Raw genomic sequence first — 143416 nt, 5'->3', positions numbered from 1 at the left:
TAATCCAGGATTTCACAAAACGACTAACCACACGATTTACACAAAAACTGCCCTCATTAGATTTTATATGATTGGTCATTTGGATTTCTATAAAATCCCGGATTGACTTTCCTGTGAACAAAAAATCTCTCATCCTTACATATTAAAAGATAAAAACATCCATGGATTATGTTCCCCTAATTAACTTATTCGATCTAAAAATTACCAATAAAAAATATAATAATAAATACTCTAAAAATTGAAAGAAAATAAGAAGAAAGAAAGAAAAACCTGTTTTTAGAAAATAAAATTTAGAAAACCCCATTTTCTTAGTTGCTATTCGCTAACTTGGGACAATATTTTAGAAATTGTGCGTTTTACATTTGAATTTACAGGTTTGACCTAGAGTTGCACATGGTTCACCAGACCTCAGACCAGAAGATAGCAGTAGTTGCAATCTTATACAAGATTGGAAAACCTGATAAGTTTTTATCAGAGGTAAACCTTCACAAATAACATAGATTCTCTCTCTTTTCCTCTCTCTCATAATTTTAATTACGGGTGTTTTGTTCTTAGTTGAGGGAACCTATCAAGTCCATAACCAATACCTCTGAAGAAGAGAAGCTGTTGGGTGTGGTTGACCCAAATCACATAAAGATAGGCAGTAGAAGCTACTATAGATACATGGGCTCTCTTACAACTCCTCCTTGCACTGAAAATGTTGTTTGGACCGTTGTTCATAAGGTCTGCTCCTTAGCTATAACTTAATTACCTATGGAAACACTACTATTATCTGCAAATTAATTATCCATCTTTTAATCCAAATTTTTTATGACTTTTTTTTAATAGGTTGGGACGGTTTCAAAAGAGCAAGTCAGATTACTAAGGGCCGCTGTCGACAATGTGAGTTCCTAGCTTCGATATTGTACACATTCAATCACATATAGAGTAGACTATTTTCTATTGAGTAGTGATAATCGGACTCCCCACGTGGCATACTCAAAATACTCTCCTGACATGGCATGTATTAGAGCCATAGATTTTATGCCTCAGGATACACATATGCACATCCCCATAAATATGTGCTGTTGTGTATCCCTAGGAAGAAAAAGCCTTATAATTCTTGCATATGCCCCCATGAGGAGAGTATTTTGAGTATGCCACGTGGGGGAGTCCGAAAATCATTACTCTTTTCTAATAGGGAAATAGGATGTCCGGCCCAAGATAAGAGTTAAATAATCCTCAATTAGAATATGAGTGCTGATTTTCTAATTAAACAGTCTTCACTTGGTCAACATGGCACAGACATGGAACCATAGATCTTTTTCCTCATGATACACAACTTCACATCTCCGAGGAAAACGATCTATAGTTCAATGTTCGTGCCACGTTAACCAAGTGAAGACTTTCTAGCTAGAAAATCATTATTCTAAGAAAATAGCATTACAACAATAATCACAAAATTCTCCAAATTTTTCAAAAGATTCATAAAATTCTCCAAATTAAGGGTAAGCCGATTAATTTGACGAATTGACAAATTTATCGACGAGCAATCATGGAATATGGTTATATTATTTAGAAAGAGGTTGAAGATGGTATGTTTTGGTAGCAAATCCAATAAAATATTTTGTATAATCTCCAAAATTTTGCTGATTTTTTTACGAATTGACCCTCATTGAATAATTACCGAATCTCAACTTGTTATTACTATGATTACAACCAAGCATAGTTACAAATTTACAACATATATATGCTTGTAATATAGCAACCAATGGACTAGGAGTACGAAGAGGGGGAAAATGGAAAATTCAAGGAATGCTGAGAAAAAACCCCTTTTCAAGCCAAGAAGTCTGCACCTTTGTTGCCTTTTCTCCATCAGAATTCCATCTTGCAATTGACAAATGATCTACTGAGACTCTGAATTTCCCGAGCAAATTAAGAATAATGCATATTTCTAAACCACTATAAATTTCACTGATCTATTTTATTTAACATTTTATTGCTTTAATGATTTGATTTATGGTTTCATGTTCATAGTTATTTTATTGATTTTTCACATTTATAATTAATGATAATTTTCTTGTAGCACTCAAATGCAAGACCACTACAACCACTCAATAATCGTTCAATTTACCTCTACCAACCAAGGATTGTCAGCATAATAGAGGATGTTCTACCCATTAGTTATTGAATCAAGTAAGATAAAGTTTAGGACTTCATCAGTGTTTACCGGTTCGGGATTCCTTATATTGGATCCTCGAAAGTTATTACTTGTGTACTGTCTATGTTTGTAACTGAGTATCCTTTACTCAATAAAATAAGATGAAGTTTAGTAGACTTTATCAATGTAGAATGATTCAGGATTCCTTATATTGGATCCTTAACTGGTAGCTGGAACCGTAATTTTGTTAAATTCAGCTCACGAAATGGTAATTTACCCTACTTTTAAAGGATAATGCACAGGGTTTTTAGTAAGCAGCTGACATGGCAAGGGTACAGAATCATAGATCTTTTTCTTCGGGATACATAAGCAAAAGTTCTGTGGTTATGTGTCCTTGCCATGTCAATCACACACCAACTGCGCACCAAAAACCGAGTGCATTCGTCATTATTCTAAAATAATTTGCCTCCATGAAAATTTGACAATGCTCAAGTAAAACAGAAGTGTCTGACCATACTGTACACTCGAGAGTTGGGTGTCTTTGGGGCTTAGACCCATAGTTCAGTTGGTTTGACACATTGCAAAGCAACTTTGAGAGAGAGTTGGGTGTCTTTCACACAGCAAATAGCACAATCTTCCAGGTTTGTTAAACCCATGAATGTTTGTGATACATCTTAGTAGACCTACACTACACACCAATAAAGACAAATTGATGCCTGATTTCTATCTGTTGGATTCAATTATTATTTTTTATTCGACTTGTAACTCATTATAGACATGTTCATAAAGCCGAACACACCCTAAAATTAGTCAAAATTAATAGTTGACTAGAACTCATTCATTGATGGTCAAACAAATGGCAAGTCTAAAATTTTTGTGAGGCCTGTCAAGTATAACCCCAAATTAAGGTTTTTCCATCATCTTCACAATGAGTCATATACATCCACTTGGATATCCGCTTGAAATTTGGTTAAAAGTCGGATGCGGATGTCCATTAAGAAAGTGGATAAATAGTAGGATATGGATATCCTTAGCATATGTGGGTAAAAAATCGGATATGGATAACCAGATATAGAGTCGTATAAGGATATGGAAATAGCTTCATCCAACCCACACCTGACCCATTGCCAGCCTTAATTTTGAGAGAGCAAAGCTCATGAGATTGAATGACTGTTCTTCTTATCTAAATTGAAAGAATGGCTCTTCTCACTCCCATATGCTTAATTTTTTCTTTTCAATTGGAGTGGAATAAGTAGTAGTTGGGATGCCAATAAAACCTCTTTATAAATGTTTATGTAACTTGTTAGAGCTGTAATGCTTCCCAGCACAGTGAAGTCCTCCAATCACCAAGAACACACCAATAGCTAAACACATAAAATAAATATAAACGATGTTTTAGTCCACAAAACAAAATTATCATAATTCAAATGGAGTTGGAGCACACCCTAATTATATCAATGAAATCAGGAATCAAGATTTAGTCAACTTTTGTGCCTACCTATGTTGTTGTTTGATGCATACCAAGGTTATTTTAAAGACTAATGATTGAAGTGGGATTGCACAGAACCACAGATCCTTTTCCTTGTGTATTCCGAAGAAAGAGATCTGTGGTTCTGTGCACATACCACGTCAACTGTGTCATCACCACGTATGTTTTAAAATATTTGAAGAGAAATCTCCTTTCAAGATACACCAATCTAACAGTAATGATGCCTATTATTATTAGGGAAAATTATCAAAAAAATCAAAAAAAAAAAATTATTTATGAAAAACAATCTAATTTTTAAAAAATTCAAACAAGGATACAAATCCGGTCTTTCAAAGATCGGTTTTTCTCTCTCTTCAATTCTCTCACTTCTTTCTCTCTCCTCTATTATTTAAAAAACAAAAAACAAATTTTTTTTAAATAACGATCTTTCAAAGATCGGTTTTTCTCTCTCTTCAGTTCTCCCACCTCTTTCTCTCTCCTCTATTATTTTTTTTAAAAAAAAACGAATTTTTTTTAAATACCGATCTTTCGAAGACCAATTTTTCTCTCTCTTCAATTCTCTCATCTCTTTCTCTCTCCTCTATTATTTAAAAAAAATGAATTTTTTTTAAATACCGGTCTTTCAAAGAAAAAAAATTTTCTCTCTCTTCAATTCTCTCATCTCTTTCTCTCTCCTCTATTATTTTAAAAAAAAAAAAATTTAAATACCGATCTTTCAAAGACTAATTTTTCTCTCTCTTCAATTATCTCACCTCTTTCTCTCTCCTCTATTTAAAAAAAAAATTTGGGCTGGGGTGGAGATTATTAGTCCTGGGAGAAGATCATTTTTTTGGCCAAAATGGAAAACCATTACTTCAGGGAAGATTATTTCTGATTAAAATGCATAATCACAGTACCTGCAAATTATATTTTTCTTCTCGATTTTTCCTTGCAATTATAACGATTATTGGTATAATAAATTAATCCTTTCTTATTGATTTCTTTGACGGGTCTCATCTTGCTCAAAATCCCAACATTGTAAGGATATTGAAAATGAAGGAGTTTTTTTTTTTTTTTTTAAATATTAAATAAGGCAAGAGGATAAAGATGAGTGTGTTTTGAGTCATGTTTCATTGGTCTCTCATAGACGATCATGTTAAAAGGGGATGTGTCATCACCCTTATACAAAATTTTGAACTATGCAAAATTTCAGGATGAAGTTGTAGTTGTGACAACGGTAAAATTGACCTCTTGAGTGAACTCCAACTATCTCACTCTTCTGCATGCTCCTATCAGACCAATAACTCTTGAACCCACAACATTATTACTTGGGCCAACTCAGAGAAAACACTTTCGTGCAAAGTTTTGCAATAAATTTTGTACTAAAACTCAAAATGCCCATAAAAAAGAGTAGGGATCCATAAAGGTGTCCCATAGCTAACGAAGGTCAGGTGGCACCTTATTTTTATGCTACGTAGAATTTTAGGATTCATTCATGAATCTACACATAAAAGATCAGATTGATTGATGATATGCATACATTGATAATAACAGAGAGAAAAATCAGTCTTTGAAAGATCGGTATTTAAAAAAAATTCATTTTTTTTTAAATAATAGAAGAGAGAGAAAGAAGTGAAAGAATTGAAGAGAGAGAAAAATCGGTATTTAAAAAAAATTCGTTTTTTTTTTAAATAATAGAGGAGAGAGAAAGTGGTGAGAGAATTGAAGAGAGAGAAAAACTGGTCTTTGAAAGATCGGTATTTTAAAAAAATCGTTTTTTTTTAATAATAGAGGTGAGAGAAAGAGGTGAGAGAATTGAAGAGAGCGAAAAACCGATCTTTGAAAGACCGGATTTGTATCCTTTTTCGAATTTTTAAAAAATTAGATTATTTTTCGTAAATAATTTTTTTTTTTTTTTGATAATTTTCCCTTATTATTATCATCAAATCCTTTATCTCATTATACATCGGCCCACTCTCTATAAAGTGATTTCAAGAGCATAGTTATAAAACTCATTGAGTTGAATTGAATCTTGTCCGAGTTGACTCAAATCTATTGGATTTTGAAATGATTCAACTCCCAAAATCAATGAAACCAGTTCGTCAAGTTAACTTTGGGAAATCATTGAGTCAAATCATCAACTCAGCTTAGTCTAGCTAAGTCTTGCTAGTGTATTTACCGATCTTGTGGAGAGCAGAAAGATTAGGGCTGCAACTTGGGTCTTCGGCAAGCCAAACCCGAACCCAACGGGTTCAACCTGACCTTATATAAGTAAAGTTTTGTCACAGTGAGTCAGGGTTCAGGCCCGGGTTTGGGCAAAAACATTTTTGACCGAGCCAAACAGGATTGGATTCGGGCATAGACATCGGATTACCCAAGCCCGAACTTAATATTAAAAAAGTATTTTACATACTTTTGTTTCTTTCTCATTAACCATTCACATTTCAAGCTTTAGTTAATCATCATCATTTTTTCTTAACATTTGCTTATAATTACATGTATGTGAACTTTGAAATATATAGTTTTAGGATAGATAATTATAAGTTTTATATTGTTTACATATCAGTTATCTTTACATAAGTCATTATCATTACTAAATTATCTAATATTAATGAGGAATAAGTCAATCCGACAAACTCGACTTGGATTGAGCTTGTGTTTAGCATTTCCTGCTCGAAAGCAGGTTGGGCATGGTCACGAGTTGATTTTGCCAAGTGTGGGTTGATTCCTAGCCCAGTCCAACCCGCCCGACTTACAGCCCTACAAAAGATGGTAAAAGTTATTCGTAATTTGTGGGGAGTAAAATCATTGTCGTCCTCCAGCCCATCCTCCGCAATCTCCCAACTGATGCTCCCGCAGATGTTCCTATGAAAACAATCTGAACACTTAAATCAGTGACAATGTTAGCGGATTTATAGTATGAGCATGAAAAATTACGTACTTTTGCCGTGGTCTTACCTCTTATTTATAGATTTTTTCTTTTCTTTGAATCTTTATAAACCCATGCTTATCCTTCAATTGGTGATTTCTTGTTAGTAATTAACTTCCATTTTTGCACAAGATTTGGAGTTATTTCTTTGTCATGTGAATAATAGTTGTTTTGATACGCCTATCGAGTTGTTAAACTTGTACATATATATTTAAGAGACCTATAGATAGGAAGATATTCCTGGGGATTCCATTGAAAAATGTAGTTGCCGAGGTTGAGACATCCAGTAAATTATTTACTGAAAATTAAAGTACCACTAAGAACCGGTGAGATAATTATCCATTGAAAGAGTATACAAGTTACTTGAGAAATCGGTAAACATTTTTTTTCTTTTTAAGTTTGTTTTTAAAAATAGAGAAATTATTTCTTATGTGCAAGAGATTTTTCACTTGTAGAAAAGTTAATTTAAGATTTCACTGAATCCTAGATGACCAATCCCACGAAACCTAACGAGAATAGTTTTGTAAATTTGGTATGCCTTCAATACACGTGAGTTCATGTGATTGGTTGGTCCAAAATTTTATGAAATCTCAGATTGACTTTTTTATGAGTAAAAAATATTTCTTTAGAGCATTTCCAATGGAGATGTTAAAATCTACATTTTAAATGTGCCACTTAGGCACTTTTATCACATGTTAACCACTTTTTAACAAGTGAATTTATTTAACAAATTCAAGAACTTTAACATACACATTAACGTATACATTATTTTTCAAATCAAACACTTTAGAGAACTGATTTGGCTAGCCAAACCGCTAACCATAGTTAACACACACATTAGCAACTAACACAATGACTAGACTTTGATATCTGATACTAATATACATTTTAACACGTCCATTGTGAATATGATTTTAAAACTGATCCTAGACCGAGGCGTAGTGCCCGAATTAACTCATTATCGGAGCTGGAGCTGAAGGAGACCAACTCACAAAATCACTTTTTTGACCGAGATTTAAGACTCACGTTCAATTTTTTGATTTTTTGAACAAGACATTTCAAACGTATCAAAAAATTCGTCCAAGAGACTTGGTATCGGACCTGGACGAGACGAGACGCGAAACCAAATTTTAAAACCATGATTGTGAATGCTCTTAAGTTTAGTCAATCTCTTCAATTTAGTATTTCACCCATCATAGGACACTGGGCCCCTTGGAAAGCCCATTACCAAAAGATACAGCACTTCAACCAAGAAGCTCCCTCCCATTCCTTTATCCTATCTTATCCTTCTCCTTCAACTTGCTCTTTCAACTTGCGGTGCCTTAACTCACATAAGATCAGTATGCATTTGAAGTAAGAGAGAGAGAGAGAGAGAGAGCTTCCACTGTACTTTAGTGTCCTCTCCGCGGTTCATGTAATTGGATTCCACCGTACCGCGCAAGTTCCCTATACTATAGTTTACGTGACTGGATGCACATGTTCGTACAATTTTTTATCAAGTTGCTATACTGCATGGATTCTTATAAGAGAATGTACCAAAAGGGCCATATATGCAGTCAAAATTACTGGAAGGGTCATGCTTTTAAAATATTTATCACGAGTCAGATATCCCTTTTGGTATTTATTTATTTATTTTCCAAAACATACTGTATTTTCCCCAAATAAAATATCATCTTTTCACCAAAAAAACATACTTATATTAAAGTTTATGATGTACTTAGGCTAAATGGGAATCTTTTTTGAAAAATAAAAACAAATCATATGAAGTTTAAAAAGAGATAATAAATATAAATTCAATTGGAAAGCATTAGCCTCAATCCAGATTGAGGTTCTTCATCCAACAGACAGCTGAGATGCTAGGAATTCAAAAGAAAATATTGGAATTGAACTCTAGGAAATTTGCATTTTTCCTCTTATCGATCTCAACTATCTATTTGATGAAGAACCTTGATTGTGGGTTAGAGGCTAGAAAAGTCCAATTCAATTTAGCATCATACAATGGATATCCATTTTGGTAAAAATAAAATAAATACCAAAATAGATATATGATTCTTTTGATAAATATTTTAAAAGCATGTGGCTGAGCTGGTAATTTTGGTAAAATACATTATCGTTTTCGTAAACATAACCTCCACAAAAAGTAGCAATCATACACAAATGTCACACTCATACTTAGGTCATCTCTTAGCTACCAAATCTTCTGAACCATTTGATGGCTCCGGAATACTAGTTATTATTGCTCTTCTTGCACACTTTATATAAAGCCTCACTCCCACTTCAGTACTTCCATGTCCTCTCTTACTTCAGATGGGCAAGGGAAGGTTTTTGAGGGCATGCCTTAACAAATGGAGAAAGAAGGGCCCAAAAGTGTTTCCTTCTTCAACTTGTGAGCATTGGTTTCCATGGAACCCACGGTCGTCACCGTGGTTGCAAGACGAGGTGCTCCTCCCCAAAGATGTCCCCAAGGGTCACCTTGTAGTCTATGTAGGACAAGAATGGAAGAGGTTTGTCATCAAAGTCTCCATATTTAATCACCCATTATTCAAAGAGTTGCTAGATCGAGCTTGCGAGGAGTATGATTTCAATCCCCACTCCAAGCTTTACATCCCTTGCGACGAGAAAATTTTCCTTACTGTTATTCGATGTGCTACCATTAGCCCAATTCCAAGGATCTGTTCATGTCTTTGAGGGCTCCTTCAAGCCAAGTTTGCTTCATGAGATCTCTGTGGTAAAAATAACATAGCCTTATGTGTGTACGTACCCCATAAGACAGACCCCTCTTTTGCTTGTATGTATAAGAATCAGGATCAAGTAAAGTGTCATGTTTCTAAAAAATATGAACTGAGTTTTGTGGCACGTTGTAGTAGGATTTTAAAACACATCAGGCTCCTTACCAAGCCATTTCTATATGACATGTAGCCTGATCTGTTTAATCTCCAACATTGTCCTACTCGATCTCCGGTTGGGACCGTTTATTATAATAACACTATTAGTTGAGTCTCAAAAATTAAATATGATTTAAAACAAGGCAAGTGAGGTGACTGAGAAAAACCTACTTAAAATCAGGCATCTCCGGGTAGGTGCAGCCGGACCTTTGGATGATGACATTTGATGCGTAACACCCAGCTCTCACACATTCTTCGATGGGCTTCTCTTGGACCAACTGAGACAAAAATCCCCCAACAAATGCATCTCCTGGGAACCAAAATAGAAGATTAAATTGCCTCTTCCACAAAGCAGAGAACTAAGAGCAGGATATTACTAGGATTTTCCTTTCCATTTTGATTTTATTACTGTAAAATGCAGAACAAGACATAACTTGGATAGATAACAAGGGAAGGTATAGGTTTCGATTCTAAAGTATGTTACCCAGATACCTCAAAATGGTGATGTCAAAATAAAAAAGGAATGAGGGAAAATATATTTCATGGCCCAACTATTTCATTTCTGTCCAAAAACCTATCTGATCCATTAAGTACCTCAGGAACTCCAAATTAACGTGGTCAAAAGCATTTTTCACATCAATTTATATGAATAATCCCTAGGATTCCACATCTCAATCCTCAAAAAGTGCATTCATTTGCTATCAAAATACCATCAGGGATTTGATGCCCCTTGCTTTTTGACCTATTACCAAAAGGGTAACCCTTTTGAGTCTAGATTACAGCAACTGACATAGAATCTTATACACCAACCCAACAAGACTAATAGGCCTAAAAAATCAAGGTACAAGAGTTTCTTATTTTCAGTTTTTATCAACTTATATTTGTACAAGTGACAGGTAGAAAATTATGATATATCTTTAGACGTTTAAAATAGTTAAGACGTATTCCAAGGGGGGGATTATTGTCTATTGCAGCAGTCAGGGCTCTTAAAGAAATAAGAGAAAACATACTTATCTAAAAAGAAAAAGAAAAGAAAAAAGATAAAGAGTGTGCATACCTGCCCCATTGGTATCAACAAGCTTCTCTTTGGGCAACAAGATCACAGGGAACAATTTCACCTTCCCATCCTCAGCAACAACAACTGGATCAGCACCTTGAGTGATAACAGTAATCCTTTTATGAGTTCCAGTTTCCTTGGGCAACTGAGAGATCTTCAAGACAATCTCTTCAACATTCTCAGTCTGATGAGCAAAGAAGGCCAAATCACATAAATTCATTAAATTGTTCAAACTCAAAAGGAATTGCAAAATCTCACATCAAGGGATCCATTACCTCCCACCCATGAACTCTCGAAAAAGTTCTTGCTTCTGTCTCATTCCCTAAAACATAGTCTGTATACCTGAACAAAGAGAGCTCAGTCTTGTATGTCTTACTTTTTTAACTCATTTCACAAAGAAGAAAGAGAGGAAAAACTTACGGTAAAACTTTCTCCTGTACATCCTTAAAGAACTCACAAATAAAAGGCGCAGAAAGGTTCATTGTGAAGACCTGCAAACCAGTTCAAGAGTAGTACAAAGCTAAAAGCTGTATTAATGCTGAAATTATAGAAAATAAACAAATAGAGAAGTATTCAGTCATATTAACAATTACCTTGTTGTTTGCAGCTGAACATTGTTGTTTGCAGCTGCATGTTCAGCAACAAGTAGGATAGACTCTGGAGACACAGTGAAAAAAAACCCGGCAATATAATAGAATTTGGCCTTTTCAACTGTTTGGATAGAAGTTTTAATTAAGTTAGCTCAAAAGAATATATATAACCACAGATAGAGCACAAGTATAAAAAATCAAGGGATGAAAGTTACCCAATGCCCAATTTTCTGGTCTCTTCAAATGTTCAGATTTGTAGCAATTTGCTGCTGATAAATTGGCAACTAGTGACCTGTTCATATGGTTGTCATAGTCCAAAGATCACATTGTTAAATAATAATGTAACTGAAAAACAGAAGACGACAACAATAAATTAGGATATCATTCTGATGTGGATTGACCAACCATTTAAGCCTGAATAATCTAGATTATCATTGAGGTTCGTAGTGGGACCCACATAGGTCAACAATCTCAGATGTCTTGTTTCCCATTGCAAACCTCGGCAGTGGCCGGCAATGGACGTTGAAGACAACCCACATCAATAAGCTTATCTTCTTCTGAAGGAGAATCATCAATGGAAAATTTTTGGAATAGAAATTTTGATATAGAGGTTAAATTTTTGTCTGGGTGTGGAGTGTTAAAGGAATTCAGAATGGGTTGAACAACTTCAGTAAGGGGATTGGTTTCAAGGTACAGATAACAGGTTCATTTTTTTGGGGATAACTGGTATAGTGAACATACATATATGTGTGTGTGTGTGTGTGTGTGTGTTATTTCGAATTAGAAAAAAAAATTGATGCAGAATTTTTGGTTTGGGGAGGATATCAGAGATTCGGGACTTCAGTTTTAGAAGCAACTTTAATGATTGTGAGGTATTCCATAGATAGTCACAAAGTACATGATATTCCCATTGTCCCCATGAACAAGGACAAGTGAACATGGAAGAAGAATCACAATGGTGTTATCACAGTAAGCACTTTCTACCCTATGCATGATAGCCCATGCAATTCCACGTTTCCAACAGCTTTCATTCAGGGATCCAAAATTCCTTCTAAGGTTTCCTTCTTTGTTTGGACCACAATTCTGGGCAAGATATTTATGACTGACCATCTCATATCTCGTAAGATTATTATGGTAGATTTTTACTCTCTCTACAAAGATAGTGGTAAAATTTCCAATCACTTATTCATTGTGAGATGGCCTTTGTAGTCTGGTCCCATTTTTCAACCTCTTCCAGAAACAATTAGACTCATCCTCAAACTATCGTATCTCTTTTCCAAAGCTGGCATTCCATGAAAAGTGAATTTCCTATGGGGACTGATTTTATTTGCAATATATAAGGTTCTTAGGAAAGAGAAAAACAGAATGATTTTCAAGGAATGGAGAGCTCGGTTCATGATGTTATTCTTGAAGTTAAATCACTTATTTTCTATTGGTCCAAACCCCATAAAGAGTTTTGAGCCCTATTTTTTAAGGATATCGTCTTTAGGTGGGACTGCATCATGATTGGAAAAGTTAGATCTTGCATTTTTTTAATAAAACCACTTCTACTATTATTTTTTTTTTTTAAATCAATGTGCTTGGTATGAGTATGAACATAGCCCTGGCTTGGCCAAGAGGGATCAAAATAGGCATTATGGGTTGGGGTGGGGCAAATATATTGCATGGTGAGCAAACATGCCCAGAGAGGTAAAGTAATCAGGTGCCTATAGTGGACAGTTTGTCTGAAGATGAGTTCGATGCATCAGACAATTTGTGACTTGGAGTTGTGTGAAAAGGCCCATCATGATTGGCCTCAAGTTTTCATGTTTTGTGCCACCACCAATGGGCATCAAGGCATGATTTTGGGTAACAGATGCCCACTCAGAATTAGGCTTGTGGGCAGCGGCTCCCTCCAAAATGAATTTTTTAGACTGAACACAAAGGCTAACAATAGCTCAACTCTACAACTTTATGCACAGAAAGATGCAACTAATCAACGACATAAATCTTTGTTACCCCCATCTCATTCATTGAGATTGGCATTCTCAGGTTCATCTCACTGTCTATTAGTTATTACTAAGAGACATGGTGTTTTAAAAACTTATGCCTCGAGGCGAGGCGTAGGCTTCATGCCTTGAGACTTAAGCTTCATCAAACATTAGTAAGACTTACTCCTTAGAGGTATGACGCGTATGCCTCATGCCTCAATATGTACTGAGGCTTACTCCTCAATAGGTTTGGCAGAACCCAATATCGTGAGTCAAAAAAATCATTTTTTTTTATTTTCTTATTTTATTTTACACAAATAACACCCCCCCCCCTCTCAATGTCTCTTATTTACATAACCCTACTTAATATAAGTGTTTTTTGTCTTCTAAAGTTAGATTATCAAGAGATCTCTTAAAATCTTTCTTTCAAACCCTAAAATCTCCCTATACCAAGATTTCTTCCTAGAGGTTCCAATACTCATCTGAATTTGAATCCGTCGTTCCTACAACTTTCTAGCGAAGATTATGATCAAATAGAACCAAGAAATCAAAGATTTTCTATGGTTTTGAGGTATGTGATTTTTTTATGTACATTTTTGAACTTTTTACCTATTGCATTTGATAGATGAAGAGAATTATGAAGACATAGAGACAAATCCAGAAGATGTTAGAGGAATCCGATATCTTGATGATTCTTTGGAAGAACCTACTAGTGAAGATGATGGAGATGATTTTTAGTTGTTTTAATTCTTAGGGTCAAAACCTTCATTCCTAGATCTAGCATAGTTGTTTATTTGATATTTGATACTCTATGAGTGATGATACATTGCTATTTTGCTACTATATTACATTGTTACTTTCCTACATTTTTAATGTTTAATTTTTATTCGACGCTTGAACGTTGTTTACTTGTTTCTATATTTTTTCTGAGTTTATTATAATTTTTTTAGATTTTTTTTTAAATTAATTGAGGCTTACGCCTCATTGTGCCTTGAGGCGTAAAGCACACCATAGGTACTTTAAAACACTGATGTAAACTTAAGAAGTCAAAACATATATAATCATTTTCATATCCCACAAGTCAATTTCTTGTTTAGAAAGTCAAATCACCTCAGATCAAACATCATGATTCAAAGGGCATGGTTTATTGCCTTGGAAGCAGTCTAACTAGGACGCCTAACTTCCATGAGAAAAGGACCAATCGGAAAAGGGTGTTGGACACGTATGTTAATGTGATATCTTAGATCAGTTCTTATCATTTACATTTGTTATTTGAATAATCTAAATGGTCATCTGCCAATCTATGTGGAGACTTAAATATTTGGTACTTATACAATAGTATTTTATGTGAAATAAAGTGCTTAAAATTGGAAATAAAGTACTACTGGAACAAAATAAAAAATAATTACCCTCCTACGATAAACTTATGCTTAATCATATGACATAATTGCAGAGGAAGTGTTATGAAGAACTGACCTTTCACCATCCTTGACACAAACAGCACATGTACCTGTTGGTGCAGTCTCATCCTCATAATAATGAACCTGATTGAGAATAGGTATCGTGTTAATTGGGGTATCAGATATCCAAGAGAAGATAAAGCAGCAAAGGCTAGAGATACGAGAAAACATTAGCAGTAAAAGATCTTACATTTACACCAGCAAGTTTTGAGTTTTTTTTCATCTCCTCCCCAAACTTGTCCTTTCCAATGCAACCCATGTAACTAGTTGCACCAGGAACTTGAAGCATCCACTGCAAAAGACAAAAACATCACTCCACATAAAAAGTGATATAACCTGAGTAAAAAGCACGCATAGATTGTTCAAAATAATACTTGAGCGACCCTGATTGAGTTTTGTGTTGCTCCTGCACACATCAAAATAACATAATACTCATAATTAGCACATGAAAAGGCATACTTAATAAGAAATCAAATGTCAACGTAATCCTTAAATTACTTCCAGCAATATACTCCACATCGTATTTAGCAGCCAATTCATCGTACCTGAGAATATTCACCAAGTTTAACTAACATCTTTTGGTTGACATACATCAAGAAAAAAATGCTTGATGAATATTTGGGATAAGGCATATGATGGTGATTGATCATGATGATCTCACCACCAAGTTAATGCTTGAAAATTGTTGGTATAAGTCTTTCTAATTGAAAATGGGAACAAACACTTAACGCAAAGTCAGACCAAAAACTATGTGTGTTGAGTCCAAACATACATTCCTTTAACCTAAGGAGGTTTAAAATTACAAGGACTGTAAGGGTGTTCTTTGAAGATTTGTTTTTTAAGTGGGATGCTTTGTGTCTTGTGTAGCTAAAGTTGGGCTCGTTGTTTTCCTTTATTTTATTTTTTTCCCTTCTCCTTTACTTGTATTTGGGGCATGGTTTTAAATCTCATCCAAGTTGTCTCGGTATCGTCCACCAATGAGACGAATTGACAAGTCGTCTCAAAGACATGGTTTGTTCTAATTCTAAGGCATTTTTTAAAATCTCGTCCAAGACGACTCAAATCAATCGGATATCTCGTCCAAAACTCAGTCTCGTTCATGGACGAGAAGTCAAAACGAGTTTAAAAATCATGATTTGGGGTCACATCGGCCTCTTTTATCAATAAAATATTATACTTATCAAAAAAATAAAAAATACAAGGACTGGGAATAATAAATAAAATTTAAAAAAATGGCTTCAAGGTTTTCTTCAACAAGAAATCTTGAAATAAAACAAACGAGCAAAATAAATCAAATCATGAAATATCTTCTAGCAGGCCAAACTAGTAAACATGCCAAGTCCCAAAATCAGAAACAAGAAACTAACATTGGTAGGTGCTTGTCCTCTGCAAGAATAGCATTGTTCAACTTGATATCATATCTGTTAACAAGCAAGACAACATTCCTCAATCAAAGCATGCAAAAAAAAAAAATTAAATAAAATCCACCCAATATTGATATCTGACGCAAGAACAGCAGAACAAGGGCCAAAGCCTAAAAGCAAAAAATTTGGGTTCGAGGGCTGGATGAATCTTGTTCCTCCATTAAATTCTGTGTGAGATCTATAAAAACGAAGTCAGCTAAAATGAAAATAATCAAAGTGAGAGATATTTCTACTCATTTTCGAATATCTCGTCTGCAAGATATATTTATCTTTCATAAGTACAAGATCAAACAAAAAGGGAAAATGACCTAATTAAATTAAATCGAAGAGAGCGTTAAAAAGAATCAATTTTCATTGTTGCAATGGCGAATAATAGCTGAAATATATCAGGATCAAAGCTTTTACGAGCTAAATTTTGAAAAACAGAGCCTATCAAATCAAAGACAATTAAGTACAAGAGAAGGAATTACTTGTCGAGGAATTGATCGTCTACGACAGCCGAGATGTCTAGAAGGGGATTCCCCATCCCCAAAAGGATTCCCTCATACGCCATTGTTTTACAGAGTGAGAGTAAGCGACACAGAGAGCGAGCAAAGACATATATGAATTTGTAGGCCAAGTGTCCAACCTAGTCACTCGAAAAGGAGCTTGAGCGGTTACTTTACTTTACATCCCCCTCAACGTTTTGCTGAATATTCTAGATGCTCCATATTTTTTAAAAACGATGCGCTACATCCCTTGACCTTGGTCTATACTCGTTGACTTATGAAAATGATGTAAATGGTCTCATCTGCATTTTTATTTTATTTTTTTGCCTAAAAAAATTTTTTTTTCTCCCAAAAATCTATCATCCCTCACTTGGCCAATTTATTTTGAGAGCTATTATTGGCACCCTAACTTTTATTTCTTACACTCCAATTTCTTAAATTATTTATCATAACCCCTAATTAAAGATTAAAACACACCATTCAAACACTACAAAGCTAAAAGCTTTGTTCAAGTTATTACCTCACCATTACAAAGACGTTATAACACAGTCAAACAACTTCACCAGTTGTTTACAATTAGGATTACGCTCGTATAAAATCTTGAATCTATGAGAGAGAGAGAGATGGAGTTTCTATTAGCACCCAAATTTTACTTATTCTTGACGATTCACTTGTACTTTTTTTTAGGGGGGGAGAGGGGGGTAGTAAGTAAAAGTTGGGGTGCCAATAGTAATTATAAATTTTAATTGTAAAGATGAGGGCATTTATGAGAAGCCAAAATTTGGCCTATAACCACACTTATAATAGTAAAAAATTTGGAAAAATTACTTAAAAGACTCTGACAGAGAAATTTCTTTCAAGTAGTCCCTAAGTTTTAAAGTTTCTCTTAATAGTTCATTTAGTAAAACTTTTCTTTCTTATCAATCCCTAAATCTCATTTCCCACAATTGAAACGTCAAAACTGCCCTAACCATTTAAACTCACTATATATATATATAGGGGACAATTCATGAGACGTAAGTAAAAACATATGTAAAAACAATGGTTTTTCAAAATATGGGTTAGTAAAGATCTTCCTCACAAAGAATCAACTCAGTCTGTACTTTCTAACCCCATCAAAAGTAATTTAGAATGTGGACCATCAATTTTTTATCAATAATTAATAACCACTTTGAGGGATTTTGAAGTTTCATATTATGTTGATGTTTTGTGAGGATGATCTTCTCAACATAGAGATCATCCACACAAAAAATAAACTCAATACAAAATTTATAACCCATATTTTGAAAAATCATTGTTTTTACGTATGATTTTACTTATGCCCCATGAACATCCCTCATATATATATATATATATATACAGGTGGTGTTTGGAAGCCCTAAAGAGAGCAAAACATTTTTTCAATGCATAGGTTTGAAATTTCAAAATGAGCTGATTTTTTGTGAGGATGATCTCTATGATGAGGAGATCGTCCTCACCAAAAATCAGCCCATTCCAAAACTTCTAATCCCATCAAAAGTGATTTATAAAAATTGAATGGTCCACGATTCTTCAACTTGTAAACTAAGGTTAGAAGTTTCTGAATGAGCTAATTTTTTGTGAGGACGATCTCTTCACCATAGAGATCGTCCTCACCAAAAATCAACTTTTTCGACATCCCAATCAAGTTTTAAAGACTTCATTTTGATCTAAAGGATTTGAAAATGGAGAAGAAGTCATTTTTCAAGAGTTTTTTCAAGTATTTGAAAGACGTATGTAAACAAATTAAGATTTTTCCAAAGAATTTACATCATATTTTTTTGGAAAAAAATCGATCAAAGATGATTCTTTTGGTATGAAATCATCTAGACAAGTCAGTATGTAAAGTTTTTAGTCGATATTTCCATGTACTATTGTTGAAAAAACGAGAAAGGGTGGATTTTACTAGTGTCTAGTCCATTATTTTTTATTGTCGAGTTCGATATTTCTTTTTAAATTATCAAATTCAACAATAAAAAAATATCGAACTTGACAATAAAAAGTGGTGAGCTCGATAATAATGAGGGACCACTAAGAAATGAAAATTTTACTAAATGGATCATCAAGCTACCATCCAAAACTTAGGGATTATTTATAAAGAAATCCCTTTGTCAGGGTTCTTTTAGTAATTTTTTTAAAAATTGCTTAAACCACCTCAACTTTCTCTTGTTATAAATAGTAATAAATGGTAAACATAAAATTCACATATCTTATTGACTTTCTAAAATAAGTGCTAATTTTGAGGTCTATGTTGTTGATTTTGGTTGGCTCGACAAGTTAGTAGTGGATAAAGGAATTTGAAATATCTTTGTTATTTATCAAAAGATTCTTTGATTCTTTATGATTAATGTTGAGTGACTTTAGCAGGGACAAACAGGGGACATCTTGATATAGTGGCGCGCACATGCCCATGAATGCATTTTCTCCAAGATATAAGTAAAACGCATCTATGGACATGCTTGCACCATCACGTCAAGATGTCCCCCCGTTGAGGTCACTCTAGAACAATTTTGTCATCTCCAATCTATTGGGTAAAAAAATTATGATACTCCCAATGAATACAATTTTGCTCACAAAAATCTGGGATCCAACAATCACATGTACCCACACGTGTAATGAATGGGATTCCTAATTTACAAAAGTACCCTTCTTATTTTCACTACTATCCTTGTATGATTGATGTGACAAGCATTGAGGAGTCTGTGAGCACTGTAAGCAAAAATTCTATGAGCAAAAAACTCCTCCTTGGTCTCAAAATTGGATTTATTTAAACTTTTGAAGTTTTGTTATCACCCTATTTGCCTTTTAAGATTATATTGACTATGATCTTTTATTAAACCTCTAAAACAAAATATACAATTTTGGATAGAGAAATCAATAATTTTATATAGAAGATTAAATTAAGATTGAAAATGATGGATTGAATATGAGATTCGATAGATCAAAATAAATTAACATAAAAATCAAAGCTTACAAATTGAAGTAGAAGACATTGATGTCATTTTCACTAGCCTATAAGTTAAGGCTAATGATTTTCAAACTCAATTTTTTTCACTTGGTCTATACTCGACCGAGATCAAGGGATCTGTCAAAGTTTGATAGCATAGGGTATCTAAATTGTTCACCAAAATGCCACCACCACATGCCATGTAAAAAATATTCTATTCAATTCTTCAAGGGAGTGATCACTTCGGAGCTTTTTTCTAGACAAAGAGAAGCTAGTTGTAGAAAAGAAACTGAATAAAAATGAAAGAATGAATTCTTTTTAAAAGTTTTTTTCTTCTTTCTATTTGTAGGGTGACTTTCTAAAAATCAATTAATGTAAACTTTGGGAGCAAAAGTAAAGGATAAAGTACCAAAATGGTCAAAATTACTTGCTCAACCATGTTTTAAAAATATCTACCAAACGAGTCGATATACTCGTTTTAGTATTTATTTATTTATTTTTGTTGGTAGGTACCATTGTAGTTTATGCGGAGGATCAAATCTGCAACCATCGGGATATTGACACATGTTGCATAGGGATATGTGAAATGTGTGCTAATAAGGAAATATTGAGCTTGAATAGTGTGCCATTGTATATTATGTCCAATGCCTAATTTCTAAGGATTTAATCGTGTAATTAGACGAGCTCTGTTGTTGAAAGATTTCCAAGTAAAAAAAGGATTCCAAGGGCATGTTTGATTGGAAATTTCCATCCTCATTAAAAAGTCTAACCAATGGTGGATTTCATTTTCTCACCCTACCACGTGAAAAAAATGAAATTCACCCTCAAATTCATCTTAAAAAACTCTTAACTCTTCTTATTCTTTCTATTTTCCATCCAACCATCACCATTGCCGCCGACATCAACAACGACCGAGATCAACACCGACAAGTCAACGGTAACTCTCTTTCTTTCTCTTCTTCTTTTTCTTCTTCTTCTTCTTCTTCTTCTTCTTATTATTATTATTATTATTATGAGTATTGATATTCTAAGTAGAAAGTCTTCACCTAGTCAATACTCGAATGACATAGCATGAACACGAAACCATATATATGTTTCCTCGGGATACACGACTTGCAAATCCTCATAAGAGATGTGGTGTTCTGTATCTCGAGGAAACATGTCTATGTTTTCGTGTTCATGCCACGTCAATCGAATAATGACCAAATGAAGACTTTCTAGTTAGAAAATCAATATTCTATTATTATTATTATTATTATTATTCTTTTATTCCTTCCATTCACCTCCGCCCCTAGTTCATTCCTATCTTCGTCCCTCCTTCCCTTCACTTCCCTTTTTTTTTTTTCTTGTAAGGATATTTTCCTGAGGCAATCAAACACTCATGACTCATTTTTTTTTCTCTACACATTTTCTACCACCAATTTTTCCTAGGTTTCAAAGTCCATAGAAATTAGATTTCCATGCAATTAAACGTACCCTAAAAATAAAAATCATAATTAAGCAAGGTTACTTAATTGAGATAAGGGTGGGTTGGGAAATATCTAGAATCGGGAATCCTTAACCCACTCTACAAAAAGGGGCATCCATATTTAGATTAAAGGAACACAATTTTCATATATTGAAACTCTATCAAAATTGTTTTATAAACTGACGTGGTCGTCAGAGGCTCTGTGGTGCAGCTAGTGTAGATACGCGATTTTCAAGTCTGAAGACCATCTCTACGAGGATTTTGAGTTGTCACCATTCTTTTTTATAAATGAGTATGAATGGTCACTCAAAACGTATTTTTTAGAAAAAATTGATGTTTTGGCATTGTGGTGACTCCCATATAGATTAAGACACCGATCCACTTAGGATCTAAGTAAGGGTTCGATTAGAGAAAGGAGAAGGTGTTAGGCACTCCTCTCTTTCCATCAAATGATGGTAACTTTAACAACATGGTCATTTTAGATAACTAAAAGCAAATAAAAATTCAATTAAATGACGATTTTGTGCCCTCGGATGTGAGGGGCTTTTGATATCAACTTAAATCACGAAGGTCGTCTCATTAAGAAAAAAAACTCTTCCATAGTTTTCCCTTAAATGAACAAGCTTTGAAAAATGTCGATTTCTCGATTGTGAGGCCTGCTCTCATCGAATGAATAGAGGCCCAAACACCTTTAGCCTCAAAATAAGTTTTGTGGTGTGTGGACTAAGTGTTTAAGGATCAAAACTATTTTTTTTTAATGGTTATAACCTCTACACTTTCAACTGAATCGAAGTCCGATCTATCAGAGGTAGGGGATGGTACTCATTACATCCTAAGTCCTTCTAAAACCAAAATTAAGGAAATGAATGGGAGAGATAAGAAAGGGATATGAATAGGGGAAATAAACAAAATTAAAATGAAAATCATACTCTAAATCCACCTTGAAGTTTTTTACTTTCTATTTTTTTTTCCTTCTTATTTTTTTGGATTTTCTTATTAATCCTCGAAGGGGTCCTTTTGACCTTGAAGTGTTGAAACCTTAAGGATGAAGTAAAAATTGTTTTAGTGTAGGGATTGATATGAATTAAGATGTTTATAATATGAAGTTGTAAGTTGAGAGGTTCTTTAGAGGGATTGAGAGGGGTGAAAGAGATAATGAGTGTTGAGAAGCTTGAGATAAAGGCTGCAACATGATATTTTTCAGAGGAAAATGGGGCTTTTATAGGTTTTAAGAATGACTTTTAGGGTTATAAATGTCAAAAATAGAAAATTAAAAGATAATGGCATGAGATGTAGGCATTGGAGGGTTGTTATTTTAGAGTTATGGAGGGATATTTGTGAAAAGTGGTGGAAATTGATCATTTTTAACCCAAGTGGATTGAATCCTTCAACCCATATGGGTAGAATGTTAGAAGGGGTTAAGGGGTATGCGTATCAGTTGAAAGAATGATTATGTAATGGGGGATAGCTGTGGATATTTTGAAAAGGTGGAGGAGACGGTGACATGTGTCCAATGATATGAGGTGAGTTGATTAAGAAAATTGAGATGTGGGACTATGAAGATGACTAATAGAGCGTTTTGAGAAGAATGTGATAATGTTAGGTTATGACATAAGGTGTGAGTTGTGGTATTGATTGTGTAACTTTTAGGATGATAATGGAGTTGGGTAGAAGAATTTGGGATGTGAGTGGTGGTGATGACAAATGTCCCCCTTGATGATCAAGGGTTGTATGGACTTGATTGGTTATGATCATGGACATGGGTATGAATTTTGAGTTTGGGCTTAATTGAGTTGGGCTTTTGTCTGACGATGGTTAGAGTTGGGTTGCATGGTATTAGGGTGAGGCTAGAATGAATTTTAGGATATTGAATATTGGTGGGCCTTAGGTGGACTTAGAATTTACTTGAGTTTAGAGTTAGAGAGGTGAAGTATTAAGAAGGTGGTGGGTCTATAAGGCTTTATTGTGGGTCCACAGGACTTTTGAGGGTCTTAGGACTTTTTGATTTGATCAAAATCAAAATTTTTTGCTATTTGAACTTTTTAGACTTGTTGGCGGATTTTACTAAAAAAATTGATTTTTTTGGATTATTTTGAGTGGGGACTATTCAAATTGGGGTGTCTACAATTGTCACACATGAGAGGCTTCCAATGAGCAAGGGAGAATCAACAATAGGTTGCAGATCTCGAGGGAGTGAATTTTTTTTTGACATCTACAATTTACATTTGTGATTTTCTCATTTTTAACATTTTTGGAACCTCAAATAAAAGATTCGTGATTTTTTTACCAAGACAAGTATTGTTATATCGTTTTTAACCAAATTAAAGTTTCCGCCCCAACCATGGTTTGTGCGGTCCGAGGACTAGTCCTGCGTCTTTGGTTCCCAATGGTCCGATGGCTGGCCCGCTACCACAAGATCACTTCGTCACAAAAAATACTCGTCTTGGTAAAAGCAAATAAATACCAAAACGGGCATATAGCCCTCTTGGTAAATAACTTAAAAAAAAAAAGTAAAAATAAAAACGTGTCTGACTCTGAACCAGTAATTTCGACAAAATATTCAGCTTTTTATGGTAAAAAATACTGAATTTTATATGTAGATACGTCAGACTTGTGAGAATCGCAGTAAATACTTTTTGTCATTTCAGCATTATTAGGAAATTTCGATTTTGTACTTCGTAGTTCGTACGAGGAGTTCTACTGTCCGTTCGCGCCCCGAAACGTAACGGGTAGTTGCGGTCACTGAACCGAAGCGTTACAATTTTACTTTCTGAAGATATTTTCGTAATCTCGCGGCACAATTTTCTCGGTTACATAAAGAGAACCCGTCCTCTCCTATCTCCTCTCCTCGCCAGTTTCGCAGCTCTTATTTTTTCTTCCATTTTTACCCTCTAATCTAATATTCGTCTTCCCTTTTATTTTAGTAATAATTAAAAACCACTTCGTTCCATCTCTCTGTAAATCGTACCAAATCCGAAACGAAAGAAACCACTGTAAGCGCCTGTTAAATCTCACATTGCTTTATCTTAGATCTTCTTATAATCCGACTTTAATGTTGCATCATTGATCATCTTCGTTTCTTGATCAAGAATCATCTTGTTTTCGAGATTTCTTGATGGATTCAATCTCTCACTGTAATTTTTTTCTTTCTTTCCAGCTGAATTAGGGTTTCGTTTTCACAAAAGATTTTGCCTTTTCGTGATTTATTGCGAATTTATCATCAGATATACACAGAATTGTTTATAATAATAATAATATATTTTTTCAAATTTGGAGGTTCTGAAATCTGAATATGTTTTTCTTGTTCACAATGGAAATTAGGGCTTCGGCGAGTGTTTTTTGAGTGATTTTTATAGTCCATAGATGTAGCATTGCTTCCTAGGGTTTTGTTTCCATCGAAGACAAATGCATGTATAGGGTTTGTTATGAATTTGCTCCTTTAGTCCAGCCTGGTTCTTTGGTCTCTTAGTTGAAGGAGTCTGAGTATACTTTTGTGTCATTTTTGCACATATGGGCACCTAGATGGCTTGTGGGCTGATCAAATTGTTGATTTGCCTCGTATGATAGCCATTTAGGTTATAGGGTTCAACGTGATATTGCAAAGCCACAATCTTTTTCTGTTTTTCATTTGCAAGCTTTGGTTGCTCCAAGGAGTATTTTGATGTGTGCTCTAAGAAACTAGGCCGTGATGGATAAGAGTCAAATTAGTAGTGCCGGAGATGTAATAGCTTTGGTGAACTTTACATGTAGGAATCATGAGGAAGTTCCAATGGACTAATATTTATCATAATAGTAAATTGAGGCCGATGTAGCTGTCCTACCCCAACTAACTAGGTTAACCACTTTTGTAACTGAAAACTACGAGTTGATCCAGAACAAGCATTGACTGTGAATCAGGACATTATAGTCAAAAGCTATTCTATTTGTATTAAATATCTTAAAATTCATGGTTTAATGACATTTCAGCAGAAAAATGTTTGTATGAATTTAATTACTCATTGGATGTTTACTTTTATGCTTCTATACTGTTATTTTGATTTTGATATATTTTTTTTAAACCTGTGCTTGATTATGTCATACAGCTAGATTTTCTAGTCTTCAGGATTGTTTTTATGATAAAAGAAAATTTGTTAGTTCATTTAAAGTGTATTTTATCGTTCCTTATCCTTTTTCTTTTCTTTACCTTCTTTTTTGTTTAATATACTGTGAGAAAACTCTAATCACTCACATTGCAAAATGACTGAGTTTTGCACTTTTTGATGAATTAATTGTGGAAAAGATGGCTAATGTTTCAAAGAGGAGGAAAATTTGTGAAAAAAGTTCGATTACTCCGGTCACTGCGACAACACCAACAGCTGGTTTAAGAAGGTCCTCTAGAGAAACACCTTCAAAAAAACAGAGGGCACCAAGTTCTTCAAATACACGAAAGTCTGAAAGAATTGAGAAGCGTACATCACCGACACCTCCAATTAAGAGAAAATCGGAGCGAGTTGAGAAGCGAAGGATACCGAGTCCTTCAATAAGGTCTGCTAGGGGTGAGAAAAGTCGTACTTCGAGTTCTTCAGGTTCAAAGAAATCCGAGAAGAAGGGTTTGAGTTCTTTGGACACAAAAAAGAAAAAAGAGAAGGTAGTAGTTAGAAGTGGGAAACAACCAACAACAGATATTGGAGATCGGAACAGAAATGAGAAAAAGAATCCAAAACCTACTCTCATTGTTTTGAAAAAGAAGAAATTGGATTCCCGCAGTTGCAAGACATTACTCAAGACCCGGACTAGGAAGACCAAGGATTCAGGTATGCTGGAGATTGTTTGTGACTGCAACTTCTTTATTATTATAAAACAATTTTTTATTATAAGTTATCGTAGAACATTCATTATGACTGTTGATGGTCTCCCATGTTAGTTCATCAAAATAATTCTTTTATTTTCTGCTCATCTTGGTAGATCTTGATGAGAAGCTAAAAGGGAAGGATGAGTTGTCTCAAGGGGATAGGCCCACCATAGGTGCTACTGGTTCCAAGGAAGTGGAGGAGGAGGAGGATGAAGATGGGTGCAGTGAAAGAAATGGAGATGAAGTGAGAAGAACAGATTTTGAAGAAGGTAGCAAAGGAGCTGTTGAAGGATCCAGGTCTCGTTCGGGAAAATTTGCTGAGCTGACCTCGAAAAATCACGGGGATATAGAACTATCTCATTGTAGGAGGAAGCTTAAAACTTTTCCTGAGAAGGCTCATGAATCCAAGCATGGAGACTGTTCTCCAGATGAAATAATGGCCAAAGAAAATGTTGTTGATGATGGGAGGATGCATATGGACTGCTCAACTAAGGAAGACTTACAGAAACCTGAGTTAACAGAATCTACATCGAAAGGTGGATCACTTTCTGGTGAACGTGATCTGGGAAAGACGTATAATGTTGGAGCTCTTAAAGGAAAGAGGAAGAGAGTGAGTTGGAATTCTTCTGGTGCCTCTGGCAAGGCTGTGGGGGACAAGCTCGACACTTCTAATGCCAATTCTGTTTCTTCGTCGCCATCTGGAAGTAAGAGGAGTAAACTTCTTGGGCAATGCGCTGGCTGCTTTAAAAGACAAAGGTTATCTCTTTATTATAATCGCTGTAGTTCTGTAAGTCTGTCGCAAAGCTGGATGTATAAAATCCTGCATTTTGGAACAAAGAAAATGACATTTTAGTACCATTTCACCTGCATTGAGCCTTTTTAATGTACCAAACCTCACCTGTGAGAAATTGTGGCGTGAACTGCTAAGCTACTAGAATGAATGATAAATGAGCAACAATGTTCCTGTTATGCGTAACATGGGGGATGAATTTTTTTATATTTGTATATGTGAAATTTTAGTTACATTTAATTTGATAAGTAAGGAGCATCCTAACTATTAGCTTGTTGATTAATTAATTTATATTTGCTATTTGCTTGGGCAGGGTAGCCTTTGATTCACAAAATCATGATGTTTGCTCTTGCAACTCTAAAACAGAGCATGATTTATGCAACAAGTCTTTTCAGGAGGTTTGTTCCCTCCTCTGTTAAATGCAATTTCTCTTTTTTGTCACACATTTTTTCTTCTTGTGGGAGGGTATGCATGTGGTGGATAAAAAATTACTCAATCTTTGGTTGAAATTTCCAGCATGCTTAAGTTCTGCTGTACGGTATCTCTTTAAGACTAGAGATACGCAAGTAGAATCTTTCCAAGGGGTTTATTTATTCTGCTTTGCAAGATAAATGGGTCTCAACCAAAGGGACCTGGAATCAACCAAGGAGGGCTTTTCACTTTGTGATTCTGTTGTTTTCCCAATGGTTTTACATTTTGTTTCTGGAAGCATGTGAGATAGAAATCAGATCTCAAATATGGAGTGTCCTGAACATTATTTACAATTCAAAGAGGGAGTGTGAGCAAGGGCCTCACTATATAAAAGCTTTTTTGAAATCTATCTTACCATTAGGAAAATAACTTACGAAAGGTATTCTCTTTGAAAAGTAATGTATTATGGAGGATGCTCCCTTTTGCGATGATTTGGGCCATTTGGGGAGATTGAAACAATTATTCGAGAATAAGTAAGAAGAGCTCGAGATGGTGGTCTTAAAAAACTTCAGGATCTTCAGTAAGATTTTAATGAAGAAGAGAATAGAAAAGTGGTTAAGAGAACCAACCTACAGGAAGCAAAGCAGAAAACAAAAAAGAAAAAAGAAAATAAGGGCTTGGATCAATCCCTCGTCATCTACAAGCTAACCCTCACTCATTTTGGAGCAAACATGCTCCCATCTTACCAAAACACACTCAGAAAAAAAATCAGAGAACTTTCACCAAAAAAATAGAAGACCTAGCGCAAAGATGATAACGTCATCGACTGAGTCGTCCACTCGCTGAAAAACACACCCTTTTGTTTCCTTCCATAAGCACCAACAAACAACAAAAGATGGAAGACTCCATAGAATTTTTTGCCCTGCAAAGCACAGAGATAGCCAACATTGAAACACCTCTATGATAGATATTGAAAATGGCCAAGAGATTTGGGAAAGAGATAGGAAATCGGGCCATATAGACCAGGAAAACTCAATGCAAAAGAATGTGATTTACTGATTCGCTTTCATGAAGGGGCGAAACATACAATGAAGCATGTTGAGGAGACGTACTAAATAATATAAAATATATAAAAATGAAGTACAAACTACAATTGAAACTAACAACAACTATGTATGATCCTGATACATAGGGTCCCATCTAACAAAATCCTCAAAGAAAAGGCCTTCGGATTCATTTTAGAGCTTACACCCAAAAAAGTAGGACATAAAGTGCTTATGATTGTTTTGGGGCTATCATTTACTTTTTTGGTCCTTTGCGTAAGCTTCATCTCTTTAGTGGTTTGCTCGCTATTTCTTACTTCCTGGTGTACATTGTGAGTCATTTTATGTTAGTTTTTTTTTTGTTTAAGTTTTTTTTTTTTTCTCTTGGAGACTCTGAATTAATTTCCTTGCCGTTGAACCATCAATTCCTACAAAGTTGTTTCTATAGGGTGAAGTATTTGTGTGTTTTAAGCATTATTGTTCTTTATCTATTACTTAGGAAGTTTGTGAGCAATCAACTGTGTTCAGAAGTCCTCAAAATAGTGGGATTTTTGTGAGTAGCATTCAAAAGGATGGGGCTAAAGAAGATGCATCTCTCATCGATCAAAAAAGAGAAGAGGAGGATCTTGATGGCAGTGAGATCTTGCCTGAAGCTCAAAGGTGTGCGATGTTTCATTCTCATGCTATCTCATGTTTTTCATGAATGCTTGGATAAGTTTCACCAGTAACTTCCTTCTAACAAATGTGTTATATCGCTTTTAATTGTTGGTTGTTTTATCATGTCGTTTAACAGTTATCTTTTTATGTATTTTTCTTCCAGGAAAAATATGCATTGTCAGAGCACTTTCACTGCTACAATAGAGATCCCAATTCCTCTGGAAGAAGTATATGTTTTTCGTCTGCTTAGTTTTCATTTCAGAGTTTTTTCTTTTTAAATTGATATTTTTTCCTGGGTGAGCTTTATATTTGGAAATTAATATTATCATTCTTAACGCTTTGCACTAGAATGGGCGGGGACTTGAAGCAAGGTTTAGCATGGGACGTACTAAAGAATGCTGCGACAATGTGGTGCGAAAGGAGTTACCTTTGGACATCAAGATGGGTGCTGACCATAATGCATGTTTCATCTGCAAACTTGGTGGAAAGCTCTTGTGGGTAACCCTATTGAATTGATTTCATGTGTGTCTTGAATACTTACTGGCAAGTTGATTTTTTTTTTCGGTTGAGAAAGTAAAAGCCTTGATATACGAAACTGTACAATACTCAAGTCTAGGTTTCTAGTAAGGATTCCTCCTCACTATCTCTTAGCAAAATGGCAACAAATGCAAATTAGAAACCACAGGGTCTCTAGAACAATATGGATGCCTATTGAAGAGAATAGAGACCCAATAGAAGAGCGATCCTGCTTACTTCTACATCCATCAACTTCTACTTGTCCTTGAATTGTTGACACACATCTCTACCAACTAATACTGGGAAATTAGACACCTGTTACCTTTTTTTATTTCTATTAGCTTCTCTAAACATTGTTTATCTTCTGTTTTATAGTTCTCAAATTTTTTTCTTGTACTCACCTAAAGAAAACAGCATTTATTGCCTTGTTAAAATCATTACTAATGCATCCTGGGTAAAAGGCAAGAGTACAGGTCAATTCCGTCGTTGAAGGTACCTCTTAGCTCAGTGGAAGCGATTGGCCAAAGGCTCAAAAAATTAGTTTTGATTCTCATATTTTTATCAGCTACCAGTTATTTCATTCTAACTTAAGATGGTGGTTTGTTCTAGATAGTTCATACTCAAATAGTTAGGATACTACATAGTTTTATGATGATGGTGATAATGGTTTTTTTTTTTTTTTTTGCTTTTCTAAATTAGTGAGGCCATGTGATAACTTATGCACATTGCGCACAATTTTATGGTTGTTTTTATTTATTTATTGTTTTTCACTTGCTGAATGTGCATCTGCCTCAAAACGTGCATACTCAAATAATTTGATATGAGAGACTTCTAGCAAGCCTGGAGAGGGATTTGCTGTCAAATGTTGTGTTGTATTTAATGGCTGGTTTATCAAGAGGATTGAATTGCTTGGTTACTCATTTAGACAGTTTCATACTTTGTAGATGTTTTGGAAAGAAGAGTGACTCTTAAACATGTTAATCATCTTCATAAATTTTGCTTTTGGGTTGATGTTAGGTTATTTCTAAATTTTTGCAATTCCATTGATATTTATGTAGACAGATTATTTATTTTGTAACATGCAATTTCTGAAATCATTTCCTGCTATGATTTCAGATGCTGTGATGGAAAAGGGTGCAAAAAAAGCTACCATCTCCATTGTCTTGATCCTCCTCTGAAGGATGTCCCACCTGGAGTTTGGCATTGTCTGTGGTGTGTTAAGAAGAAGATAGCGTCAGGTGTGCATTCAGTGTCTGGAGGAGTAGAGTCCATTTGGGATGCTAGAGAAGTGGAGGTGTCAGATTCTGAAGGTATGGATATAATTTTAAACAATTTCATGATTCTTTTCTATCAAATGCTTGCTCATTTTGTTTATTCATGTCCTCATAATGAGTTATTTCATAGATAATAGGGGTGGTCTTTGCTAATAATTACTACATATTGTTGTGCTAGGAATGCATAAGCAATATTTGGTCAAGTACAGAGGTCTTGCTCATGTTCATAACCGTTGGGTTCCAGAAAGTCAGCTGCTTCTTGAATCTCCAATGCTTGTTGCAAAATTCAAGAAAAACCAGGTCTCTCATCTCATGATATATATATATATATATATATATTATTATTATTATTATTAATTCGTATCATGACATCCTTCTTTGGCATACAAATGCGGTATTTCACTGTTTTGATCGTTGGATTTATAGTGAGATGTACTGACAGTTTCAGTATTTGATTCTTTTTTGCCACAAAAGTAACATTATCTTATTAATGATTTTCTATGCTTTAAAATTTTTTACTCTTCAGGTTTTTAAGTGGAAATCAGAGTGGACTAAGCCACATCGTCTGCTACGAAAAAAATTGTTAATGTCCCCAGAGCAGCGTGATGAGTACCTTAGTGAGAATCATAGTGATATCACAAATTGTTCTTATGAGTGGTTTGTGAAATGGCGTGGTCTTGGTTATGAGCATGCTACCTGGGAGTTGGAGAATGCATCATTTTTGAGGTCGCCAGAAGCTTTGACACTCATAGGTGATTATGAAAGTCGCCGTGAGAAGGCAAAACGAGCATCTGACCCTTCTAGAGCAGATAAGGTGCTTCTAATCACATGATGAAAATTGGAAGTACTTTTTATTTTCTTTATCATTACCATAACTGGTACTTTTTTTTAGTATTTTCAATCTTTGCATGATTTCTCTCAAGACCACAGGTTGTGTACTGGTATGGCAAGATTATCTTCTGCACATAAGCTCATTTTATCAAACCTACTCTTTGACCTCTTGATATTTGTTCTGAATTTGAACCATGGATCTAAGTAGGAGGACCATATTGGTCTACCAAGTATCTTGGGAGCTGTACGGTCTCATCAAATCTCAAATGCTAGTCTAATGAACTCAGCTTTATGAGGAAGCTTCATTGAAGACCTCCCCTTCCCCCAACACCTACCCTCCCACACACAAAAAAATAAATAAATAAAAGAAAGCTTTTTCTCAAGCCCTTGTTGAAGCAAATGTTAGCTCTTTTTTGTTTAATCATCTAAATACATAATCATCAAACCTAACGCCTGTTTAATCGGTACCATAAAGAAGATACCTACCCAAAAGTTATTTGGGACATTGAAGCCTCCTCTTTTTACTCTTTATACCCCTTCATTAAGGGCAAGTGAAGGCATAATAATGTTTAAGTTCAATTTCATAACTGAATACAAAGTGTCAAATCATCTTTTAGTTAACAACATTTTGAAGCAAGGATGTAAAGCACCGTGGTTCTCATTTCTTCTCTTGTTTAGCAACTGAATTGCTTTTGTTTCAGGACATTTTTCTTCAAATCTATTCATATATTTAAAGCTTTTTTTTTTCCGACAAGTAGGTTTGCTACAAAAATGGATTCCTTCATCCATTTTCCTATAAAGATGGATTCTTTAAAATGATCCCCAGGATCTTTTCATGATATCATGGAACAGTTTCTTGAGTTGTTTGCTTTGTTGCAGAAAAAAGGTTTGCAAATCTCTTGTTTCATTGTTAGGGAGGATGATGGGACTTCGGTTTAGGAGGGTCTTCAACAATTGGGAGATTGGTTGGGTTGCTAGCCTGGCATCTATGCTCTGTTCTGTAAATCTTAGCAAGGAGATCTTGCTAGTTGCTACATATTGGGTCAATGAGGGTTAGATGAAGTCTGCCTCTGGCCCCTTGTTGTTGGTTTTTTTCCAGTTTTGGTCCCAAAACAGGGCAGTCTTTAGTTTTTCTAAAACACATCAGAACATCAAACTAGTTTTAGGGAAAAAGTCGGGGGTTCCTTTTCTGTCGATGACGAAGCTCTTGGTTCTCTCATCTACCACCCCATCTTTGCTCTTCGTCCCTCCTCTCCCTATCTCATCTACCACTATTCTCTCAAATTGAGCTGTCTCTTCCCCTCTTATTTATCTGTTTTTAGTAGGTCTTTTGCGATATAAATATCAGTTTTAATATGAGACAATTGACTAGTCACTATCATATTATATAAAGAAACTTCATAGCTTCTGTTATTTTTTTAAATCTTTAAAAAATATTGATGAATTTGGTTTAATCTTGATTTTTACTGAGATACCAGCTGCATTATTGATAATCTCTTGAATCGCTTTTAGTGACTTGGATACTTCTCACCATATTGGTTAAAAGAAATATGATTTTCTTGAAGAGAAATTTAAAATAACGTAAATCTTAAGCTTTCTACTTTTAGGCTTCTAGAGTTAAATTCAAAGACTTGTTGAGGTTTTCTTTGTCATTGGTACTAGTTGCATGTTGGTTTCTGTTTGTTATCAGTCAAAATTACCCCACATTTACCTTTTCTCGAACGATCATGACCCATGCTAAGCGATGTTTACTTCTAATTACTCAAGCATGTTGGTAGCACATTGGCATTTAATGTGTTCTGGGATACTGTGATTTACTGCTATAATAGCAACAATCTACATGCTTGTCTTTGCTATTAGTAGTATGTTACGATGACAGTTTGGTGCTTCTTGATGTGAATATATAATCCAGCTTATTTACATAATTACATTTCCAGCCAGAGGCTTGATTTAAATTGTTTCTTTATTTTGTTCCAATCATTTTGTTGATGCTTGATCTCAATGTCATCCATGTATGGTGTTTCCTTTATATTAAAAGCCAATGTATTTTATTTATCTTCTTGCTGCTTCCAAGCATTATGATTTTTTTCCAACCAAGGACATTCTTAGTTTCAACTACGTACAAATGATGTGTTACATCTTTTATTGGGCTAAAAATTTTACTTCTTTCCTCTTATTATTGGATTACTTAATTTTGCTAACTTTTTGTTGTGAACAGCCTGACATACCTGTTGGCTAATGGATTTATAATCAACAATTTGCAGCTACTGCATGAAAGGAAAGGTTCATTGTTCAAATTGTCAAAATTGTCAGGCATAGGTGTAACTGGAGTAGATAATGATCATCTAAGTTTTGTCAACAAGCTTCGTGAATATTGGCACAAAGGCCAGAATGCCGTTGTCATTGAGGACCAGGTAGAACTTGCTAGATCATGTTCATATTCTTGATTTTTTTTTAAAATGCATTTTGCAACTTCATAATGCTTAGTGTCCAATGTCTTTCTTTTGGATATTTATGATATCGAAGGCATGCTATCTGATAAAGGCATGGAATATATATAATAAATTATGGCTCTTACATTGGTGTTGTGATAGTATCTGGACATTTAAAAAAAACTCCCAAGTCCATTAATGCAATAGTCAGAAAAAAATGAGTTTTATTGCATTTTCTTAATTTGAATGAATTATGAAGGCCCTGGCCGGGGTTGCTGTATGTTCTGTTTATGCATATATTAAAAAAAAAAAACCAAGCTTTATTGCATTTTCTTAGTTTTTGCAAATTATGAAGTCCCTGGGGTTGCTCTCTTTTCTGTTGGCACATGAAATAAGAATGTTTCTCAAAAAATTAGTTGCATAATGTGGAAGGAGGGAAATGGTTAACATAACAATTGGGTTGTCATTTTCGTACCTAAGCATTGCCATTCATCCATCGTATTTTATCCATAGATTGGAAAGGTAATACAGGACGATGGAGTGAATGAAGATTCTTAATGTGTGATTGGTAAGCAAGGATCCATTTTTACCAAGTTCAGAATGTGTCTTCAAATAATTAATATGATTATATAAAATATAGTTTCTGATGCTGTTGTTGATACCATGACTTGAACTTCAGATCTTTTAGTTGAAGTGAGGAAGTTACTTCCAGTAAAGCAACCAAGTAACGGCGAAATAGATGTAGATTCGTTGAAATATGGTTTCTAGTCAATTTCTACCTTTATTATGAATTTAGTATATAACTATCCAAGGGGCTATTTGAAAAATAAATGGATTGAAGATGCGATCCGTTCTCTGTTAGTGTGACATATAATCAGGTACAAGCATGAGACTCTTTTGAGACTGGAATGGAACATTGGTCTGTAAACGTTCAATGTCTCAGTTGAGACAGTCTTGGTTTTCTCCTCATTGAGACAATACTTTGTGACCAAGGTTTTAAACCTTGGGTACAAACATTACTACACCTTTGATTGTGAAATGTTGATTGCTTGTTTAACCTTGTGAGTCACATGAGAATTCATGTGTCAAAGAGTTTCATTATATTTTGGTAAAGCCTTACTTCATATCTTGCAAAAATCTTTTTAGACCTGCAATAGAACTGGCGGGCAAAATAGTTTGCTTATATGTGGTTCTATTCTATAAAAGCTATTATTTTTTTAGATGTGACCTGCGCTGTGGTTCTCTTTCTTTATGTCCCTGCAGGGTGTAGGTTTCTTTGTTGCATGGTCGTATTTGCTGTCCATTATTTATTTATCTGGAAATCCTTTTTCCTTTTCTTATTTTTTATATATTAATCTTCTTAAGTTTTTGTCGGCATGTCTTTGAATTATCATCTTAGGTAACCATGCAAGGTTAGCCAGAAAATTGTGAGTTGTGTGTGATTCATTGATATGTTTTTTGATGCTTATTCTCTCTCTACTCTGCAAAAGACTTGATTATTACCGTCTTTTTTTTTTTTTTTTGATAAGTTTGATTATTACCTTCTGTTTCTCAACAATTTGATTTTCTCCTGAATTCAGCTAGCTGATGTTCAAACATCCATGTACAATTTGTACTCCAATTCTTTAATATGATTTGATGATTTCATGTTTGCAGGAGCGAGTTTTGAAGGTTATCTTATTTATCTTATCCTTGCAATCTGATATTTGTCGTCCTTTTCTCATCATCTCAACCTTCTCTGCTCTTTCTGCATGGGAGGCTGAGTTCATGCGCCTGACACCTTCTGTCAAAGTTGTTGCCTACAATGGGAATAGAGATGTCCGCAAGAGTATACGATCTCTGGAGTTTTATGAGGAGGGTTGTGTAATGTTTGAAGTACTTTTATCACCTCCAGATGCTATTGTTGAGGTACCTTATTTCTTAATGTTTTGATTGGTTATGTTTCTATAAAGAGGGTTTACAGTACACTTCAAGATGGAAATTCCCATACTTATGATTCATCCCACTTTGGTTGTTTTGTTAATTGAAGTTTTCTTCTTTGTGTTTGTTCTTTCTTGCCTCTTTTTCGTTCTCTTTGTAGCTCGGCTTTGGGGTAGTCACCTCGACCTTTCCCTTTTAATAAATTTGTTTCACTTATCAAATTTTATTTTCGTAATCGTTGGGCTTTTCTTTCTTTTTTGACTATGTTGTTAAGCTATGGGGGCATTCCCCGTTTCTCTCCGCAAATGATGTATTAAATATTGTAGCTGGACAAATGGGTTTTATCTTCGCTTCTCTTGTAACTTAAATTAACAAGACTGTTCTACATTCATTTGCTTCAAACTTCTAGTTAACTTCTGAACATTTTGTTCTGCAGGATCTAGAGGTTTTAGGATGTCTAGGATGGGAAGCAGTAATTGTTGATGAGTGCCAACACTCCAGAATCTCAAAATTTTTTGAACAAATTAAGATGCTAACTACTGAATTTAGGCTTCTTATTGCCAGTGGTCCAATAAAGGTATTTATCTTTCTCTTGCTATTTATATTTGATGCCTTTTGCTTCAGACGGTCCTTAGTTTCCATGTTTCTCCAGGATAGCATACCTGAGTACCTCAATCTGCTGTCCTTCATTGATTCCAGTGGTGATGGGAGTGGCATGTATAATTTGAAGAATGATTCTAATGACAATATTGGTAAGGTTAAGGAGAGGTTCACACAGTTTGTTGCTTCTGAGCGGAAGTCTGAGTCCTCTAAGTATGTAGAGTACTGGGTTCCTGTCCGGCTTTCCAATGTGCAGCTTGAGCATTATTGTGCTACTCTACTTTCGAACTCTATATCACTTCGTTCATGTTCAAAGAATGATCTTGTTGGAGCCCTTCGTGATATTCTTATCTCTACCAGGAAGGTCAGACCTACCTAGCTCTTGCATTTCATGCTGTTCTTTTTTATTTCTTATGTTTTCTTTCTTCATCTATATGTTGACATTTTACAATAACCATGGCCTGGTACTTGGTAGGCATCTTCGGGTTTTTCATAATTACTTAATAGTTATATGTTTCTTTGCAGTGCTGTGACCATCCCTATCTTGTCGATCAGTCTTTGCAAAGCTTACTCACAAAAGGTCTTCCAGAGGTTGAGTATTTGGAAGTTGGAATAAATGCAAGTGGAAAGTTACAGGTTCTTGACAAGATCCTTTCAGAAATAAAAAAACGAGGCTTAAGAGTACTTATCATTTTTCAGGTACACGGTTCAATGATACTCATTTGATTTTCTTTTGCTGCTATGGAGTGTGTGGTAAATTTAAAAGTCTGCTTGACTGAGTTAAAATTATGATGCAAAGATTTTGTTGATTTGAGTGTTTGGGAGGCCGGGGTCCATTTAGATCTATACATTGTTATATTCCCCGCATTTTTTTTTAATATTGTTGTAATTTCGTCCGTAGTAACTCTATATGTGGATGTCGTGTGTTGCCCCCCAAGGTATTGGATTTCGATTTTGGAGTCCATTTTTATCAACTCAGTCTTGGTGTTCTACTTATTCTAAATTCCTTGTACTCCACACCTCTCTCCATGATTGTAGTGTTGTGTTGATTTCTCCTCAAGGTAGTTGAATTTTGTTTTTGGTGTTTGTTTTGATCAGCCTAGAAATGAAAATATTACATTCAGTGTGGAAATTAATACAATTTCATGGAAATGACGCAAATGTTGTGGAAATGATGGGAATATTGAGAAACTTTGTTTTGAAACTGTGGGAACTGATAAAGCACATATGAATTTGCACTCACAGCTTATCAAACTACAATAAATAACCAAAATAAAGATTAGTGGTCTTTTCTACACATTGACACATGTATCTAAAAGCATGACAAACAAAAATGACTATATTTTAAATTGAAATGTCACATCAACTACAAACACCTTCATATTAAATTATTAATACAATTGCTTAAATGCACAAAGTATTCAGCTGACATCTTTTTAGTTCAAAATATTATTGAATAGCTTAGTTAGCCAGGATAATCCAAAATTTATTATTCCATCCATTCCTAAGGTCCCATCTATTTTCATCTTTGCTAGAGTTGTCTTCACTTATGAAACCTTAATTCTACGAAAGTACATGTCCTCTCAGCTACCTGGCATAAAACCAATTGATTCTCTGTAAGTAATTTTTTCGTCTTACCTTTGTTCTATCACTCTTTCCCATAGTTTCGCTGTATGGTTCATAAGTTTAATATCCTTTTTTTTTTGTTATTGCTAAGTACGCAAGTTTAATATCCTGATAGTGGGTACATCTCTAAATGTCTCTTCCATTCTCAAATATAGATTCTATGATGCTTGTTCTCCTTTCAACTGACATCTTTTTAGTTCAAAATATTATTGAATAGCTTAGTTAGCCAGGATAATCCAAAATTTATTATTCCATCCATTCCTAAGGTCCCATCTATTTTCATCTTTGCTAGAGTTGTCTTCACTTATGAAACCTTAATTCTACGAAAGTACATGTCCTCTCAGCTACCTGGCATAAAACCAATTGATTCTCTGTAAGTAATTTTTTCGTCTTACCTTTGTTCTATCACTCTTTCCCATAGTTTCGCTGTATGGTTCATAAGTTTAATATCCTTTTTTTTTTGTTATTGCTAAGTACGCAAGTTTAATATCCTGATAGTGGGTACATCTCTAAATGTCTCTTCCATTCTCAAATATAGATTCTATGATGCTTGTTCTCCTTTCAACTGACATCTTTTTAGTTTTCGAAATGTTACTGAATAGCTTAGTTAGGCAGGATAATCCAAAATATATTACACCTTCCGTTCCTAAGGTCCTATCTATTTTCATCTTTGCTAGAGTTGCTTTCACTTATGAGACCTTAATCCTATGAAAGTATGTGTTCTCTCAAATTTCCACCTAACTCTTGCCAAGTCTCTTTTGTTATCTTCATTTAGTAATTTATGAAAACTTTTTTCCCCCTAACTCCTCATCTCTTAACTAGACTCCCTCATTTTCGCCTTTAGTGCGTCTAAATTATCAAAATCTTTACTTTCTTTTCCCTAATTCGTGCCAACTGGTAGACACTCATTTCTCTTGTACACTCCCTCGAGGCTGGAAATTTTTTTCCTTTCCTCGGCAGGACATGTTTCTAATCATGGTTACTATCATGGACAGCTATTATGTGCTAATTTTTCTCTCTGATATATATATATATATGAACCACCTGTTTTATGATCTTTTATATTTTTATGAAAAATTTCCTACTCTTTTTACTCATTTTATATTGATATATTTATTCATTTATTTACTATACATTCTCATCTAAATGTTCTCGGTATGGCAGTGTATTGGTGGCTCTGGAAGAAATTCCATTGGGGATATTTTGGATGACTTCCTGCGACAAAGATTTGGTCCTGATTCCTATGAACGTGTTGACAGTGGATTGGTCATGTCAAAGAAGCAAGCTGCCATGAACATGTTTAATGACAAGGACAGAGGGAGATTTGTGTTCTTAATAGAAAATCGTGCTTGTCTTCCAAGCATTAAACTGTCATCAGTGGATAATGTTATTTTATTTGATAGTGATTGGAACCCATTGAATGATTTAAGAGCTCTGCAGAAGATCACTATTGATTCACAGTTTGAACAACTCAAAGTTTTCCGTTTATATTCATCTTGTACTGTGGAGGAAAAAGTTTTAATTCTTGCTAAGCAAGAGGTAACCCTTGATAGCAATATACAGAATATAAACCGTGGTACTAGCCATACATTGCTCATTTGGGGTGCCTCTTATCTATTCAATAAGCTGGCCGAGTTTCATGGTGGTTGTACCCCATCCTCGGGTTCAAAGATTTCTTCCAAGCAGTCATTTTTGAATGATGTAGTGCAGGAAGTATTCAGTCAACTACCCCATGACACTGAAAGAAATACTACATCCAACTGTTCAATCATTTCGAAAGTTCAACAGAGAGGATCAACTTATTCCTGGGATATTTCTTTACTTGGTGAGCTGGATACGCAGTTGAGGGATGAAGAGCTACCTCATGCTTTCTGGACAAATTTACTGGAGGGGAAGTGTCCTCAGTGGAGATATTTGTCTGGGCCCTCTCCGAGGGTCCGGAAAAAAGTTCAATATTTTGATGACTTACCAAAGATAACCGAGGTTGAAAGTAATGAAGTTATAAAGAAGCGCAAGAAAGTGGTTAGCATGGACAAGCAAGGTAGGTAGATTATTTTAACACTTGCATAATGGATGATTGGGGTGCTTTGAAGAACAGACACTCATAGGATAGATTTTTATTTTATTTTTCTAGTTTCATGTTTGAGTTCCATGAATTGTTTTTTCTAGTTTGTTCATGTGGTGAAACTGAAGGCATCCCCTTTTTCCGCAGGAGATTCTGGCCCTCCAGCTGGTAATGTGCCTCAAACTTTGCCAAGGTCAACAACTAATATGAATCCTACGGCCAAAGATATCCTTGAACGACCTCAAGTTCACAGGGTTGAATCTGAGGGAAGAAGAAACTTGCGTGATTCACAGATGAACCTTCATCTCTACTTGAAACCAGAGATATCAAAAGTCTGCAAAATCCTACAACTTCCAGTATGTATCTCATAGAACCTAATTACTGAAGTATCTTCTTTTTGTTCCTTTTTATTAGAAGTTCGAATTTATTAATGCTGTACGTGGTGCTTTACCCCTTTTGAGGATTGTGTATTTCTGTGTAACTTAGACATGGACGTGTGTGACTTGGTGTCAGATACAGATTCAAAATCTCACACTGACTCAGCAAACTTGGTTACTTTGATATCTGTTTACAGTTTATGTAATACATTATAAGATATATTATTAAAAATAATGTGTTCATATTGTACAGGTAATGTATTTATAGCTTAAGCTGAAATGCTAGAAAATGTCATTAAGTGTATAAATAATAGATAAAAACATCATATTTAATAAATTATGATTCATCTGAGTGATTGTTGGTGTCTTCTTGACAGAAACGTCCTATATGGCTAGATTTCCAGAGAATGGTGTCCATGTTATGTATGTTTATTCTGCACAACATCCTTTTCCTTTGCTTAGTGTTTCTTTTTTTTGCATTTCTTTTTTTGAAAAAGGAATTTAATTATTGTTCTGAACAAAAATAACTCTATTAAATAGATGACAGGGTAAAGAGAAGTATGATAGAACTGCTAATGTACGCCCATGTTTGGCCAATGAGTAACTCAAGTCATTGACACTGGAATATGCCTACACAATTTTTTTTTTTTTGATAAACGAATGTACCTATGCAAATATCGAAATCTTTAACCAGATTTTCCCTACAATGACATTCTGAAAGAGTCTTGGATTAGCTGGACTTGAACCCAAGATCCTCATTGTTGCAATGCAATATGTCAACGAATTATGCTATGGGCTCTAGCCCAACCTTCTGAAAAAGTCATTTTTATTTTTGGGGGAACCTCCGAGGAAAAAGGCAACAATCTTCAAACACTCCAATAAAGGGCAGAGCTACCCATTAGTCTTTCACACCAGGGTTCCTAAATAACCTTCAAAGTTGACCCTGTTCATATCCAAAGAATTTGCAATGTCTTGTCCTGGATTATATCACCATCAGAATTGTGTCTGGTTCCTATATGTGTTGCACTTTTCCAGGCTAGCATCATTGTTTTGGGCATTAACTAGCCAATCTTAAGTGACATTGAGCATTTTTTTTGGAAGAACCGACTGTTTACCGAATAGAGATAGGGGTTCAAAAGAACTAAAACCTGCTTAAATGCTCTACCTAACCATATTAGAAGGATCACCTGTCGTCATTGGAACCCAAATTGTTCAAGAGAGTAGTTATAAGGGTCTACTTTGCGTTGTTACATTACTCCGTTTCTAGTACTTGTAGTGCCAGAGAACCATCTTTACAGCAACTTTTTACCATCTGTAAGAACTTTGGTTTTGTCATCTAAGCAATGACTGCTTTTGATGATGGAATCTAGTCCTAAAGCTTAGTATATGTAGTGTATGTTTTGATGAATATATGTATCTTGTGTATAAGATCGATTTTTATCTAGATGAACTAGTTAAGGTAGTTGAATCAATGGTTCATTAAGAGTATTGTTATCATTCAGTTTTTTCCATGTACTTAATCTATAGAGTTCACATGGATGTTTCTGCAGACAATGATAGTACGCTTTTAAGAATATGACCATGATCTTTCATTACGTGTAAGTTGTAACTACCTTGCTATTGCTTTAGAAAGAGTGGAAGAAAGATCAAATCCTCTGGTAAATACTGGAAAGAATATGTTTTTTTTTCCTCCACTTGTGTTGTGCAAAATGATGGTTTGTTTGTTTTGTTTTTCTGTTTTTTTGTTTTTTTTTGTTTTTGCAGCTGTAGCTAAGAACGAGACTTCATATTAGCAAAAAATCATGGATTTCCTATAACATTTAATTCTTGATTGTTTTTTTTCCCCCAACATTTCTAGGCATGGAGCTGCCTTGATTTTTATTTTATCATTTCATCACGCATATCTGTTGATCATGGATTACAGTCCCACATGTTGTCAAGTATGCCTTATTTGGATGCTTTTGACCTTAAATGCAGGAGAATGTCAAGAGGATGGCTGGAAGGTTTCTTGAATACATAATGAATAATCATCACGTCAATAGGGAACCAGCGACGATATTACAAGCTTTCCAAATATCTCTGGTCAGAATTTTCCTTCCCTATTCAATTCCTCTGTTGCATCATCTCGCAAATCTAGGAGACATTTAATAGTTAAGAAAAGGAAAATAAAACATAATTGGAAGTATGCAATGTTTTAAAATCCAGAAACACATGACCCGACCATCTTGCTTTGAAAGTTCCAACTTAGCTAAGTTGTTGAGGCATGGTGATGTGTTGACCCAACTTTAACACTGACCAACTAAATTAACCCTGAGCCTTCTTTAGAAAAGAGTGAAGAAAGGGGGGCCAAGGTAGCCCGCTCAATTACAACGGACAAAAAAGAAAAAACAGAAAACCCAAAACAAAACTTTGGTCTGATCGTGGTCAAATATCCTTCTATGTTTTTCGTGATCGGGTGACACTTTGTGGTACATGATCATGGGACCCAAATGGAGATGAGTCAAGGGCCACATTTCCAGCCTTCCGACAAGTTGATTACAAGTTGAAGAGTTTTAAGACCATATATTTCACCATGGAATCAAGCTCTATATTTGGTACGGTTAGAATTTAGAAGTCTTAGAACAGGAGGACTGATATTTTGGTAGAGGATGATATCATCCATGGTTAGGATATCAAGGCTTGAGAATATCCAAGTCGGCCTTACTGCCATGTCATTTAGTGTGTCGTACTAATACACATGTGAGAAGTTGCAGGAGTCTGTTAGTTAGATCAAGAGCCTTTTTATAAACTTTTTGTTGGTAACTATAAGAAAATATATTTTACAAGAAAAGGGGGAAAACTTTATGCTAAGAGAACTGGAAATGAAAAATCACTGGGACCTAGATTTTTATAATTTAGACACATTTGTAATTGTGTAAAGATGAGAATTTCTGCCTAGGCCAAATTTGAGAAGTGGCCTAACATCTGGATGGTCAAAGTCAATGACCACACAGCATGTGTGTATATTCAGAATCACAATTTAACCGTCCAAAATAATAATCCAATCATGTAACAGTTAAGAGTTGCTTTCAATGGCGCAAATTCTGACACGAATAATCCCACTTGCGGTCCAACATATGGACAGTCAACAGATCAACAACTGCATAGCCATGTTTGACTTTGGACAAATTGCATGGGAAGTGAAACCTATGCGATTTACATAGAATAACTATTATATCTGAAAAATAAATGTAACGTACATATATTGATGTACCTTGCAATTATGTAGTGCTGGTCAGCAGCATCCTTGTTGAAACACAAGATCAATCGCGGGGAATCACTTGCACTTGCAAAGCGGTGCTTGAATTTTGAATGCAAGGAAGAAGAGGTGCAGTTTGTCTATTCAAAATTGCGGGTGCTGAAGAAAATGTTTTCTCAACGAGCAGAGAATGTCATGGAGTCGAATTCTGCAGAAGATCCTGCACCAAGAACTGGAGAAGTTAAAAAACACACTTTACTTGCAAGGGGCTTACAATCAACAGCTTCAAATCAGCAAGACTTTGAAGTAGGTAAGATCGGAGAGAACTCTAAAAGCCATAGCGGGTCTAGTCAACGAGTCTCTGCCAAGCAGGGGATGGCACCTGAATCTGAAAATTCTAATGGATTAATGAAAGATGAATTATCTAAGAGTATTAAGCAAGTAACGAAAATTCATTCCAGGAGGATGAAAAAACTCTTTAAAAAGCAAATGGAAGAATTCCAGGAATTTGACAAAATTAGGAAAAAACTTCTGGAGGAGGGTAAGGCAAAGCTGGAAAGCGAGCGAAATTCGGAGTCTCTTATTTGGGCTGTACGTAGTCAGATGTCCATTAGATCAGATAAGTTGAAGGCACTAGATCAGGACTTTGCAAGGAAAATGGAAAAACTCAACTTTAGTATGGAGGTGCAGCAGAAAAAACTTGAGGCTAAGCAGCGAGCGGCTAGGAGTGAAGAGAAGCGGATGAAGGATCATTGGTTGGAAGAAGCAAAGTCTGGGAGACCAGTGGCTTCATTTTCCTTGCTCCCATTGTCTGATTCTGGTTTTAGGGTAGAAGACATGGAGGCTAATGAGCAAGGTGGAATTCCTGATGGTCATGAGAGGGCCAACCCTATCCCTGTGCATTCTGATGGAATTGTTCCAATCATGCCAGGTGAAATGGTATCTGCTGAAGTTTCTAAAACTGTTCCAAATGAAGCAGTAGAGACTGGTGTCCCCACTGAACTGCCAACTCTTACCATGCATAATGATGGAATTGATACTATGGCATCAGAAAGGGAAACTGTTATAGGAGCCAGGCAACAGAATAGTAGAGCTGGTGGTTCTGACAGTGGGAGCATCCCATCCTTGGAGCGAACTCAGACAGATTCACCATTGACTCATCAGCACATTGCTTCTGCCCAAGATAGCCAAGTTTCATCACGTCAGGTATATGAATTTCCATTTAAGTTTATATATATTGGTAGGTTTGATATGGATATCAACCTGTGAATCTTTATGCTAAGATGCACAATCTGTTCTTGGACCTCTTTACTGTACAGTTCACTTTGTGCTGTCCTGAAAAATAGTCATTTAATGGTTGTGACTTGTGATCATCCAAACAAATTTGATTTTTAATATTCCATTGGTGGGTCACGACCCCTGATGTGCACCCAGGTGTACACACTATAATATGCTTTTGGTACACACTATCCTTAATTTTTTTATTCTACTTTGTAATAGGTGGTTGTGCATGTGTGCATGATATGACATGACTTGACTATAGAATAGTCATATCCAGTTCTCATAATCATTCTTGAGGCAGAACTGATTAAATTGCAGACTTTTCTAATTCCATATGCGTTTAAGTACCCACAATGAGCATTGTCAGCTTATCCATGTCAACTTGGTTTCAAGTTGAAGACGTTTCAAGTGTGAATGAGTTTGCATGTCTTAGCTGTATAATAATCATATGCGGGTTCATGTGTATCAGGTACCCTCTGGTGAGCACTCCTTACAATCCATATCATCCGGGGTGCAAGTTGAAGACTTGTCAAGTTCTGTGGTGCGGGATTCTTGCCAGCAAGGCGAAGTTCTGCCACTGCTGCCGACGGATGCCATATCATCTGATCAACAATCTAATCATGACACCTCTGTTCTGCCACCTGTTATGCAGTCGCAGCTGCCTCCATCCACAGCTCCACCTTCTGCAGGATACTGTCAGCCTGACGTATTTTCCTTTGTGGGGATTGAAAATGAACAGAGTAACGAAGAGCATGCCTCTTCCCAACAGGCTCAAGTTTCACGACCACCTTTGGAAGACCACCCTAATCCATTTAATAACTCTGTATGTCAACCCACTGTACAGTTGCAACACCATCCGCCTTTGGACACACCTTTGGGTGGAAGTGGACATTTGTCAGATCCTAGAAGCATGGGCATTGTTCCAGAATCTAGTAACCGTCCTCCACAAAATGCTCCTGTGAATTCCCGGATGTCTCAGCCTTTGCACCTTGACCCTCTGCAAAATGAACTGGCGAGAATACGTAGAGAAGACGAACAATCCATTAGGATTCATGAAGATGTGGTTTGTATCTGATATACTGAAGCATTGTTACCATTATTGAAGGCAAAATAAAACTTATCCCTAACTAATACCCTTTCTATGATTTCTTTTCTTGTTTTTCCATATGCGTAGAAAGTGCGGCTCAATTCTGAGTGTGAGAAGGAGATAGAAGAGGTCCGAAAGAAGTACAATGCTTTGCTTCAGGATTCTGAGACAGCATTAGTGCAGAAGAGGACGACACTTCATTCAAATTACATTAAAGTTTATATGAATCGGATATTGGCTGAGGCATTCAAGTTCAAATGCAATGATGCCAGGGGTAATATGGCATCTAGACTGCAGCAAGGTATGGATATCCCTTTGGACCTTGCCCTGTAGCTTGGCATTCACATTCTCTAATTTTAATGATCTCTGCTTGGCTTGGATATGATATCTTGAATATTAGATGGAATTGGGTTTGTAGAATTGCTGTGTAAGGGGGTTCTTTGGTCTTGTTTTTTCTTTATGTTCTTTTTTTTTTGATAAGTATTCTTTATGTGTAAGGGGGTTCTTTATGTTCTGCTTGGCTTGGATATGATATCTTGAATATGTTTAGATGGAATTGGGTTTGTAGAATTGCTGTGTAAGGGGGTTCTTTGGTCTTGTTTTTCTTGATTTTCTTTGCTTTCCTCCTGTATTGTCTCAACCACCTTTCTCCCTTTTTTTTTTTCAATCTCTTAACCATCCAAAATAAAAAATTATTCCATATTGGTATATGATTGATTATAATAAAAAATTGTGTTGCCAGCTCTATTAACTTGGTAAAGTTTGATTGTGGATACCACTACCTGGGTTCAAAATTTACCATTGCCCACTAATTACTAACCACTAACTCCATTGCCTATCAAAACAATTAACTTATAAAATGATTACCCATCCAACTTAAAGTTCGAAAGAAGCTATAAGCTAATTTCCGAGTCAAATCTGTCTCTCAACAACTGCTCATATATCAAGAACTTGGAAGTTGGTAGCACGCGACATACAAACAATGCATGCGTTTGATATATACAAATATGCATGTATGCAGTCTTCCTTTACGTTTTCAATCTGACGGCCCATCTGACTCTTATTTCCTTTCCAGGAGCACCTACAGGATTCATGCAGCAACTATTTCAGTTGTCATCACTGCAAAATGCAGAGAGACCTGGTCCACCAGCAGTGCCAGCTGCAGCCCCACCAGTGCATGCAGTCCAGCATTCCTCGGCACTTTTCTCAAGCAATCCTCCTGCCAGACCACACCTCAGCCCCATCACCCTTCCCATGGCAAGTCAACAAGCTAGCAGTGAACTACGGGCCCCAGCCCCACATCTGCAACCCTTCAGACCCACCCCATCCATGTCAGTACCCAGTCTCCCTCCCCACACAAGTGTGCTGCCCAGTCAGCATCCACTCAGTAATCCTACTTCCACTTCGGCCCCGCATCAACAGGTTACACCACCCCGTCCACCTACCTACCACCAATCAAGACCTTTTAACAGTATGATTATGATGCATCAGCCAGAAAGTGCTGGAGGAGGGTTGCCAGTTACCCCGTCTTCCTTGTCTGCTCTTGAGCTGCTTATGGACATCGACAACCGTCCTGGTTCTAATCCATCCAACCTGTTACCACCTTTTCAGGATTTCGTGTCTCATCAGGGTTTAGGACTGAGCTCTGATACATTGGGACTGTCAGCCCGTGCGGGTATCGTGGCAGACATTGTTTGCTTATCTGACGATGACTGATATGGTGGCTAAGGAAAAGCTTTGCTGGGTCTTAGATAGCAAATTTTTTGTCAAAAAGCATAAAGAAGACATTTCTGTAGAATATTTTGTATGAAGATTTCAAACCCCCATCATGGTCAAGAAGATGAGCTGATCTTAGATAGCACTTCGAGATGAAGCTTAGGGTCAATTGCTGAGGCATCATCTATTGCAGAGGAATTGGCCACTTGACATTTTTGGTAACGAAGTGTTTTAACCACCCTTTGCTCATCTTTAGACCCGCTCTATTGTGTATAGTTTAATCGTACTTGAGCTTCTTTTATTTTTTTGCCCCCTAATGTAGTCTCATTCCATCGTTTATAATTTAATCTTCTTTTATCCTCTCTTTTGCTCCTATACTAACAGCTAACTTGGGATCGGTTGGACGAGTTGGTTGGTTTGAATTTGTTTTTGTAGCAATTCTCTCTATCACAAGTTTGATATAAAGTCCTTGAAAACGCTACTGTTTTTAATGTAAAATAACCAATTATTTGATATCTATATAAAGTAGGATAGTGATTAAGCATCTACTAACCCATCTTATAATTTAAAAAGAGAAGGAACGAAGAAAGAGAGATGTAATTTCTGATGTTTTGAACCACTTTTCTGTTGAATTAATAATTGATTGAAATGTTGAACCGACTGAGATGGCGAGAAGAGTTTGAAAATAAGATACCCCACAACACGTGCTACTTTGAGTTGGTGACAAAAATGAGCGGAGACCATGCATCTCACCTACCACCACTAAGCACGTGCTTAGTTTGAGTTTGTGACTAAAATGAGTTGAGACCATTCATCCTCACCTACCACCACTAAGAGTGTGTGGTGGTGATTAGGACAATTGGTTGCACCCATTACAAAACAATAATGCTAAAATGCAGCCAAGCAAGACATCACTCTCAATAGGACATGGTTGCATATGTCAAAGGACACTTTTTTTTTGTTCTTTTTTTTAAACTTTTATGACCTTTGAATACTTTGTGCGTCCTATTTGTTTCCATAACAACATTCAAGGTAGATCCAAAGAAAATTACTAAAAAGTTGAGAACAAAATATAAAGATGGTGAAAAAACAAACTGAATTAATATTACATTCTTCTTCTTGCACAAGAAACCAGAAAACAAGGATCATATATGTTCTAGAAATAACTAAATTAAGACATAAAACAACAATTTGAAATAAGACCAGAAAAAAGAAACAAACAATTTCCCATGAAACATTAAAGGTTTTTTTTAACAGAGTGGAAGAGGGGCACCATTCCACTCCCTTAGACAATTGAGTAATGGATCAATCATCTTCCCCTCGCACATCGCCGTAAACACCTTGTCGAACTCCTCCCCTGGCGATCGAACCTTCTCCCCAGTCAGGAGTTCCGTTCCCAACTCTTCCCTCACAAATTTGTACAACGGGTACGACCTGCATTCTTTAATCCTGTTTGGGATGGCCTCGTTTCCACTCTCATATGCACTCCTCATATTATCGACTTCTTTGGGTAAAAGGGTCTTCAATTCCTCCTCAAATGCTCCAATCTTTTGGAAGATTGAGGTGCTCGAATTCTTCTCGTTATCGCCGTTGACCAATGCATGTTCAACAAGAACTTGCCTTAATTTCTGCATAAGTGGGTAAGTAGCACTGCAAGGGTCATCGATGTAGGCAAAAACATACTCGTGATCGACAACCTTGAGTAAGTCCTTCTCACAGAACCTTGAAGGGTGAAGCTCCCCATTAACACCCATTGTTAGAACTCTCTTCGCTACTTGACTCACCGTGTTCTTGACTGTGCTCTTCAAATTCTCCTCCAAATGCCTCAAATCGATAGCTTGGCATAATGCAACTAAGAATGTCGAAGACATGAGCTTCAAGATGTCAACAGCTTCAGCCGTTTTTCTCGAAGAAATCAATCCCAAGGAATTCACATCTTGATTATGTTGCTCTGCACTTTCTACATGATTAGTAACTGGATTAGCAAGAAATTGAAGCTCGGAACAATAGGCCGCCATTGCAATTTCTGCACCCTTGAATCCATAATCCAAGCTTGGATTCCTTCCACCCGATAGATTCGAAGGCAACCCATTGTTGTAGAAATCATTAACAAGCTCAGAGAATTGAGCAAACATTAATTTCCCAACAGCAGCAATCGCCAATCGGGTATTATCCATTGAGACACCAATAGGAGTCCCTTGAAAATTCCCACCATGAAGGGCTTTGTTCCTCGACACATCGATCAATGGGTTATCATTAACAGAGTTAATTTCCCTTTCAATCGATTTTGTTGATGATCGAATCACTTCAATTTGTGGTCCCAACCATTGGGGTGAAGTTCGGAGAGCATATCGATCTTGCTTAGGCTTTTGAAGATGATCAACGTCATGTAGTTTTTGAGCTTCTTTTACATAAGAGCTCCCATCTAAAATGTGTTCCATTATTGCTGCAGCCTCGATTTGACCTGGGTGATGCTTCAATTTGTGGGTCAAATGATCCGTAAACTCCGGTTTACCTTGCATGACTTCGGCAAATATCGCCGATATGACTTCCGATAGGACAGCGAGAACGTTGGCATCGAATAAAACCATGGAAGCAAGGGCAGAACCAACTGCGGTGCCATTAACCAAAGCGAGACCCTCCTTGGGCTGCAATTCAAAGAATCCACCATTGATCCCGGCTAGTTTAAAGGCTTCTTCAGCATCGAGGGATTCCCCGTTGGGTCCCACGGATTTTGAATTGGGCCGACCTGTCAAAAGGCCCGCGATGTATGATAAAGGGACGAGATCACCCGATGCGGTGATCGTGCCCCGAAGAGGCAAAGTTGGGGTGACGTTGTTGTTAAGGAACTTTGTGATGGCTTCTAAGATTTCAAAACGGATTCCAGAGTATCCTTGGAGGAGGGTGTTGATCCTTACAAGCATTGCTGCCCTTGTTGTAGATTGAGGCAATGTGTGGCAAGATTCTGTCCCTTTGCCAAAGATTCCAGCATTCAAGAATCTAATTCAACAAAATTCCAATAAAAAAAAAAACGGATTAGCAACAAAGAATCTATTTCAGATTGGAATCAAACGGTTTTGGTGTGAAAAATAACTTTCTTGAAAATAATTGGACGTTTATTAGATCAAATCAAAATATAAAAAGTGAATCTAATTAACTTAAATCTTTTCCATTAGTTAAAAAAAATACCAATCAATATATATTAAAAATCTTGGATGATTATTATTTGATCCTTATGGGGATAAATTTATAGATATTACATAAATTTTAATTAAATTAAATCTATCCTACTATTTAAATACAAATATACTTTATAATATAAATTCTAATTAATAAATATTAAATATATATTCTATGAAAAAACAAAATAGCAAAAAAAACAAAATCGTATATAAGGGACCAGGATTTACGTGATTGGCAGTGTGTGATGACTTTACTTGATTTGACAAGGCGAGGTTAGATGGCTCCACAGAGAGTTACTATTGCCACAGTAAGTTTTACTAACGCCACACCAACTGTGTGCGATTCGTGATTTTGGTGTGACAATCGCAGTTTTATTTATTCTTGACAGCTATGCTATATTGCTTTAACACATGTATTGATATTTTTTAAGTGAGACCCATCTCATGGTGGGTCCCATAACATGGAGGTTCATTAATAATTCTTAAAAAAATATACATCTAAATCTCATCTCATAAAGAAAACATTTTATGTATCCAAGATAGTAAATAAGTGGGTCCCACAAATCATATAAATTTAAAATTAAACAAGTAAATAGTAAATATTAGAATATTAATTAAAATTAAGAAGAAGAAAAAAAAAATTAATTAATGCACACCTGATGAGCTCCTTCTGAAGGGCACCACCTTGTTTGGTTCTCCTATGTGAAGTAGCACCAAACCCAGTTGTGACACCATAACTGTCCGTACCCTTGTTCATGCTCTCCATCACCCAATCACTGCTAGCTTTCACTCCAGCCCTTGATGACTCTGATAGTTCAACTTTGATTCCAGCTTCATTTGCTGCAATCGCAGCCACTTGAGAGATTGTGAGGGTCTCACCACCTAACCGTACAATTGGCTTTCGGAATTCCTCCACCATTCGTTTAACCTCCTCGAGATGGCTACCCTTTAGAGACTCTGCTGCTGCTCCCCAGTACAATGGGTCTTTGATGCACAAACTTTCCATCGAAATCGAACCGTTGGATTTGCCATTCTCATGGATTTGAGCAGCCATGGTAGAGAGAGAGAGTGTGTGTGAGAGAGAGAGAGAGAAAGAAAGGTTTGATAGGAAAATTCGGTTTAAGATTGAATTTCCTGAGTGTTATGAGGCAGCTTTTGCTGCCTTAAATAGAGAAGACAGAAAGAGAGTTTGGTGGGGAAGCAAAAGGGGTTGGTTGAACACCAATCTTTGCCGTTAATCTTAATATAATCGAAAGGTTCTAAAAGTAACACGTGGCTTTACAGATATGTCAGATTATTAAGTCAATGTTCATACTCAACTACCTAGTCGAGTCAACTCGATAATCTTTAATAGACTCGGCCCACATAAATTTATTAAATCAATAAATTTTGAAAAATATAAATAAAAGTCAGGAGTTGCAAAGAGATCAATTTCTCTTCTAAATCTCTCATTTATCTTGTAATTCTTTAATTATCACTGGATGAAAATAGTTTAATGATCAAATCAATGTCAATTCCATCAAAACTTTGATTTAGACTTTTGTACACGTTTTTTTATTTATCAACAAATCTATTTTTAATAAATTCGAAAATTTGATGTCGACAGGATTTGAACCCAAGTCTCTAATATTATCACCCAAAGATTTTATCAACTAATCTACTGGCACCTACAAATTTCTTATATGTTACTTAGGTGGCAGTCTTTTTTTTTTTTTTTTTTTGGGTTTTTGGAGTTTTGTCTAATCATTTAATTTTTAGATATTATACGTGTAAGTAGACAATTATTTGGTGCATAGTTAGACAAGTCATTTTGAGCACATGTATCCACCTTTAACCACATGGCGCCTTAATTTGTTGGAGCCTATTAAAATCATGTTGTGGATCATGTATTTGGATTACTGGTTTAAGTACAAGATATTATCATTATCGTCTGGATAAATTGACAATCAACTTATAATCGCAATGACACAATTCTAAAGACAAACACTCTTACCAACTTCACCCGTGCTACAACACATGCTAGATTTTTTAGTATGTTTTAACTCGTGTCTAGTAGCATTTTGTTGACAATTGGGATGGTTGGATATCTTAAATAGTTGCGCCGAATTTCAACTTCAATCAATCAATATTCAAAGATCGAGATCTTTGAATAGGGTTGGTAGAGATGCTTACAAAGAGTGACTCAATCTAACCTAGATAATATGACTTTGACTTGGCTCGATTCCAACTAGTAAAAATTTGATCTCTCATGTAATATATATATATTGAAAAAAAATACTTTCTTTACTAATCTAATAAAATTTTAAACATTATTAAAGGTTGTTTTACTAAAATGGATTACCACATTGAAAATCTAAAAAAAATTAAAAATAAAAATTTCTTCGGACTTCATCCAATTTTTCGAAAACGGACGACTATTGAAATTTCACAAAACTCTCAAATTTAAAATTAAAAGTTAACAACGAAAAATAAGATTTTTTTTTTTCCAACCATTGAACATCAGATCAAAACATGTTTTTGGATACCACAAAGTGAGATCAACGACCCTTAGTAAGAGTTGAAATCTTACTAAGTTAGATAGTTTAGTTGGACACTATATATTTTATATAAAAATTAAACATGGCTACTTTACTCAGTTTTTAATTGGTACAAACTCTGAGTTGTGAGTTCAGTATCGAGCGAGTTTAAATCATGGTTGAACGTTGTGACTTTCTCAAAGATTCGACCAGGCAGATTCTTCAGGCCTGGCATGTTCACCTTAAAATGTTTGACTTTTTAACCAATAAGTGGCCCACACTTCCTCGTAGGGTCATAGGGAAAACACCAAAACCAGCATCAAACATGAATTCAGACCGTTGGATTCAAATTATAATCTCTAACCAATTGAATTAAGGAAAATGCTAGGCTGACTTCATACAAAACTGCGCAATCGTGGCAGTGTGTTTAGAACCAAAGCTGGTTTCCTTCGAAATACGAGTGAAAAATATATGATTCCTTAGCCACTGCCACGTCAGTAAAGTGTTGTACGAAGTCATTGTAGAACAACTCGTAGATAAATCAAATCCACGATCTGACTAATAATTCGAACCCGAGTCTATGATTTTCTGACTCCACCCCTCTGACGTGGAATGTGTCAGAATCATAGATTTTTTTTTATACACACTGCACATCCCCATAAATATGTGCAGCTGTTTATCCCGAGGAAAAAATCTATAGTTATAACACATGCCACGTTAGAGGTGTCCGTCGGCTGAGGCAAATATTACGACACATGTCAATTTGAAATAACTTTTATCCTGTGCAACGCGGTTGCATAATAAAGTCTATTACTCGTCAAATGGTGAATGGTGGTTGCTGAAGTGGTGCGAAAGCATGACTTCATCTCCATTTTGGAAATAGTGCACTGTGCAATGAATTAAGTTTTTTTTCCAAAAAACCTCCAATCACAAAGGCCCGAATCATTATAAGTCTTAATCTGAGAGCGATTATGTTCTTTATAATAAAAAAGAAAATTTAGTGGTGAAAATTTGTTTATTAGCTTTCACTATCTCAATATACATGTTTTTTTCTCTCAATTCTTTTCAAATTTTCAACAGATTTAGATTTTGGATCGTCTAAATGAATTATATCTTTCATTCAATTCTTTCAGTATTGCATTTTCTGTTATTGGAATTATGTTATTTGCTTGAAATTGTAATTAATATTTGTTGTTTTTTGTTTAAAGACATGTTTCGAATCCGTAAACCTTACTTGCAATAGCAAGGCAATTGGTCTTTTAAAACATCATATCTTTCGCAAATCCTCCAAGTACATGCCTTACAAATAATACATGTTAGGTAAGTCGAAAAAAATCTTTGTGGGTGGCTAATGAGAGGGTTTGAAATCAACACCTCTTCCTTTTTAGAAAGGTGCCTTGGTTACTATGCCGAATGCTAGTTACTTAAATTGTAATCAATCTTCTTTGAATGTATCTAAATCATCTCAAATTTTATTTTATTTTGTTGGTTTGTTTCAGTTACTTGTACTTTTTCTTGATTACATTTATTTTTAACGCTAATGATTTTCTAACTCAAAATTTCTCACTCGATCTATACTCAAATGATTTGGCAAGAGTGCAAAACTATTGATATTTTCCTTATGTATCACAAATAATAATATCTATGATTCTGTGCCCTTCTCACGCTAGTCGCATACAGATCAAGTGAAAATCTGATTCAGAAAATCACAACTCTATTTTTAATTTAATCTTTCCACTCATCTAACTTAACATTCTTTATCTCTATTACACTTATTTTATTAATATGACACTTATTGAACACCTAATATGAAGAGAGCATTGTTAGAAGCACATCGAAGTTAAGAATCTTAAAAGAATAATATCTTTCTTCATCTCATTTATGTATCTTTATGTATGATAGAATCTCTACTTAAAAATTTTGAAAGTTTTTTAAAAAGTAAAAATACATTTTTTTAATATTTATTATATTAATAATAAGAACGAGTCATGTTCATTGATTATTAAACTAATTTTTTTGGTTTAAAACATTTAGTCACGTTAATTGAGTATTAAATGAAAAAATCGAGTGACTAAGGTCGTGTCGTAAAGTGGGTGAGTAGAAAATACTTCAAAGAAAACAAAGATCAAAATACAAAAGTGTGGTTGAGCTATAATATACAAGTCATGCTCCCCCACCCCCACCAACCCCCTCTTGCCTCTTCCCCCTCGTGGTAGGTGAGAAATGGCTGATAACACGCTAGCAAAGAAGAGAGAATCGAAATATATTTTATAATTAAGTTTATTTTAAATTTATAATACATTTCTATAGTCTTTGTTAGGTAGATCTAGATTAGAATAAAATAAGACCCCGTGCATAGAGAGTGGATCCTAAGGATGTCAATGTATCGGATCAGATCCAATTTTAAGGATTGATTTGGAACCAAACCGAAATGGGTTAGATTTATTATCTCAAATTCACGTGCAAATTCGAAAAATGACAATTTAGATCACATTTTGATTTCAAGATAGGTTAATGAATCTCTTTTATTGAATTTTTGTCAAATGATTGATCGAAGATACAAAGAATGTGAATCATTTTACTTTTTTGCATTTAATTTTGACCAAATTAGCTAATGATTTGTCCTATATTGAAATTTTGTAAGAAACGAATTGATTGTTTGGAAGAAATCAAAAAATGAATTTACCACTTTTAAACAAAGAAAATAACAAATTTGTACCTTAATGATTGACATTGGCCAATTCACTTATTTTGATACCAAAAAATCAGTGATTTTACCATTTTTTCAAGGAAAACTGATATATATATATATATATGTCTGGAGTAGCGTTCAATGGCCAACAGTTTGGCAAACATTTTGGCAAACACATTTTTCAAAACATGGGTTAGAGGTCTTGGAATGGGCTGATTTTTGGTGAGGATGATCTCTATGGTGAGGAGATCATCATCACCAAAAATCAGCCCATTCCAAAACTTCTAACCTCATCAAAAATGGTTTACAAAAAATGGACGGTTCACGATTTTTCAACTTGTAAAATGGGGCTAGAAGTTTTGGAATGAGCTGATTTTTGGTGAGGATGATCTCCTCACCGTAGAGATCATCCTCACCAAAAATCAGCCCATTCCAAGACCTTTAACCCATGTTTTGAAAAAGTGTTTGCCAAAATGTTTGCCAAACTGTTGGCCACGGATAGGGACCCATATATATATATATATATATATATAATATATATATATATAGGGTCCCGTTCGCCACCCTTAGTTTTACCACACACTTAACAAACGCGTTTTGTCTTACATGGGTTAGAAGTTTCGGAATGAGCTGATTTTTGGTGAGGATGATCTCTATGGCGAGGAGATCATCCTCACCAAAAATCAGCTCATTCCAAAACTTCTAACCCCATCAAAATTGATTTACAAAAAATGGACGGTCCACGATTTTTCAAGTGTAAACATGGGGCTAAACATTTCGGAATGGGCTGATTTTTGGGGAGGATGATCTTCTAATCATAGAGATCATCCTCACCAAAAATTAGCTCATTCCAAAACTTCTAACCCATGTAGGACAAAAAACGTTTGTTAAAGTGTGTGGTAAAACTTAGGGTGCTGAACATTTCCCATATATATATATAGGGGATGGTTCGAGGGACGTTTGAAAAGCAGTGTTGGAAACCGATGTTTCCAACTCGTTGGATTTGCCGGTTTGAACGGCTGTGATTATCGTTTGGAAACAGCTGGAAAGAAATATGTTTCTAATAAAATTCATTTAATTATAGAAAACTCCCTCTATTACGGGATTTATTAAAACTAAATCCACTCTCTCTCTCTTTTTGAACCCGAACACAGGTGAAACGTTTCTCGATCTCTCGATCGATCGGTCAACCTCGTTCTCTCTCTCGATTGACCTTAACGTGAGTTTATCATTAATTTTAAAATTTTGTTGTAACAAAAGAATTTAAATACCAGGACTGCAAATCAGCGACACTGAAGTCTTGAAGTGGATCGGGATCGGTGGCATGAAAAAAGACAGTTACAACCACAAGCAGAGAAAATCAAATTGTCATGTTTACTTTACTCACTACTTCTTTTGTAAGTGTTCTGAGAGGTTATTAGTATATATAAGCTCTTTTTCATAGTGGGTTTACGATGTAAAGGGTGTCAAGAGAAGTTGATGTCAATTTCTTAACCTTCACCCACCGAGGGTTAGCTGAGATTCTAAAGACATCGGCGGCGTAACATGAGGGTGGCATAACCCCCACAAAATTGTTCAAAAATATACTTTTATACTGTGTTATCTTCCACAGTTCTACTTAAGGATAGGGTAGGCGGATCTGTACACGAAGACTAAGGGGGTCTTTCCCCTACAAAACTTTTAATTTAAAAAAAAAAATACCATGTTATCTTCTACAGTTCTACATAGGGGAGCTGAACTACCTATAGATTACAGGTGCCATAAGCTGATTCTGAATCTTCTTCTGTTGTTACACAACCAGAGGTTTATGAGAGAGATTACTAACTCCAACAAAAGGTCCTAAGTGATTTTTTTCTCACAATAGCCCAACAACCATTTGACATGTGGCGTGAGTCACATCATTAATGGAGAGAGAGTTTCTCTATCATGCCCACACAAAGGGTTAATAGAAATTGGAAGGAGATTTCTATAATTATATGAAATCTTAATTGAAACATGTTGCTTTCCAGCTGTTTCCAAATGATAATCACAGTCGTTCAAACCCTCAAATCCAACGAGTTGGAAACATCGATTTCCAACACTGCTTTTCAAATGTCCCTCGAACCGTCCCCATATATATATATATATATATATATAATATATATATATATATATATAGCATCATTGTTATTGATGGCTTATGTTAAAATCAATTTTATTTTTTGAAAATATTTCAAAATATAACCTATATTTTTTCAAGCTTCACCATTCTTCCTTGTTAAAAATTATTAGATAATTAAGAGATGATCGTATGAGAGGGGCTTTTAATTGAAAAGGTATTTTGGATATCGTAATTCTATTTTTTTTTTAATATAATAAGATAAGGAATATTTAATTGAAAAAACTTTACTAGCTTAATTATTAAAATATCATTTAAAAATTAAAAAATATTTAGCAAGAAAATCTTATATTAAAAGGCATTAAGTAGTTCTTCCTAAAAAACAAATCTATAAATTAGTTTTTTAATTTTTAATGAATAAAATAGACTTAAATAGTTGCTTGGGCATGTGACCAATCCATTAAAATAAGAAGTCAAACTAAGTAATTGAAAATGAAATTTTCTTCTGCTGTAAGGTTTAGGTGGTTCTTTAAAAACGTGTTGTCCACTTCTCTCTGGCTCTTGTCCCACAAATGATGTTTGCTAAATGAGGACATATTCGTAATTTTGACGTGCACCGAATGAAGAAAGTTGTTCTACTTTTAGACCCAATTTCTAGCCACCTAAGGAGGCCTGGCTTGAATGGGCATTGACCTTCCACGTGGATTACTTTTATCTATACATGCACATGTGGTGGTGAGAACAAAGATCCACGTGGCATACTGCAAGTCGTTGGAACTCGTAGCAAAGTGAGGACCAAAAGCTCTTCATGTGGCGCTATTATGATTTTTAATCGAGATCATCAACTTGGTCAAGTTGGATGGACTGCGATGGCCCATCTTAATAAATTTTTTCACAACTGTATCTTTCAATACTACACGTGTCACAATTTGTTACCTTATAGATAACTGGCTCACCACCTACTCCCCGAAAATCAGATTAATTGATAACTTCTGTTTCACAATTATTTATGTGTGATAGAATTTTGATAATCAGATTTATCACCTTAGATTGATTGATCTTTGGTACGTTGGTCCAAAAAGAAATGATGGACCCACATAACTTATAAAATGTGCAAGTTAGGATCGTAATTAGTAATTCGATGTACAACGACAAGACCAATTAATACAATTCCAAACATATATTTAACAATTCGTTTGAAATTTCTTATAGAAAGATCAACAATAGAAAAAGATTCGTGTTGGCGTGACATAGTATGTATTGTGATTTTCACAATTCTGACATGAAGGTGCGTACAAAATTGTAGATAATTTTTATTCGTATCACGAGAAAATACATCTATGGTTATGTGCATATCCTACGTCAGACTTTTGAGAATCACAATAAATACCCTGTGTCATTTTAGCATTTTCCATGGGAAAAATGCAATATGAGCATGATTCCAATATAATTTGAATTAAATACTTTAAAAATAATTCAATATATATATACATATTGTATTCTTCACATTCATATTTAGCCAAAAAATATTAATATTTTTAAGATTTATTATTTTTATATTTTCTTAAAAAATTATCATCTCATACTTATGTAAATCAAGTCTTATAAGGCCAATCTATTTCTTTTCTATATATATATATATATATATATATATATATATATATATATATATATGTTATAGATTAACTTAAATATAAATAAAAATCTTTTGAACATGAATTGAAGAGAATAATTGAAATCTAATAAAGTTTTCTTAAAAATAAAAAAAACACTTGGATGTTCTTCTGCATAAAGATTGCTTTGTATATCATCCGCAAATAATTAGTTATTTTCTTCATGGATTAATTACTTTTTATTATGAGTCGTGATTCTCTGACTCCCTCCCTCTAACATATACTCTCTTGATGTGGCATGGGTTAGAATCATAATTTTTTTTCAAGATACACAATTGCACATTTCCATAAATACGTGTAATTGTGTTTATCGAAAGAAAAATCTATAATTCTAAAACATATCACATCAGGAGAGTATGTCAGAGGCGTGGTGAGAATCAGAAAATCATTATTCTTTTATTAGAAATTTATGGGCGGCCAACGCAAAGACCCGGTCAGCGTGATACTTTGAATTGTTTGACTCGTTGACTTGTCAACGATGTAGTATTAGCCAAATCACATCACAGCTAAGGTTAAACTATGAATCCTTGCAGATATATTAAGGAAAACTTTTTAAATAAAAAAGGTAGAAATTTCGTAGGAACCCCGCATGCAAGAGAGGGTGGGAGGTGGGGGGGTTGGGGGTGTGGAGAGTAGATTCAATCGGTGGTAGGTGGGGAAGTCGTGGAACGTGGCGTAATCAACCAAACCTATTCACTAACCTTTGAAATTTAGGTAGAGGGAGCTATCTCACCTAACTTATTATTTATTATTTCTTATTAATATATGTCCAATCAATAGAGGGGGGAGAGAGAACTACTTTGAAGGCTGATTCTCACTAACCGTACTGACAAAGAATATAATATATATATACACACCCAGTAGGTAACATGTGCAAAGAATACATTATACACCAATTGCTGGCATATGCAAACACACATATATTATAGGGATTTTTTTTATCATTTGAAATATTAATTAGAGTTATTGTGAAAATAACAGTTAATAAAAAATATTTTTATAATTTAAAAAAATTAATCAGATTATAGGGATAGTAGTATTCTAATTATATTCGTTTTAGCAAAAATGATCATAATACTAGTAAGGTTAAACATAATTAGAGTCGTGTGTTTGGGTGGCTTTAAAATTCACTTTGTATCACACTTTGCTAATGTTGAGACGTACATGGAACTATAGGTGTTCATATCTTGTTGAAAAGCATCTATGATTTCTTACATGCTTCTATGTTAGCAAAGTGTGAATTAGAGTGAATTTTAAAATTACTCTAATTTTTTCCAAAGAAGTAAGAGAGCATTTTTTGTCCTCTCAATTTTGTTTTGAATCACTTTATACCTTTTTTTCTCACATTAATATGTGTACTAGAATTTGTTTGTGCCGTACGCTCAAGCATTCTCTTTGAGTTAAGGGTTAAAAGTAGAAAAATATAAAAAAAAATTCAATTAAGAGGATAAATAATAAAATTGGAGAAGTATTATTAAGGAAAAGAGAGATAAGAAAAGACAGTGATGTGAATCAAAGTGGAAAGATAGTAAAATTAGAGGGGAAGATAGTAAATTAAAGATATATTATTGAAAAGTGTTTAAAGGAGTGAAAAAGAAATGTTATAAATGAGTATGTTGGACCCCACAAAATTATATCTTGATGCAAGGATTGACAAAGTTCAAATTGATAAGGACTACGTAATAGAATTGTGGTGTAAACTCAATACACAATAGCATCACCCATCCAACATCCTAATCTAGAGAGTTTATTTACATATCAACTACTACATCTACCAGATCTATGATGGTGACGAATCATACTTAGAAAGGAAACATCTTCTATGTACGAATATGTGAACCTCAGCCTGGAATGAATACTCAGGTACCACTGTTTTGCTCTTACACTTATGTTGATGGTTGAGAAAATAAATGTAATGATGTTCATCATTGTTGAAAATAACTCAAGCTTTGGGACTTATTGTTGTTGTGGTTTTCTTTATGAGTCGTGATAATCTGATTACCCCACGTGACATACTCGATCGACTATTTGACGTGACAAGTTCGGGAATTGTAGACCCACTCTCCTTGGGATACATGATTCCCTCAAAATACACTTTTTATGGGGAAATGCAATCATGTATCCCGAGGAACGCAGATCTATGGTTCTTAAACTTGTTATGTTAGGATAGTCGATTGAATTTGTCACGTGGGATAGTCAGATTATCACAAGTCTTTCTTTATACTTATTTATTGAAGGTTATAAGCTTGCCACAGGGTTGCATAGACCAAAGGACCACCTATTTATGTGGACTGTGCAAGTCCATATGGTACCCAAATGGTGGATGTGGTGTACAAAATTATATAATCCCAAATAAATTTGAAAGAATATATTTTTCCATCATTGACAAACGCATTTTAAATTTGGTGGGGGTTCGATGATCATCCATTTTTTAAGCATCATCCAACAGTTCTTTTTTTGGGTGAATTACCATTTCATGAGCTGAATTGGACGAATTTACGATTCCAGCTCACAATTCATTTTAATTACCAAAACATGAACGATAACAAATTCGACGGTTTTAAAGTGACAATTTCGTAGATTTAAAGTGACTCTCGCTAAAAATAGTAAAACCTGTGAGATAGTCACTTTAAAACCTCCAAATTCATTATCATTCACATTTTGGTAATTAAAATGAACAGCGAGCTAGAATCGTAAATTCATCAAAAGTTGATCACATTTTTGTAAATATTCCTTTTTTTTAAAATAATTTAACCCTTATCTAAACTATCAATTTAGAGGTTTGAGATGTCATTTTGGTAATAGTGCAACTCCAAGTGACTAAAATGAAGATCTCTGTCAAAGCTCTACATGATGTTTAACAACCAACTCTAAGCATGGGATAAGGCATAACATGATGATGATATTCATAGATTGAATTAATGTTGTCCATATGAGGATGACCAAATAGATGAAAGAAATTTAAAAAAATATATACAAATGATACCAATAGGTATAATAAAGAAAAGACGATTGAGATAATTTAGTCAACAAAAACAAATTATTATATTATAATAACCTGAACCATCAACAATATTCAAATAAATAAATAATAATAATGTTATCATCTAGAAGCATGGTTTTAAAATTTAATTTCATGTCTTGTCTCATCCATGCCAGATACCAAGTCATCTCAGACGAATTTTTCGATACGTGTAAGACGTCTCGTTTCAAAATTTGAAAAATGAACTGTGGGATCTTAAATCTTGTTCGCAAAAATTGACTTATCTGTCCGTCTCGCCTATACCTAATAACAAGATGACTCAGGCAATACGACTCAGTCTCTGACAAGTTTTGAAACCATGTATAGAAGATTGTTTTAAAAAAACATTGGCAAAAACAATAAAAATCTCACTATGAGAAAGCCTTGATGAAGTCAAGTATTCTCACATTATAAATTTCTGTCTCAGGCTTCATTAATTTTTAGAACTTTTGTGCCTTATTTTTCTTCATAATGAACACGAAACAAACTCGCAAGCGTACAAAGGTTACCGACTAATAAATTATCACATTTATCGAGTGGAATATTTTTTTTTCGTTATAACGTGACGCCACGGGGATTGGGACTGGTCTCTATGTCCCAGTCCCATGGGTTTTTTCACCAAAAGAGGCGAGTATCCTGCAAAAATTACTGGCATGGATACCTTTTTCTTAAAATATATATATATATATTAGAAAGGGTGTAAAACCATATCCAGTGCTCTCGTGGTCCTGGTCCACCGGGGCTGTCAACGGATTGGATCGGGGCATGATTTTAAAATTTGATTTGACATCTCATCCTTGAATCACATCGAATTGTCTTGGATAAGTTTTTCAATTTATTTGAGCCATCTCGTTCAATAATAACACAATTGACTTTTAAGAGACACATCAGAGTTGAGACAGACTTGTTAATCCATTTCGTTGATGGACAATACTGAGATGAATCGGCTAAGTCCTCGATGAGTTTTAAAACCATGGATCAGGGTTTTCAATTGTGATGGCATGAATGACCTAAATGCCTTGTGTTCAACCTCTGCTAAAAACTCTTTCAACTTCTGTTTTTTTCTTTAAAATGGTGCTTGAAAACCTTTGAATATTCTTCCCAAAGGGAAATTGTGCTCTTCAATCTCTAGTAGTTTTCTTTTACCTATTCCATAGATTTGGACATTGTCTTACTATTACCTCTTGTAGAAAGCCTTTGATTTTGAAGTTTGGAAGTATCTAGAACCTTAAGTTCGAAGATAAGGGTATAAATTTTTGAGTCTCTATAAACTGACGCTCTTGGCGTGACAATGCATAAAATCATAGATCTTTTTGTTCTATGGTTCTGTGCATATGCCACGTCAAGAGCGTCAGTTTATCATAAGTCTAAATTTTTAATACAAGAGGTAGTAAGTCACTAGTTTTGGAAATAAAATAAAAAAAATTCAGTTGAAAGCAAGAGTATTCATTATGTGAAAATTGGAAAATTCGACAGAAAAAATTGACAGGCCAAGGCCCATGAATTTTAGAAATTGAATTTTGATGGTTTAAGACCATCGAAATTCTAGATATTCTCATATTTGATGGCTTAGATCTGTCAAATTTCTCCCATCCTTCATTAATTTGACAGTTTCAACCCGTCGAAAAAAAAAATTTGACACCAATTCGACCTATTTGTCCGTCGAATTTTATGAAATTTGACGGCCTAAGACCGTCAAATTTGAGCTTTTTTCGCATTGTGATTTAGGTTATGTTCACTTAATATATCTTATAAGATGAAGATCAAAGGATATGTCATCAGACAAGTATCTCAAATATTCACCAACTTTTCTTTATTCATATATTTTTTTTGTTGGGTAAACCTGGACACCTCGAATTGCATTGAAATATGGCAAGCCTAGCTATTGATCCAAGCTACACTGTCCTCCATAGTTGTATAATTTCAATTTGAATTAACTAGTAAAATGCACTTGAATTATTATAATATTTTTAAAACAATGAAATTTGAATATTATAATTATAATAATTTTATCGTCTGCAATGATAATTGTCCTTGAAATTTCTTCATTTGTTGTTTGTGGCATTTAATAAAGCATCTTTCTTCTGCGGTGATATAATGTTACTTTAATATTTAGTAATTAGTTATATCCTAGTATTTGAGAATGGAGGGTGTCTACCACTACGAGACATGGGACTCTCGAATCAATAACTTTGTCAGTTATAATCATTGAAAATCAACTCTAAAAATCCAATTAAAAATCTAAAAAAGGATAAAAGATATTTAATTGAATTGCAACGACGACAACAAAATAAATAAATAAATAAAATTCTCTTGTATGACATGAATGCCCTCATCTTGAACTTCTAGCCAAAAGGTCATTATTTTTCTTCGAAATATGTCATCTTCAAGCTCTTTAACATCCACAATGTTCCACTAAGTAGATCACCTACCCAAATAATTAACTTGATCGATTGATCATATTCATTACAATCCATTCTCGTGGATGGTTAAGGAAAATGGAATGAATAGCTACTCTCATCCATCGGCAAGATTTTTTCTAGATTACTGGGTATGACTCATTGAACAAGAATCTGAAAACCGTTTCATATGTATGATAGGGAACAAGAATACCTCCTCTTAATGGGTCTCAAGTTCTAAAATTCCTTCATATGCATATAACTCCAATCAACCTTACCGAAATAGTCTTAGGAGTCCGAAGAACGAGCACTCGATAATGTTCACACTTTTACCCTCACTTCAATCTTCAAGGATCAACCTTGAAATCAACCCAAAAAGAAAGATGAAATATGACGATGAAACACGTTGAGTGGCTAGTATTTGTATAGAGAAATTTCTCAAAACATGATCAACTTTTGATGAAATTTCGATTCCTGCTCACTATTCATTTTAATTCCCAAAACATGAACAATTATATTGCAGGTTTCATGAGAGTCTCGCAGGTTCACTACCTTTTAGCAAGAACGTCACTTTTACAACAAACGAGATTGACACTTTGAAATGGTAATTTACCCTTTGTATAATTTGTATAGTTATAGTTTAAATTTCCTCATTCATTTTTGTTTATTGTTTTGTACTAATGACCAAACTGGTTACTCCATCAAAATACAAACAATCAAACATACTTGCTTATGGGGATATTCTGAGTAGAAAACTAAAAACAAATTAAAATGCATTTCAATGAATCTTGAAACTTAGTCATGACTCACAACAAACAAACAAAACTAGCTAGGTGGTCAGATTAAAACAAATTGTTATTTCGATTAAACAGGGGTAAATCAGGTAGGGAAGAGTGTCAGTGTCTCACTATGAAACTTGATCAAAGTTTTTTCCATCACCAAATCAAAAAGAAGCTAAGAGAGTTCCAACATTAACATTAACATTAACACAGACACACAATGTACTATATAACACTATATTTTAGGATGTTTGATGAGCATATGTAATGGTAACCTACACTTGTGGTGGTGGTTTTTCATTTTCCTGGGTATGGGTATGTAGGTAAACTGGAGGTGCTGGAGGCCCATAAAATTGGGGAGTACTACTTGATGCTTGTGTTCTACCCCTGGCCCTACCAAGAAGGTAGCAACCAATGGCTACGATCAAGAATAGAAGAATTACCGGTAGAGATATCACTATCACGTAACTCATGTTTATGTCTTTGTTGGACGAATGCTCCTGTCCTGCATCAAACCTACAACAAATATAATATAAATATATAAACGTGAAAAAGGATAGGGAGCTAATTTTAGGCTTCAGTTGAAATCCGCGGGAGTAAAAAAAAACCCAAACAAACATCATTCATTTGATTCTTTGGGCTTAAAAGCACAAAAACAAAAAAAAAATTCAGCTCCAGGAGCCCAAATGAACAGGCCCGAAACTTCTTGTGTCCTAGAGTTCCAACAAACCTTTGAGATTGGAAGAGAAATACAAGTTTCCTAGAGATCAGTAGTTTGGGAATCACTAGGAATATGTAAATATTTGGAATACTGTCCTATGTTTTCAAATTGATGAAATAACCCTTGACTGTGGTTTTCTATGATAAACTACTGGAAAATGCCCAAAAGAAAAAAAAAAAAAAAAAACCGTCTTCAATACCTTTCATAAAAAGAAAGAATTTATTTTTTTGGAAAATGTAGAACTATCTTCGTTTGACACTGCACTCAACAATGCGCTGACATGGCAATGCACATAGAAATGTAGATTTTTTTCCTTGTATCTCGAGGAAGAAAATCTATGGTTATATGTACACTACCACATCAGTGCAATGTCCAACAAAGACAGTGTAGAAGGACTCTTTCTTTCTTTTCATTTTTGGAAAAATTCATTTTCATCCTTGGGATTTGGTGAACCTTGAAATAAGCACTTTCGCATTTGGAAAATGAATTTTTCATTAGTTACTCGTAGAAGACCACGGTCAAGGGGCATGTCATCAATTTACATACACACGTAGTACCTCCAATTACCAAAAACATTGAGAGGTAGGTCTACATTAGAGTCGTGCTTTTCTGACTCCCCCTCTGATATGGCATGGGCTAGAACCATAGATCTTTTTCCTTGGGGATAAACAATGACATATCCCCATAAATATGTGAGGTTGTGTATTCCGAGGAAAAAGAAGATTCTAGAGCATGCCACGTGAAAAGGCGTATACGAGAGGGGAGGCGTTAGAAAATCATCATTCTCTAAATTATCATAAAATTTTGAATAATGATTTTGTGATGCCCCTTTAACACATGCCCCCAAGGAGGCATGTGCTAGTATCATAAATTCTTTTTCTCGGGACACACAATTGCACATTTATGAAGATGTACAATTATGTATCCCGAGGAAAAATCTATCATTCTAGCTCATGGCACGGGTGGGGCATATGTCATATGTCAGAGGGGCCGTCACATTTCCCCCTTAAATACCTAAGTGCCCTTATCTTTAAAGGGTCAAGGCAAGGTTAAAAACGATGAATTAAAGGAAAGGTTGAATAGATTAAAAGAAATTTACATAGAGATTGAAGAAGAAAACAGGTTTTGGGTTGGGAAAAAGAAATCAAGAATTTTTCTTTTGGTAGAGGTTGAATATGAGTTCGTATAAATCTATAAGAGAAGACTGAGGTCAAGGAGCTTGCCAAACGCATATGTATCTCAAATTTTCACTCATTAAATTATATTAATTTGAAGAAAAAAAAACACTTTGCAGATGAGGAATTCATGATTGTATTTGGGGATTTGGGAATGTCCACAACGGTTAACTTAGTGAGTTTTTTTATCAAGTTAGATAAGATTCTCCTCAACCTCAACATACCAAAATTTATAGAATAAATCTAAATTGGGCAGAATTTCACAGAAATTTTCAAGAAAGAATCACAAAATTAAGGATGAAAACTACAGATCTGATGGTTCTCTCACCTGTTAATATCTTGAACCCAGATTGGACGATGATTTGGCTGAACCTTGAGCGAAAGGTGCCACTTTCCTCTTAATTTAATTTAAGGACTCTGGAGTCTTAACTGAACTCTGACAAATGGGTTGGTTTTGTGGCCACGTTACACAGATTTATACGACACGTACGGTAGACACGTGTGGAGATGCTGAGTCAAACACGAACTTGGTCTGGTATTATTGTAGTGTTGCTATTAATCAAATTCACAAACTATAGTTTTGATATCATTTTCTTGTTATTGTAATTTGGCCCACATGGCCACGTTGGCAAATCCAACATCACAATCTTCTAAATTTCATGAAAAAACTCATTTAAAAATAAATAAAAAATTTTAAACTTGATGAATGATTTTTAAAGAAAGAAATGTTGTTGAAGGGAGAACGGATATTATGTGGTGATTTAAAGAATGGAGGATATTATATATATATTTAATCTTTTAAAAATGATGTGAGTTCTACTCTAAGGTTTGTTGAATAACAAACTTTATAAAGTAAGATATATTTTGTATATATTAAAAAATGGAACAATGAGGCCTTTATGATAAATTTCTCTATTTTAAAAATAATAATATGACTTTCAAAAGTTTCAGAGTATTTTTAACTTCAGAGTAATGTTTTTAATTATCTTCATTTTAAATTTGAATGCCTTGGATTTTAGGTCTCAAAATCGAAGACCTATGTTAAAATCTCACCCATACCGAGTTATTGGACTCATTAAAAACAGACTTACCATAAATAAATAAAAAGATTTTTAGAGAAGTACATGATGTTTTTCAATAGAAGAATTTGAAGATGATGGATTTCTGATGAGATGAATGGGGATAAAAAAAAATAGTTTACCCTTAACAATTTTAAGGTGAAGGAATTTTAAGGTAAAGTCTTTAAACTTAAGATTTTATGTTTTTCAACATCCAGACGTTAGGAACATGATAAGATTTTTGGAGAAGGAAAAGAATGCATGAATTTTGGATTAGGGAAATCAAAGGTTCTTTATTCGCATTGAAGACAAGGTAAATTTTTTTATTTTTTTTATTATTAATGTGGGTATCTCCACCTTTTAGGTGAGACTAATCCCATGGTCACACACACCACCCCCTCAAAAAGTACTCATATGTGCTACTGGTTGAGTCAAGGGTTAACCAGACCTTGGAGGGTGGTCCTAACAAATTCATTGCCTCATGGGGTTTCAAACACTTGACCTACCCTTCTTAGGGAGCTTATCAAGGATCTAACTTGCCACTAGGCCAACCCTTTGGACTTAAGATGAGGTTGAATATGTTAAACATAATTAGTCCTACAAGTTAGCAATTTTATTATGACAATAATTAGCTGATATTGTTTGCAATAATGAATCCAATATTATACAAAAGGAAAACAAGATTAACAGTCGACCATCATTAGCACTTAGCCCCCATCGACCAACAATCCTGGTTCCACCCCTGATTGTAAATATCATTAATACTATTACAAAGAAATTATAAAATTAGAAACAAACACTTTCACTCAATGTTTTAAAAAACCTATGCCTCGAGGCATGAGGCGTAGGCTTCATGCCTAGAGGCTTAAGCCTCATCAAACATTAGTAAGGTTTATGTCTTAGAGATATGAGGCTTACGCCTCATGTCTCACACCTCAATATGCAATGAGGCTTACGCCTCAATAGGTTTGGTAGAACTCAAAATCGTGGGTTAAAAAATAAAAAAAATAAAAATAAAAATAAAAATAAAAATAAAAAAAATAATAATAATAAATAATAAAAGTTATTTTATTTTACACAGATACCCTCCCAATGTCTCTTATTTACATAATCCTACTAAATAGAAGAGTTTTTTGTCTTCTAAACTTAGTTTATCTAGAGATCTCTCAAAATCTTTCTTTAAACCCTCAAATCTCCCTACTCCAAGATTTCTTCATAGAGACTCTAATACTCATCCGAATTCGAATTCGTTGTTTCCTACAACTTTCTTAAATCAAATAGATCAAAATAACCAAGGATTTTCTAAGATTTTGAGGTATGTGATTTTTTTATGTACAATCTTGAACTTTTTTCTTATTTTTTTCAAAAACTCATATTTCTCTTTTGTTTTTATGTTTGATTCTTTTGTTTTTTGTTTTATTCTAACTATTTTTAGTTGTTTCACTTCTTCTCTAGTTTATAATAGAGTTTAAAACTCCATTTCTAGGTCTAGAGTAGTTGTTTATTTGATGTTTAATATTTTATGGGTGATGGTAATTGATACATTATTATTTTGCTACTATATTGTATTGTTTCTTTTTTTTTTTTTTTTGATGGGTAAGTTAGACTTGAACCCATGACCTCAAAGTTGTTTTGCAATTTTTCAAACCAACTGACTATGGGTCTTAGCCCACTATATTATATTGTTACTTCTCTACATTTTTAATGTTTAATTTTTATTTAATGCTTAAAGGTTGTTTACCCGTTTTTATATCTTTTCTGAATTTATTATAATTTATATATATTTTTTAGGATTTAAAAAAAAAAATAATTGAGGCTTACACCTTGCCCATAGATCTTTGTGTTTTGAATCCTGAAGAAAAAGATCTATGGTTTTGTGCACTAATCACATCAGCCACGTACAGACCGTGTATGTTTTAACGTCTCCGTTTATCACAACTCTAAATAATATAAGAGATTGGGTGTAATAAGGTCATATAAAATGTTGAATTGATTGGCTGGACAATCTGCTGACGACAGTTTCTATAAAATATATTTTCTCCTTGTATCTCGAGGAAACATGTTCAATAAAGAACAATTACAATCTCAATTAAACAAAAAATAATATATATTCAAGCTGAATGTCCCAAAAGAACGATAGGAGAGATTCAAAAGACTATGAACAGACATTACACACACAAAAAAAGAAAAAAGACATGCATACATCTTCTCACAATAATAAAATAGATAATCATGAACAAAGTAAAATGAAACAACACCCCAAATATTTAGGATAAGACTTTCTTAGTGTTGAACTAATATCATTTCATATAGGATAAGTTATTTTATCAGTTGAAGGTGCCGACTTAGCCAATTAAGTTGGTAAGGCTGGTGGAGCATGGTTTTAAAACTCGTCTGAGACTGAAATGTATCACCCGAGTCTCGGTATCACCCGACAACAAGACAGATGGACTATTCAATGTATCGAACGAGATTTAAAACCCACATTCATTTTTCTCATTGTTGAATGAGACGTCTCAAACGTATTGGAAAACTCGTCCAAGATGAAATATCAAAACGAGTTTTAAAACCATGTTGTGGAGTGTTGATATGAAAACCTACCCTAACCCAACCCCACTAATAGGAGGTTCTGATTACTAAGATTAAACCCATTGATTAACGCCAAGTTTAAACCCTTAAGTATGATGAGGTGACTACAAATACAATACAAGCAATATAAAAAATCTCTCGAGTTTTATTTAATAACCCATTGTTAAAAAATTCATTGATAGGGTTATTACAGTTTACAATACATGCAATATTTATAAATAAATAAATAAATAAAACTCTTATGAATTATATAATACAAGCAATATTAAACCCATAGTATCACTCTTGAATTTTATTATTAAAACGATCTCTTATGTCTGGGAAAATGTTTTAAAAGGCATATCCTCTCTATGTTTCTGAAATGAATAGGTAATTGCAGACAGCATACTACACCTAATAAATTTCCAAAAATACTCCTAAAATTCTCAAACCTTAATAAGCTCTGTTCTTTTCACCAGAATTTTTTGGAATACAAATGATTGACAACAAAGATCAAACACCTTCCCACTTTTTCTATTACCTCTTCTCTGTTTTTCTGCTGCAATTACAATCCCAGTAACATATACAGTACATAGATTTTTTTTTTTTTTTTAAATATGGAAATGCAATTACAGGGAAGACTAGTACACAGTGAACTGATATCCAATATCAAAAAGCTCAACTATCCTAAATCCAGATTGCGGTAGAACCATGCACAAGATATGTTACAAGGCATAAGAGGTGGGTACGGGAGCCTTGCGTGACCCTGACCCTAACCCACCATCATGGATCCCAACTGGTTTGTTAGAGAGTCGGCGCTTGTAGCGCTTCAGAACTGACGCCAAGTTCTCTTTCCCTTTTGGAAAAGCTACATCGCCAGCTGCAGTGCCTGTTCTGCCCTTACGACAGGAAACTGAGGCTTCAACCTCCTTGATTATCTCGAGAAGCATGCCTGCACTCGTGCACTTCCCACTGCTTTGTTTTGCAGGTAACTGCCCATTTGGCTGAAGCGGGCCGGACCTCTTTGCATGTGATGCTGGAATTTGAAGACAGAAGCAGGTAGGTAAGGGTGATCGGAGCTTGGAAAATGCCGGATCAAGAATTCCCTGTAATAAACAAGACTTTCGTAATAAGGAACTCCAATGACATTGTCACTAGGAAAAAAAAGAGTAGAAAATTTAGTGATCCTTGATAAGGACAAAACGAGGAATCTAAGGTCTTTTAATGGAGTGTCATGGCCAGACCCATCAACCTACTATTTTGGATGGAACTCACCTCTTCTGTTCTAGACATCAACTCTGTCAAAGATTCATAATGACTGTCTCCTTATGTTGAATACCCATAGATGGGAGTATGTTACCAGGTTTGCTAATATAGTAGTGAACCGTGAACTGGTACAAGCTGAACCAGTTCCAGGTTCGAGGTTCAGTTCATTGTAAGTTCGTAAAAAAACAGCGAACCTAACAAACCCCCTTATTTTGGTGAATTTTAGAGATGCCCCCATGGTTTGGTCAATATTAGAGATAACCTTTATTTTAGAAATCCCAAGATTTGGTCAATATTCATACCCCTTTGTTTTTAAACTAATGGTATGCCCTTTGACCTGAGTCTTCTTTTATGAGATTAATATAAATGACTTAAATATCCGGTATGAATATCTCTATGAAACAGGTTCGTTCAAGAGTGGCAAACCACAAACCCGCGTCCAAACTGAGTGAACCAAATAAGCAAGTAACATAGGATGGGACTGTGAGAGTATGACCAACAAATGGCCAGCTTTTGTTGTAGCATATCTTCTAGATGAGCAATTTAGTCGTCTAGGCAATCTATTTCTTCAATATAGTACCTTTGATCTCCTCAGATAAGTCATACCGTTCTAGTGTTTGGAATCTCATAATCATTAAGTAATGGAAGAGTAAATCAAGATAAGCATTCAATGACAGGAAACTTTACCTGAAGGCGATTGAGAACAAAAGTATATTTTCCCCAAAGCTCCGGCCGGCTTTCCATTAGTGCTAGCTCCAGAACCCTATGAATACACCAAACCCCGAAACTCACTATCAGATCCGCTCGCCAAATGCAGCTCTCTCCGCAATGAGGAATAGAAGAAACCAGGAACTTGGCATGTCCTGCCTCCTGGTTCTTCAATACTGAACCAAATTTCTTATCAGAGAATAGATATTGAGAATCACTAGTGTGGACAACCTGGTTTGTCTCTCTAGTTTCAGCTTCATAATAGAATCTCTCTCTTGCAGCCACCCGATCAATCAAATCTTCATCAGCCTCGCCATTCTGTCTAAACAACCAATCACAACCCTCCAATTTCAAGAGTTTCATGACACACAATCTGAAAGACTGAAGCAGCTCAAACTCTGAATCCACATGAGAAATGGATTCTGGAAGAACTAAACTGGGCTTTCTTCCAACTCCATTCCCAACAACATGTGTCTTGCCTGCCACGCCAAATAACTGCTCAGAAGGTTGTCTAGACCAGAGTGATTTGGGGTCTGGATTTATGCTCAACGGAGTGGAGAAAGCACCTCTATAGAGCTTGGACGGGGAGAGTTCATCAAATGCCAAAGGAACTACTGTCCTGGATCCAGTATTCGAATTGAGGGGTTGTTCATAAGTCATTCTACCAACAGAAGGCCCAAACCCAGGTGGACCATTCCATTGAGGACTACTATTAGCCAAACATGAATCCCAACGAGGTACCGCACGTCCTGAAATGTCAGGCAAGCTATGGTACTTTTTGGTGAATTCTGAAGACCCAATATTCTCGCTAGGTCCAGATGAACAAGGATCATAGTAAGGTCTCTCAGCTTGCAATCTACTATTTCTAGATATTACAGGGTTATGCATACTTAATGCACGTGCAGTGCTAACCCGGTTTTGTGGTGTTTGTCCGAGGGTATAGGTGAGCGGATCTTTGTAGCTTGCAGGGACAAAAGATGGGGAAGATGGGGATTTAGGGGTTGGTGAGTCCAATAGAGTGTTCAAGGAATCCAAATTTCTGTCTGTAGCGGTCCTACTAAGATATGATGTGAGTTGATAACCATGTATGGTGGCCGGCTGATAATCCCGGCCTTCGGAAGATTGTGGCAAGCGCAAACTAGAATAGCGTCTCTCACCAGAATCAAGTGCACCGCGGGAGGAATTTTGCATTTGAGTAGACCACGATGATGAGGATCCTGTTTGAAATCCATAAGATGACGACTCAACACTGTTTGACATCCTCTGTTGCATACTTGGGTTGATCAGAAAGGAACCTGCGGGGTCCATTTTTAGTGAAGAAACAGCCGGCTTTGGATCTAGTCCAAACAAAACATTGAGTTTTTTTGCCTTTCCTTCTTGAGTTGGCAGCCCATGGAAATCATACAACTGTCCCCAGAACTCATCAAGAATGGAAGCTAATTGACGTCTGCCAGTACGGCCCAATCCAGACAATCTTGAAAGGCTTCCGTTTCCATTACCACCTTCATCACTTTTCACACTGAGACTCTTAAAAGATCCGGGACCCTCAGAGGTCAAAGTGGACTCACTCACAGAAGCCCCTCTAGAAGATTCTTTGGGCTCCGAAGTATCCCCATCTTCATCATCCTTCTCAATCTGTGATTCACCCTCTACTGATTCAATCTTCTGTAAGGTACCAACATCCAGCAATCCAGCATCGGAAACCTCCTTATCTAGTACTGCCACAGGGACCAACTCAACTGTTGATGCTGAATCTTCAGAATGACAAGGTGGGGAGCTCGGACCAATGGTAAGATTCTCCTCAATTACAGGTAGATGAGGCTCCCGATCAGAATCCATAATTGTTTCGGGCAAGTGAGACTCAGATTCCACAACTGAATCATCTGAATGACACTCAAAATTCTCCAAAGCTGGCTCTTTTGCTACAGAATCCTCTCCAGGATATTTAATCTTACTTTCATCATTTTCCTGATCCTCGGCATAGACCTCAGGCCTTTGTAAATCCCAGTTCAATATTGGTGCCTCTGGTATGGTGGTTGCGGACTTCAGGGGTGTAGCTGCTAGCCAAAGCATCAAAACTAGTGATGCACAAGCAGTGATGAGAAGGAAAACATACGAAAGTGTTGTACTACCTCCATCATTCCACCTCAAATTACCCACCCAATCACTATTGCCAAACATCTCCACAACAAAGATAATATTTAGGCCAACCATCCCAATCAAGGTAATTAAAGCTAAAAACTCCACAAAAGGAGAGATTTTGAAGATGCCCATTACTGATCTCGACGAGGCTACTCGAAAAAGGGGGACCACAGAAGATGGAAGCAGCATAGCTAGTATAACTTGAGTGAAAACAAGCAGTTGATATATCCCTTCTGCCCCCGAATTCCATGTGCAGTAAAGAGCCAGAACAATAGCAAAAATTCTGATTGTTGCACGATGAAGCCAAACAGGTGGATCCATCTTTAATAAATCACGCAAGACCACTTGCCCACCAAGATTCCAAGTTAATGCCGTAACGTGACTAGAAATGAACAGAACTAGAAAAGGGCCAAAAAGTGCTATAGGACTCCTAAATAGCTGCGCAAGAAATTCAAAAGGAAGAAAAATATTTTAATCAGTATGAGAGCAGAACCTAGTCCATTAGCAAAAAAATATTCAAATAGAGCCCTCTTAAATAGTCATAGAATTTGATTCATAGAGGAAATGAGAGCAAAACCTGGTCCATTAGCAAAAGCATATCCTGAAGATTAAGCACAACAAGCCCCGTACTGTGAAAAATTGTTGCTGCTGAGTTCATCACCACATAATTCACCAGATAAATGCCACTAAAAATGGATAAGATGGCAAAAAATTGGTCATTCCACAAGGCATTATTGGATACATTTAGTGGACCCTGTTGCTGCTGCTGCTGCTGCATGAAGAAGGAATATGAGCCAAAGTTAAGAAAAATGACAAGTAAACCTAGGAAATGGAGTTAGATATATTATTCCAATGAAAAGGGGGGCAGTTTTTATTATGCAATGAAGAATTAATTTCAGAAGATTTTGTTCCTAGATGACGAAATTAAAATTGTTTCTTTTCTTTTTCGCAGCAATCTTTCCATCCCGGCATTTTTTTTTATTATAAGAAAAGATTGTATTTATAATAATAGAAAGGAAAGAGAGGCAGCCGAGAAGGCCGCCTAACAAAAAAACGTAAAAATACCCAGCCAGCAACAAAGAACAAAACACTCAAGCTGAGAATAACAGATCCTATCTAAATTAGACATCCTCAAAGAAAATTCCTCTAAACTCGATAAAAAAAAAACTTACTTCAAAAGAAAAATGGCAAGATCGAAAAAAAATACTTCTTGCAAGGAAGTTTCTTTTCTTGAAACAGGCTATTCCGCTCCAACCAACTTCCCGAACAACCGACATTGTGTTCGTTCATATGAGAGTTTGTCAATTTCAACATTTTGAACAATTATGTTCTTAACAACAACAATTCCAAGTTGTTTTTTAACTAAAATATTGTTTTCATTTTGATAAAAAAATTCTTGAGGCGCACACCTCTATGTAGATTTTGTTCTCGAAAAGCATTCTGGCTTGCAAAAGTAATGAGGCAATTATTTATAAAAAATAGTTTCAATAATACATAAACACAAAAACAACAACAATACATATTAAAAAAGCAATGACAATGATATATTTAATAATGATAATAACATTTCAAGAGGGAAAAAAAAAGAAGGTATTGGTTCACAAAATGACAGCAAAAATATGAAAAATGAAATACTACTAGCCGAAAGATAAAAAATATGGTCATGAACCGTGTGTATCAACAAAAAAAGGACAAGTCACACCGAAAAGCATTTTCAATAGCAAAAATGACAGGGAAATGGAAAATTGGCGCCGGGGGGGGGGGGATGGTCAGCCTCCATAATATAACCTCATGAATCAAGATTTTATTTCCATCAAAAGCACAACTATTTCTCTCCTTCCACATACCCAAAAAAATTGCAAAGGGGGATCAACCATCATAAGACTTTTTTTTCCTTTTCAAATAAAGGCCAGGGCTGCCAATTTCGAAAGAGAGATAATATGAGCCTAGGAGAAATCCAATGAATTTAGAAAGATAAATGAAGTGGGACAAAATAGAGATGGTGAAAATGCAATAGATGAGAAAATGAGTAGCAAATTCGTCCCTAGATTTGCATAAAGAACTGAAATCAACAAATGTTAAACCTCGGGCAATGGTATTGTCTTCAATTAAAATTCTATCTAATTGTACCAGTCCAAATGAAAAACACTACCCATTGTGGGACTCAAGGGACCCAAATGGTTGAAGTTGAGAATTGGAAGACGACAAATGAGTAAGAGATACTAAAACGATTTGACTGAGAAAACTCCTTCACAAATCATTGTCCAAACCTGACAGTCTTCATCCAAAAGAAAGATAGAGATGACAGACATAGGCCAATAAGGGTAGCAAAAAATCTCACCCTCTCAATCAGTGAAGTTCCTATTGAAGCCAAAGTCCCAATAAAACTAGCAATCAAACCAAATCATGAAATTATGACCAGTAAATTATTATTGAATGGAAAAGATTAAAGATTTGAAAATCACATTTAGGAGGAGAAATACCACATGTACAATCCTTCCAGAAACAATGCATCTTCTCTTTACATACTTTGAAGACTATCCTTCTAATAAGCTCGAGAAAAACTTTGATAACACCTCTCAAAACACCACACCCCATATGTCGATCTCACTTCAACACTTCCCTCTTAATTCCTAAGGCCATCCGGGATAACTCTCTTCCATTACTATCTTGATCACACCAAAAACCCATAAATATTCCAAAAAATCCCATGCAACCTAACAAATAGAAAATGGTGTTGAGGAGACAAAACTCATGCAACCAAATAAATATCCCAAAAAACAAAAGGGGGCATATAGTAGGCTTTTTCTAAGTAAATCTTACAATCACAATCTAGAATCAATATATTCATTAGCTATCAAAATAACATCTTAGATTTGATGTCCCTTGACAAAAGTACCTTACAAAGGGTAATGATACTTGGGTAACCACTTTGAGTCTCAAAGATAATAGCCTCCACCCCAAGCTTTGTTGGAATGAAGTTACAAAAGCACAATTGGAAAAAAAGTCAAGTAGTCCCATGTCTCAATTCCATTATAATTTGGAATTGTAATCTTGAGCTATCGATTGTTCACCAAGTAAACCACCTAATGGAATTTCGGTAATCCCTTCAAATTTATGCTAATAATAAAACCATGGCATACTTTCATGCACTTTCTGGCTAAATAAAATCAATACTAACAAAAAAGTAAAGGTCCCTTAGCACCTTGACATGATCAAGCATTGCTTGAATCCAAGGCTTCAGATGACAAGATGTTGTCATTTTCAAATTTCAAAGCCAAGGGAACAATGCATTGTTACACTAATTTCCCCTTAGTCACCACTAACTAAATGCTTACTCAATAAAGAAGATGCCTTATGCAATCTAATAGCAATAATTAAAAATGTGAGGGATACAAAGAGAACATAAAAGAAGAAATTATTGAAAAGAGAATCAAGGGTACCTGTACAATGGCAGAGTGGACATAAAAGTTGTGTGGCATAATATTTGCTCCAAGAAGACTCATGAGTGTGAATACACTCTCTCCACTTAATTTTGTTAGCATCCCATTCATGTTAAATGGGATTTCAGGTTGACTAATAAGAACCCCAAGCACATAACAAAGCAATACAAAGCCTGCTGTGCCTACAAAGAAAATTTCAGCCTTACATTTTTCCTGCAACATTGAGTACCAGAAACAACCGTTATAGTATGCATACGAGAAAAATTTACTGGCAGTGACCATACAAATTACTAATCAAGCTTACCAAGAGTGTGCTAAAAAATGGGAATAAAACAGCATCGGTTGCAGTAAAGAGGAGACAAGTGAACAGGTTCACCCCAAAGAGAAGATTGAGTCCATGTGCAATGCCCAAAATCTAGCACAATCAACGCCAATATACATTAGGGAACATAAAGATGGCTCAGCCAAAGCCTTTCAATTACCAACATTTATAAATTAAATGAAGCAGGATAATTACCATAGTCAGATCCAGAACAATCATTGAAACCTCTGCTTGGACTCCCAAAATTATGCATGCGGACTCGTTGTACTCCTCACTGCAGATCTTTTGCAAAACCAACAGAGAAACACAATCGGTTAGATACAGCCCATGTAGGAAACAAGAAAACTGAATGCAAATAACTACAAAAAACACCAAGAAGAAATATAAAAAAAATAAAAAGCATGAATATGTATTGAAATTAAGAAACTATCAAATTGCAGTGGAAACTTCAAATAAGAGCATTAGTTACTTTAAACAAATGAGAGTGAACCGGTGAAAGATATCTTCCCAAGACTATAGTCCTAAGCTTCCACCTTTTTTTCTTTTTGCAAGACATTAAGTAGAATTTTTCACGGATTAAAGTTCTACCATTTCCAATTGGACAAATTTTTTGCGGCAAATTTACTGTTGAATTTATGTTTTTGCTTGTCTACGGATATAGTATACATCATAAGATGTCAAATGACATAATTATTATTAATACAAGTCCAAGTCCACGGATCCTATTTTCCAATGTGCCGATACCAGTGTCAGACTGTGACACCCATAACTGTATCACCATGGATGTTCTAGGCTACACCATGGGTTATAGTTTCATACCGTCTCGGAATGCTTTGGCTGTGACATTCAGGTTTTGGCCAAGACCGGAATGAAACATTGTCCCCAAAACAACACTGAATGTTTCGGCTTGTCTTGGAATGTCTCAGTCGAGACTGCCCCATTTTTTTGCAGAATGAAACATTGCCTCAAGGCAAGATTCTCTCTCTCTTGATGGGTACCGATTTTTTTTGTTAAAAAGAGGAAAAACAAAAAATCCAAAGAAGGATTTTACAGGGGTATTAACACGTGTTGAAATAAACATAGTTGAAAGGATGTGTTTTAGATGATAATTAATTTTCTAAAGATGCCTTAAAGTGAAAGAAAAATCTTCAAATTCTTCTAAATAAAAAAGTAAAAAAACAAAGGATACCTGTGCAAGATTCTTGCCAGTGACCACACCAATACGAGCTGCCAGATATTGACACAGAATAGCAGCGCAATTAAAAACAAGTAACAATAACAAAAGATCAAACCCAAAACGGGCACCCCCTTCAACAACTGCAGACCACTTTCCGGGGTCAATATATCCCATCGAAATTAGGAGCATGGGTCCCACAGCTGGGAATAGTCGAGGAACAATGCACGACATCTGGTTAACACCACCAGTCCCAGCTTCCATCTTTGGGAAAGAGTTTTCAAGTGAATTAGCAATCGCCACTGCCGAGCAAAAATTAAATACACACTTCTAGTAACTTGTAAAAACAAGTATCGAAATCAAGAAACGCACGGTCCCATGTAATAATCTTCAATAAATTCCAAAGTAAGGTTGCATCATAGCATCTTGGGTCTCTTAATCTCCAAAAAGCAGAATAAGCGGGAACACATACGTCCCACAAGGACTTCGATGAAGCAAGTCTTGAAGACCCATGAAACAGACTCCAACTACAGCTGTAACCACCAAATCACATCCTTTTCTGTGGCTGCTCTCAATCTTGGCTCAAAATGGTAGGTTAATCTAGAAAAGAAGACGTTAGATTGATCCTGTAACTTGAATGAACAAAATTTGATTAATTTCCTCCGCTATCCATGAAACGAACACCAACCAAAGACGTAGTAATCAACAATCACATCCCCATCTGTCGCAACCTGGAACACCAAATCATCGTTCCAAAAATTGAGCAATCTATGCATGAAAGAAGACAGTTTAAGTATTTAAAATGGGGTACACATATTATTAAGATACAAATGGGGAGAAAATCAAAAAATTAAAAAACATATAAAACCTAGTGGATTTACTTTATACAAACCGGGATTGGACAATAATAAAAATTCCAAATTTTAGTTGTGTATAGCCACCATTGATCGAAAACAATTGAAAATTCCACATAACTGAATACTAAAAGGGAGATTAAACTGACAATATGTAGAGAAAAATCTAACTTAGCCTACAGATTCACAGAAGATATCAATTAAGTCAGTCTGATAGTACACATAACCCAAATCAACAGAAAAATGAGTTCAAATACAATCAACAAATACATAAAATCAATATCCAAATTCGGTCTGATTGAAATCAAATTTCAAAGTAAAACAGTACTGAACAGTAAACAATAGCGTAAAATACACGGAAACCTAGAAAAAAGTGACAATCAAGCAGTAAGTACAGCAGCAAATAAAGATTATTTCCCCATTTAAATCATCAACGAAATGCAAATGAAAACCTAATCACATCATCTAAATAAGTTCCACAACATCACTCCAATTTTTTTTTCCAAATCGAAAAACTTTTTAACTCCCAAAAACAGACAAACGAAACCCTAACAATCAAAGAAGATGGAGTAGAGAAGAAACCATTAATAGGAGAAGAGAACACAAGACTGACACATCTAATCTGATGGATCTGAAAATTCAAGTGAGAAAGTCATTGATTCGTCCATGAAAACTGGAAAAAAAAAATGGTGTTCGTAAGATTACCTTTTTAGGGGTTTTTTTTTTCTTTCTTTCTTAATTTCCACTATAGAAGTAAAGCGGCAGACTTTGAAGAACCGACGAGTTCATATTATGAGAGAGATGGTTTTGTTGGGTTGGCTGAAGAGATATTGGAATGGAGTCGAAAGAGATAGAAAGAGAGAGCGAGGTGAAGGACGATAACATTAAAAAAACAAAGGTTGAAGGGACAGTTAACGTTTTCTCGACTTTTTATTAATAACTACGCTTTCTCTCTTTCCCCGTATTTATGACGAGATGATCTCCTACTATTTCGTATTTCCGACAGCGAGAGTTTGATACACTTGAGTTGTCTTGGTGTGAGCCAAAGGAGGATGTTTTTCTTAGTAGGCACCGTTGGATATTTACGTCAAAAGATCGAAGACCATGTTAACCGTGTGTAGATTAGGGAGAACCTACTCCGGAGGATGAACACTATTTTTTTCTTTCTTTTTTTTTTTTTTTCTTTTAGTAATGGAAAACGGACACTCCATTTCACCCTCTCCCTCAACGGTAATGGAAAACGGACTCTCCATTTCACAGTCTCCCTCAACGGTCTCTACTCTCTTGACGTGGCATGGACATAGAATTATAGGGCCTGTGTGGATTGATTTTTTTAAATACTTCTAACTTTTGCGGGGAGTCAGAAGTACTTTAAAGGTGTTTTGATAAATTACTCCTAGAAAGAACTATTTTACTGTGGAGTCATTTTAATACTTTTTCACGGAGTACCGATGGTGCTACTTCTCTAAATTATTCTTGCGCGAAACCACAAAACATTGTCAAAATGACGAGATTTTGACAAGTATGCCTCTCATAAATTTTGAAAATTATAAACATACCCTCAAAAAGGTAATTGAAATAATATTATATTACTATCCATTGATATGGTGGTAGTCTTTTGGTGTAACATTTGGAACAAGTATACCCCTCATAAATTTTAAAAATTACGAGCATACCCTCAAAAATGCAATTGTAGTAATATTATATTACTATCCATTGATGTGGTGGTAGCTTTTTGGTGTAGCATTTGGGACAAGTATGCCCCTCATAAATTTTGAAAATTACAAGTATATCATCAAAAATGCAATTAAATAATATTTTATTATTATCCATTGATGTGGTGGTAGCTTTTTAGTGTAGCATTTGAATTTGGATTTCTAACTCCCCCAATTGCTCACTCAATGATTTATCCACGAGCATTCCAACCATTGTTGAAATTTTCTTATTGGAAGATTGATGTGAATTACACACAAATTTACTATCCATTGATGTGGTGAAAGCTACTTTATATTTTTAATGGTTGTATATATTTGCTCACAATATTTTCTATTTATTTATAATTGTTGGGTGTTTATATTAGTTTTTATGGATAAAAACAATAACTTCTATTTCTTTTGAAGAATAATTTGTTGAGTTATAATGTTAAAAATAGTAACTGATACTTATTAAGACATTTTGATCATTTAAACATATTTCAAAATAATTTCCAAACACAAAACTCTATCAAAAGTACTTCTAACAGTACTTTTCAAAACCTGCATCCAAACACACAACAGTTATCCACCTACTCCAGATAGTACTTATGTTTTAAGTACTTCTGGCTCTTGTATCCACACGGGCCCATAGATTTTTATTGAGATACATAATTGTGTATCTCCAAAACTATGTGCAGTTGTACTTTCCGAGGAAAATTTATGATTCTTTGCACATGCTACATCAGGAGAGTAGAGGGGGAGTCTGTTAAAAAAGCATGACTTTTTTTCTTCTTGTCTCTGATTTTTTTTTTTTTTAGTTACAATTTTCTTACTCCTCCACATGACATATTCAAAATACTCTCGTGATGTGGCATGTACTAGAACCATCAATTTTTTTTCTTGGGATATATAATTGCACATATTTATAGGGATGTGCATATGTGTATCCCAAGTCATAACACGTCATATCAGGAGAGTATTTTGAGTATGTCAAGTGGGGAAATCAAATTATCACGACTTGTTTTTTTAGCATTTTGGATTATAAAACTAATAGAGTTCGTCCAAGACGACTATCCTCTTTGGGTAAAGGGGTACAAACGAAAAAAATAATAAAGTTGAAGGGGTATAATTAAAATCGTTGATGTTAAAAAGATAAAAGAGGAAAGATAATAAAATTAGGAAGAATATTATTGAAAATTGGATAAAAGATGAAAGGTAGTAAAATTGAAAGACTATTATTAAAAAAGGGAAAATATGAAAGATAATAAAGTTGAATAGAAATAATAATAAAGTGATTAATATAGACCCACACCAATGGAATATTTATCCTCGTAATTATAGTAATGGTGAGACCCACCATTGTGTTTTATTATATAAATATTCATTCGACTTAATATTTAAAGATTTTGGGGTGATAAAGAGAGGTATTATTTTAATTTCTTTACTAAAATAAAAATAAGATTTGTTGCTATTTTTGAAAAGAGTTGTGTTTGAGTGACCTAAATTGGAATCTCATCTCGAGTGAAAAAACTTCTATGGTTCCTATATGAGGTTTCAACTTAAGTTCACTTTATTATTATTTTTTTGAGAAATACTAGAATACTTTTTATTTTACCTTTTTTTTCAATATTTATAAAAATAGTTGTGTAATTGAATTCTTTTTACCATAACGCACAGCCTTGAAAAACTAAGTTCTCTAAGATATCTTAGCCGACGTTTCAAAAGTGATTTCTAATAAGCGAATACTTAGGAAACTTGCACAGAAAACAACTATCAATTTTTTTGGGATAATTCAAAGCTTTTCTAGATTAAATGAAAGAAATAATACTCAAAAAACAACTGATCAACATTCGCCTTGTCCTCTCTTTATAAGTAATAATAATAATAATAATAATTTTGGAGGTAAAAGTGCCTGTCAATAATGCAAATAAAGATCTTTGTTCTATGTGAAAAGTCATGAAATCCTAACATTTTCGTTAACCATGTAAGTTGATCAAGTAAATTATAAAGCGTAAAAGGACTTTGACACCAAAATACTTTACCTTCTTAGTTGATATTTGGGATATAGAAAAAAAAAATTATATAATGTATTGTTGTGTTATATAGATATATAGATAAATTTACTTATATATGCTCTTGAATTTAATTTAAGTCCATGTAAAAATATTTAAGTAAATAGTAAGTATGATTGGGATTAGGTTAGTTTGACTAACTTAGTAAGATTTACTAAGGGTCGTTGGGCCCACGTGGATTACCAAACTGGCCATGCAACACCACGGCCTTATAGATTTCATGGAAAAACTCAGATTAAAAAAAAAAAAAATCCAATTTTATCAAAGTTGTTAAAAATGGATGACCACCGAACTTCAAAAGTTGTAAAAAACAATAGTGAAAAATAACTTAAAAAACATGTTTTCAAAGTTCTTAGAATTTTGTCCCCTACAATACTATGGCATTGGATTATGTTTTTGGTGCCACAAGATGATACAATCAAGGAATATCATTTCTTAGTATGGTTAATTTTAGTGCATCCAAGAATTTTTTGAAAAGAATCATGATCAAGTATTGTTTCATGTTCCAATAGAATATGAACAATGTCTATGTGACACATTTTAGTAGGAGTTTAAAAAACATTAAGCTCCTAACTAAGTTGTCAACTACATGGCACGCAGCCCCAATGTGTTTAATCTCCAACCAAAATGCATCACTTAGGTACTGTATGTTGTTATAGGAATGAGACACAGCTCTAGAATGTGCTATTTTGATAATGATGTTTTAGGAGATAAAAAGCACAAAATGGGAACTACAACCACAAAATATGCTTTGACACAAGATGAGCTATCCGTATATGCAAAACTGTTGGTGTTAGCCTCCAAAGTAAGGGTGCAACTTGATCTAGTTCAAATTGAGAATTGAACCAAACTGATAGCTTTGATTGACTTTGGCTCAATTGAAACAAGTTGCACTTCAAACAAAACAAAATATATTCTATTACCACTTCAACTTTTACCCTTTAATAAAATGACCTTGATTGTATTAAATTTAAATATAATAGTGAGGCCATTTATGATCACTCAAAATTTGGTGTTGAGTCACTTTTTACTGTCTTTTTTCTTTGTTTCTTAAAAGAATATTTTCTAATTTCTTTCATGGATTCAATGATAGGTCAAAATTAGATGGCTCATGAGAAAATAAACGATCCCCGTCGTTGAAAACAAAATCCAATAATTAAAATTCATAAATTTTTCTACGATAAATACCGAACACTTGACTTCGTGTTTTAAAATTGATTGAAATTTGCACGGGTCATTTTTATGAATCATTGGATCCTAATATCTTCTTTTTTATCCACACTTCAAACATGTCAAGAAAATCAATCTTCGATTATGAAAGTAGGGCCACATTATGGGTTTTTGTGCGAGATTTGAGATGATTTTGATAATATTTTCCATCACTTTTGAAGTTCTTTTAGACTTTAATTACTTAAGGAAAATGGCCCCTTCATGTTCACCAAGGTCTACTTTTAGATTTCCCTAGTCAACTTCTTTTACTTCTGGTCAAAGAGTAAAAAAGCGTGAGAAAGTAGGGAGAATCGCAGTTAAACTGTAATTATAATAAGAACAAGAAGCTAGTTCGACTTGATTAAAAAAGATAAAGGAAAATTGAGGGGACAAACCTCGAGAGATGAGAACACGTGTCAATCACTTACCATCCTACCTTAACATGCGGTAAGGGCCTTAAGAAGTACCTAAAGTCTGTACTTGGGGACCGCATAAGCATGTGGTTTTTATTGGAATCACTTTTTTAACGTTTTATCTATAGGTATTCAACACGTGGCAGGACTTAATTGGATAGATAAAATAAAAATTGCTGACTTGGCAACAAAGCAACCAGAGACCCATCCCAGGTGAAGTAGTTCCGTATACATTGTAATTCGTGGACCCAATGAATACGAATACATGCGTCTCTCTCTCTCTCTGAATAAAAAAGAGAATTTATGTGAGTAAGGTACAAAAGAGCAGACATCAATTTCAAAATTATTAGATTATAGATAATTTTAAATTATTTATACGTGGCTGACATGGCAAGGACTGAGAATCTTGATCTTTCTTGTGACGATGAAAGAAAAATATCTATGATTTTGTGCCCTTGCCATATCAGTTGTTTACAGACTAAGTGAAAATTTTCGAATAAAAAAATCACTCTTTTGATATTTGTTTATTTTTATTAAAATGGATATGTACGATTAATTTATTGAGTTTAACTTTAAAGTCTTACTTCGAAATTTATATAAATGAACTTATGTTTCTAAAAAAGATATAAAGTATAAAAATAAAATTATCAAAATAATTATATAAGTAAAATCCTTTCTTTACTAACATAGTAAGATTTTGAACCTTACTAAAGGTCATTTTGCTCAAATGGATTACCATATCAAAGACCATCATCACAATCCTCTAAATTTTATTGAAAAACTTAGATCCACATAACACAAAAAAAAATCGAAAAACAATTTTTTTTGGAACTAGATTCAAGATTTTGAAAATGGTTGTATATCGAACTTCCACATAACTCCCAAGCTTAAAAATGAACTTCAACGATAAAATATAACCTTTTTTTTCTTTTAAAATTCATAGAATTTCGTCTTTTACAACTTTGAAGCATCGGATCATGCTTTTGAATGCCAAGAGGTGAGCCCAACGACCCTTAGTAAGGGTGAAATCCTTATTAACTTAGTCAAGTTAGGGACTCAACTTATAATTAGTTAATTTTGCTAAAAGTAAACAAATATCAAAATTGATATAATGCATTTTTATAAATAAAAAAAAATAAAGAAATGGCCAAAATTTTGATAATACTTGTTGATATACTAACAAAGAAGTTCCTTCGATATATAAATTACAAGTTTTAAGGTTTGGGAACGAAGTTTTAACTAAATCATCCTTGGGTTTATATGATCCCAACTTTTTATAACATGTCCCCTAACCCCAAGGGGTTGGCTTAGTGGCAAGTCGAGCCTTGATAACCTCCTCAGGAAGGGTAGGTCAAGTGTTTGAAACCCCACGAAGCAATGAAGCAATGAATTCCTTGGGGTCATCCTTCACGGTCTAGTTGATCCTCGACTCAACCAGTTATACATAAGACTTTTCGAGGTGGCAGTACTTGTGACCATGGGATTTGTCTCACCCGAAGAGTGGGGATACTCACGATAAGGAAAAAAAAATATGTCCCCTAATGAAATTAGAAATTAACAAACCAAGTAAGGATTTATGCACATCAAAGAAACGGGTTTGAGATAAAAGTAAAAGTAAAAAGGGGATTTTTTTTCTTCGATTACTAACTCATTCTTTAATCATTCATTTTAAAACCCAATAAGCTTTTATTTAGCTAAAAATTTATATTTCTACATCAATCTTTTATGGGCACACAATGAAGACAAAAACTTGAATTCTTTCAGAATAAAGATGGAGCCCATTTTTCTCATGGTGGGGTGGTTGCAATGTGAGACACGGATGAATTATAGGTGCATTTCTGCAAGGAGCCATGGAGGAATGGTCCCACCCTGCTCTGCAAGTTTGGCCATGTCTAAATAAGTCAAGATCTTTATATTGGCACTTTGTTTGTGGTGTCTGTCTTTAACACTTTTATGACAGACAATTGGTGTGCAATGTCAACATTAAGATATCAAATTCAAAGGAAATGGTTTTGTCAAATGTGTCCAAAGGGAACGTGTTAAAACGCACTTAGCACACTTTTGGAAATGGTCATCGAAGGATATTTTTTGTATAATTTTTTTCCAGGACATTTTGGGGGAGTAAAATAAATTTTGGAGGTGTATTTAATGCATCTTTATGTGGCCCCCTTGGGACATAAGTTGACACACACTTTAACAACCCCGTTAGGGTTTACTAGCTAGATGGCTATTAATGGATTGAATGTGCCCCCCTTGGGGTAGGTTCTGGTATTGGATCCCAAAATTTTAACACAAAACCCTACGATTTTTTAGGTATTTCAGTAGAGATTCAAACTCTTTTGTCAGATTCCACCTACTAGGATTGGGTAAGACAGGGGGATGGACCAAGGCATACGGATCCTCCCCTGGGCACATGCAACGCCAATGCCCATATATAACACACACCAAGTAAGTGAGGGTACATCCTCGTAGGTGACCTCAAGGAGCCACTGCACATAGTGGGTATCGAACACACAACCTACTGATATATATACATCTTATTTCATAGTTATTTATTTTATTAAAATGGGTAATTGCTATTTTCTCATTTATCATTTTTCCCGGGAATCTTCATTTTGTTCGAGTGTAGAACACCCAAGGCTCCTAATCAGCCATTTTATACACAACCCGTAGCCCGATGTGCTTAGTTACCAATGAAAATGTAACATGTAAGCATCGTACATTGCTATTGGGATCGTGAGTCATGACTCAATAATATATGAAGGTGAAAGATAAAAATGTTACCATACTCTATAATTAATTAATAAATAATCAATTAATTCATTGATTTATCGGCTAGACCCCTATTCAGAGAATTTTGTGATTTTGCCAACAACTAAACATTTACACAAATTTTCTTCATCAACCATGTATGCTCAACTAGGTAAAACTTTTTTTGGAATCCAATTTTCTTTGCACAATCAAAAACAGAAAATTTATTTTCATGGAAAAATCATTTTCTTGGTAAATGATTTAGTAATTGATTTTAAGTGGCAGCCATGTTCACTGAACTTTGATCACACATGGTCGTTTAAACCCAAAAAATAAAATAAAAACTAACCAAGTATTAAATATGTTTAAGAGGATTCTCTATAATTGTCCTTGAAAATAATAAAGAAGTTAAGTAGGATTGTTTATATTTTTTTTTGGTAGTTAAGAGTTACGGTTGGGAGTTGGGACCAAACATATAATGGTCATAATTGACAATAGTTAATCGATAAATTACTTTACTTTAACGGTTGGCTTGCGTTGACAAATGAAAATCAACACGAATCCCTATAGTTACAAATGAAATCAGATGGTTAGGATTCATCTTAGGGATAGGTAATGTATCCTTGAAATGCATGTTAAGTGCCCTCTTTAGATTTCATATTTTAATGGAGTCACCATACCCTAACCCTTTACATAGTTTTTGGCTGCAAGTATCAAGTTATTCCACTCTGATTTAAATGGATTTCATACAAACCCAACCTTATTCCAGTAGAGAATACTAAAAAGTCAAGTCCTGATTATTGGATTCCCAAACTAACCCTAGGACAGTGGATAAAAGTGTGATTATGTGTTGGATTACCATGGACTGGCCTAGGTCATTTTTGAATGTTAAGGTCAGTTATAATTCTCACAAAACCTTGAATGTTCTGCACAACTTGAGACTCGTTACCAAACAATCCCCTTGTAATGTCACGCTTAGTTTGTGAAGAAAATTATTAAAAATCGTAGAAGTTGGGATTCGTGGATAATGGACATGGCCCAATTCCAACCACCCAAGTTATTAATATTGATGATTAAATTATCGCAATAATTTAAATGAGAAATTGAGATCCGTTACTGAACACAAATCAATCATGAAGATGCCAAGAATCTAGATGTGTGTATTATTTTACTAAAATTCCACGTAAGGAGCCCTCGAAGGTTGGGTGGATTGAGATTTTTTGGGTAATGTAATATAGTAAATTTTTGGTTTAATTTGTATCCGAGAAATAGATTCAGTGTATCTAGCAAATAAGTAAATGAGATTTATTATTAAAAACTACAAAACAAAGGGTATGATTAGCACATGTGAATTCAAATTAAGTTTATTTATATATATATATATATATATATAATTTCCACAATGCCACATAGTATTCAACTTATCATGAATCCCAAGAGCCACGATTGAGCTTTGGGGTCCGGGGAATAAATTGAACTAGGTTTGAATATAATCAACACTAATCTTATAATGAATAAATTGTATATTGGGCATGGTTTTAAAACTCGTCTGAGATTGAGACGTATCGCCTGTATTAAGTTGGTATTGGAGCTGAATGAGACCAATTCACAAGTCACTTTTTTTACTGAGATTTAATACCTCACATTCAATATTTTGATTTTTTGAACGAACGTCTTAAATGTCTCAAACATATCGGAAAACTCATCCGAAATGACTCAGTATCAGGCCTGGATGAGACGAGAAGCGACGCGAAACCGAGTTTTAAAACCATGATACTGGGTGGTAGGGCAGTCAATGGACCGGTTCAGTGGATTTTTTCAAAGGTTTAAAACTTGGCCAAATCCAACCCATCTAAATATTGAGTTGGGCCAAAAATTGGAAAGTATAGGTCCAACCCCGCCCGTCAGTCCTTCATGAATTCTGCACTATTTTTTTTTGTTGGCCCATATGTTGTGTATCTTAACATTTTTTTATGTTAAAAATATGAATAATGATTTTCTGACTTCCCCCTCTAACATACGCTCCCCTAAGCCCTCATCACAGAACCGTCGATCATTTGTCTTGGGATACGCAGAATCACAAATCTTTTTTGTGTATCTCGAGGCAAATGATCTATGGTTCTGTGATGGGGGCGTAAGATTATCATGACTCTTAAAAAAAATAACTCATGAACACTTGTTGCACCCTGTGATCTTTTAGAAGAAAATTTTTCCATGAACCATCTTTCTAAGCATATTTCTTGTACACGCTTAAATAATGTATACATATATAACTAATTGGACCGGGATGGACTGCCCAATCGACCTAGCTCCCAAGTCCATACCCGATTCTAAACATCAATTGGGCCTAGTTACACTACCCAAACCGGGTCCATGATGAGCGGAGTTGGATCGGCCTATTAAGAGCTCTACTGGGTGGGCATAATGTGACTTGTGCCACCTGAAATATGAGACAGGAGGCGGAGATCTCGTGCTTGTTTTTGGAGTTGGGCTTTGTTGGTCAAGTCCGACGTCCAACCTTGACGCCGGAATCAGAAGTCATGATTGGGAATTAAAATAATGGGGTAACTATTGGGAGAGTTATGACCCCAATGACCTATAAAATTGGCCGCGAAAGAAAACAAATAAATAGATAATCCGAAATCCTACAGCTTCTCAAGTGACTTGGGCATTCGAGCATTTTTTTTTCTTCTCTAGTCCTTAATCACTGAGAAAACTCCAATCAAGGTGAGAACAAATGGATCAAGACATTAGCACAGATCCCAAGGCATTGCAATTTTTTTCTTCTACCAATACTAATGGTTCAGCCTAGATCCATTTTAGAAATACTGACATCCAAATCCATAAGTAATCAAATGGGGCGCACATGTAGTCCAAATGATTCATCAATCTGGGCTATTCAAGACTTGGTTGGTATAGCTAAAAAACTTATACATTTTTCAGCTTTCCTGCTGGGTTTTGATCTACAGGCCCATCTATCTGCATGGGCCTTGATTTCATGCCAATCCATCTGGACGGGCATTGATAGTTGGACATAAATGTTTAAATTTTAATTTGGGTTTAACTTAGGCCTGGTGTGAATCTTGGCCGAAGAAGATACATCTCGCGTTGGCCCAAACTTTTGTTTTTAGGTCGAGGGTTTGGCGTAAGGTTGGCACAAGTCACCTTATCCGAGTAATCCAACTGTTAAAGGTATATGCACATACTCGCAAGAGGATAGACATACACTTAGGGCTGAAATGGATTGGGTTCGGGCCGGATATATTCGAATTTGGATCTGTATTCAACTCAAATCCTATTAACTAAAATCATATTCGAATCATTTTGCTTTCATTGAATCCAAATACAACCTAAACAAATTACTTGATTTAGGTCGGATAATTCTGAATAACATTTTTTTTGTTATATTTCTTTTCTAATTGCTATACTACTATGTTATTACTATAATTCAATTATAAGAATTAAAGTAGTAGGCAAAAGATATTTTGAAAAATATAAAAGTATAATTTTCAAAGCAATATATCATTCAGATCTAAAAGGATATATGAATGGATCTAGATCCAATTTGGTTTAAAGGATATTAATCCATATTTAAATTCGGATATACTCTAAGGGTTCATACTAGTTAAATTTGGAATTTGGATCACTTATATTTCAGATAAAATCCAACCCATTTTATGCCCTACACATACTCATGCTTAGCTTGGAAGCTGTAAAAAACTTTTTTTTTTTTTTTTTTTTAGTTGTGGGGAGTCCTTAGTTGCTTATATTTGTACGAGCCACTACAGCATCGAAACATCGTTCTGAATAGCAAGTTTGTGTTAGTAGGACCACGACTAGTGTGCACCACACGGTTCCTTCACTAAACAAATACTCTAGGGCCATAACAATAGTCCATTTCCAATGTTGTCTAGTTGCACCTCAAGGTTATTGATCAAGATAAGAGGAATTTCAAGCAGTTGTTCTACAATCAAGGTTGGTCCTTGTGGTTAATCTCATTGACCCAATCAATGGTACCATGATGGTCTTCTTCATATCAACTTTCAAAATTGAATACGATGGCCGAGAAGTGAACATCATCATTAAAGCATCATCCCAATTATTTGATGCCGGTTAAGCAATTCTTTTACTCCATTCCACTTTGTTGAGAGTCATGTGTATCAATGTAAATTCATTCGAGTCTTTGTCACTCTTTTAGAATCGAATCCTGATAATATGACTCGCCAGGTGGCATACTCAATCGACTCTCTGACATGGACAAGTTCGGAAATCATAAATTTGCACGCATCGAGATACACATTTTTATGGGGAAGTACAATCGTGTATCCCAAGACATACAGATCTATAATCCTGGAACTTGTCACGTCAACAAAGAGTGGATTGATATATAATTGAATAATTGATTTTGTTTGAACATGCACAAATCATCTCATAAGTTGACCTGGTCTTAGTTTCTTATTCCTACGTTTCTTCGACTACATTAATTATTAATTATAGCTATCCTATTCTTCCCCCTCATTTATCTCCATCAAGAGTTTGACCCTTTTATATCGTTTTTGAAGTTGTGACGTTTAAAATGTGCCACGTCGCACAATACAAATCAACTTTTGCTTATCTACATATGTTACGTAATTCACAGAGGGCGGCAACTTGCAATTGTTTTAAACCGTTTATTTTGAACAGTTTAAAATAACATTTTTTCTGACTATATTAAAGTAGACTTTTATTTATTCTGCAACGTGGCACTCATTGAGAGGTAGTCCATAGCTGTATAACAGCTACAAGTCCTCGACACGTTATCTTCAAATCTCACATTTTTTATAAGAATAATGCTGAAGTGACGTCATGGTTGTACCTTATATCTCACTTTCTTAATATGAAAGTGTCGTGTATCCCGAAGAAAAAGATCTTTGGTTCTGTGTTCTTGCCACATCAGCCAAGTATTGACTGAGTGAAGATTTTAGAATTAAAAAATCAGGACTCTAGATGCTTTTCATCGAGATTTATTTTTAAAATAATGATCAATGCACACAATTTTTATATATATACGGCTAACATGACTAGGGCATAGAACCACACATCTTTTCTTGTGTATCCCGATGAAAAAGATTTATGATTCTATGCCCTTGTCATGTCAACCGCATACCCAATCTTTTACCAAAACCACGTGCATTTATCATGACTCTTGTTTGTGGGTGCATGATTTCTCTTAGAAAAAATTATCAAAAACAAAGTTGGATTCAGTATTGAAGGTAGAACAAAGGTGAGAGAATGATACTAACCTTTTCCAAGCCTAATAATTAAGAAATTTATTTCATTAGAGATTGTGTCAAAGAATATTTTCCTAGGGTATCACCGGATCTTATTTTCTTAGAAAAATAATTTCTCACAAATTTTATCGTAGAAAACTTAGGGTTTTGATTTGATTTTGTACGATGGTGAATTTAATAATTTTCAATACTCGCCAATTGAAAAAAAGTTTTTACTAATCAACAATGACATTTCAATTCTTAGATTAGTTAGAGAAGCAAGTGTGGGATTCCTTTCATCATCACAATTCCTAATCTTACCTCTAAGAGGGTTTGGTGTCACTAATCCACTTGCTTACATAATATGTCACTCTATGATGAGGTTTGAGATAAGAGCTTGTCGAAATCGAAAGTTTCTACAATAAATAACTATTTTATGCCCATTGGAAGAACATAACTAAATGTATATTTTTTAATAGCTTCTTATCTATAATAATAATAATAATATGAAATACTATAAAAGAATTATTTATAAGTCAAATCTACATGATGATTTTCTTTGCATATATAACTATTTTATATTCTAATTTAGTTCTAAATATACTAATTATATTGCATGCCGACAACAACAAAGAAATCAAAGGGAGAAATTTGTAAAATCTTACTTAATTAGTAAATAAAAAGTAGAGATGATATTATTTAAATAAAATAAAATAAAAATATATCATGAGACTTGAGCCTCAACCAAAAGGAATGAGCCTTACAATGAGGCATATGCTTTTTTACGAGCCTTTTGGTATGAGGCGTAAGCCTTAGGTGTTTATATGTTTCAACCTTACACAAGGGTGGAGCCAGGATTTTGCTTATGTAAGGGCAAATAAGAGTAGATAATTTTTTGTGGGGGCAATTAAGAGTGAAAAAAAATTTGTGGGGGCAATAGTGACGGTTTTTTATCTGTCGCTATCATCAATTGCAATAGCTCATTAATCCATAAACTTTGAAAACTCTGGCTCCTAACCTTACGCCTCTAGCTATTTTTAATAAGCCTCATCCCGATGCATGCCTCGAGGCTTACGTAAGCCTCACACACATCTAAAAACACAGTATCGACACTAACCAACTTTAAATAACTTAGTAAATTGGTACCTTGAATGCATTAGGATACTTCATTCCCAAGCAAAAAAACACTAAGTCTCCAAAATCTTGCTACGAGACGTAAGGGCCAAGGAGACAATTGAATTGGTACACTTGATTCAAAGAAAAACCCAATAAAACAAAAAATGTTTCAACATTTTTTTAATTTTTTATTTTGAAAAAAAGGATTCAATCATGCTACATTATTATGTTTACTAGAGTTCACATGCATCCTCTTTTGGGTTAAGAGGTACAAATGAAAAAAAAAAGTTGGAGTGATATTATTAAAAATTCTTTGGGGTTGAGAGTAATAAAAAAGGAAAGCTAGTAAAATTATAGGGATATATATATAAGGTTGTGTTCGATGTATATTTGTCTCTTCTCATATCTCTACAACTCATTTGGAGCGTCAGATTAAACACACATCTATGGAAGAGATGGAGTGTCACTTACAAAAATTTCTTAAGAAATAAAATTTGAAAAATTAGTTTTACCTCGCCAACTAAAATCAGCTCGTCTTCTTCGTGTACCTGTGCTGGAAGAACGACTTCATCTCGACAAACCCTCGATTCTCACACTTCTCACCCTCCTCTCTCAGGTAACAAATTCTTCGTCTTCTTCGTATACCTCTATCGACAAGTTAAAATCCACCAAAACAAAAACAAAAAGGGTTTTGAGAGAACTTGAACCCATTCTCACAGATGTTAAAGAAATTTGGGTGACTACAACTCGACGATCTTTGTTACTCTACCCTCCTTTGTGTTTCTATGCATTAAAGATCCAAAAGAACTAAAGTTTCTCTCTCTCTCTCTACCTTTTATTTAAGTTGTTGACGAAGCTTTCAAGCTCTATTAATGGCATTCTATCTTATGTTTCTTCTTTTTGTTCTTCTATCAACATTTTGAGTAACACTATCAAATGTAAATCTTGAAGGTACATATGGAGACTAAGGGGGTGCACATGGTTTGGATTGGTTCGGATTTTGGTAAAATTGGAATTGAACCAAACATGATCGGTTATACAAATTTGGAATTGAACCAATCCAATTACCCTATAAAACCGAACCAATCCAAACCAACCTTGATTCGGATTGATTCGGATCAGTTCTCGGTTCTCATACTTTCAAAATAAAAAAACTAGTATTTTTTCTTTCAAAAGAGGGACCCTTTGGATCAGATAAAAAAGAATGCCTATTTTTAAAATGAAAATGATTTTATGATTAAATTTTGACTAAAATCTATATAAATTGAAAATTAGAGGAAGCTCAATGAGACTAAAAAAAATTATAATTTTAAAATTAGTATTTTTGATGGATTAGTGAGGAAACTAATCCATAAATGGTAGATTAACGAATCCAAGCCTAGGTTCGTATAGTATATTTCATTTAACAAACATGGCATAAAGGTTCTCGTAAAAAAATAAGGAATCAAATTCTTTGAAAAAGTTTTTCCATAAATAAGTTGATTCATTTAAGAGTTGAGAGAGAGATTTGTGTACATTTTTTATGAGTTTTTGTTTGAAAAAAAAATAGAGGAGATAAAGTTGAAGACTTTGATGAGTTACCTCTTCGTAACATATATACTTTGGATTAGTTCGGTTCTCGGATTGGTTCAGTTCTATTATACCCCTAATCCGGAACCGAACCAAATCAATCGGATTTTTTTATATAGAATCCGTACCCGAACCAAACCATGCTCAATTCGAACCAATCCAATCCAAAAGGCTTCCGATTGGTTCGGTTCTCGGATTTACCCAATCCAATTTGCACCCCTAATGGAGACTGTACATCTGTGAATAATTTTAATTGCTGCATATTTCCATTTTTTTACTAAAAAAAAATTGGGTTATGATTGTTTGATAGGTGATGCTCTTTATGCTTTGAGGAGAGCTTTGAAGGATCCAGGAAATGTTCTATAGAGCTGGGATCCAACATTAGTGAACCCATGTACATGGTTTCATGTTACTTGTGATAGAGATAACAGAGTTACTAGACTGTAACTACTCAGCGCGGTTTGTGGAGATATGGTTTCATGTTACTTGTGATAGAGATAACAAAATTATGAATTCGAAGCTTTTTCTAGAGAAGTAATACCAATTACGAAAATTTGAATGTGTAAATTGAGCATGTGCTCACTTACATGATTGGCTTTAAATCTAAATCGTTGGATCTTCATCTAATCTCACGACTGAGCTCATTTGTGGAGATATGAGTAGATATATTTGTACACGGAACACAACCCATATATATATTGAAGAGGAAAGACACTTTAATGTAGACCGCACTCCACTATAGTGAGTGGGATGTTTATCTCATATAGAATTGTAGCTGGAGTGGGACTAACAGTTGTATTTTATCACATAGATGTTGTTTAGCTGTTGAATTTGCCTGAAATAATTATAAAATCAGCCAAAACTAAAGTCCAGAAGCTTTGTTAAAAAGATCCGCACGCATTGTCATCCAAAACTAAAGGTCAAAAAAAGGGAACTGAGATGTATTTTAGAATGATTAAACGTTGAACTTTGAATTTTGATTGATATTGATACCCATTTGATCATTTGACAAAATCCTTCCACGTGTTTTATTACTATTTTATAATTTAAACTTCAGCACAATGAGCTAGATTTGGTTCAAAGTGGGAGGAATGGGTACCTTTGAAAAGAGTTGGCCAGTTGAACTTGGTGGTATTTTGGGAATTTTTGTCCTTTAAGACAACAACCTAACTACACAGTGGGGTGGGGGTCATTGAAAATCCTCCCCATATGGAGAGTATTAAGAGTAGTGGGTATATTTCTTCTCCATACAACTTGTTAGGTATTGGGGCATTAAATGATTCACTTTGTATGCTTTTCTTACCATGAGTGGAGATCTCTATTTCCACTTATTTGACTCCTAAAGCCTCCCCTTTTAATTTTTTTAAAAAAAAGGGCTTTCTCTCTTTAGGTATAAAGTTATTCTTCCTCACAAGATAACATGAACAAGGGACCAAGACAATTACTCCTTTTGAGAGAGAGTGGAGAACACTATTAACAATAAGAATCCCAAGGTTTCATGGTGGGAGGCTAAGGCATCCTTTTCTAGCCCTAAGTTTGGCAGACTTTCTGGGACAAGTCAACATAAAAGGTAGAAAGCAGGCTTTTTTATAGAGAAATCTCTCCTCTAATGGTGAATCCAATAAAATTATTTGGGTGCATGGGTTGTCTAGCACTGATTACTCTTTGGTTCATCATTTTGTTACTGCTTTTTAATAAGTAGAATACTGTTTAAGTCTTAAGAACTACTGCTCACCCATCATGTGGAGAGCTGTTTAGGTATTGTTTGGGATTGTGTACCATGCAAAACCCTTTTTGATAAAAATAAAAAAAAAAAAAATTATCGCTTGGTAGATGATTCTAAAATCGATTCCTGACAAAAGTGAGAAGTCAAAAATGATTGGAAGCCAAAAGCTACTCTTCTTCTTCCGATTGATAACTTTTAATCTTTATTTCTGGGAGAAAATATTCTTGCATTTTTGTAAATAATAACTAAAATACATCTCAAATTAAAGTCCTTCCAACACATTATTTTAGTGACAAAATAATTCAAAATGTTTAATATAATCATCAAAAAGTCTAATGATGAACCAACAAACAAGGATTGAGTTCAATGGCAAAGGCATCCCTCCATTGAAGAGGCCACTTGTCTTTTCTCTGCTAGTTGGGCCAACAAATTTGGAAGCACTCAAAACTACACTATCCTTACCCTTTTTTGCAATTTGGCGTAGGGTCATATTTATAGTGGGGGCAATGGGGGGCACTTGCACACACAAGAATTTTTTAAACATCTTAGATTTATATGCTATAGCAACGGATTATAGCAATGGTAAATAAAATCTTTAAGTACCTTACTTTCCCCCACTTAGACAAAATCCTGGTTCCACCCTTGATTTGGCGAGTCTCTCTTTCAACTATTGTCACTTAAATTGGAAGCATCTTGTTCCCAAACAAGGCCTTTTCTCTCTTGTACAATCAGTTTATAAGATATTTTACATGATGATCTAGTTTTATGAAAATTTGCATAGATTATACTTTCCATTGATTTTAATTATCTTTACTATTATAATGAGAGAAGGAGGTGTGGAAGTGGTTCGACTCCAAAATTTGAAATTGAAAATTTACAAATGCCCCTACCTTTACATCTAAAATTATTAAAGTCAGGGACATTTTTGTCAAAAAGCAATAAATTTACACTTCTAAGACCCTACCAACAAATATTCATTTATCATCTTATCTTCAAAATCCCCTCAATTAATATATTAAATTTAAAAAAAATGACCTTATAATATGATTGTGTATGTGCATGCCAAAACACTAATGTTTAATAATGTATGTATATATATATGCTCCCCTTCACCATAGATTCTTTTCTTGGGATACACAACTTCACATAGTTTTCAATGAAATATATTTCATTGAAAACTGTATAATGAATTTAAAATTATAAGTTTTCTATCTTTACAATTGGGTTTTACGCGTTCCTACAACATTAAAATATTTTTTTTAATTAATTCTCTTTGACGATTCGACAAAATAATTCGATGACTAAGTAGATCTCGACGTAGTGTATGTTTTGTTCTTCAGTGTCAAATCTTAATTCATGTTTGAAATATATTTAAATCTTAATCAAAGATAACGTACATGAGCCCCTATCAAAATCCACTCGTTTTTGTTTCTGTTTCTCTTCTCGCAAATACGAATGAACGTCAACTTATATTATAATATATAAAAAGAATACACCTAATTATCTAATCTGTTAACACATTTATAACTTATAATATATTATAATATTATATAATATAATATATTAATATAATAATAATTTTAAACTCGGATTTAAGTATGATGATAGTCTAAACTATGTTTTTCGATGCTTTTGAACTCAATGATAACGTACATTTGATCAAAAGAGCTTCTTATAAAATTTTAAGTTTTATCTACTTTAACTAAATATTCTAATTTTTTTTATCATAATTATAATAAGGTTACCTAAATTGTATATTTCATTTGTCAAATTCTCATTCTAGCAAATCCTTATTTAGATCGACAATATTACAATTTATTTTTAATATTTTTTTAAATTAAATAGAAAAATAGGTCTATATAGTTGACTTAATTCCTCAATATATGGAATAAAATTTCATAGCGTTACAAAAACTCTCTTTTCTAATCAGTCCCTAAACCTCACTCCACACATTTCTTTAAATTGAAATGTCAAAATTGCCCTTACCATTCGAACTAACTACTTTCATAAAAAAAAATTGGATTTCTAGCATCCTAGTTAAGTATCGGAGACTCCATTAAGATTTGAGGAATAAGAAGTCATTTTTAAGGGTTTTTCATTTTTTTAAACTTCGTTTTTGCATGAAAATCGATCAAGGATAGTTTTTTTTTTTTTTTTGAAATAATCTACATAAATCATTATGTCAAGTTTTTTTGTATTATTTTTCCATGTATTTTAGTTGAAAAAACTAAAAAACAAAAAATAAAAAACGAGTGGCTTTTACTAGTGTCAAGCTCACTGCTTTTTATTTTTTAGTTCAACATTTTTATTGTTGAGTTTGACATTTTTTAAAAAGTGTTGAACTCAATAATAAAAATTGGTGAGCTCGACAATAAATAAAATTGGCGAGTTCTACAATAAATAAAAAGTGGTAAGTTTGATATTGTACTTTTTTTAAAATCTAGATTTCATTCTTCATGTTTTGTTAAAAATAGTCGAAATAAATAAATAAAAATACATCAAAATGTTTAAAATTAGAAGTATATCATTTACATTCATCATTCACAATAAAAAAAAAATGTTAGAAATGATTGGAATTGCGGTTGGAAAACTTAACCATGTGAAAATGGTGAAAAAAGGACAGTTTAGGTATTTCAAAAATATTAAAACCTGAGACGAGATTGACCATTGAGGGGTCATTAAAAAAAGAAAGTTTTACTAAATGGACTATCAAGCAATCACCCAAAACTCATGGACTTATCAGAAAGAAATCCCTCCACCATGGTCCTTTAAGTAATTTTCCCTCGACATTGAAAAGCAAGCATATCTAAGGTTTAAGTGATGGAAATCTATGAAGTATAGTGGATAGATTTTGAAGCGTGCCTTCTACATGGATTTGACATAAATGTAAGGGTCCATGTCTCTTTACTTAAGGTGATATTAAAGAGTGACATTACACTTAGATAAGAGAATTTGATACTCTTTGTGTCAATTTCATTCTTGATGGCTAGCTGGAATTAGTTATAGGTAGATATATCTCCTTGTTAAGTCACTAATGACGCATGAAGGCAATGATCCCTAAAGGGTGGGGTTTGCTAATTCTCTCTCCTTTTTAGAATTGGGTCATACTATTGTACTATGTTATTTAAGGGTAATATATAAATAATAGTCGTCACATTTCCAAATATTATTATTTTTTTTAATTAGTAACAATATTTAAGAGTAAATAATTAACTAAAAAAGTTGAATGGTCAAATTACTAAATTTGCAAATTAAAAAAAAATAAATAAATAAAGGGATAGACTAATTGCACTCAATTAATTGTTGGTTGCACACCAACCTTAAAAATCCTTTATTTTTTATTTTTTTATAACCTTTGTTTTAACCTAGTGCTTGCACTCCAATACATAACCTTTTAAGGTTTAATCGTTATTTTAACTTGTAGATTTGTATTCTCTACTTTTGCTTTATTTTGTTCGTGTTTTATTATTTATTTTGCTTGTGTTCTCCCTGGTTCAAACTTAATTAAGGTATTTTCTAGTTTTTGTATAGAAATTAATATGAACTTGTGTATTTCAAGAGAACGTAGCTTTGTAAATATGATTCCAAAATGATAAAATATTTCTTGCAACAACTATACAACTAAAAACTATGAGGACAAACAAAAAAAGTAACAAAAAGAGTGTAACATTTATTTAATTATTTTTGAAGTGTAATAATCCAAATGGAGTGCAAAGGGTAATTTTTAATTGATGGGATGTAATTGGTAATGGGTGGTGTGCAACTAGTCAATCCCTAAACTAAATTATTGGAGTCGTTTGTTGTCAATATTATTAATATGAGATGTCCTGTCAACCTCCATGCTTATTGATCAAAGAAATATAAATGAGTTGTGACGAAGCCGCGCGCTAAAAATACATGATTTGACGCAATTGGTCTGGCAAAGGCATAGAACCAGGGGCGGATTTACAATGGGGGGCACTTGGCCCCATGAGAATTTTCAATGTCTATAGATTGGTGAGCTATTACGACAGATTTTAGCGGCAAAAAAAAAAAAAAATCTGCCACAACTATTTTTTTTTTTCTCTTAGTTATACCCACAAAAAATTTTCTACTCTTAACTGCCCCACATGGGTAAAATCCTTGCTCCACCCCGCCTAGAACCATAGATCTTTTTCTTTGGGATACACAAGGAAAAGATCTACGATTCTCTTCCCTTGCAACATCAATTGCGTGCAGACCACGTAATTTTTTAGAGCGTAGTTTTTATCATTAGTCAATATAAATATCTATTTCAATAATTCCATTATCATCTTTCGTTAAATAATCATAACAAGTAGGGTATAAAATTGGTGATCCATGGACCATTTTTTTTTTTTCACAATTTTTATAAAAAGATCTCTTAAACAAAAATTAAAATTGATTTGTTCACTTAAGAGCTCCATATCATGACTTGAGATCAAAATCTATTTTCACCTTTTTTTTTCATATTAAAAATAAATAAATGAATGAATATAATGGTGACAAATGGATAATACTTTAAAAAGATAAGGATATTAGGATTTTTATCAATCAATATTATTTTAAATCTATTATATATAACTAATCCATAAGAGTAATCTCATAAGGTTTGACTCTGATGAATAAAACTCCAACGAAAGTGGGACCAAAAAGTCAATTGGATGATGTGGTGCACGTGCGGATTGCTTATCATGTCACGAAATCTAACATCATCAATCAATCCCACCATTGATTCATGCCCAACAACCATACATCATGATGGGCCCACACCCACTTTTATAAATTCAACTAAAGTCATCATATAAAATAAAGTAATCATGGAGTATCCCATTATCTTTTCCAACGTATAATCAAGTTTACGGAAAGTGGGTTTCATCTAATCCACTAAAAACACACAATATTTAAAAGTCGTATTGGATTTGCTTTCTCACTTTCAAAGCTTTAAGCCTTTGACATTTGACTATTAGGGTTTTGACTTTTGACCAAATGAATCAAAGGGTTTACATTACTATGTTGCCATACTTTGATACTGTTCATCAATACCTCTCAGCTGTAGACCCATCTTTTGTGATAGATATGTCACATCAAGGATGAGTCATACCCACAACAGGATTGGTACTACCATCTTAGCCTTCCGATTTGTCAATTTTTAATTATTCAAATAAAGACCACATTTCTTTACTATTATCATGAGATAAGATGGAGAATGAAATTTTGGATTTCAAAAGTATCCTCCATCTTAACATCTAAATTTAATATAATCAGGATTATTTTTGTCAAAAATCAAGAAAATTGTAAGATTAATTTTTAAAATTATGAAATATTCTTTTTTTATTATGAAATCATCAAAAACTCTTTAATTAATATTTAAATTACAAATAAGTCTTTTTCGATACATGTGTGTTTGCACCTTAGTGTAGCATTCAATTTTTCCAAAACAAAGTAAGAAAGGTAACAAACAATCTATTAACTTAAGTAGAATATGTTACAGTTGGGATACTTTTCTCAATTATAAATTTTAAAAAAGATGATTTTATTTTAAGATAATTATTTCAATCTAGAGGTCTCTTGCAAAATAATATAAATCATTGATTAAAATAATTATTATTTACATTAATGGGGCAAATTCAAATTTGTTACCTTTAAGGTAAAAAGGTCACATCCTACACCTTTGAGATGCATGGCATGAACAATACATATCCTCCAATTGTCTTCTTTGATCTTTGATTTAACTCCAACAAAATTCTGTTTAATATAATATAAACTCTAATTTAGTAGGTCGGGGGTTAGCTCTTGCTAGGTTTGGCATGACCCATGCTTTGATTGTTAAACTTCCAATCACTTGTTGTCATGCTCGAGTGTTGGGATCTCACATAGGCTTCATAGCTAAGGAGATGGGTCTCATTATCGAGTGTAGAGTTGAGATATCACGCCCTTGATCTAAAAGGAAAGTTATATTGACGCGTCATGAAACTTTAAGGGTGGGCCAAAGTTTTTTTACTTCTTTTCGAAGGGCACTCCTCTTCCCCCTTTCCTCCGATCATTCTCCTCTTCCGATCTCTCAGTTCTTCTTCTTCTCCTAATCTCTGATTCTCTCTCTCTCTCTCTATTTTATTTTTCTTCCGATCCTTCTCCCTTTCCTCCAATCCTCCTTCGACTCTGGTCTCTCTCCCCCTATTCTTTATCTTCTTTTTCTTCTCCTTATGCTAACCTTCAATTCTCCTCCTTCTTTGATCTCTCTCCTATATTAACATGCCATGAAACTCTAAGGGCGGACCAAAGTTTTTTTTTTTTTTTCTAAGGGCACTCCTCATTTTTCCTTTCCTTTGATCCTCCGATCTCTCTCCCCCTATTCTTCATTTTCTTCTTCTTCTCTGATCCTCCGATCCTCCTCTCTCTCCTCCTTGCCCAAGTGGTCGGAATCATTGGAGGGTGAAGAGTGCCCTTTGACAAGAAGTGCTCGCAAAAAAATTTGATTTTTAGAGGTGTCCCTAAAAATTGGAGGGCCCATAGAATTTCTTGGCATGTCAATAAAATTTCTCTTTATTAAGCTCGGCAAAATGAGATTCTAAAAAAATTAAATTCATGTATTTTTAAAATCATTCACAATTTATTAGTATTATTTCACGTAAATAGGGGTTTATCATCTATCCTAACCTAAAAATGATTAGAAATGAAAATAAACTAAAATTCAGTCTGACATTTCGTCTCGTTCATAGACAAAACCAAGATGTTTCGGACAAGTCCCATCTCGGACAAGATAAACCCTTTAACATGGCTTACAATTTATTTTTTCATATATATATATATATATATACATATATTAAAAAAATATATGTTTAAATTCTTAAAAAATTAATTATTTTAATTAAATTATACAAAATTTCTTGTTGATTCAATCAAGTTTTACTGACTCAGATGAGATTTTCAAAAATATCGTCTAAGTCAACTCGTTCATCTTGCGAGATTTTGCACTTGTGAGACGTCTTGTCTATCTCTTTCATAGACGATATGAGTCATATCAGTCTCGGACGAGATTTAAAACCATGAGTTGATTCTTGCTCTATGTGTTGTCCACTATTTCATTCTCTCGTACTCTCAGTAGCATATAGAGTTTGGAGTCCAACTTTGAAGAGAGCAGACTGCTTCAAAATTTTGATAGAACCCTCTTAATTTGTAACATAACATATGTCATTTTGTATTTATTTCACATCCCTTACTTTTTTCATTACTATTTGAGATACCTCCTTTGAGACACCATGCATGTGTAATCCAAAGAAGAGGATTCTATTAAAATTTTGAAGCGGGAAGCCGCGTCAATGTTTTTTCCTAGAGTTTGGTTAGCCTTAGCAAGAGAGGCACTCTTGCCCTGACTAACATTTCTAAGCATGCCACCTGAGGGAAATCGGCTATAGTTGGTTACCCAATCTATTATGGCATGAATGCTTAAAAGAATGATAATAGAGATCTTCTATTACCACAACAACTTTTACTAATACACACTAATTAATATAATGATAAATTGCACCAAAATAAGAATAAAGATATATCAATTATTTTTCTTTTATCTTTCTTACTCTAGACGTTTTTAGAAAATTGTTATAAAAAAAAAAAAAAACCTTCAATAATGAGAATACGAGAGGGAGGACTTGGATTAATCTTACTTAAAATGCATTTTATGACTCTAACGATTAAAAAAAATCATCCTTTTAAAAAAAATGCATTTTTTTTTACTTTTAAAAATACATTTTTACGTTAAACACTCTAAAAAGCAAAAAAACTATTTGTTGATAAGCATATGATTAAGTTTTATAACCTTATGGTTGTTTATAATTTGATCTATAAAAGTTGTTTAATGTAGGATTTGATGATAATGTCGTGATGGTATGGTCATTAAAAAATTTCAATTGTCTTATTCTGTTCGAAAGATACGTCGATGGTTAAACTTTTTAACATCATAAAATGTAAAATTATATGTGAAAAAATGTTATCATGCAGATATTCAATAGTATTATTTTTTACTCCAAAATGTATTGAAAACTTAGAATAAATGCCTAATATATTATATAATCTATATATATTTTTCATAATTTTATTATATATTTATCATTTTTTTCTCTTTTAAAAAAAAAAAAAAAGTTTTCCTGACCGCTTTAAACTCGTATTCTGACTTGGTGACTATGAATGAATCATTGGTTAAGAAAGACTTAAATTTCTATTTGTTTCTTCAAGTTAACAGAGTTCATTTAAATCCAAATTGAAAGGAGTAAGAAAAAGAAAAAAAAAACATTTTTCTAGTGGAAATGTTCTAAGTTTTGATAAAAGGGTAGAAGAAGATTCCCTGGCATAGTGTTAAGGGACTAGTATGAGTGAAAACTAGAAGAGAAAAGACATTGTTGCTTTTGTGAAGGCTAGACAACATAGATTTGACATGGGTGGATACAATATCGTTGTCATAGTTAGCTTTGGTGAAACTTCAAGGAAATCTTTTAACAAGGGTCTCTCTTTTCGACAAGATCTTTAGAGGAGAATGAATGAAATTTTGGTTATTGTTTTCAAAGAAAAGAAGAAACAAGAGTCTAATCCTCATAAACAAAGATTGACCATCTCCATCCCAATTACTTGATTTGGAAGTTTGGTGTGTAATAAGTAAAAATTGGCACAACAATAGAATCTCTCTGATAATCAAAAGAGGAATGCAAATGATATTGGGTCATGTTCTTAGGATTTCTTTGGGGAATTAACCCTAAAAAACCTATAATTCTCATGCCCCGTCATGGTTCAAAGAATTGGATTAATTGGAGCCTAATCTAATTTGGATTGAATCCTACCAAATCAAGTCCTCCTGCCTTCATTTAGATGAGCTTCCACATCTGTTTTTTATTTTTATTTTTTATTTTAAAGAAGATATAGAGGAGACATGGAGTTTTACAAGGGTGGGTATGTTGATCAAAATCCACATTAAATAAAATTTGTAAATTACAAAAGTAGTTTTTGTTAATATATTGAAATAATAAGCTAAGGTGGCATCACTTTAGACTCTTCAAGTGTAGCCACGTTGTCCCGCAATTTTTTTTAAAATATAATTAACCTAGCAACCATAAATAATAACAACATACCAAACGAAGATAACACAATCAAAATACAAGTTATGACATCCTCCTAAACATTTGTCTATTATATCATATTGTGAGTCACAAATTGGGAGAGTTTGAACCTACTCGGAATTTCCAAGGATGTTGAGAACTGATAATAGGTCTCCCCTTTTCTCCTCCCCTCATGTGGGGATTCACTCTTCTTATTTTTTATATTAAATTTTTTTTTTCTTTAATATTATAATTTTTTCACTCATCATGTCTCAAGAGAGGGAGAAAAGCAATAATAATGCCATACCCATCCAACACCCCATTTCTTGATATTATTAATTCCCCAATGCCTTCTGCAATGGTGCACTCACTTACTTGGTGTGTGTGATGTACAATGGGGGCGTTGCACGTGCCCCATAACTAATCCTTGGACAAGACCATGGTCTATAGACTGAGCAACACCTAGATACAAGCCCTGTTCGTTCTACGAGATACCCGATTATCAAAAAAATAATTTGATATTATACTTTTGGATCTATTGATGAAATTATACATGAAAATATAACTTAATGGGTGACTACTAAGTATTTAAGAGAATTACTATTGCCACACCAACTTTTACTATTGCCGCACCAATTGTTTGCAATTCCTTGGTGATCAACTTAAGGATTGACGTGGCATTAGTAAAAATTGATGTGTCAATAGCAGCTCTCTTATTTAATTGGTTAATATTTAATTGTTAATCAATGATATGATCCTTTTTGATACTCAAATCCAACGTTCAAAAATCAGACTTTTTTATTTCCTCGAAGAATTAACAAGACAACCGTTGCTCTAAAAGATAACATCAAACTTTTGCTATTTGGAAAAGCAACAAAGTTGCACTTCTTAGTTTCATAAATAAAAATAGCTGTAAAAAAAAAATTTCTTATCTCAAACAGCGTTTGATGGAAACGTCAAACGTACGGTAGATTCGAAAGAAAAACACACCTAGGGAATCTGGATGTCTTTTCACTAGGGAATCCCCAAGGATCTTTTCTAGCTGTCTCAGCCGACAAACTTCGTTTAAGACATAATATTCAGGAAAAAAAAAAAGGTCAAAACTAAAAATTACCCTCGTAAATTTTACCGTGGCATTTATGTAATTAATAGAAATAGAAGGGTAAGTTAGGCAATTGAAGATTGAAGCAGTATAAAACTGAACTTCTTCAATCTTCTCTCACTGGTTTCGCTCCCGCCCAACTGTAAAAAAAAAAAGCTGCTTATGTTGCATATTCCATCCTCTTGAAGTTCAAAACCAGAGCTCAAATGGTGGCCACGACGAAGAGCCGAAAAGGACTAAAAGCTGCATTTTCTTGCACGACTTAATTGCTTTGATGACGTTGTTAGGTTTCTTTAAAATCGTTGAATTAAAGCTATCTTTGGTCTAACTTATATCTATGCGACTAGTCCTTCATTCAAAAATCTCGGTTTCCGTGTTTTATTTCCATTTTTAAAAGGTATTATTTAGGGCACAAAATTCTAGCTGAAATCTCCTCGGTTTGAAGTGTGCGCGAAGAAGCATTTCGAGATCTAGTTTTCTTCTTCAATCCTCGTCTTCTCTGGTTTTAAATCTCAAGAAACGCTAAGACAGATATCTGGAATCTGGATTGAGTTAAAGAGAGGTCTTTGAGATCAGCTTTTGTAGATTTTTATATGTTTGTCGGTTCGATTAACGATTTCAGAAATCTTTATTTTGAATTCTCTTTGAAGAACAAGTTGTTGAGGATCTGATTTTCTCATCGAAGGTTCAGATCTGAGAAAAATGGGAAGCAAATGGAGGAAAGCGAAGACCGCTCTTGGATTGAATCTCTGTGTTTTCGTTCCTAGAACTCTAGAGGAATCTTCACCATCTGTTGATTCTGTTGGAAGATTCTCTGACGTTTCTTCGCTTTCTCCTTCAGTTTCTCCAGCCGCCAGAAGCTCAGATTCTCGATTAGCCACACCGACTACGACGACGTCATCTTCTTCCGGTCTTCGGTTGGTGAAAAGTGGCAGCAGATCCTCAAAGGTTTGCTTCATTTCCTTCTTATATTTTCTGCATTATTTGTTATTTTTTAGATGATTTATTCGGATGGTTTGATTCTGGAATCAACTAACTTTAGATGAAGAGATATTGAGAAAAATTATGAACTTTTTTTGTTATCTTTTTAATTTTGACTTCTTGTGAACTAAAGAATCCCTAATCTTTGTTTTTAAGATTACATATTAATGATTCTCTATTTCTGCTTAAATTTCCTGTTCTCTGTCTACTATTTGTCTCTATTGCTTTTTTCTTTGACTGAATCTGCCAAAGTGCCAATCTTTGTGTGCAAATTTAGAAACATAAACAATAATATTTTTCTGGGTTCAGTTTTTAAAATTTTCCCATTATAAACAAAAGGGGATTTTTATTTTTATTTTGGGTTGAAAGTTAGCTGAAAATAAGGATTTTGGTGTATGTTGTAATGTTGTTTTCGCCTTCGCTGTGACCTTGGCTTATGGGGGTTAAAGCGTACTATTCTCTTTAAGGACCATTGTCGTTTGGCTTATTTGAAAAGGAAAAACTACAGGAACACCTTTCCTTTTTATCCTTCCCCCTGGAAGGGAAAGTAGCTCCTTTTGTCAGTAATTACACTCTTCCATATGCAGTGTTCTTCTTTTAACAAAAGTGTGTGTGGGCCGTTAATTGCGAGCTTTCTAAGTGGTAAACTTCATCAAAGGAAAAACAAAAGTGTAAAAGAAAAAAATTGTAACAGTAACACATGATTTCTCTCCTAGATGTTGTAATCTTTCGGATTGACTTGAAAGAAATTCATCATTAGTGTACATGGTTTTCAATCTCAGTTTTTAGTCTTCTCTACTCTCTTTTGCCAAGAAACGTGCAGCACTGAGATGACTCAGCGAGACATCTTAGTTATCTTGAATGAGATGTGAGTTTCTTCCCAAATCTTTGAAGGAAGAGGAAACAAGGGTTATCGATAGTGGATACGTCTTGCGTGAGTCATTTCAGTCTCGGACAATCTTTTGGAACCATGTTAGTGTAATACTAAAAAAGCTAACGCCCTTGTTTCCTTGGTTTTTCTTAAGTCTAGCCTTGGTTTCTTGTCCCTTTTGGTAGTTGAGCTGAGTTGATACCCTAATTTGAGTGAAATTAGTTCCAATAATTCTCTAGTTAAATAATTGTATTTGATTTTCATATGAAACCAAAAAAAAGCTATCCCACACCTCCCCAAAAATTGCTTTGTGGCACATATTTTAATGCCCAATGCCCCCATGAATATTTGGCCCATCCCTAGTGGATCTACACAGCAATAATTAGATTGGTTGATGATTTTTGGCCATTCGATTTTGCATATTTCATCGTGGGTATTAGCAAGTGGCCCAATTGTGGATTTCATGCCATTGATGAAGAAATTCTCCAATCCAGTGGCTAAAAGCTCACCAATCAAGCTGTTTTTGCTATACATTGGTCAAAACATTCATTGACAAATGAGAACCAAAAGAGTGCCACTTGACCTTTTCTTGGTCTCCCAAATATTGTCACGTGACACTTTTTGTTCTCACTGGCCATATGAATGTTTTGTCCACCCATTGATTTTTCTAATAATTATATCAGGCTTATGTTGTAAAAGCATAAAGTCAAAGCCAATGATGTGAAATGCCCAATATTTGACTGGAAGGAATTACCCATCAGGCTGATTTTTTGGTTTAGGTTCATTAAAAGTTGGGCCAAACATTTGGATGGTCCGGGGGGCAAAAAGTGTGCCATTTGATAACCTTTTGTTATTAGCAATAGGAATTGTGGTATTCCATAGTAATCTGCTTCAAGAATGTTGGTTTTGAAAGAGAATTCTTATTAAATATAATAGTATTTTGCTTAATTTCTTCGTGGTTCAAACCTTTTTTTTAAATGGGTAAACTGGACTTGAACCCACGACCTCAAAGTTGTTTTGCAATGTGTCCAACCAACTGAGCTATGGATCTAACCCCACACCTCAACGTTCTTTCTGATTCTAACTTGCTTGTACATGCATGCAGGATTACTTCGAAGAAGCCATTAGGTTTTCTATTCATCTTTGCTCTCTAATTTTAACCTCAATTTTTTTGCTAATCATTTTAACCTCTAATTATAATACTTCGAAGAAGCCATTAGGTTTTCTATTCATCTTTGCTCACTAATTTTAACCTCAATTTTTTTGCTTATCATTTTAACCTCTAATTATAATGATGCATTTGAAACATACTTGGATGAGCTTCTCTGTAGTTTTCTTCATTGGATCCTTCTGAGTTGAATAATATTTTATGTTGTTGTGCTTTCAAACAGTCGGTCGTGGTCTTTAGTGTAATTGAACCACCTTAGTCTTTTATATTTTTTTCTCCTTTACTTGCAAAAGATTTATTGGTTTCATTGAAAAAATTTCTTCTCATCTGTTTTCTTTAATTTGCATCAGACCTGCGCTATATGCTTGGGCACCATGAAACCAGGCCATGGCCATGCCATCTTTACAGCAGAATGCTCACATGCCTTCCATTTCCAATGTATCGCTTCAAATGTGAAGCATGGCAATGAAGTATGCCCAGTTTGCAGAGCAAAATGGAAGGAAGTTCCCTTCCAAGGTCCCCCGTTAGATCTACTCCATGGTAGGGCAAGAGTAAACTCAGTGGATTGCCCCCCAAATGATGCCTGGATGACTGTATTACGTCGGCTTCCTCCACGGGCAGACTCCAATCGGCACCTTGCATCCCTTTTCCGAGCTACTGAGCCAAATGTCTTCAACGATGATGAACCATTAGACCATCAACCAGATTTACCTGATAAAAGCTCCTCCACTAGAGATGCTGTGGATGAAAATACCATTAGAACCATGGAGATCAAAACATACCCGGAAGTCACAGCTATTCCCCGGTTAACTTCGCAGGAGAACTTTACTGTACTAATCCATCTCAAAGCTCCTGTCACAAATTCAAGAAATAATCCGAGCAGAAACCAGGCTAACTTGCCACCAATCTCTCAAACTTCTCGTACTCCTGTAGACCTTGTAACTGTGCTTGATGTCAGTGGTAGCATGGCAGGTACCAAGCTTGCCTTGCTAAAGCGAGCGATGGGGTTTGTGATACAGAATCTCGGTCCATCTGACCGTCTGTCAGTCATTGCCTTCTCATCCACTGCTCATCGCCTCTTTCCTCTCCGTCGGATGACTGATTCTGGACGGCAACAAGCATTGCAGGCTGTGAACTCTCTGACCTCAAATGGTGGGACCAACATCGCAGACGGCCTGAGGAAAGGTGCCAAGGTGATGGAGGAGCGCAGGGAGAAGAACCCTGTCTGCAGTATCATACTGTTGTCAGATGGGCAGGACACGTATACTGCTAGCGGTCCCAACCACATGCGACCCGATTACCAATCCCTCCTCCCACTCTCTTCCCGAGGAAGTGGGAACTCGGGGTTCCGGCTTCCAGTCCATGCATTTGGGTTTGGTGCAGACCATGATGCTGCATCAATGCACTCGATTTCAGAGAAATCTGGCGGGACTTTCTCTTTCATAGAGGCTGAGGGTGTGGTCCAGGATGCATTTGCTCAGTGCATAGGAGGGCTTCTGAGCGTAGTTGTTCAAGACCTGCGAGTAAGTGTTGAGTGTGTGCACCCTGACATACATCTTGGTCCATTAAAAGCAGGAAGTTATGCCACCAGTGTGATGAATGAGGCGCGGACTGGTTTTATTGATGTTGGGGATTTGTATGCCGATGAACAGAGGGATTTTCTAGTATCGATCAATGTTCCAGCAAGTGATCCCAGCAAGGAAATGTCCTTGCTGAAGGTTTGTTGTGTTTACAGAGATCCTGTTTCAAATGAAACTGTGACTTTAGAAAGCGAAGAAGTAAGAATCCAGAGGCCTGAAATTGTCAGAGAACGGGTGGTTTCAGTCGAGGTGGACAGACAGAGAAGCCGTGTCCGAGCTGCTGAGGCTATTGCTGAGGCACAAGCTGCAGCAGAGCGGGGTGATTTATCTGGTGCAGTGTCAATCCTGGAGAACTGTCGGAGGATGTTGTCAGAAACCACATTGGCACGAGCGAAAGACCGTCTTTGTGTTGCGCTAGACGCAGAGCTTAAGGAGATGCAAGATAGGATGGCGAGTCGGCAAATCTACGAGATGTCTGGCAGGGCATATGTTCTGTCAGGACTGAGCTCTCATTCATGGCAAAGGGCAACGGCACGCGGAGACTCAACCGATAGTGCAACCCTAGTACATGCTTACCAGACCCCATCCATGGTTGACATGCTTACTCGATCTCAGACAATGTTATTGTCTGGCTCGTCTCCTCAGCCACCTGTTCGTCCAGCTCGATCATTTTCACTCCAACCACAGCCGAGGTAATCCGTATGGTTGCTTTCAAAATTATCTGCAAATTGCATCACATATTATGTTCAGTGCCTCAGTTTTTTTTTTCTTTTTTTTTTCTTTTTTGGGATAGGTGGGGTAAATTGGGGTGATATAAAGGGCAGGATTTTCTTTTGGGTGTTGCAAATTTCACGTCTTGTAACTGAATAAGAATTGGAGAAAGGGTGGGAAACTGGTTTTGGGAGAAGAAGGGTCTTAAAACATCATCTCTTTGTTTACTTTGTTGGTTCTTTTTGGGTGTTTGGTGTATATAAGAGAAAGGTATTTTTTTCTCTTTTGGGTGCTGGTGGTGGTTGGGGGTATAATCTTGTAATTGGGGGATATACTTTGGTTGCATTCTTCACTCAATATATAAATAGTTTCGCTCTTGATTCTTTTCTTGTTTTTTAGGACTGGCCATGATATTTAGTTCTTCTCTTCTTGACATGTAACATGATATTTAGTTCTTACTTTCTGATAAGTTTCTATTGTTCAAATTATCATTTTTAGAGATAAAATATATTTTGTTCTCATTATTGGGGTTAAGTTTTCATTTAGAAACTAATTTGGGAGTTTTGGGTAAAATTAGCTTTTGACAAATACTTTCTCCAACTAAAATTAGAGAGACCTTTCGTACTTCTCTTCATATATTTCATGACCATAATTGGTGGAAGAGCCTTGCGAAAATAACTCAGAAGTAAATTCTCAAATCCACTCAACTGATGTGGAATGTGCACTGAACCATATATTTTTGAGTCCCGATCCAGAATGGTGTCTCGTTCCTATAGCAACACACGGTGCCTATGTGGCACATTTTGGTTTGGATTTAAAACATGTAAGGCTATGTGCACGGCTTGTTTAAGAGCTCAATGTGTTTTAAATACTAACTAAAACGTACCACACGTAGATACCGTTCCTTCTATAAGTGCTGAATAGCATTAAGTGTTGAAACTTATAAGCGCTGAATTTAGATGTTGAAAAAGTTGTTTGTTTAGATGCTGAATCATGTTTGTTAAACATTATTGAAGTTAGTAAATTGTCTTTGTTACCCTTACAATCATATTATACATTATTTGCATGTTTCAAATGCCTATTTCTTATCAAGCACAATAAAATATATTATTTCTTATAAAATTAAAATACAATTCATTTTTAAATAATAAATAATACTCAAATCTTCACTTTATAAATAATAATTTCCATTTATAAAAGCCCATAAATTTCAAATTAAAAATAATAATGCCATAGAAGTCACCAAAATTTGAAATCAATATTAAAAGAACTTAATTTTAGATGAATAATTTTCGATGGAAATAAATGATATGTAATTATAAAAGCATCCTATGAATTAATAAGGACAATCAACACCATAGCCAATTTTTTTTTGTTTTATATGAGTTAAAGTTTTTAAAATGAGCAAAATTTTGAGAATGGTCTATATGGTCTAGAGATCATCCTTATCAAAAATCAGTCCATTTTGAAACTTTTAACTCGTCAAAAATAGTTTTCAAAAAAAAAAAAAAGGGGACGATTTACGGTTTTTGAACTTGTTTTGATATGGTTAGAAGTTTTAGGATGCTGATTTTTGGTGAGGATGATCTTCTCATTGTAGAGATCATCCTCATCAAAAATCAATTTATTCCAAAACTTTTAACCCATATAAGATAAAATAATTTAGTCATGGTGTGGGTTTATTAATTTGTGGGGTGCTTATATACTAATGAGGAGATCATCCTCACCAAAAATCAACTTATTCCAAAACTTTTAACCCATGTAAGATAAAATAATTTAGTCATGGTGTGGGTTTATTAATTTGTGGGGTGCCTATATACTTATCCATGGGATATAAGAGGTAATATCCTTTTAAGAATAAGAGCATACTTGTTCGTGCTCAAAAAAATGAAGGACATACTTGTCCGTGTCGAAAAAAGTGAAGTGCTTACCGCTTCAACACCTTTTTTCAGCATCAAAATAATGCTGAATTTTTTTCACTTATTTTCAGCAATAAGTGCTGAAAATATAGAGTAAACAAACATGTTATTTTGACAAAAATTGCTGAATTTTTTTTTTTCTAGCAATAAGCGTAGAAAAATAACGTATAGATACTGTTCCTTCTATAGGTACGGGATACCATTTTGGATCCTGATTCTGTATTTTTTCCTCGAGATACATAAGGAAAAAGCTATTGTTGTGCACATTCCATATCAATTGAGTGTACTTGAGTTTTTATTTTTATTTTTAAGTCAGTTAAGTATTATTCTTGGTGGAAAGGTCATGGTGAGCCAATTTGATAAACGACTGATTTTTTAGGTAAAATGTTTATTGTCACACCAAAATTTTACTTGTAACACACCAATCCAGAAAGTAAGCAGTTGTTTACATGTGGATTGATCTGTTATAAATTGTTTACACCAACTTTATTTAGGTTTATTTAGATTTTATTATTACACTAGAGTTTGCCCGCTCCTCTTTGGGATTTAGGTGTAAAAGATAAAAAATAATAAAAGGGAGGGGGGGAGTGAAAAGATAATAAAATTTGAAAGGTATTATTGAAAAAAGTGAAGAAGAGGAAAGGTAACATGTCAAGTTTACTGGAAATTCTTGGAAATGGGTAGAGGAGGAAAGACTGAAGTCTCGCACTCTTGAAAAGGGAAAGAAGAGAATAGGCAATTAAGGGGAGGAAAATGTTGAAATACCTTTAAAATTGACATTGATTCTCACATTGTTGACGTGGATGTAAGGAACCATAGATGCTTTTCACTCATTTCTACTTTCTGTCGAGATACGAGTGAAAAACATATATGGCTATGTATGCACCTCCAGATCAGCAATGTGAGAATTGATGTCAATTTTAATGTTGTTCCAGCACAACTCAAAAGGGAAATGCTTTCCCAAGATACTTTCATCATGAGTATAAAGATTGAGATAAAGTAGTGAGTCTTACCAATATGAGTCTTTTTTTTTTATAATGGGATCCGAAGGTGTAGGCCAGACTAACAAGGGTGAGGCAACATGCCTCTTAGATCTCCATATCTAGCACAATTCCTCTGGGTACATTCAATACCCCATAAATCACATATACCGGGTAAGTAGATAAAATTCTTCATATATACTCCTCCACATCAACAATGTGAGAATCGATGTCAATTTTAATGTTGTTCCAGCACAACTCGAAAGGGAAATGCTTTCTCAAGATACTTTCATTATGGGTAGAAAGATTAAGATAAATTAGTGGGTCTCACCATTATGAGTCTTTTTATTTATTTATTACGGGGTTCCGTAGGTGTAGGCCAGACTAACAAGCGCGAGGCAACATGCCTCTTAGATCACCATATCTAGTCTAAATCCTCTGGATACATTCAATACCCCATATACCACAGATACTGAGTAAGCAGATAAAATTCTTCATGGGTGGTTATTGAAAGGGGCTTGAACTCAAGACCTCACCCTTTTTTAAGGGATGCCTTTGCCATCATTATGTTTTGCTATATATAATTTTCTTAATTGTATTTATATATGTACATTACTCTTAATCATATTAATTTAAAATAAAAAGAATAATAATTTTATTATATATTATTAAAAGTAGAAAAAATATAAATATTTAGAAATTGACAAAATATAATTTTTATTGTCTAAAAATATACATGTTCCTTGCAAAGTAAGAGAAGTTTCTTTGCCATGCCACCTTTTAGCATCAAAGTGGAGTAAGAATTACTTATTTTGTGGATTCTACATTTTATTATATGTATGTCATGTATCCCAGACTCTAGAGTCATAGCTCAAAAAACTTTCAAACTTGAAATCATTGAATTATGATAATTATATTACTATAAAGGTTGATTCCTTTTCAAAGCATATTGAATTATTATTATTTATTTTTTTCCGAATTTTTGATGTAGAACATATAAAACATGTATAAAGTATTTGTCGCATTTTTCCCGTTTGGCGAATGTTTGACCAATTTTTCATTGGATATTTGCAAATCAAATAAACTCAAAATTTTCACCTAACGATTTTTATTTTCTATTTATTTTTAATATCATATAATTTAAAGGTTTTCTTAAATTTTAAAAATAATTGATACAAGTGCCAAAATTTCCCCCCATATTTATTGAATGATTTTCAGCAATTAATTTATCAGACCCAAAGGATAAGCTTTAATCCTTGTTGGAAATTCATGAGATCAGACAGACTTTGATAAACATTTTCGTTGATCAAGTTGCTATATTATAATCTTATTTATGTAGCGAGTTACAATAGTGTTTCTTACTCATGAACACGATGGTATTTATTATTCTTTATGTCTCTCCACGTTCAGCTGCTCGTTCATTAGTTTACTCCGCAAAGCACGTGATACTTGCTACGCTCACCATTAAAGGTCCCACCATCTCATTACAAGTTCCTTCATCCCATGATAAGCAAAAGATTTCTAAATAAATAAATTCATTAATTACAGCAATCCTAACAAGTTCATATTAAAACAAAGGAAAACTATTAATCACTTAAACTGATCTCGATCACGTGCACTTTTTACAATGCATCACATTCTAATATGTTATTATCATCCTGAAATCTATGAGGATCAACGATTATCGTAAATTTGTAAAAATAATAGCCTTCATGAATTTGACTTTCGACTAACAATATTTTAATTGTCAAATACTTTTCTTTGATCACAAAAAATCAACATATTCCGAAACTTCTAACCCTATCAATTATAGGTTGAAGAATTGTAGACCATCGATTTTTGCCGTTATATAGGCGTACAACCATTTTCTATGAAACTCGTCATCTCATATACCAAAACGTTTAAACCATTTTTGATAGGGTCAGAAGTTTCATATTGGGCTGATTTTTTTGTGAGGACGATCTCTTCACCAGTGTGAGCATCCTAATAAAAAATCAATCCATTTCAAAACTTCTAATCCATATAGTACAAAGTATTGGCTCTGTGTTAGTTCTCTAATGTTAGCTGCCGGGACCCTTATCTTATATTAGGATCGAATTAATCAATTTAACAATAATTTAAGCAAATGAGATATTAAGTATGCTTGATGGGGTTGGTCCCAAGGTTGCCAAATGCTTCCTTAGACTCATTTATTTGATTCATTATATATTGATTGATTACAAATATTTATCCCATAACGTGCTAACAAGCCTCTCTTAAAGTGGGGCTAAATCTCTCTTTATAATATAATAAGTATGTGTGGGGGGGGGGGATCAGTAAAAGATTAAGTCAAAGATGCCTTTAGCCATTTGATCATATTTTCTAAGGTACTTTAGTTGTTGAGTCTAATCACATCATCAATCTCATCTCCATAAAAAATTATATTGTACTTGGTATCGTATATATCAACTTTAGGAGCTTTCGACTCTATCGAAGTAATCCTATGACTCGAAAATAAATAATCTTCTTGATGGAAGTTGAGTGTTTGTAGACTTTGAAGGGATGCATCAGGATTGTGGGACTCAAAGATTCGATTACTAATTGTCTTTAATCTGTCGTTGAATAACCAATTGTCTTGGACAATGGATCATGTATTTATCTTGTACGAACTGAATTGTCTAATCTTATAAATCTCAAGAATAATAGTGTTGCATTGGGTCTCCGACTATTGCGATTAATTTGAATTGGGAATATTGAATTTAAAATCAAGTTATTGGGATAAAAACACATCATAAGGATGTGTCACATGTCTTCACGATAAAATTTGATAATTAGATATAGATAAGAGTCGTGATAATCTAATGTTCTTTATACGCTCCCATCACAAAATCGTAAATCTTTTACTTTGGGATACACATAAAAAAGATTTATGATTTTGTAATTATCATATCAAAGAGCATATAAAAAGTGTTAGATTATCATTACTCTATAGATAAACACATCAAAAGTGAAATTAAAAAGAAAAGAATCAACTAAAATTTATAATAATACAGACCCAACTCCCAAGATTTTCGGGTTCAAAGGCAAATGAATTATTAACCAATTAACTTACATGTGACGCGTAAGTCACTCCATGTTTCACGCTTACTCCTTCTCAGTAAATAGGGCGCACTAAACTGCATGAAAGAATGCCACGTAATTATTCATTATTATGAGTAAGTCTAATCTTACAAATCTAAATATATTTAAAATCTTACTAAGGGTTGTCGAGCACACCTTGTAGCATAAAAAAAACACTTTAAAAAATGGTTATTTAATTTTAAGGTGGGACCCTTAATAATATTTGAAATCTTACCAAATAAACCTTAAGAGCGGCCCTCTGCAAAATGAAGCAGACGTTATGAGCTCAAATCTCGAGGAAAATTTGTTGATGATAGAGCAACTCCAACGGATGTCTTTATTTTGGCATATTCCCATATTTTAGAAATGATTCTGTCTTCCGAACTCAAATAAACTTCAACGAGTTAACTCGGTGTCGGGATTGAACGATACGATGGCAGAAGTCAGTTTTTTTACTGAGATTTAATAGCTCACCTTAAATTTTTTATATTTTTTAAACGAGAAGTCTCAATCGTATCGGAAAATTCGTCCGAGACGACTTGGTATCGGACCTGGACGAGACGAGACGAGAAACCGAGTTTTAAAACCATGGACTTGGAGTTGCTCTTAGCTCCACTTTCAGTCTCAAAAGCTTTTAATTTGATACTGTTCCTGGGGAATCGGATCGTAATTTTCTCTCCCAGATTTTCCACTTTTACTTTCTTTAGTGGTTCTTATCCTTCACTTCTTCGCTACTTTTTTTCTTCCTCAAATCTCAATTTTAACAAAGTTTTGTTTTTTTTGCTCTGAGTTTTGTAATCCATTGAAGTGTTATAATCTTAAATCTGACTGACATTTGAAGTTCGATCGGATTTCTTCGAAGAAAATTTGTTTTTTTTTGACATTTTCTTCTCAGGTAATTTGCTTTTGAGCTCCAATTTACGTCTCACTTTTAGGTCGAAATCTTCTGATTCTGACTTGTATTTAGAGATCTAACCTTTCGAGTTTCAAGTTCTCTGCTTTATTTCCAAATCACGCGATCCATATAATTAGAATCTGCAAAATTTAAAATTTCCTTACATCGTTCTCGTAATGTTGGCAGGAAAAAAATTCTTCCTTTCTCCATCTTTATATAATTGTCCAAGAACCCTAAAATCCTAAAACCCTAACTCTAATCCGAAGCTGTTGGAGTTTTAAAAATCTCTTTCTCGATTTTTCAGTATTTTTGTTGCTTCTGAAGCAGAGACTACTGGGTTAGTGGAAACACTGACGGAGTAGAGTAACGGATTTACACGCTAGCAGTCACGAGACGCCGTGAAGTATAACGGTTTGAAGTCAAATTTCCTAAGGTACGCCTATTTATCGTTTTTTTAATTTTTACGATATATTACATTTTCTGTTCGTGAGAAAGTTAAAAGAGAAATCCGTAACAGCTCTGTTTTTTCCGTTTAATTGTGATATTGTTTTTGTGATTTATGTATGCCCCTCATGTTTGGTAAATATTAGAGATACCTCCTCTGTGTTATCAAACTGATCACATACTCCTTTGACCTCTGTTCCCTCTGGATTAATTTTATAGAATGACCTAAATGCCCTCATCTTTATCTTCTAGCCAAAATTCCTTTTGATAATTTTCTCCCAAAAAATTAGTCATCTTGAAGCTCTTCAACTCGTTTCCAATCCATCATCTTCAATTTTGTAAATCTGTGAATTTTTTACTTCAAAATCCATCGTCTTTTACTTTTCAAAATTCAATTTTCGCTCTTGAGATTTGAAGGTTAAAGGAGATAGAATCTTAGGTTGATCCATTGTATTTTACTTCCTAACTCGTATTCATGAGATTTGAAGGTTGAAGGCGATAATCTTAAGGTTAAAAAATAAGGAAAAACACTCTACATAAATGATCCATTCAGGGGGTTTTGTGTAGGTTTTGAAGAGCAGAGATTTATAATTAACAATTCAAGATTTATATGCTAAGTTGATGAATCAATGGCATGATGTCATATGTACTGAAATAGAAATAGTGATTGTTTAAGTGGAAGGAAAAAAGCAGGACAACTTTTTGAATGGTTTAAGTGCTTAATTTTTTGCTAGATCTTTGTACATGTAGTATTAGGTTATTTGATCATCAGTTTATAATGGATTTTTGTTAACAACAAATCTCAATTTGGGTTTGAATAGGGGTGTTTAAGTCATTTCTATTAATATTTCAGTATGTAGACTCATCATTTTGAAAATGCAAAGGGTGTCTCCAATGTTTTAGTGTTTTATAATTTATGGTCTTGTGGATCACAATAACAAAGTTTGGATTCGGTGAGGGTTAAATTTGGTTAATTTAATTCGGATAAATTCAGAAAAAGTTTCAAACAAAAAAATCGAATTTTTTTTTGAGATTATACACATATTTAATTGGATTAGTTATAAAAAACTACCATCTTCAACCTCTTTCTAAATCTTATCTTCTTCTTGATGTTTGAATATTGAAAAAACAAAAAATATCGTAGGTGAAAGGTAAAAATGTTACCATATTCCATGATTATTTGAGGAATCATCGATTAATTCGTCAAATTAATCGGCTAAGAGCATCTCCAATAGAATATGTAAAGTCCGTTGTGTCTTTATTTAAAAAAGTGTGCGGTGAAAAAATTAGCAGCAAGAGACTTTTTAGAAGTAAATGTTAAAATAAAGAATGGGATTCCACTCTCTACATATAAAGAGCCTCTAAGACTAGTTATTTTAAGGTTAAAAAATAAAAAAACTCTTTCCTTATTAATTTAATAAGGTTTCAAATCCTATCTAAGGGCCGTTGGGCTCACAGAAATTACTATATTGGCAATCTAACACAATATTTTTCTAAAATTCATGAAAAATTCATATCCAAACTTTTGTTATAAAAAAAAAAAATTTTGAACTTGATCCATGGTGTTGAAAATGAACAACTATCAAACCTTCAAAATTTAAATTTAAAATTTAACGGTGAAAAATAATTTTTTTTTATTTAAATTCTCCAAAATTTTAGAATTTCATTATTTACAAGTCTGTGATATTGGATCATATTTTTAGATGTCAAGATGTGAACTCACAACCCGTGGTAGGATTTAAGTAGGTTATAGAAAATATAAAATAATATAAAATATTAAAAATAATGAGAGATTTATTGAAATTTATTTTGAGCAATCAACAAATTTTTTATCAAAGATGCTCGCATTGTTAGAGATGCTCGAACCCTTAATTCGGAGACTTGTACAAATTTTTTGAAAAATTCCGCGAAAATTTTGTAACTATGTTATGGAGAAATTTTTTGCCACGTGGAAAAGATTTAATAAATCCAACCGTCCTTCCGTTAAACGTTCTTTTGGTTTCAAAATCTCGAGAGATTACGTTAAAAACACGTGATAATCTAAGAAATCCGCCAAGTTTTTGTCACCTTCCCATTCCCAGATACACGTGGCACGAATCGACCAGACCCTCTGTGTGGGCCCACCGAAGAGAGGTTTTAGTTCCAATGAAGCACTTTCATTCAGTCCTCACCATCAAACTTTTGTGATTTAGTTGACGGATCTGATCTACCAATCACTCTTTTTTTTGTGTTAAATGTGGGGCCCAATTCCCTTGTTTACCCTCTCCCATGTTACAGCAATATAGTGAGGACAGATTCTCCCAAGTCTCCCCTCCTGACGTAAATGTCCGTCCTGTCCTTCTCGCCGACACTTGTTGGTGGAGCGGGTGACTGGACTACTTTTAAATTCCTCTTCACATGTCAGTGATAAAATCATTAAAAATGACTTTGAAGCCAAGTTTTTTGTACCGTTGGTTTTACAAAGTTTTGAAATTTTGAAAAAAAAAAATTCCCTTTTTATAACTCCCAATAGATTTTATTTGAATCGTAGACCTTACTAGTATGGAAAAAGCAATATTAGAGGAACCCAAAAATGTCGACTTCAAATTTTAATCCGTATTTGGGTTTTTAATATCTAAGTTAATGGTTGGTGCGTCGTAATCAGGTTGGGAACTGCTGCTTTCAAAGAGGTGAGTTTTTTTTTAATCTATTTCTCTTTGAATATCTTAAAACTCATCAATCTTTATTGGGTTTATTTGCTGTCAAATGTCTATTCTGCATTATCTCTTTGGCTTCTTCTACCTATTAATTAATGGTGATTGATTTCCTCAGCTTAGAAATATCAAATATTTGATTCATTTGGTAACGTTTTGCTTTCAACCTGGTTTCTGCATTTGGGTTTGGATTTGGATTTGGATTTTCTCTGCAATTCTTAGTCTCCTCAATTGGAGAACTGTCGATTTAGTCTCTCGCGCGCTCTGATGGGGTGGTTGGTTTGACTTCTCTGTTTTCAAATTTCAAGTAATGTGTGTCAAACAATGTGATTCTTGTCAAACCCTGAGCAAAAATTGGAGGGAGGTGAGTGTGTGGGAGCAAATGGGGAGAGAGGTGAGGGAGTGGGGACAAATGGGGCATGTAATTAGTTGAAAATATAGGGGTGTCTCAAAGTTCTGTGGGGGCAATTACCCCCACCAGCTCCTTACTAGCTCCGCCCCTGGGTTTACTCACTATGTGTCTAGCAGGAATCTGGGTATTTTAGTTGATATGAATTGGAACTTAAGGCCTGTTGTTGGCCAAATATATGATTCTTCTTGATAGGTTGGCCAAACAAGAATTTATACATTAAAAGCTATTATTTATGTTGTATATGTATATGCTTGTGTGTAGACATTCCTTTGTTTTTTTACGACTATCTAATTTCCAGAAATTTAGGGCTTAGCATCCTAGTTCATTTCAAGTCTCAGCCACTAAACAATAAATGCCCAAACTCTTAAATTTTGAACCATAACTTGTTATTAAGAGCACTTTTTTTTTTTAAAATTAATGTAAAGTGATCTCTTTAATTTTGTGGACTTTGAGGATCACAAACATTTATTTAGCATTCATTTTCCTGCTCATCGATAATTCTCACCTTTCTTTTCTTTCCAATCTGAATATTTGCTCTGATGCTTGGACAGAATTGTAAGTAAAATTGTCATCTGGTGCAGGTTGAAGGAATTGAGATATCAGATGTTTGAAGACGAGATATCTTATCGCACGTGAAGGTTTAATTCGATTCTTAAATTACTCTACAACTTCGAGCAGCTCGTTATTCAACTGGAAAGTTAGAATAGTTGGCTTCTTAGATTGGTTTGCAGTCATTTCTTTGCAGTGACCATGGTTTCAAAACTTGTCTGAGACTGAGACGTATCGCTCGAGTTGTCTCGGTATCAGGCATGGACGAGATGGATGGACAAGTCAATTTTTCAAACGCGATTTAAGATCCCACGTTCATTTTTCAAATTTGGAATGATACGTCTCAAACGTATCAGACAACTCGTCCGAGACGACTCGGTATCTGACATGGATGAGACGAGACACGAAATCGAGTTTTAAAACCATGGCTGTGATGCTTTCTTAAAAAGTTGCTTGAAATTAATGTTTTTTCATTGGTTAAATGATTGAAAAAACAAATTTATTGTCAAAATCCCCCCTGGATCAGCACTATTGTATTTCCAGAAATGACAAAGACGCCCTTTACGTCTTGCATCTCTTTTAACAGCTAAAGTACCAATTCTTGTGTTTTTGCAAGATGTAAATGCTGGACAACTACTTCTTTTGTTTCCTTGCCAAAGACATGTATTTATGTATTTAGTGGAAGTTCAAGACAGGCCTTTCTGAGACTAATTATTGAATATTCTATAACAGGCATTGTTTGGTCCGAAAAAATGAAGACCCAGGTGGAAGTTGCCCTTGCTTGTATCATTAGTGTGGTCTTGTTTCATTACACTTCTTGTGGTTAGTATCTTGACTCTTCTATCTGGTAAATGATCTTTTAGCCAGACAAAATCTAAATTTAAGCCTGGTATACTGTAAGGATACAGCTAAATGGTGCACATGGTACATAAGCAGGACAATGTTACTCAACATGAAATAGATTCTGCCTTGGATTGCAGTCGAACTATATACATTGTGATCATCCTAGTCTTAAGATCTATTGCATTCCTTTTGACTGTCGCAACATTATCTGATTGGATTTAAGAGTAATACTTTTGCCAATAAATGTCCTATATGGGGCTTAATGAAAAGTGGGTCCCACCACACTGCATATGTGCAATGTTTGGCACCATGGAATTGGTTTACTGTCCCTATCTTCAAAGTGGTTTCTTATTTAGCAAATTAGTCATTTCTATTAAAATTTTAATTCTATTGCAACCCTTATGTAGATTGTTTCTTGTATAAACAACTTTCAAGCTAATTTTTCTGCTTGTTTATACTTGTCGGTGATAGATAAACTTCCTGAAGGGTCTGGTATAAACAAATGGACTTGTTCGTGTGCCTCTTCTGATCAAGGAAATCAGACCTACAGTATTGCAGCCAACTGTTCTGCATCCTGTGATTGTAGTCCTGGTATGTTGCAATCTTTAGCCCTTCTTTGATTTGGGTTTGCAGTTGCTAAAGTGATAATAGAAAATATGAGGTGTTTCCCTATCTTTGTCTAAAATGTTCTCGAGGTAGACAAGAAAAGAGAAGACCTTGAAGAAAAACTAAGCTACAGTTGTTGGTATGAGTTTGGTTGTAAAAGGAAAATTTCTTGCAGAAGATATAGTGGAAAGAAAATTGGTCATTGCATAAATAAATTGAGTTTCAAGAAATTATAAACTGCAGAACTCTTTTGTCAATCTTTGAGATATGTAAGTTGCTAGCAGAATTTGTTCACGTGAATTATTATTATCTGTGAAGTGCAATTTATAGGAATAGGACTTATTTGTGCTGTTTAGACAGCCACCAATATGTGTACCTAATGGTGCATGCAATTTTAATTTTTATGTGCTCTTTTTCCAAACCTAAAATATATAGGTGGGGGAGATGTCATCTTAAGCAATTTTAATCTTTATATGTGCTCTTTTTCCAATCCTAAAATATATAGGTGGGGAGATGTCATCTTATGCAATTTTAATCTTTATGTGCTCTTTTTCCAATCCCAAAATATATAGGTGGGGAAATGTCCTCTTATGTATTTTTGGTTCATGCTAAGTGCATTGGCTTCTTATGGCAGAAGAAGCTGCAGAAGGAGGATCGAGTGGGGGTAGATGGACATGTTTGTGTGATGCTAAAGATAGTTGTTTTTCAGCTTGCAACTGCACATCTGGTAAATCTTTTATTTATGCGAAAATGCCTCTTTTGAGCATCCATAGTGACGTAATGATATGATCTCCAAATGAACGTGTCTTGCCACAGTACTTACTAGTGTTAGATTCCTCTAACTGGAAGTTCCTTTATATAGATGTGACATTGGGCTACATGTGAAGCATAGGTGTAGGGCGCGAGACTTACCATATATTTTCTATAATATTTGTTTGAAATTCATTATAATTGCATTGGAGATTGTGGTCCTTATTTTTCGTAGTAAAATGACATTTACAATGAGAGGATGCCAACATAGTTCATGATGAGTATAGCTGCTTCCAGTGTGTGTGTGTGTGCATAGGCACTCTATTAAGTATTAACAGCTTCAAGCTTTATTTGTGTGCTATTTTTAATGCTTCTCGTACAGGTTCTTTGAGCAAACAAGAAGATTCAAGGAAGCATATTTCCAGCAAAGTTGTTGTGTACATTCTCTTATTGAGTGTTGTGCTCACAACTCTCGCATTTCTTGCTTCTCTGGGATGCTATGTCTATCGAAGGGACAAATGTCCTGTTCAACCACCAATATTTTCATCAGACAAAGATACAAGCTGCAATAGTGCGACCAACCTAATAAGCCATAGGTCTACTTCAGTACCAGAATCCAACTTTATTGTAAATTCTTCAGTTAACCCTTTCACAGGTAATTAGCTTTTTTTTCTTTGTATTGATTTGTGCTTTGAAGGACTTGAAAGCAATGCATCGGGTTTCATTTCTAGAAACTTATTTTAATAGTCTTACGGTCTGTTTATTTCTATGAGGTCAACAATTTTAAAAATATGAATCAACAATCAATGTACTATTATCGGACCAGAACTTTGCTTCGGTACTCAAATCACAACTATCTTCGCTTCAGGGTGCATAAGAACGGCAACTTTTATGTTTAGAAGCAAAAGAGGAACCATACCTGGAACTATTATTCAATTTTCATACTCCGAATTGGAGCAAGCAACGGATAAGTTCTCCAGTTCCAATTTGATAGGCCTTGGGGGAAGTAGCCATGTTTACTGTGGTCAACTCAAAGACGGTAGATCTGTTGCTGTTAAGCGCCTAAAAACTCCGGGAGGGCCAGAGGCAGACTCTGAATTTTTAACTGAGGTACTCCGTCAAATTGCCACATTTTTCATTTATCATTTATTTGACTATTGTTGTCTGTGGACTTCGCAGAATAGGGGAACAAAAACAAAATACATCGTTATATGTTGTAGCCTCATAAACTATACAATTTTCTCTTGTTTCCACAGATCGAATTGATATCAAGACTCCACCACTGTCACGTGGTGCCTTTGCTTGGCTACTGTTCTGAATCCCGAGGAAAACATGCCGAAAGGCTTCTTGTATTTGAATACATGATGCATGGTAATCTGAGAGATTGTCTTGATGGGGCTCAAGATAAACAACCCATGAACTGGGCGATTCGTGTAAGCATTGCACTTGGAGCTGCAAGGGGCTTGGAATATCTCCATGAAGCAGCTGCTCCGAGGATTTTGCATAGAGATGTCAAATCAACCAACATTCTTCTCGACGATAAGTGGAGAGCTAAAGTAAGAATCTTTCATGTTTCAGATAATTTACAAATTCCAAATATCTCAAAAATAATAGGAAAAGCCTTGTTTTGGCTAGACTTGATAGTTGAGACGACAAATTTATGGAAAAAATGTAAGTTAACTATGTCTTGGTTATAAAATTAAGCTCTTTTATTGCCTCGGCTATGTTAATTTAGAGGTACAGAGAGTGAACATAAACTCCAATACATATATTCGTGTGGCAGACATCATAATCATTTTACCTTCCATAATGGTTCATTTATATGTGCAGATATGTAATCTATTCTTTTATATGTGCAGATAACTGATCTTGGTATGGCCAAACGCTTAAGGACTGATGACCTTCCTAGCTGTTCCAATTCTCCTGCAAGAATGCAGGGGACTTTCGGATATTTTGCACCAGAGTATGCAATTATTGGAAGGGCTTCTCGTAAGTCAGATGTTTTCAGTTTTGGAGTGGTTCTTCTGGAGTTGATCAGTGGTCGGGCACCCATACACAAATCATCTGATAAAGGAGAAGAAAGCCTTGTTATATGGGTAAAGTAAATTATATTTTTTTTTCTTATCATCTTACAGATTTGGAGATGCATAAATTGGAGATCCATATAATTGTTTTTTTTTTCATGAAACAAGTAAATTTGATTACTTACTGATTCAGATTTTAATTTGTTTATATATTGTAGGCTACTCCTCGTTTACAGGATAGTAAGCGGGTTATCTCAGAGTTGCCTGATCCGCTTCTGAAAGGGGAGTTCCCAGAAGAAGAGATGCAGATAATGGCCTATTTAGCGAAGGAGTGCCTTCTGTTGGATCCTGATTCTCGACCAACCATGAGTGAGGTTGTTCAAATTCTTTCCACTATCACACCTGAGAAATCTAGGAGGCGAAATTTCTCTGTAGATCTTTTTCAGGTAACATATATTTTAAAATTTTCAAAATTTTTAATGGTTTTATTTCAATTTTTTTCTTCTAAACTTTGTATTCATGATTTTATTATTGTTGTTCCTTTGAGTTTATTTATAATTCAATTTATGTTTATGTTTATAACATATGCAGCAGAACTTCTCCACACATAGCACGAAAGGCATAGCAGACATCGAGAGGTGTGGAGAACAAGCCGAGGGTCACATTGCTGCTGCTGAGGAGCTGAGGCAAACTACATCCGAGAGATGGTCTGCTCGATGTTCGTTGCCACTGACCATAGACCGTACTTTGTGTGTTAAAGACAGCGAAAAAGAGGGGGACACAGTGCTATCGTCTGAGTATATAGAAAGACTGATCCTCTTGACTTCAAAAGCTAGGAGTTGGCGTGCCCCTGATGATGAAACAGTGGACTTAGCTGAACCTCGGTTTGAATCATTCTGGCAGGCAAACGTTCAATCCCTCTGACAAACATTCACCTACACCAAGAAAGAAACTTTGGCAAAAATATCCCATGCAAATGGTTGGTGAATAAAGGTACCCCCTCGTAAATCTGATCTTCGGGTTGATTCTATTAAGAGGTGTGTTTTGGTGAATAACTGTGTTTTTAATTCTTTTAGTATATACATTTTCCTTTTGTCTCCTCTAATGTTGTACAGAGTATTGAAGAGAGTTTATCGCAATGCCATTGTGGATTCATATACTAATAACAATTACAGAAAGATCACCAATGTTAAGTTTGGATAGTTTTACTGTCACACTGAAAAATGGCATTAAAGGTGGTGCTTGGTGTTTGTCTTGCACATCAGATTACCATGGTCCATTACATATGGGGCAAATTACTTAAAGGACTCTCAGAGCGGGGATTTCGCTCTAAATCCACCGTAACTTTTTCTTTTTTGATTGCACCCCTTAGCAAATGATATACAAGAAAATACCCTTTTCTCAATTTTTTTTCTACGAAGATTGCAAACCATTCTGACGATGAATAAAGAATGGAAAATAATATTCTCATAATTTGAAGGACATTTTAAATGTAATTGTCGATCTATATCAACGATGTCTCCCACAACAAATGTCATAGAATGATATTCTTATAAATTTGAAGCAATTTTTTATTCCATCATTATTTGTGTTGTTATTATATAGGGAAAATTACTAATAGAGGGGTTAAATATTTTAATATTTATATCAACGATATCTCCCACAACAATTGTCAGAGAATGATATTCTTATAAATTTGAAGCAATTTTTTATTCCATTATTATTTTTGTTGTTATTATATAGGGAAATTATTAAAAGAGGGGTTAAATATTTTAATATTTATAAAAAAAGAATTTAAATTTTCAAAAATTACCAAAAACAAATTAAGTCGTTGGACAGTCTAGAATTTTAATTACTCATTGAACTGTCCAACGTCCCTTAAAATTATTAAAACACTGGACTGTCCAGCATTTCCTTCATTTAAAATGTTGGACAGTCCAGGGATTTAATTTGTTTTATATATATATATATATATATATATTTGTGAATAGTAAAATATTTAACTCTTTTTTTTTCGTAATGTACCATATTATACATGTATTTTGCATGATTTGTGAAGATCTATTTAGCTGTGAGTTTCATGTTTGAATTAAAAAAATTATCAACCGTGGAACTCATCATTTGACACATGGTTTTTAAACTCGGTATCATGTCTCGTCTTGTTCAACTCTAATACCGAGTTATCTCGGATGAGTTTTCCGATACATTTGAGACGTCTCGTGAGACAAATAAAAAAATTGAACGTGAGTCCTAAATCTTGGTCAAAAAATGATTTTATGAGTTGGTCTCGTTCAACTCCAATATCAAGTTAATTCGGAAGATACATCTCGATCTCGAACGAAGTTAAAAATCATGATTTGACAAGCATTTAAACCAGAATTTTGCCCCATCAGGTTTCTAAATAAACTTGAGAGCTGCTATTGACACCAACTTTTACTCATTACACCACATAAACAAAATAAGTTAATAGTTGAGAATAAGTAAAAGTTGGGTTACCAATCAAAACTCTCTCTTTCCTTTAGTTAGATTTCTATTTTTTGGGTTTGGGATCTTATATGAGTTTAATTATAACCATAAACAACTATTAAAATTGTTTGAACGAGTCTTATATTTTTTGTAGTGTTCAGATTATACAAGTCCATGATTTCAAAACTCCTCCGATATATTTCGTTCGAGTTGTCTTGATATTGCTTAGCAACAAGACAGACTTTAATCTTCTGTTGGGGTGTGATGAATAATTTAAGAATTTGGGTGTAATAAGTAAAAGTTGGGGCCAAAATCGTCGATCCAAATCCGAATTTATCAGATAGGAACGGATTGGGTTTCGGGTCTGATCCAACCCATTATCAGCCTCTTCTCTAATTTTTCTCTATCTCACTTGCCCATGTTGCACACATTTCACAATTTCAAAAAATTACAGGAAATAATCAGACGGCCCCTCATGAAAACCCTACCGCCTCTTCAATGCTCCATCTTCGTCACTGGAGATCACTCCTTCGCCCTCGAAAAACCCTAAATCTCACCCATCTCACATCTCTAATCATCTCCAGACCCTCGTTTTCTGCAACAGCAGCTCAAGACGAATCTATCGATACCTCTATCTCTAATCCTTGCGACCCCATCCCAGAAGTCCTTAGAGGTTTAACAAGCTTTGGCACCGAGAAATTTCTGGACAGCCCTCACTTTCGAACCCTAATTTTATATTTGAATCCCTCACATGTTGATCGAATCCTCGATTTCCTGAGAGGTTCCGATGTCGACTCCGCTTTGGTTTTCTTCAATTTGCTGAGAAATGAACATGGGTTTCGGCATTCTAGGATTTCTCAGTTCGTTGTCTGTCATATTTTGGCGGGAAAAGGTCAGTTGAAGGAGTTGCGTCGGATTTTAAAGCAGATGCTTGAAGAAGAAGGTAAGTGTTTTGTTCTTCCGAATTTGAATTTTATTGGTTTTTATATTTTAAATCAATTAGTTAAAAGTGAAAAACTTGTTTTTAGTTGAAATTTGAGACTTTTAGCACTATATACACTCAAATTTGAGACCCATTTATGATAAAATTTTGATTTTTGAGAGTTTTAGTTATCCTGATTCCTGAATTTGAATTATACTTATTTTTTTAATAATAAATCAATTGGGTACAATCCCCTAGTTTTTAGCTAAAATTTGAGTCTGGGATCACTATTTACTGTAAAATTTGAGAGTCATTTATCATTTATGTATAGATTGTTAATTCTTCAGGATCTGCTTCGGCCCCTTCTCTGTGTGAGCTATTGTGGAATAATTTCAAAGAGTGGAATTCCACTAGTTTGGTATGGGATATGTTGGCTAATGTTTATTGCAAATCAGAGATGGTCCATGACGCCCTGTTTGTTCTTGGTAAAATGAAGGATTTGAACTTCCAAGCGTCAATTTCGACCTACAATAGTTTGATGTATAATGTCAGACACACAGACATGATATGGGACATATACAATGAAATTAAAGCCAATCGGGTTCCTCGGAATGTACACACTAATACCATCTTTATTGATGGTCTATGCAAACAAGCGAAATTACAGGATGCAGTAAGATTCTTTCGTGAAACAGAAGGAAAGGAATTTAAACCTTGTGTTGTGTCATTCACTACTCTCATGTCTGGGTTCTGTAATATGGGGTTTGTGGATGTCGCCAAGTCGTTTTTTTGTATGATGCTTAAGTATGGAGTGCTTCCTGATGTGTATAGTTATAATACTCTTATTCATGGGTTATGTGTTGCGGGTTCTATGGAGGAAGCTTTGGATTTCTCTGATGACATGCAGAGGCATGGAGTTGAACCTGATTTGGTAACTTATAACATTCTTGTTAATGGGTTTTGCTTACTTGGATTGATGAGTGGGGCTTGGAAAGCCATTCAGAAGATGTTGTTACAAGGTTTGAAGCCAGATCAAGTTACATATACATTACTTATCTGTGGGCATTGCCAGAGAGGTAATATTGAAGAAGGATTTAAGTTGCTGGAGGAGATGCTTGCACAAGGTTTCCAGCCGAGTATCATCACCTACAGTGAACTTCTCAGTTGCTTGTGTCGAAGTGGACGTGTTAATGAGGCCTTGGGGTTGCTTGATGAAATGAAGGCCATTGGCTTGGATCCAGATCCTGTTACATATTCCATCCTCATTCATGGATTTTGCAAGCAAGGCAAAGTAGAAAGGGCAATTCAAATATATAGGGAAATGCTTTCCAAGAGAATAATTCCCAATTCCTTTGCACATAGTGCTATTCTCTCAGGTCTGTTTGAGAAGAGGATGATATTAGAAGCAAGGGCATACTTTGAAACTCTAACGAAGAGTGATTTGGTGGTAAACATTGTTTTGTATAACATAATGATTGATGGGTATGCAAAACATGGTGATATTAATGAGGCGATAAGACTTTATGAGCAAATATTCAATGATGGGCTGACTCCAAATATTTTCACTTTTAATTCCCTCATTTATGGGTTTTGCAAGAACAAAAAACTAGCCGAGGCGAGAGCTTTGCTGCAAACTCTCAATGTTCACAGGTTGGCACCAAGTGCCGTGACTTACACTACTCTAATGAATGCATATTGTAGAGAGGGAAAAATGGATGTTGTGTTTAACTTGCTACACGAGATGGAAGAAAAAGCTGTGGCCCCAACTGTCATTACTTACACTGTAGTAATAAAGGGACTCTGCAAACAGCAGAGGTTGAAAGAATCTTTTCGATTCCTTGGGGATATGGAAGCTAAGGGTCTTACCCCAGACCAGATTACATATAATACCCTCATCCAGGGTTTTTGTGAGGTTAAGGACATGAGAGCAGCCTTTTGTCTGCTTGACAGGATGCTACTGCTTAACCTTCAGCCGGATCCTGTTACGTATAATGTGATCATAAATGGTCTTTGCATGTGTGGCGATCTGAAGGGTGCCTTCGGATTGCTGACTGCTCTTCAAAATAAGAATATTAAATTGACAAAAATTGCTTACACCACAATAATTAAAGCATATTGTGCAAAGGGAAATCCACGTATGGCAGGCATACTCTTCAATCAAATGGTGGAGATGGGGTATGAAACTTCAATCAGAGATTATAGTGCTATAATCAATAGATTGTGCAAAAGGTGTTTAATAGTTGATGTGAAGATTTTTCTTTCTATGATGCTTTTTTATGGCATCTCTCCTGATCAAGAAGTTTGTGCAGTGATGATCAATGCTTTTTATTTGGGAGGTGATCGCAGTTCGGTGTCTGAATTGCTTTCTGTAATGATCAAAAGTGGCTCACTTCCTGATTAAGTCCATATCAGTGGTTTTATATTGCGTTGTTTTGAGAGAAAGTGAATACCTGAAATACTGCCTTAGCTGTTGGAAGGAATCCACTTGGTTGAATTATGATGTTTTATTCAGAGCTATGAGTACAAGATCCACTTTTGGGGAATATATCGAGGTATATGATTATTATGCCCCATATTCCTGTAATTTTTTTTTTTTTAAATTGGGATTTCTTCCCAAGATTTTCTTCTGTGGTTATAATTCTATATTTTAAAGGAGAAATTATCTTAGGTAACCATGCAAAAAAAAAAAAAAGCGGGGTAACCATGCTATGGACCAGAAGAAAGACTGATTTATTTCATCAGTCCCACCAGGGAAATCTCCTATGCAGAACAACCAAATTGATGGGATAATTATAAGAATCATTCTCTAGACATTTTCCAAGACCATTCACCGTATATTTTATTATTGTCTGGAATGTTGAGAAATCAGATGGTTATGATTATCTGATCAGCTCAACTTTTGGTGTGGGATTTTCCTTTAAGGGATCTGTCTTTTTTTTTTTTTTGGTAGGATCGATCAATTGGTGAGTTCCACCCACTTGAATCCAAAGCATGTGTACTAGTATGCCATTGGTAGATTAACCTTTATCATAGAGGGTAGGTTTGATTTTTTGTTTTAAAATCATATGCAAACCTCGTTCTACCAAGTCGATTTGTCTCTGCTTAAAGTCAACTTGTCCATTTGTTTTGGTTAATGCTCGCTTGACTCTAATTGTCTTTTTTTTATTATTTTGAACAGGTAAGCTAGGATTGAACCCAGAACCTCAAACCTCATCCAATGAAATATTGAATTGATGATTGACCCCAGGTGTTCATCAGATCCAATGCTGTTTGTTGCGAGCTCTTAATTGGCTGGTTCAACTGAGACCATTCGTGTGATCAGTTCTGCAGCTGCTTCAAATAAGCTGCCTTCAGGTCTTTTCCTCTCTCTCATAAATATAAAATGCATTTGTGGCTCAGACAGTACATGGTGTGAGCGGATGAATAACCATGGCTTCCTTTTTTCTTAAATTCTTTGTAGCATTGAATACTAGATGGAGGCATGAAGGTGCACACAAACAACAATAAACAAGATTTTTTTTCAGATCTTGAGCTCCGTGTCTTGATTCCCTCAAACTTCAACTAGTAATTGATCAACGCCACCAGATGCACCACCAGTGCCAACCGGTTCTGCCGCCTGATGGAATCCTCAGCTGTCCATGGTGAGATTAAATCTTCTTATTCTTCTTTTGGGTCTGCCAAGACAATTCTAGAATCTCACATTATGGTTTCTTCTGTTCTTTGTCTATGCCTTAGTTTGCGGTTTTGTGATTCTTCTGCTGCTGCTGTGTTTTATTTACGCACCAATGTCCACCTCTGACTATGCCAGGGCCTCCCACATCCCATCTATTCTTTTTTCCCCATTTTTGAGGTGTGTGCTTGGAAGAGAAATCAACTTGACAAATGTGTGTTGGCTGATGTTCTCAAATTGTATAAAATATTTGACATTGTCCCCATATAGCCTTTTCGTTCGTGGTATCATTTTTACTGTGGGGAAGGCAATATGGGTTTGAATGTTGTGGTAGCTGAAGTCATGATTACAATCAATAATATAAATTATTTTATCGATGTTCTATTGTTCTTTGGATCATAATTATATAAAATTCATGCTAAAGAAGTTTGATACATTCGTCATCATATTGATTTTTGATTCAGTTCTCATTGCAGCAACCACTACATATCGGTTCTCTCATTGTGTCAATCCGTACATATTGTTGAGTTGAGCCCTATTTTACTGAAAAAAGATGTTAAGAATGGGTGCATGGTTTAAAATTTTGGAATCCAGATGGCTAATAAAAACGGATCTCTATGTTTCTTCTTGTTACCTTGTTTACATGTGATCAAGCTGAACGCTCCATCATCAAATGCCACATGAACTTAGACTTGTCTTGGATGAAATAAATCATTTAACTCGATTTACAATTATTTATAAATACATTTATATATTATAATTTTTTTTTAAACGGAGTAGATTAGGTGTTTAGTCATAAGATCATAGTTTATTTGGATAATAAATATTTAAGTTATAACTTTCAAAAGAATATTTAAATGATAAAATTTTAATTATTTTAATAAAAAATATAAAATCCCTATCGACTTGGCTGAGTTTTATTGACTCTAAGCTTGACTTAGATTATCAAAATATGAATCATCTTGGTTGTCCAATGAGACACCATATAAGAAGATTCACCTAGGAAATTTGCAATATAAGTCATCTTGGTTGTCAAATGAGACGCCATGCAAGACAATTTCACATTGAAAATCCATCCCATTCATAAGTTATTTAAATTTTACATGAGATTTTTAAAAATGGACATTGTCGATCGAAACCTATTATAGTATTAGATACTTATTGGAGGTTGTGTGTTTGATATCCAATATGAGTAATATTTTCTCAGGGCCATCCACGAGGGCATTCTCTCACTTACCTGGTGCGTGTGATGTGCATGCGTTGAACCTGCTCAGGTTGGAACCAAGGCCTATGGCCCTCGCTCATCTATCCCCCCGAGTGAGACGTAAGTCTGGACACCCCATTATTAACAAAAAAAAGAAAAAAAAAACTTGATGATCAGATTTTGGGTATGATCCGATCCACACCGTCTCCAATTCAAATAGAATAAAAAGTATAACTGTGAGTGGCTAATTTTTGTAAGCCTAGCAAATGATGCACCCATACTTTCCATCAAACCTTTTGGTTTTTATGGAAATTTCTTTCAAACTGCCTTTGTCATCAAGATAAAGCATCTCGTACGGTCTGGATGAGCCAATGGATGCCTATAATGTACACATTCACATATAATTCCCATAAAGGACATCGAGTTGTGATGTTTTGTACGTCACCTAAATATTTTCTTTTAACACTACCCTTCTCTTTTCCTTTGAGAGATTTTATTGGCACCCCAAATTTTAGTTATTACACTCCAGTTTCTTAAATTATTCACACCCTAATCTAAGATTAAAACACAATGCAAATATCAAAAAATTTGGCTCAAGTTATTTATCTAACATCTATGGTTTTTAAACTCGTCTGAGATCGAGACGTATCGTCCAAGTTAACTCGGTATCGGAGCTGAACGAGATCAACTCACAAAGTCATTTTTTGACCAAGTTTTATGTCTCATAGTGTAATTTTTTGAATTATCTCACGAGACGTTTCAAATGTATCGGAAAACTCGTCTGAACCGACTCAGTATTGGAGCTTAACGAGACGAGAAGCGATACCGAGTTTAAAAACCATCATCAAAAAATATTATAACACTCATATAAAATTCTAAACCTAAAAAAATAGAAATCTAAAATAGGAGAGAGAGCTATTATTGGCACCTCAACTTTTACTAATCTCAATCAATTTATATTTTCTTTATTTTAATTGAAGTGTAATAAGTAAAATTTGGGGTGCCAATAGTAGCTCTCTTTCTGTAAAAACTGCAACTTTCTTTCCAACTTCCCTCGTTCTCTCCGTCTAAACTTATCACAGTAGCTCTTCAGCAGCTATGGCCTTGTCTTCTCTCGTTCTTCCATCTTTCTCTCCCAAAACCCTAATTTTCTCCAAAATCAGAGATAAATCTCTGCCATTTATCTCTCCCACACTCTCTTTAATCCCTTCTCACAAAATCCATAACAAACCCCTTTCGGTTTCTTCTTCATTTCCCTCCTTGAGAAGGAATGACGGATTATCATTTCGTTTCTTTCGAAAATTTGCGGTTTCTTCTCGATTCGGGTTAGATGATGAGGTCTCTAATGAAGGTGGTGAATCGAGTTTCTCCCCTGATTTGAAGCTCTTCGTTGGTAACCTGCCCTTCAATGTCGATAGTGCGGAGCTTGCTGGTTTGTTCGAACAAGCTGGAAATGTTGAAATGGTGGAGGTGGGTTTGTTTTTAAATTGCAATTTATCAGTTTTGTTGGTTGTTTTCGGCGTCCACGTGGACCCAATCTATGTATATCACGCATTAGGACTCCTCTTGGAGTCAAAGTCCTAATAACGTTGAGTCCCTGTTATAATAGGAGACTGCAATCCCTTTTCTGATATTTATCTCTATAAATAGATAAGATGTGGGGACGTGAAAAACACAACAAAAAGAAGAATATAGAATATCAGATTCTCCCAAAAGAATCTATTCTCTTTAACTAGGCAGTTTTCTGGTTTTCTATCAAAGATCCTGGGTTTAAGGCGTGGAAACAGCGCTCTAGAAGTGTCTCTTTAACTAGGCAGTTTTCTGGGTTTCTATCAAAGATCCTGGGTTTAAGGCGTGGAAACAGCGCTCTAGAAGTGTCGACGTGATGGGTATTTGGACTTCCGATCTCCAGGGATCGACTCAACGTGACACGACTCAAGGTTTGGATCTCTGCTGTGACAAAAAGGTACGCTCCCTAAAAAACCTAACATAAATTGTGGTAACCATGACGAAGCGATTGGGCCTTCCTACCTCACAGGTATGGATTAGCCCAGGAAAGTCCCCGGGCCAATTTTCGTAGAGATGCGGACTCGGAAACGAGTATACTTTGGGGGAGAGATCGTTCGCCTCGTGCGAGGGCAGAGACATGTGTGGAGCTTAGGTTTCCCCCTGAAGTTCCCATTGGCCAATTTGTACAGTTATTCGCTTAGTCCTCTTGGACTAACAGAACGGGGATTACGATCACGATTACCCAATTTATGTTAGGGTTTTTAGGGAGTGTACCTTTTTGTCGCAGCGGAGATCCAAACCTTGAGTAGTGTTACGTTGAGTCGATCGCCGGAGATCGGAAGTCTAGATACCCGTCACATCGATGCTCCTAGAGTAGTCGCTGTTTCCACGTCTTAAACCTTAGGATCTTTGATAGAGGAGTCCTAATACATTATATGCATAGATTGGGTCCACATGGACGCCCAAAACAACCAACAAGTTTGGTGTTCAGGGATTTGTGCAAATGTTTGATTTTTGTAGGGTTTAGGGTTTAAGGACTATTGGGTTTTACTCTTTGTTCATTTTTTTTTTCATTTTAAATTCTTCCCTTACTATTTTAGGGGCATGTTTGGATCCCAAAATAAGATATTTTAAGAATCATTTTGTGTAACAAAATTCTCCCTTAATTTTTGCGCGAAAATAGAAAATTGAAGCAGAAACTAATTTTTGGTTTCTGGGATTTTTCACATTTTATTGTTTGTTTTCTAATTTTAATGACTTTAATCAAACTTGATATATGCACATTTATTTAATTACACCCCCTCTAGAGATAGTGTTTTTATTTGCAAGGGTTTTGGAAAGGAAATGCTGAAGTGACATTAAAATTTACATTGATTCACACATTGCTGTGTATGGAGTCAAAGATGCTTTCATCAAGATACGAGTGAAAAGCATCTATGGTTCTGGGTACACCTCCGCGTCAGCAATGTGTGAATCAATGTCAGTTTTTGTTTTTTTCTTTTTATTTATTCATGTTATATATGCATACATAATGACAATTTCGCAATTGTATGTTCATATGTGTTTGTGTGTACAGGGCCAATGCATACATACATGCATGCATACATGTATGCTTTTGTGTGGCTAAGGTTTTATCTGATACACAAATTGAGAAAGCAAGGTAAGTTTAAATCCCATTTTTACTACTAAGGTTTAGAACTTAGATTAAATTAAATTCCATTTTATTTAAGTACTAAGGTTTGGATTTATGTGTATACGTATTTATGTTAATGTAATTCTACCATACATTTGTATTTTGCATGTATATTGATGATTGTCCATCCATGCACACATGTCAAGATGTTCACACCGAAACTAAAATTTGACTTCTAGTATGCACACACAAAGATGGCATTATGTAGACTGAAGTGTTTGCTCATGGCCAGGTAATCTATGACAAGCAAACTGGAAGAAGCCGAGGGTTTGGGTTTGTAACAATGTCTACAGTTAAAGAAGTCAAAGCAGCTGCACAACAACTCAACGGTTATGTAAGTTCATTTATGCTCTATTAGATTTTTACGTATGTCCTTTTGAGTGATAGAAAATACTTCTTTTAGTCTCCATTTTGTTTATGCTTGTTGAGTCATGGTAAATAAATTCTAAGTATTTTTCAATTATGTTTAATCTGAAACTTAACTTTTTTCCTTGAAATTCTTGTATTACCTATAGCCTGATATTCCGTGGTTTGAGTTGTACATTTAATCCAAATTTTAAAACTCAATCAAGTTGGATCAATTTAATCTTGAAGTAAATCATGCTAAAAATGTAGCGTGGTCTTTATGAAGAATAGGCAATCACAATCAAATACTTGAAAAAAAAAATTGGCTAGTCCACGTCAAGTTTTAGGTATTTTGAATATTTTTATTCAAGGTGGCTGGAAAGTACCTTAAATGTCATTATTTGTTTGCCATGAGAACACTTTCATTATCTCCATAATCAATAAGTACTGTTGTGGCAGGAACTTGAAGGGAGACCATTGAGGGTGAATTATGGACCTCCTCCTCGTAAGGAAGATTCCCCTTCCCAAGGAGTCCGAACTGGTGCAAGTGTCAATGGTCGCAACCAGGTTTACGTGAGTAACCTTTCATGGGGTGTTGACGATTCAGATCTGGAGACCCTGTTCAGTGAGCAAGGAAGGGTCTTGGAGGCCAAAGTAATCTTTGACAGGGAGAGTGGTAGGTCAAGGGGTTTTGGATTTGTCACTTATAGCTCTGCCCAAGAGGTCAACAATGCAGTTTCATCCCTAGATGGCCTTGTAAGTAAATATGTGCTTTGATTCTTGTGTATTTCCAAGCTATTCTACTAATTGAGTTTGGGATTTTACTCGTGACAGATAGTTTTGTATGCATGTTGTTTTTTATGAACTAAGCATAACAAAGAACCTATTTATGATAAAAGAAGAAAAACATGTCACAGTACATAACGCAATAATTCTTTAAATGTCAATATTTTTGTAAGTGGATTACTGCCCATCGTTTTCTATATTGCTGGTATTTGATTATCTTTATTATAGTTTTTTTATTTTTATTTTTTGTGCTATTCTTTAATTTATTTTGCCACACAACTATTTTATTTTTACCCACTCATGCTTCTCAATTTCTTGTGTTGCAGGATTTTAATGGAAGAGAAATCCGAGTAACCATGGTGGAAGAAAGGCCAAGGCGCCAATTTTGAAGATTGCATCTTTACATCTCAATCAGGAAAGTTCTTATGGTATGCTCCATATGGATTTATACCTTAAAAAGACTATTTTGGTAGAATTAAGCTTTGCTATTATGGTTAGGAGTCTCACAGCCTCTTGAGGGGATGGGTTGGCATGGCTAAGCTACTAATCGTTTAGACATCGTGAGTTATCTTTGTAGAATAAATATTTGGGTAGATATCTTTGGTTATAAATTGAATCAACTTGGCTTGTTAGTTTCCTTGTAGGGTACTTTCAGAACTAAATTCTGTTCTCTAAATGTGATTTGCGGCTCTCCTTTAATGTGACATTCAGGAGTTTGAGTCTGATAATCGACTGTGTCCGAGTAGATGATTTGAATTTTTTTTACGTGGAATGGTGGTAGTTGAATGGAATTGTAAGGTAAACTTCTTCACTATCCCGTGCCTTCGATTTGAAACCATTTGATTTGTGGATCACTGTAAAAAGCCATGCCCATCTTTATACATAAAACTATAACTTGCAAGGATTATATTCATGATTAAATGACGTACGTAGCCATCTAATTCAAATGCTTCAGTTGTGAATCATATGTAGGGAAAT

The 143416-nt window shown here is 34.8% G+C and overlaps 9 protein-coding genes, 2 long non-coding RNA genes and 1 other non-coding gene across 33 annotated transcripts in view; 8 read left to right on the top strand and 4 right to left on the bottom strand.

The window, feature by feature from the left end:
- The window catches only part of LOC147385807 (alpha carbonic anhydrase 7-like), a 4815-nt gene extending 2499 nt beyond the window's left edge, over positions 1 to 2316 (top strand). Inside the window, exons 4-7 of the mRNA XM_086424046.1 lie at positions 375 to 477; positions 556 to 723; positions 829 to 882; positions 2066 to 2316. Of these exons, the coding sequence (XP_086280172.1) occupies positions 375 to 477; positions 556 to 723; positions 829 to 882; positions 2066 to 2170 (430 nt within the window). The 3' untranslated portion in view covers positions 2171 to 2316. The remainder of the gene's footprint in view (positions 1 to 374; positions 478 to 555; positions 724 to 828; positions 883 to 2065) is intronic.
- A 4142-nt stretch (positions 2317 to 6458) lies between these two features.
- On the bottom strand, positions 6459 to 16545 carry LOC147385806 (adenosine kinase 2-like). 4 transcript variants are annotated; one of them, XM_086422705.1, is made up of 13 exons: positions 16394 to 16545; positions 15867 to 15920; positions 14998 to 15044; positions 14874 to 14905; positions 14690 to 14791; positions 14516 to 14583; positions 11285 to 11361; positions 11093 to 11190; positions 10900 to 10970; positions 10755 to 10821; positions 10480 to 10663; positions 9594 to 9732; positions 6459 to 6486 (listed from the first exon to the last, which is right to left on the bottom strand). In XM_086422705.1, exons 1-13 carry the CDS (start codon positions 16474 to 16476, stop codon positions 6474 to 6476), a joined length of 1035 nt encoding a protein of 344 aa, XP_086278831.1. In that variant the 5' UTR covers positions 16477 to 16545; the 3' UTR covers positions 6459 to 6473. The 4 variants fall into 4 exon arrangements, with proteins under 4 accessions (XP_086278831.1, XP_086278830.1, XP_086278829.1 ...); XM_086422704.1 differs by lacking the exon at positions 6459 to 6486 and adding an exon at positions 8566 to 9322; XM_086422703.1 differs by lacking the exon at positions 6459 to 6486 and adding an exon at positions 8566 to 9260.
- A 6986-nt stretch (positions 16546 to 23531) lies between these two features.
- LOC147385805 (uncharacterized) lies at positions 23532 to 47901 on the top strand. 3 transcript variants are annotated; one of them, XM_086422278.1, is made up of 22 exons: positions 23532 to 23837; positions 25124 to 25637; positions 25789 to 26431; positions 26779 to 26863; positions 28419 to 28579; positions 28740 to 28803; positions 28925 to 29070; positions 30209 to 30402; positions 30545 to 30666; positions 30893 to 31180; positions 33462 to 33611; positions 35286 to 35537; positions 35986 to 36126; positions 36202 to 36513; positions 36675 to 36848; positions 38940 to 39816; positions 39988 to 40196; positions 42195 to 42299; positions 43486 to 44661; positions 45206 to 45799; positions 45911 to 46124; positions 46899 to 47901. In XM_086422278.1, the coding sequence occupies exons 2-22, from the start codon at positions 25124 to 25126 to the stop codon at positions 47537 to 47539; spliced, it is 7062 nt and encodes a 2353-aa protein (XP_086278404.1). In that variant the 5' UTR covers positions 23532 to 23837; the 3' UTR covers positions 47540 to 47901. The 3 variants fall into 3 exon arrangements, with proteins under 3 accessions (XP_086278404.1, XP_086278407.1, XP_086278406.1); XM_086422281.1 differs by lacking the exons at positions 23532 to 23837; positions 25124 to 25637 and having other exon boundaries at positions 26290 to 26431; positions 28481 to 28579; XM_086422280.1 differs by lacking the exons at positions 23532 to 23837; positions 25124 to 25637 and having other exon boundaries at positions 26290 to 26431; positions 28423 to 28579.
- Positions 47902 to 48612: 711 nt separating this feature from the next.
- LOC147385804 (phenylalanine ammonia-lyase) lies at positions 48613 to 51831 on the bottom strand. The gene is made up of 2 exons (XM_086422282.1): positions 51378 to 51831; positions 48613 to 50539 (listed from the first exon to the last, which is right to left on the bottom strand). The coding sequence occupies exons 1-2, from the start codon at positions 51773 to 51775 to the stop codon at positions 48790 to 48792; spliced, it is 2148 nt and encodes a 715-aa protein (XP_086278408.1). The 5' UTR covers positions 51776 to 51831; the 3' UTR covers positions 48613 to 48789.
- A 14130-nt stretch (positions 51832 to 65961) lies between these two features.
- LOC147385803 (uncharacterized) lies at positions 65962 to 68429 on the bottom strand. Its single transcript, XR_015172301.1, has 2 exons — positions 68125 to 68429; positions 65962 to 66405 (listed from the first exon to the last, which is right to left on the bottom strand). It is a non-coding gene; the product is annotated as an uncharacterized LOC147385803 (long non-coding RNA).
- A 3425-nt stretch (positions 68430 to 71854) lies between these two features.
- On the bottom strand, positions 71855 to 82277 carry LOC147385802 (ethylene-insensitive protein 2.1-like). Of its 4 annotated transcripts, XM_086422220.1 has the most exons (9): positions 82037 to 82277; positions 81166 to 81208; positions 80493 to 81077; positions 79499 to 79585; positions 79286 to 79396; positions 78982 to 79194; positions 76116 to 76310; positions 73376 to 75976; positions 71855 to 72528 (listed from the first exon to the last, which is right to left on the bottom strand). In XM_086422220.1, exons 3-9 carry the CDS (start codon positions 80739 to 80741, stop codon positions 72148 to 72150), a joined length of 3837 nt encoding a protein of 1278 aa, XP_086278346.1. In that variant the 5' UTR covers positions 80742 to 81077; positions 81166 to 81208; positions 82037 to 82277; the 3' UTR covers positions 71855 to 72147. The 4 variants fall into 4 exon arrangements, with proteins under 4 accessions (XP_086278346.1, XP_086278344.1, XP_086278347.1 ...); XM_086422218.1 differs by having other exon boundaries at positions 80493 to 81208; XM_086422221.1 differs by having other exon boundaries at positions 76116 to 76307; positions 80493 to 81208.
- Positions 82278 to 109432: 27155 nt separating this feature from the next.
- Positions 109433 to 115018, top strand: LOC147385801 (E3 ubiquitin-protein ligase WAV3-like). The gene is made up of 2 exons (XM_086423268.1): positions 109433 to 110266; positions 112689 to 115018. The coding sequence occupies exons 1-2, from the start codon at positions 110021 to 110023 to the stop codon at positions 114612 to 114614; spliced, it is 2172 nt and encodes a 723-aa protein (XP_086279394.1). The 5' UTR covers positions 109433 to 110020; the 3' UTR covers positions 114615 to 115018.
- Positions 115019 to 121367: 6349 nt separating this feature from the next.
- LOC147385800 (receptor-like serine/threonine-protein kinase NCRK) lies at positions 121368 to 130942 on the top strand. Of its 11 annotated transcripts, XM_086423845.1 has the most exons (12): positions 121371 to 121955; positions 124611 to 124635; positions 125653 to 125709; positions 126353 to 126442; positions 126935 to 127054; positions 127704 to 127796; positions 128202 to 128474; positions 128688 to 128929; positions 129076 to 129375; positions 129679 to 129915; positions 130062 to 130289; positions 130435 to 130942. In XM_086423845.1, exons 4-12 carry the CDS (start codon positions 126373 to 126375, stop codon positions 130765 to 130767), a joined length of 1896 nt encoding a protein of 631 aa, XP_086279971.1. In that variant the 5' UTR covers positions 121371 to 121955; positions 124611 to 124635; positions 125653 to 125709; positions 126353 to 126372; the 3' UTR covers positions 130768 to 130942. The 11 variants fall into 11 exon arrangements, with proteins under 11 accessions (XP_086279980.1, XP_086279971.1, XP_086279970.1 ...); XM_086423854.1 differs by lacking the exon at positions 124611 to 124635 and having other exon boundaries at positions 121368 to 121955; positions 130438 to 130942; XM_086423844.1 differs by lacking the exon at positions 124611 to 124635.
- Positions 130943 to 132738: 1796 nt separating this feature from the next.
- Positions 132739 to 136569, top strand: LOC147385799 (Tetratricopeptide repeat (TPR)-like superfamily protein). Of its 3 annotated transcripts, none has more exons than XM_086422866.1 (4): positions 132739 to 133252; positions 133579 to 135406; positions 135541 to 135783; positions 136410 to 136569. In XM_086422866.1, exons 1-3 carry the CDS (start codon positions 132808 to 132810, stop codon positions 135569 to 135571), a joined length of 2304 nt encoding a protein of 767 aa, XP_086278992.1. In that variant the 5' UTR covers positions 132739 to 132807; the 3' UTR covers positions 135572 to 135783; positions 136410 to 136569. The 3 variants fall into 3 exon arrangements, with proteins under 3 accessions (XP_086278992.1, XP_086278991.1, XP_086278990.1); XM_086422865.1 differs by having other exon boundaries at positions 133579 to 135460; XM_086422864.1 differs by having other exon boundaries at positions 133579 to 135783.
- Positions 136570 to 136691: 122 nt separating this feature from the next.
- On the top strand, positions 136692 to 137278 carry LOC147385798 (uncharacterized). Its single transcript, XR_015171835.1, has 2 exons — positions 136692 to 136872; positions 136967 to 137278. It is a non-coding gene; the product is annotated as an uncharacterized LOC147385798 (long non-coding RNA).
- A 1874-nt stretch (positions 137279 to 139152) lies between these two features.
- LOC147385796 (RNA-binding protein CP29B, chloroplastic-like) lies at positions 139153 to 143144 on the top strand. Of its 2 annotated transcripts, XR_015171834.1 has the most exons (5): positions 139153 to 139575; positions 141540 to 141641; positions 142112 to 142408; positions 142765 to 142998; positions 143083 to 143144. XR_015171834.1 is itself a non-coding variant. In XM_086422867.1 (4 exons), the coding sequence occupies exons 1-4, from the start codon at positions 139204 to 139206 to the stop codon at positions 142825 to 142827; spliced, it is 834 nt and encodes a 277-aa protein (XP_086278993.1). In that variant the 5' UTR covers positions 139153 to 139203; the 3' UTR covers positions 142828 to 143144. The 2 variants fall into 2 exon arrangements, 1 of the variants encoding a protein (XP_086278993.1); XM_086422867.1 differs by having other exon boundaries at positions 142765 to 143144.
- On the top strand, positions 140104 to 140356 carry LOC147385797 (RNase MRP). The gene has a single exon (XR_015172361.1).
- Positions 143145 to 143416: the final 272 nt, after the last annotated feature.

Source organism: Akebia trifoliata, chromosome 14 (assembly GCF_017979445.1).
Source record: "Akebia trifoliata isolate Shusen 1 chromosome 14, ASM1797944v1, whole genome shotgun sequence".
Taxonomy (NCBI): Eukaryota; Viridiplantae; Streptophyta; class Magnoliopsida; order Ranunculales; family Lardizabalaceae; genus Akebia; species Akebia trifoliata.
Note: the sequence above shows the minus strand (reverse complement) of the source record. Positions and strands in the feature narration are given on the sequence as shown.

What these genes read in the sequence shown, in the direction of transcription:
- LOC147385796 (XM_086422867.1), top strand. Translation starts at nt 139,204, where the DNA reads ATGGCCTTGTCTTCTCTCGTTCTTCCATCTTTCTCTCCCAAAACCCTA. An exon ending in GAAATGTTGAAATGGTGGAG is followed by an intron (nt 139,576 to 141,539) that starts GTGGGTTTGTTT and finishes GCTCATGGCCAG; the next exon opens with GTAATCTATGACAAGCAAAC. An exon ending in CACAACAACTCAACGGTTAT is followed by an intron (nt 141,642 to 142,111) that starts GTAAGTTCATTT and finishes CTGTTGTGGCAG; the next exon opens with GAACTTGAAGGGAGACCATT.
- LOC147385800 (XM_086423844.1), top strand. Translation starts at nt 126,373, where the DNA reads ATGAAGACCCAGGTGGAAGTTGCCCTTGCTTGTATCATTAGTGTGGTC. An exon ending in GTTTCATTACACTTCTTGTG is followed by an intron (nt 126,443 to 126,934) that starts GTTAGTATCTTG and finishes TGTCGGTGATAG; the next exon opens with ATAAACTTCCTGAAGGGTCT. An exon ending in ATCCTGTGATTGTAGTCCTG is followed by an intron (nt 127,055 to 127,703) that starts GTATGTTGCAAT and finishes TTCTTATGGCAG; the next exon opens with AAGAAGCTGCAGAAGGAGGA.
- LOC147385804 (XM_086422282.1), bottom strand. Translation starts at nt 51,775, where the DNA reads ATGGCTGCTCAAATCCATGAGAATGGCAAATCCAACGGTTCGATTTCG. An exon ending in CTTCAGAAGGAGCTCATCAG is followed by an intron (nt 50,540 to 51,377) that starts GTGTGCATTAAT and finishes TTGTTGAATTAG; the next exon opens with ATTCTTGAATGCTGGAATCT.
- LOC147385805 (XM_086422278.1), top strand. Translation starts at nt 25,124, where the DNA reads ATGGCTAATGTTTCAAAGAGGAGGAAAATTTGTGAAAAAAGTTCGATT. An exon ending in TAGGAAGACCAAGGATTCAG is followed by an intron (nt 25,638 to 25,788) that starts GTATGCTGGAGA and finishes TCATCTTGGTAG; the next exon opens with ATCTTGATGAGAAGCTAAAA. An exon ending in GGAGGTGTCAGATTCTGAAG is followed by an intron (nt 30,403 to 30,544) that starts GTATGGATATAA and finishes TTGTTGTGCTAG; the next exon opens with GAATGCATAAGCAATATTTG.
- LOC147385802 (XM_086422218.1), bottom strand. Translation starts at nt 80,741, where the DNA reads ATGGAAGCTGGGACTGGTGGTGTTAACCAGATGTCGTGCATTGTTCCT. An exon ending in TCCACTCTGCCATTGTACAG is followed by an intron (nt 76,311 to 78,981) that starts GTACCCTTGATT and finishes TTCTTCATGCAG; the next exon opens with CAGCAGCAGCAGCAACAGGG. An exon ending in TGCTTTTGCTAATGGACCAG is followed by an intron (nt 75,977 to 76,115) that starts GTTTTGCTCTCA and finishes TTTCTTGCGCAG; the next exon opens with CTATTTAGGAGTCCTATAGC.
- LOC147385806 (XM_086422703.1), bottom strand. Translation starts at nt 16,476, where the DNA reads ATGGCGTATGAGGGAATCCTTTTGGGGATGGGGAATCCCCTTCTAGAC. An exon ending in GTACAGGAGAAAGTTTTACC is followed by an intron (nt 10,822 to 10,899) that starts GTAAGTTTTTCC and finishes CTCTTTGTTCAG; the next exon opens with GTATACAGACTATGTTTTAG. An exon ending in CCGGAGATGCCTGATTTTAA is followed by an intron (nt 9,261 to 9,593) that starts GTAGGTTTTTCT and finishes TTTTTACCACAG; the next exon opens with AGATCTCATGAAGCAAACTT.
- LOC147385799 (XM_086422864.1), top strand. Translation starts at nt 132,808, where the DNA reads ATGCTCCATCTTCGTCACTGGAGATCACTCCTTCGCCCTCGAAAAACC. An exon ending in GCAGATGCTTGAAGAAGAAG is followed by an intron (nt 133,253 to 133,578) that starts GTAAGTGTTTTG and finishes TTAATTCTTCAG; the next exon opens with GATCTGCTTCGGCCCCTTCT.
- LOC147385801 (XM_086423268.1), top strand. Translation starts at nt 110,021, where the DNA reads ATGGGAAGCAAATGGAGGAAAGCGAAGACCGCTCTTGGATTGAATCTC. An exon ending in GTGGCAGCAGATCCTCAAAG is followed by an intron (nt 110,267 to 112,688) that starts GTTTGCTTCATT and finishes AATTTGCATCAG; the next exon opens with ACCTGCGCTATATGCTTGGG.